This window comes from Sciurus vulgaris, assembly GCF_902686455.1.
Source record: "Sciurus vulgaris genome assembly, chromosome: 5".
In the NCBI taxonomy this organism is placed as follows: domain Eukaryota; kingdom Metazoa; phylum Chordata; class Mammalia; order Rodentia; family Sciuridae; genus Sciurus; species Sciurus vulgaris.
In genome coordinates, this window is record NC_136465.1 from 50,611,566 (window position 1) to 50,741,572 (window position 130,007).

General features: G+C 38.1%; 3 protein-coding genes and 1 pseudogene across 7 annotated transcripts; 1 reads left to right on the plus strand and 3 right to left on the minus strand.

Annotated features, from left to right (window-relative positions):
* Positions 1-9,301: 9,301 nt before the first annotated feature.
* HGSNAT (heparan-alpha-glucosaminide N-acetyltransferase) lies at positions 9,302-66,128 on the minus strand. Of its 2 annotated transcripts, none has more exons than XM_079140620.1 (18): positions 65,995-66,128; positions 37,676-37,797; positions 31,339-31,475; positions 31,006-31,127; positions 28,539-28,608; positions 25,931-26,000; positions 25,107-25,216; positions 22,840-22,916; positions 21,424-21,454; positions 19,750-19,910; positions 18,377-18,492; positions 17,731-17,852; positions 17,235-17,361; positions 15,845-15,931; positions 13,457-13,534; positions 11,620-11,690; positions 11,401-11,513; positions 9,302-10,583 (listed from the first exon to the last, which is right to left on the minus strand). In XM_079140620.1, the coding sequence occupies exons 2-18, from the start codon at positions 37,757-37,759 to the stop codon at positions 10,402-10,404; spliced, it is 1,758 nt and encodes a 585-aa protein (XP_078996746.1). In that variant the 5' UTR covers positions 37,760-37,797; positions 65,995-66,128; the 3' UTR covers positions 9,302-10,401. The 2 variants fall into 2 exon arrangements, with proteins under 2 accessions (XP_078996746.1, XP_078996745.1); XM_079140619.1 differs by lacking the exon at positions 65,995-66,128 and adding an exon at positions 45,488-45,882.
* Positions 52,161-76,571, minus strand: POMK (protein O-mannose kinase). Of its 3 annotated transcripts, none has more exons than XM_079140623.1 (5): positions 76,235-76,571; positions 72,197-72,282; positions 67,540-67,636; positions 65,995-66,297; positions 52,161-57,586 (listed from the first exon to the last, which is right to left on the minus strand). In XM_079140623.1, exons 4-5 carry the CDS (start codon positions 66,274-66,276, stop codon positions 56,816-56,818), a joined length of 1,053 nt encoding a protein of 350 aa, XP_078996749.1. In that variant the 5' UTR covers positions 66,277-66,297; positions 67,540-67,636; positions 72,197-72,282; positions 76,235-76,571; the 3' UTR covers positions 52,161-56,815. The 3 variants fall into 3 exon arrangements, with proteins under 3 accessions (XP_078996749.1, XP_078996750.1, XP_078996748.1); XM_079140624.1 differs by having other exon boundaries at positions 67,540-71,264; XM_079140622.1 differs by lacking the exon at positions 76,235-76,571 and adding an exon at positions 74,283-75,744 and having other exon boundaries at positions 67,540-72,282.
* On the plus strand, positions 53,456-54,366 carry LOC306661588 (HSPB1-associated protein 1-like; annotated as a pseudogene). Its single transcript has one exon. The product of its transcript is annotated as an HSPB1-associated protein 1-like (transcript).
* A 6,283-nt stretch (positions 76,572-82,854) lies between the features above and the next one.
* On the minus strand, positions 82,855-108,095 carry FNTA (farnesyltransferase, CAAX box, subunit alpha). Its single transcript, XM_079140621.1, has 9 exons — positions 107,853-108,095; positions 105,432-105,517; positions 99,781-99,895; positions 96,241-96,345; positions 92,959-93,085; positions 89,794-89,942; positions 86,114-86,176; positions 83,759-83,930; positions 82,855-83,487 (listed from the first exon to the last, which is right to left on the minus strand). Exons 1-9 carry the CDS (start codon positions 108,050-108,052, stop codon positions 83,365-83,367), a joined length of 1,140 nt encoding a protein of 379 aa, XP_078996747.1. The 5' UTR covers positions 108,053-108,095; the 3' UTR covers positions 82,855-83,364.
* Between the last annotated feature and the right edge of the window lie 21,912 nt (positions 108,096-130,007).

Sequence of the window (130,007 nt, forward strand, 5' to 3'; positions counted from 1 at the left end):
CCTTTCTATTTAATAGAATAATTTGAAAAGGATTGGTGTTAGTTCTTCTTTAAAAGTCTGGTAGAATTCAGTTAAGAATTCATCTGGTCTTGGGATTTTCTTTGTTGGTAGGCTTTGAATTGCTTCTTCAATATCATTGCTTGATACTGGGCTATTTAAGTTTTCTATACCCTCATGATCAAACTCGGGTACGTCATATGTGTCTAGAAATTTGTATCTTTGAGATTTTCCAATTTATTGAATTACACATTTTCAAAATAGTTTCTAATATTCCTTTTGATTTCAGTAGTGTCTGTAGTGGTATCTCCTTTTTCATCTCTAATTTCATTCATTTGGGTCTTCTCTGTCTTTTGGTTAGTTTGGCTGAGGGTTTATCAATCATGTTTATCTTTCAAAGAGCTCACACTATTATTACACTGATCCTTTTATTCTCAATGGCATTATTTCAGGTCTGATCAGTTTTCTCATATTAGACAAAGGTGCCAAAAACATAGAATGGAGAAAAGATAGCCTGTTCAACAAATGGTGCTGGGAAAACTAGAAATCCATATGCAGCAAAATGAAATTAAACCCCTATCTCTCACCCTGCACAAAACTCAACTCAAAGTGGATCAAGGACCTTGGAATCAGACCAGAGACCCTGCACCTTATAGAAGAAAAAATAGGTCCAAGTCTTCATCATATCTATAGGCTTAGGATCAGACTTCCTTAACGTGACTCCCATGGCACAAGAAATAAAAGGGAGAATCAATAATTGGAATAGATTCAAACTAAAAAGCTTTCTCTCAGCAAAGGAAACTGTCAGTAATGTGAAGAGAGAGCCTACAGAGTGGGAGAAAATCTTTGCCACTCATACTTCAGATAGAGCACTAATCTCCAGAATTTATAAAGAACTCAAAAAAACTTTACACCAAGAATACAAGTAACCCAATCAACAAATGGGCTAAGGAAATGAACAGACACTTCTCAGAGAAAGATCTACAAGCAATCAATCAATAGATATATGAAAAAATGTTCAACATCTCTAGTAATAAGAGAAATGGAAATCAAAACTACCCTAAGATTCCATCTCACCCCAATTAGAATGGCGATTATCAAGAATACAAGCAACAATAGGTAGTGGCAAGGATGTGGGGGAAAAGGTACACTCATACATTGCTGGTGGGGTTGCAAATTAGTGCAGCCACTCTGGAAAGCAGTATGGAGATTCCTCAGAAAGCTTGGACCCAGTTATCCTACTCCTTGGCCTATACCCAAAGGACTTAAAATCAGCATACTACAGAGATGCAGCCACATCAATGTTCATAGCTGCTCAATTCACAATAGTCAGACTGTGGAACCAACCTAGATGTCCTTCAATTGATGAATGGATAAAGAAACTATGGTACATATACACAATGGAATATTACTCAGCCATAAAGAAGAATAAAATTATGGCATTTGCAGGCAAATAGATGAAGTCAGAGAATACCATACTAAGTGAGATAAGCCAATCCCAAAAAATCAAAGGGCGAATGATCTCTCTGAAAAGGGGATGATGATATATATTGGGGAGTGGGAGGGAGGCAAGAATGGAGGAAAGATTATATAGGAAAGAAGGGTGGGACAGGTGGGGGGAAGGAAAAATAACAGATTGAGACAAATATTATTACCCTGTGTGCATGTATGATTACACAAATTGTATGACTCTACTTCACGTACAACCAGAGAAATAAGTGTACCCCATTTGTTTACAATGAATCAAAATAAATAAATTATTTAAAAAATTATTTCCTGTTCTCCTGCTTTTGAAATCTAGGGCCTTGAAGTATAACCTTAAATTATTCGGGATCTTGTGTGTGTTTCAATGTAGACACTCAATGTTTTAAGGTTTTTTTCTTAGAATTGTCTTAATACTGTCCCAGAGATTTTGATATGTTATATTTCTGTTCTCAACTGTTTCTAAGAATTTTTTTTTATTTTTCCTGATTACTTCTATTCCTCATTTGAGTGTTTTATTTAATCTCCAGACATTAAAATGGTTTCTGTGTTTTATCTTGTTCATGGTATCTAATTTCATTCCATTGTGATCTGTATTTTCTAAGACTTGCTTTATGTACTAAAATATGATCTGTTTTAGAAAAGGTTTCATGTGCTGCTGAGAACAAAGTGAATTTAGTTGTTGATAGGTGAAATATTCTATAGATGGCTGTTAGTTGGACACAATGGCACACACCTGTAATCCCAGTAAGTCAGAAGGCCAAGACAGGAGGATTACAAGTTCAAGCCAGCCTCAGCAATTTAGGAGACCATGAACAACTTAGCAAGACCCTGTCTCAAAATGAAAAAATTAATTACAAGTTCCTGCTGTGACTGGTCTCCCTGACGCGTCTGATTGTCCTCCACCTGGAGGGCTGGGAGCAGGCGGTCAGTCAGCCCTACCTTTTCCAATCTGGCCTTGTTGGGGAGTGCCCCCTTCCCTTGCCGCTGGTCGAGGAGAGCAAGGGGGCTAAAGACCCCAACATCTGGCACCCAACGTGGGGCCCTTCACGGCTGATCTGCAGCCAAAGCGAAGAGGCAACTTCGAAACTGAAAGTACCGGCAGATCGGGCCAAGTGAGTTCCGAGGTAAGGCATCCCTGAAAAGGTGGGGCAAACACACACCACACATGGTGACCCTGCGCTCTCAGCTCTTAGACTCATGCTGAAGAGTAGGAACCTTGAGTGGTCTGATACGCAGGTAGAAAAAGCCTGGGACACCTTTACTCTGGTGGCCCCTTGGCTTCCTAACACTAATCTTTTTGACTGGTCCACATGGGATCTTGTAGAACAACTTGTTAGGAAAAGGGAAATCAATTTAGGGGAGGGTCCCCCATTGGGAGTCTGCCCTACATTATCCACCCTTAAGGCCTGCTTCTCTCCAGGACCTCCCAAAGGGGACTCCAAGGCTCCCCCCAAAGAGCCGCCGCCTAAAGAACCGTCAGCTCCTCCTTCCAGAAACTTGCCACATAGTAAATAACGTTGGGAGACCTTTAATGAGGAGCCCAATCCATCTCCGTCCGCTCCTCCCAAGGTTGAGGAACCACATGGGCAGCCAGCCTCTACACATAGCGAGGGCCCACTTCCACCCCGGGGAGGCTCATTGCCACCATCTTGTATTCTGGGGCCACATCAGACTCCAATGAAAGCCCTCGCCGTCCTCCTTTTGGATGGCGGGAAATCTTCCTGGAGGCCATTTTATGATACTGGGAGAGAACTCACTGACTCTAACCTCCCTTCTCCCTGTATGGCCTTCCCGGTAAAGGAAGGAATGACTACGGATCACAAATTGGCCTGTGCAGGGATGAAAGATTGCTCCATGGGAAGGTGGATTGTGGCTACCAAAGATATTGGCACACAGCTTCCATGAGCGAGCAAGCAGATGGAAAGGGATATCTTATCTTCAAGTCTCTTCTTTCTTGCGCTTCTATGCTCTTCCTGCAAACTCGAATGCCTCCGTCTTTTCCCCCTCTTAATCCATCCTCCTCCTCCAACTTCAACTCAGCTGCTTCTGCCTCCATTCCCTGGCCCAGCCCACCTAGTCCTCCTGCTACGAGGTCCCACATATGCCAGTGTGGAGGGAGTAACCAGCCCAACCATCAGTGGTGTGTCCTAGTAAGGAGTATGATATAGCAGCCCCATTCCCCACAAGTAGTGGGAGATAATGTTAAACAATTTTTTTGCATCCAAACCTGAATTGATTACAAACGAGGAAAAAAATGGCTAAAATGCCCTAGGCACAAAGTTTCTGCTAAAACCTGTTAGCTCCTTCCAGATCTCAGTCAAGGCTTACATTGAAATGTAAATAGAGGAAGCCTGAAGACTCAGTAGGAGACCAGTCTCAAACCCAAGGAAAAAAAAAAAAAAAAAAAAAGCAAAAAGAGTCTTACCTGAACTCCAGCAAAAGTAAATTTTATGGTGCTTTACTAAAGTAATTAACAGCCGTATCATTTTTTCAGGACTCTTTGTTTTTTTTGAATTCTACATTTTTGTTTTGAGCTCATGACTTTTTGATCAGTTCTATTTTTTTATTCAACTAGAGTTTTTGAACATCTGTTACATTGCAATGGACATTCACCTATAAAGTTACAAGGCCTTGATTTTGTGTTATTTGTATGTCATGCTGTCTGATGTCATGTTTTGTCTGTATCAAAACCGAGCACTCCTAAAATTAAAATTTAAAAATGGATCCAAATACCTTTAATTCACGTGATTTAAAAAGGTTCAATTCAAATTGAGTAAACTAATAAAAGTAAAATGTCTTTGAAAATAACTTGCAAGTCTCTAGGTGGTCAAACTAATAAAATGTTGATGTTAATTAAATGTCTAATATCAATTGTTTCTAGGACTTTCCTTCAACAAGAAAAAGATGGCAAATACTGTTCAGGACTCTTGTCTAATATCTTGTTGTTTTTTTTTAAGAAAATAAGTGAATTGGAGTTGACATGTATGGGATTACTCAAATGTGTTTGTAGAGAAAATTGCTTTGTGTCATCACTAAACTAAAAACAAAGTTACTAAGAGTTATGTCCTAACAGGTACAATTCTATATACAAAGGGTTCCAAAAGTTTCAACTGAGTTTCAATTAGAGTACTATAAATAAGAAAATATTTAATCTTATTAAAACAGAGTAATTTATATAAATTAAGAAATTTCTTAAGAGTTGTTTCAGAATGTGAACAAAATGTCAACACATAGGAAAGAAAAAATAAAAGGTTCTAGATATGGAAATATATTTAGTGGAGAACAAAATGTTTCTGTGTAAGAAATTGCTTATGTGATAAAATAAATGAGGGTCTAAATAAGTGCTAAGAAAGTCTGTAAAGGGCAAGTTTCAACAAATTTGCATGTAACTAAGTTGGTTGTATGTATGTGACACAGTTAAAGCTATTTAAGGTTTTTCCTAAGGTGAAATACTAATGTTTTGATATAAACCAAAGTTTAGTCTATATGGTAAAATAACAAGGATTTCTTAGAAACACTAATTTACTCTTAGCTTTGTGTCTGTTGGGTTTTATTCTTTAGAATAATCAGTCTTGTGGGTTGGGGTTTGTGCAGTTATGGTTGGACAGCTGTTGGAGTATTGTACTACATTAGAGTCTAAATTTTTCTTTAAAAACTAAATTTAGTAATGTAGGAGTGTCAAGGTAATTGTGAAATGGTCACTCTTTGTATATTAAATGTGTTTATATTTTCCAGGTACACAAGTTTTTAAAACAGGAAATTTATTAAGCTGCTATTCTCCAAACTAAATTTATCTGTAATGGTAATTTTAAACTTATAAAGATTAAATTTTATTGGGGATTTATTTCTATCATTTAATGTTCTATTATAGGACCTGTTATCAATAGGGTATATGTAAAATTTGTTACTTTTTACACTGAGATAAAAATTTTAAGTGTAAGTGTATTTCTAAAGGTTAGAGCCTGATTTGTTTAAAGGTTAATATTGTAAGACATGAAAACATTTTGCCACTTTGCCACACAAAAGGAAAGTTAAAAGCTCTCTCAGCCTTTCTTTAATTCATGTTTTAGATATAATGTTAAATTGTGTTACCTAATGTTCACATAGACTCAGGAGTCAATATATGTAAGTGCCCCAAATGGTACGGTCTTGTATTGTGGAGGACCAGCATCCAATGTGCTCCCTGGTAACTGGACAGGAATATGTGCTCTTGCCCTCTTAATTTCAGGCATAAGCATGTCTCTTGCTCTCTATAATAAGCTTTCTCAACAGATAATTGACGATATGCAATATGTTGCCAGTACCATCTTAGATCTACAGGCTCAACTTGATTCCTTGGCCACTGTCGTCCTGCAAAATCGTTGTGGTTTGGATCTGCTAACGTCGAAGAAAGGAGGGCTTTGCCTGTTCCTTGGTGAAGAGTGCTGTTTCTATGCCAACCGCTCTGGCATTGTACAAGATAAAATCAAAACCCTACAAGAAGATCTGGAAAGTCATATGAGCAAGCTCCACTCTAATTTCCTCTGGATTGGGTTACACAGGTGGCTCCCCTACCTCCTCCCACTTATGGGACCGCTAATCACCATTATCCTTGTGTTCACCTTTGGGCCTTGCATAATCAATAAGCGTATCCATTTCCTGAAAAGCCAGGTTAAGTCTGTGCAGCTCATGGTGGTCCGACAGCATTATACCGCCCTTCATAATGATGACTGGGAGCCCTATAGGATCATGGATCACTCGTATCAGGACACTGGCATCTAAGTGTCTCTCCCTTAAGCCCTGCTCCTCCTGAGGGGCCCGCCTGAAGTGCTAAGGTGGTAGCCAATGACGGGTAAGATCCTCAGAGGAGGACAACCTAAGACAGGCACACCTTCGAGTAAGGCAGACCCCCAAACCGCTAGGGTGATGTTCCATGACAGGTAAGACCCTCCCAGGGGCAACCTAAGACAGACACACCCTTAATATAAAACAAAAAAGGGGGATATGTTGGGACTAACGACACGTTAACTAACTCAGGCTGACTCCTTACTCCCTGGCGAGTGAGCAAGATCAAGGCCTCAAAGGCAGTTTCAAAAGTTAATGATGATAAATCGGACCACCGTCAGGGATTGGTTAACAACAGTTCTGCGAATGTGATTAGCTCGTGCTTGCCATATAGTCCTATGGGACTCTCGTCTGCGTGAACCACTGGTGCCTTGCTGACCTTTAAACTGATTGGTTCCCGCCTAGCCTTCACCCTACATAAAAGCTGTGTGACTTCCTCAATAAACAAGTTCCTGCTGTGAAAAGTAAATAAATAAATAATAAAATTAAAAGATATGGGGATGTATCTCAGGGACAAAGTGCCCCTGGATTCAAGTAATAATATGTATGTATAGTGTTTATGTGTGTTATGTGTGTCTGTGTGTGTTATGTCCATTTGATTAATAATATTTTTTTAGTTCTGAAGAGTCCTGAGTTTGCTTTTCTTGTTTTTTTGGTTTTTTGGTTTTCTTTTTAATGGATGACCTATCTATTGATGAATAGGTATGTTGAAATGACTCAATATTGTTTTATTGGGATGTTCTATTTTTTTATATTGAGTAGGGCTTGTTTTATGTATGTATGTGTTTTACAATCATTATATCTTATTGGATGATTCCCTTAGCCAGTATGAAGTAAACTTCTTTGTCTCTTCTGATTAATTTGGGTTTGAAGTCTACTTGGTCAGATTTGAGAGTACCTACTCCTGCTTGTTTTCTGTCTCCATTTGCATAGTATCTTTTTCCATCCTTTCACCTTCAGCCTGTGGATGTCTTTGTGTCATGTAAACAACATGTGGTTGGGAATTGTTTTTATGTCTTTTGATTAGAGAGTTTAGACCATTTATATTCAGTGTTATTGCAGAGATTTTTATTTCCTATAATTTTGATTTATGTCTAATGCTTAATTCAGACTCAATTCTCCTTTAATTGGCTATTCTTTTAGTGAGATTTATCCACATACTGGCTCTGATGTTTGTTTTTCATTTCTTCTGTGTAAGTATTTCTACTTACTTGAGTATGTTTTCTTGTGCTGGCTTAGTGATCATGAATGATTTTAGTGTCTGCATACCGTGGAATATTTTTATTTCACTTTAATTCTGAAGGGTAGTTTTCCTGGATATAGTGATCTTGGTTGCACCTATTTTCTTTCAGGGCTTGACACATATTATTCTAAGCTCTCCTGTATTTTAGGGTCTGGGTTGAGAAACCAATAAAAAATTTAATTGACTTATCTCTAAATGTGACCTTCTGCTTCTCTTTTGTGGCTTTAAAAATCTGCCCTTGTTATGTATATTAGGCACTTTAATTATAATGTCTTAGAATCTTCTTTTGATCTTGTCCATTTGGGATTCCAAATACCTCTTTTATTTGGACTTGCATCCAATTCCTAAGGTTTTGATTTTTTTCTGATATTATTTCACTGAAAGGTTTTGCATTTCTTTAGTTTGTATTTTGATGCCTTCTTCTACACCAATGATTCTTAGACTTGGTGTGTTAATATTGTTCCAGATTTCTTGAATATTCAGCCATGGTGTCTTAACATCTTTTGTTTATTATTGACTTTATCTTTAAGATTATGTACTTTGTCTTCACAATCAGAAAACCTGCCTTCTATGTACTTTAATCTTTTGGTGATGCTTCCAACTGTTTTTAATTTGATTTATTGAGACTTTCATTTCTAGTACTTATTTTGTTCTTTTTTATAATCTCTTTAATGAATGATCTTTCATTTCCCACATCTTCTCTTAGTTCATTCCTTACATTTTTTAGTTAATTGAACATTTTAGCTATGAATGTTCTAGATTTTTTTAACTTTAAATGCTCAAAAAAAAGTAAGTAAATAACATGACAGGTAAATGTAGATAGGAAGAAATTAAGAAAAAAAAAAAGATAATCCAGGAAGATATAATCAGGAGATGGGGAGGAGTCTAGATGGGTTGGAAGAAGTAGGGTGGGTAAAAGGAGATGGAGAAAACCACATCCCAAATGTACTAGAAAGGCTGAGATCAACTGAATATAGGTTATGCATGTCAGGCAAAGAAATTTCCATTTTAATAGAAGTTCTTTAAAAGGGGGTGATTTGACCCTTGCTCTTTTACAAAATTGAGTCTGGTAGCAACAGATGACTTTACAGGTGACTTTACGGAAGAGGCTGAAGGCAGAAAGTCAGCTTAAAAATGATGATGAGTCTGGACTAGAGGTAGTGACGATGAGAAAGAAGCAGTTACGGGTAGACAATGAAGAGGATTGGCAATGAATAAATATGAAAGAAGCCAGGAGAATGGAGATAAGGAGTGAAAAGGAGGCAGCACTCTTATATCTAGAGACAGAATGATCCATTCACAGAGCTCGGAAAATATGAAGAGGAAACGGCTTATATTTGTGGAGGGAGAGGAGTGGAAAGGTGAGACTGAGATGTCTGCATACATCCAGCAGGAGGGGACCAGCAGGCAGTTACAAGAGGGTGTGGGAGTCCAGGCCAGAAGACAAAGCTGAGAACACAGACTAGAAAGCTGTTTGTGCAATGACTATAGTTGAAAAAATGAAGTAGGTAGAGATGAATTCCTCTCATCACAGAGGTGGTCTAAAGGAAAATTCCATCCCTAATGTTTCCCTTAAGTATGTAATTCTTTAGAAAATTCTTAACTATAATGATGTATCATGTGATAAATTCTCTTTCTCCATGTGTCCTCCTACCTTCATTCCTAAGAAACTGTTTCTTTAGTTTGGTGATTTTTGAGCAGGAAATGTGCCTCCATAGTAGAAGACCATTTTAAAAAGACATATTCTAATGAGAGTTTTTTAAATGTTTTTATTCTTATTTCTTTTGAGGCATTTTCTGTAACAAAATTGTTTTTCTGAAGATTTCAGAAAAGCTATTGATGTACCCTACCTCATCACAGTTTAGGTAAACGAAGCCCTGCTAGCCCAACAGACTTGCCCAGCATCTTACACAGTAGAACTGGATAGCTGGACCCACAGTAAGGCAGTGTGCTCTTCTTTCTTCCACAGCTACACTCCTGGGTACTTACCTACCATCTAGATACTCAGGTAGGTACCAGCAGATGATAAGTAGATATATAGATAGATGCTAAGTAGGAAGGTAAATAGGAAAGTGAGTAGGTAGATAACTATAAGAAAGAGTGGTTGGGAATAATACATCTATATTTTAACTTTATTTTTAAAGTGGGGAAAAAGAGAAAATGGCTTCTGGTGGGTATTCTTTGACCTATCAAAGCCTTGAAAATCTGAAAAATCTTACTTTGGCTTTCCTAAATCATTAAATTGCACCAAATCAAAAAAAAAAAAAAATAAGGCAATTTTATAACACATTCATTCAATAAAGTTTATAATATGTCATGACAGAAATCATGATTTTTGTTGTTGTTGCTGTTGTTACTGTTGTCATGCATGTACACATGCAGAAGCGGTTTTCAGTAGGAATCAAATCTTAGATTATTATTTCTGTTTTTTGTTTTGTAGTGATGGGGATCAAACCCAGGACCTCACCTCACAAATGCTAGACAAGCACCACTAAACCACATCCCCAGTCCTCAAACTTTAGACTGTTTTATTCATCACAGAAGCAAAATGCCCATGGTAAATCCCTTTTGGAAAGTTAAGTGACATTTCCTTAGAATGAAGTTCCAAATACATTCATTTATGTAGAAGATAGAGAAAAGAAAGACTGTAATGTTGCAAATATATGTCACAAATATACAGAGTTCTGATGAGCCATGTCAGAGTAAACCAGTTTAAGTACATCAGTACCTTCCCCCCAAAATCTAGAAATACATCACATTGATTTTATAAGTGAAGATTCCTCTTCATATAGGTTCTTTCAATGCTTCCCCTAGGCCCAATAGAGTCTTCCAACAATACACTTCAGTGGGAACTATATTTTCCAAAAAATCTTCTTTTTATAGAGAATGTAGGCAATGAGCACCCAGAGAGCAGTGGCGACTATGTTCTGAGTTAGATGTTCTTTGTGTGACTGGTTGTCCTCCAGCTTCCACTGAAAGGGGAAGTAGTTCTCAAACACCTCATGGCCGACATACACCAGAATAGAATTCATTCCTTAAGGAGAGACACAGAACACAAGTTTCTTCCTGAATCACATTGGATCATCTATTTAATCTCTGAAATGGGTTCAGTGAAAGAACAAAAAGCATGTACTTGTATTATTGACTACTGCTAAGAATAAGTGATACATATGTGAGATATTAAGTGTGAATTGAATTTTTAATTTATGAGAAAATATTCATTTTATAATGATGAATTCTTTTCTCTCTCTCTCTCTCTCTCTCTCTCTCTCTCTCTCTCTCTCTCTCTCTCTCTCTCTCTCGTATGTGGGGGATTGAACCCAGGTCTTTAGTCCAACAATGAATTCTTGAATATTAAATATGAAAGGAAAATGACATTAATTTTTTTAGACAGAAAACTTGAGGTACAAAGAATGTAACTATTACTAGAATCAAATATTACTAGAATCAAAAAACTAAAATGAGTCATTGAAATAATCTTAGAATGTTCTAAACTATTCCATCTACTTCTTGATATTTCTTATAAAGCACAATCTTAAAGGTAGTACATTTGTGTTAAGAAAATTCCATTTCTAAGTATTGAAAACTAAGGAAAATGCCCTAGTTTTTTTTCTGATACTCCGCAATTAGGCATTGTCTGGAAGTAGAGCTTATTAACTGTGATACAATGACTTCAGAACCTAAATGGATAAAAATGGGGAGGACCTCTTCAGAACAGGCCAGCAGTCTCCCTCGGCTTGTTTCCTGGAAACATGGTGGCTCGAGTCCCTAGGAGCTATGGAGCTCAGTAAGTCTCTGGGCCAGTATTTGGTCACTATTAGCAACTCTGTTTGCATTTAGAGGTGACTTACCTGGATAAAAGAAGGGGGCTCCTGTCCACAGTCCCTTCACATCGATAACTGGGTATAGGACCAGCAGGATGAAGAAGGCAAAAGAGCTCAGGGTGGTGACATACGAAATTGACCTTTAAGGAGTTGAACGGGTGAGGTGCTTTAGTGCTCATGAGAAACACATCCAATTTTAACATGAGAAATTATCAAACATTAAAATTATACTTTTTCTATACTTACCAGAGATTTTTGTTTATTGGAATAAAGCCTTCATTTTCAGAAACTTTGGTCAAAGCAACAGAAATAAGCCCCTATAAAGAGGAAAGGGAGTGTGTTAAAGTTTTCTATTAAAATCTCAACAAGGGGCTGGGGTTGTAGGTCAGTGGTAGAGTACTTGCCTTGCAAGTGTGAGGCACTGGGTTTGATCCTCAGCACCACATAAAAATAAATTAAAAAATAAAGACATTGTGTCCATCTACAACTAAAAAACTTTTTTTTTAAATCTCAATTGTGTTTCAAAACCAGAAATTAGTTATTGAATTGCCTTATATTTTACTCTTGACTGGGAACATATTTTAAAATGTATAACCACAACATATTCTTTTTTCATTAGTGTTTTATAGCTATACATAGTAACTGGGTTCATTCTGACAAACCCATATATGAACAAAGTTCGATTTCAGTTCATGATCCCCCCTTTTCCCTCCCATTTCCCCCATCCTCCCTCCTCTAGTAGACTTCATTTCACTCGTCTATTTATATTTGATTATTTCTTTTTACTTGTGTCTAAAGGTGAAATGCCTGTGGTATATTTATATATGCACATAACATGATTTTTTTTAAGAATTTGTTCTGCATCGCCTCCCCTTACCCATCCCTCCACTCTGCCTCTCGAGCTCCTTCTTCTACCTTATTGATCCTCTCTTAATCTTTATGTTATCCTATCCTTCTCTTCCCCTTTCCTTTATTGTACTCCAGCTTCCTCATATGAGAGAAAACATTCGACCTTTGAGTTGCCGAGCTTGACTTATTTCACTTAGTATGACATTCTCCATTTCCATCCATTTACCAGCAAGTGTCATAATTTCATTATTTTTTATGGCTGAGTAGAATTTCACTGTGTATATATATCACAATTTCTTACTCCATTCATCTATTGACGGGCACCTAGGTCACATCCATAATTTAGCTATCATGAATTGTGAGGCTATAAACATTAAAGTGGCCATATCGCTATATTATGTTGATTTTAGATCTTTTGGGAAGATGCCCATGAGTGAGATAGCTGGGTCATCTGGTGGTTCTATCCCTAGTTTTGTTTTAGTAATCTCCATACTGTACAACACATTCTTTAAAAATATTTTTGCAGTATTCCTCTGAGTTGATGAAGAGAAGCTTATTGATAAATTACAGTGAATCCTAAGAGGAAACATGATTGCAAGATTAGGGAAAAAATGAAACTTTCAATTATTTTTCTACATATAAGCCTGGAAGTTGGTGTTTACAAAACTGTCGTTATTTACCTAGTCTTTCTGATATACACATGCAGAACCCATACCTCATATATTTCTTCAGGCATTTCTCATTCCAGCGTTTAACAGAAAACACTGTCTTATTTAAAAACATTCTTCTAAGAAGATAAATCTGAAAATTTAGATATAAAGATTCATTCGTCCTTGAAAGTGGGGGTGGGATTCAGTGGTAGAGTACATGCTTACAACACAGGAGGCTCTGAGTTTGATCCATAGCACCAAAAATTAAAATATATATATAAAATTTGTTCCTCTCTGTTATTCAAATGAAGCATGTTCCTTGTCATGATGTGGTAGCAGCTGGTATGTCAGTGTTTAAACATTTTATTTCTTTTTAAATATATATGTGTATGAAGAAAAGGAATTTTTTTAATATGTTTTTAGTTGTAGATGAACACATGCCTTTATTTTTTTTTTTTTTTAATTTTTTATGTGGTGCTGAGGATCAAACCCGGTGCCTCACAAGTGTTAGGCATGCGCTTTACCACTGAGCTACAACCCCAGCCCAAGAAAAGCAATCTTAATAAGGAATGTCAGCTACTTACTAAAATACAACACCAGGCAATGAATCGAATGAGGATATCTTTAGTCTGATCTTTGTAGTACAACAGTATTTTTCCTGCCTAGAGAAGAGAACAATATGACCAAGAGAATCACTTAAGATACATATTCTCATTTCATATTCATCCACTGTTTTAATCACTCAACAAACAGATCAATTTGCTAGGCACACTTTCAGACCCTGGGATCTCAAGGAGGAATGAAGCCTTACTCCTGCCCTCAACTTGTGGAGACTGAGAGAAACAAGAGACCCAAAAGATGAGGTGCTCACTCAGGGAAGGAGGGAGACATCTGAGACATGGTACTCTTGAGTTGAGGTGACAAGCATGAGATGGTCAAGCAGGAAGGACACTCTGATCAAAATGGAACAGCATGCACAGGAGCATGTCAAAAAGAGTGGAAAAGCACAACAGCATCTTGGAAGGGCTACAGAGGGCTAGAGGGTAGGGCACTGAAAAAAGGTAAGCAGGTAGGCTTTGTAGGTCTCACATCAAGCAGGGTCTTTTTCTTCCAAAGGTGATAGGCAGTCAAGGAAAGTTTACCCTCAATTGACAGGGACCAGCTTAGACTAGCCTGCTAGATCATCCCATCTGGCAGCATTATGAAAGAGGGATAGAGACAGGATGGAACTGCAGGCAGGAAAACTTTAAAAACACTAAAATAGGATTTTGCATGAAATTCCTCTGAAATTAGGAAATAATTTTTGGAAACATCAGAGGATGAGAAAGTGTTAATAATCATTTATAATAGGTAAAATTTATGGATGCTTTCTGTGTGCCAGTTCAAAGCACTGTATACAAACTATTTAATCTTCACAATGTCTCTATGAACTAGATGCTATTGAAATCCAGAAAGATCTAGTAACATGCCTGAGATTACCCAGCTATCAAGGGGCAGAGCTGGATTCAAAGCCAGGCAGTGCAGCTCCAGGTCTGCACTCTTAACCTCTACATTAGACTGACTGCTCCAACCGGCACAGATTTACCTAGAGAGCACACAGAGAAGTTCAAGGAATATATGTCAAATCATAATATAAATTGCTATAAAGATTTATAGCTATAAAATTATTTAATCACCAAAACATATATGCTTTGGATCTTCACTATCCAATACTGGAGCCACCAGTCACATATGACTATTTACATTTTAAATTAAATTCATTAAAAAGAAGTAAAATTAAAAATTCAGTTCCTTAGTCGTACTAGCCACATTTCAAGTACTCAAGAACTATCCTGGCTAGATGTTGCCCTAATGGATAGCACAGATAAATAGTCCCATCATTGCAAGGAGTTATATTAGCACCAATTTATAAGTTTTATGACTCTCAGCTCATTCCCTGCAAACAATAGTTTCAAACACCACTAAGGAGAACTTTGAAAAGACAAATAGAGATTACTCAGAATTTTAACAAAATTTCATGTGAGATAGATGAAAAATTACCTGTACTGACCTTGTCAATTATAATATATAATAATATATATGCATACTCTGGTTAGGTGTGGTTTACACACTCAGGAGGCTAACACAGGAAGATCACAAGTTCAAGGCCAGCCTGGGCAACTTAGCAAGATGCTGTCTCAAAATAAAATATTTAAAGGAGTTGGGAATATAGCTCAGTGGTAGAGTGCTTGCCTAGCAGGGTGAGGCCCTGGGTTCAATCCTCAGTACCAAAAGCATATATGTAGACCTAATCACTAAGATGGAAAGAATGAAGAGCCTCTCAGGTGATTATGTATGAGAGATTTTATGTTCTTATAAAAAGTCTCAAGATAGAAGGTTCCTTGTCTTTGCCCTTCTACTTTCCACCACACAGAACACAGTACTTGTCCCCTCTGGAGAATATACTGTTTGAGGTGAAATCTCAGAAGCAGAGACTGAACCCTCATCAGACAAAGAACCTGACAGTGCCAGCAGGTTAATCTTAGATATCCAAGCCTTCAGAACTGTGAAAAAGATATTTTTGTTCCGTATAAATTACCCAATCTCAGGTTTTGTCACAGAAGCACAAACACAAGACAAAGATACCAAAAAAAATGTGATAAGTGCCACAGTGACTTCCCAACGTTACCAATATCCAAATATTCTGCACACTCCACAGGAAAATCTTTTATCCAGAAATTGTGGGGCTAAGATAAGCCACAAAAATAATAAGAATATTTTTAGAAAATGATAATTATACCTAATTATTTGTGCTCAATTTTAATAACTTCTACTTTTTCACAATCTGACAAACCCAAATAGAATTTATTAAACAAGTGGCATTGGAGAAATGCTTCTAATTACTTTGCTTTTAATGAAATGGTTTCAAATTAGTGATGAATCAATAATCATAAACTGTTATAAAAACATATCTTAATGAAATGAACAAATACCTGAACTCCTAAAAATGCCATCACAATGGAGTTGATAGTCCCTAAGATTCCTTCTGGGTCATAGGCCACCTTGGTGTGATAAAGGACCTTAACAAAGCAGAACAAGAAAGCAGCACTCACTCACTGACCACAAAAATGAATGTAAGCAACTCTCAGATTAAATGCAAACTTGAAAGAATTCCAGTGTTTTCAATGTTTCTCGGTTTCTTTGTCTTTTTCCTCCCATGGATTTTTTTTTTTTTTTTTTTTTTTTTTTTTTTCTTTTGCAACAGAAATCCATTGCCAACTTACGGAGATTCTAGCAAAATACTCTGGGCCATGAAAGTTATGGTATATACAGGGAATGCATGGTCCCAGGGATAAGCCATGGTTCAGCAGCAGCCACTTCAACTCCATCTGGCTCAGAACACAAGCCAAATAACAAAGGCAAATAACACTTAAAAATACATTTGGGTGGGGGTTGTAGCTCAGTGGTTGAGTGCATGCTTAGGAAGCATGAGGCCTGGTGTTCATCTCCAGCACCCCCAAAATAAAATAAAACAAATATAAAATACACTTGTATTTTTATTATAAAGGAAATGCTGAAATTGTAGAAATTTGGAAATACACAGGGTTGTAAATGCTGTAGCACACCATAAAGATCCCTCCAACCCTTTCAGGACTGAAGCATTCATTACCCCAGCTGCTAGAAATGTTAATTGCCAAAAATTCGCTGTCAAGTTCCTCTTCTGGATTGTCTGTGACTAAGATAGCTGCCAGGCTAGGTGCATGGCTCACAGGTAGAGCACTTGCCTAACATGCATGAGGCCTTGGGTTCAATCCCCAGCACCAGAGGGTACGGGGAGGGAAAGGAAGAAGGCTGCCTATCCAGGAATCACCCCTTTGTTGGAAGCAGTTCAGATCTGTCAAGGAATATAAAGGGTCTAATTTCTCAGCACATGCAGAATAGCTCTGATCTGCCCCTTGGCTCCAAATGAGATTGGCTGGGGTTTTTGTCAGAACTACAGTGCCGTTCAGCTTCTCCCTTAGCTAAGTCCTGCTTCCTTCTTTATTCTTCAACAGGGATTGATCCAGCAAGGACTTCCTGCTACACTTTCTGCACGTAAAGCTCTGTCTCAAGAGTCCACTGCCTGTAAATCTGACCTGAGATATACAGAAAAGCACTAAAATGCTACTCATTTGATACCATGCATTGTTACTTTATAATTATAAATGTTTACCTTCTGACACATAATGAATGCTGAAGTTATTAAGGTAGACGAATTTTCTAATAATCACATTTTACATAGTGTAACATTTTACATCGTCTAAAGTTGGTGAGTTCTTTCTATTTTCCCTCACTTAAAAGACCTGGAGTTTCCAGGTCCAAAGACTTGCCAGTCTCACACACCATGGAAGATGGGTGCTGGTAAAGATGATCGTCTCCCAGAAGCAGGCGATCAATGTATCCAGCAGCTCCTCCAGTACAATTTGGATACTTCCCCAAATCTCCAATACCACCAGGGCCAAGATATCCACTAGGAAAGTGAAAAACACACTTAAATTATAAGACTTCAGAAGGAATAGTGGTATATAGTGACTATATACAGCCCAATTCAAAATCCTTAACATGTATTAACCAAAAAACATCCCGCTTGCTCCAGGCTCTTTCATTAATGCTCTTTTGACTTGAGGGTTCCCTGCATGAATAAGGCAATAAACACAATTTCTACTCAAACTGACCAAAGACAACAGTATACTCCTCTCCCAACACAAAGTATGCCCCAAAGGAGAAGAGTGAAATAGAATTCCTCCAACTTGAGAAATTTGAAAGCTGTAAGCCCTCTTACTTGGCAGAAAGTGACATATGAAAAGGGATTACTCATGTAGGGCAAGGATTCACTTACGTAGGGCACCCAGGAACTGGTAATAAGAAGGTCAAGCCCAGCCAAATGCTTTCCAGCATCAGAATGAGGAGCCACTGGGGCCAGCTGGTAGTGATGTCTCGAAGAAAAGAGCAGCTTCTCTCCTGGGGGCAGAAATAAAAAACACATACAAACTAACCACAAACAGAAAAGGACTAAAATACAGCATGTGTATTTGGGAAACTACAAGTGATTATTCTTTTGACCTCTTTAGCAGTAATTCAAATTTTTATGTAATACATATGATGTTGTCTAGATGCTCACCTCTCCGAAATATAACAGTAAAATAATACTTAAAAAGAAATCAGGGGCTGGGGATGTTTCAGTGGTAGTACACTTGCTTAGCATGCACAAGGCCCTGGGTTCAATCCCAAGCATAGAAGAAGAAAGAAGAAAGAAGAAGAAGCAAAAGAAGAGGAAGAAGGAGGAGGAGGAGGAGGAGGAGGAGGAGGAGGAGAGAGATTGAATAAAAATAGCTTAATGAAGGAGGGAAAGAATACATTTGATTAGCACAAACACTATATTATAATCAGAACTAAAAAAAAAATACTAAAAACTACAAAGTGAACTCTTTCACTTGTTCTTTAAAAAACAAAACAAAACAAAAACAAAAACCACAATTTCTCACCAAAGCACCATTTTCAGGCATGGGTTTAGCAAAAAGGAGTTCCAACACAGCAACCACAAAGTAAGTTACTCCCAACCGCTGCAGGACACCAGGAATTCGCACTTTATCCCAAGACACTATAGAAGATATAAGTTAGGTAAGTCTTTAGCCACCATTTATTATTTCATCCCAAGACAATATTACTTTTTTATGAAGGGGAAGGCATGCCTATATTACATCTAAATAAGTCTTTTTCAGGTCTTGGAGGCAGAAATACACATGGTCAGAAGACAAGGCTCAAATCCAAGTTCCAAGAACAGACCAAAACACTCATTAGAAGGATGTCAGGGACACGGCTCATACTCAAAACAGGAAGCTGGCCAGTTGAGAGCCCGAGAACTAAAATGTCTTATTCAGGGGCAGGGTAAAGCAAAGACTACCTTTGGCCTTCAAATCCACCAGGAATCTGCAGACCCAACACAAGACTCCCTGCCCTATAGACTCCATAACTTACAGAGTACAACCTTGTAACAAACCCTGTGGTGAATCCTCTGGGAGCAATGGCTCACTCTTTGGAGATGCATTAAATCTGCTTTTAGGTGACACCAACCAGAAATTATCTCTACCTCCTCTTAGTGCCTACAGTCTTTCAATAAAATTACTCATTGCCTGGGGGCCTGATTGGCTACTATCCAGACATTTGTGTCCTCTTTTGCTAATAATGGAGTAAACCCCTTGAGAACAATGACTACTGCCTTTCCTAATTCTGATACTGGCATAAAACACAGAGTCGACATCCTTTCCCCATCTGTTCTGTCTCACTGCACACCACCAAAATAATGACAGAGAGGTCATTCTTCCCAGACACTCAGCTGGCATACAAGGGAAGATGAAGGTAAATTCTAAACTACTACCCAACACTGAAAGCTGATGAATCCAAATGGCAGAGCAGGGCTGGAGAGCAACGTGACCTGGTCTGGCCTCTGCCCTGTCCCTCATTACACAGACATGATCCAGAGAAAACTCATCAATATCTCTTGGCATTGGATGTTCCTTTCATACAACAGAAGAGTATGAGTAGTTGCAGAGATTCCTGCCAGGTCTAAAATTCTAAGCTCATAATGATGATGACGATGCCCAAAGTCACACAAGCACTGTCTATACGTTTCTAAAGTTGTTCTTTTGGCAGGTCCCTGAGATGGAGGAATTACATTTCTTTCAAATTACAATATATAGGGCTGGACTTCTAGCTCAGAGGAAGAGCACTTGTTCAGCATCAGCAAGGCCCTGGGTTCCATTCCCAGCACCACAAAAAAATATATATATATTATATAATAACATGATTTTACTGCTTTCAAGTGAATATATACCAACAATGGAGAACAAACACTTACATGGACCAAGACAATAATTGGGGTTCACAATGAAAATTCCTATACAGATTAACAGTAAACTCCTCCATGCAATTTTCCCCAGCAATCTGAATTTTGAACATCCCCGCTGTAGTGTAGAAGTCATTGATAGAAAAATTGAAGATCCCATAATAAATACAAACCTAAAAAACAAAACATGCTATTAATAGGTGGTCATTTTTGTATGAATATGTAACAACAAACACCATCATTATGTTCGCTATAGTGTACCAATTAAAAAATGGGGAAAAAAATAGGTGGTCATTTCTAATTTTTTATCTAAATATTATTAATATTTTATAATATACTACATGATAGAAGCAATATGTTCAGTTTAAATTAGTCAATTGTGGAAATAAAATTGGATCAATAACAGAGAGAAGAATCAAAACATAACCCTGGTGGGCTGTGAGGTTTTGACAATATATCTTCAAGTTCTGTTTTAGGAGGAAACTTCTTTAGTATAAAATGAAATTTCCAAGGACAATTCTCCCAAACAGTTGTCAGAGAGAACCATGAGGAAGATGCCACAATCCAAATAGCTAGGTTTTTTTAATAGCATGCCCTCACAGACCTTGAGAAATAAGCCAAACACGTCAATCATTTCTAAATCCACTCCTGCTCCCCCCAAAAGATGAAAGTTTAATTTTTTCCTCTCCATTTAGTCAGTCACATGTATTTCCCCTTTCCTTTATCATGAAAAATACTCTCTTTGAAAGAAATTTCAATATTAAGTTTCCTAGTTATTTGGTGAAGGATTATGGAGGTGAGAACTTGCTCTTGCTGCATTCTCAGAGGTGTCTTAGCTTCCTTTCTAGGATCAATCTAATCAGATAAAGCCTCTACAAACAGGGACTTTCTCCATAGGGAATCCCATGGGGAATATACTTAGAGGACCACCAGGTCTTCACCTATATAAAATTGCCCTACCTCTATGCATCTCAAAAAAAAAAAAAAAAAAAAAAATCAAGTCTTCATCATTGATGAAAAATGGAACCAATGATATAAAACAATTTTCTAGTCCTATCTCCTAATGATAGAGCAAAGTTGCTCTAAGCACTGCAGCAAAGACACAAACTGCACAACATATACAAAGTGTCCCAGAACAAGAATAAGTAGCTGTGGATGAACACAGTATGGATACCACTATTATAATAAATTTTAATTTATTATTGTCACAGCTTGCTACATATTTATCATTATTCACAGATATATTTCTTTCAGAAAACATGATTTTATACACATTTTGGGACTAGTAGAACTTAACTATATATTCAAAATTTATGATATGAGATTTTAGGATCTAGTATTCTATCTGTTCAACATAATGTTCCCTAAAAAAAAATCATTCATCTTTTGGGTTAGGGCTGGAGCTCAATGGCAGAGCATGTACTTAGTATGCCCAAGGCCCTGGGTTCAATCCCCAGAGTCACAAAAGAAAAACAAAAATCATTCATCTTTCCTACACACATACACAAACATGAAGCCAAGTATAAGAACTACTCTTAATGCAACTTTTGGAAGGACTCTGTAACAGCCAACAAAGGTTTGTGACGCACAACTCAAAGGTGGTCTCAGAAAGACCTCCAGCATCATTTGAAAGAAAAGAACTAGAGATGACCCATGGAAGAATTGATGGTTAGCATACCAACTCACCACGGGAATACGAGGTCAGCCACTGTCAGTCCTGCAGAATAACAGAAGCACAAATGGTTAGCGGACTCTTGAATATAAATACGTCTCAAACTCAAAATAAACATAATTATAATTGACACAGATAGTACACCTCACATAGAAGATACACACACACACACACACACACACACACACACACACACACCCAAACTCTCTTGAGACTCTGCAACCATTCTCTGGGCTTGGGACATTTCCTGACCATATCTAGACATGGGACAAAAAAACTACAAATATGTGGACAAGTTTGCTAACTTTATACAGTGCCATTCAAAATTTATTCCTTTTTCCCCCCTGAAATACTCTGTGTGATATTTTTTTTTCAGCAGCAGAATGTCTAATGTACAACATATTTGTAAATATTCAGCTGTGCAAAAAGGAATTAATACTTAGGCACAAATGGAAGACATAATTCTTTTGTTTTAGATAAATATTTGAATACAATTTAGGTCCTACAAGCATCTGCATTCTAGATCTGATATGTACTGCTTCACCCATGGACCTGCAATGACATCATAAATTCCCTCCCAGTAATCAATACATGGAACCTGGGTGCCAATGGTCAAAGATGATTGCAATGAGCCCCATTTCTATATCTTTCCCCAGCCATCTACAGATATGAGCTGTCCAGGACAAAAACTACTGGAATTTCACAAAAATCAATGGTTCAGCCAGGCGCAGTGATGCACATCTGTAATCCTAGCAACTCGGGAGGCTGAGGCAGGAGGATCCCAAGTTCTAAGCCAGCCTCAGCAACTTAGTAAGGACCTAGGTAACTTAGTGAGACTCTGTCTCAAAATAAAAAATAAAAGGGATTGGGGATGTGGTTCAGTAGTTAAGCATCTCTGGGTTCAATCATTAGTAAAAAAAAAAAATAAAATGGTTCATAACAGGTAAGTATTCTACATGATTCTCTTGGTTCCTATAAAATCTTTTCCTTAACCAACTACTGAGCCATATTTACAGCTATAATTGAGCACTACTCAGATCAATCCCAGTTTGATAGCACCAAAAAAGACCATAAATCTTAAAAGACAGAATCCCCCCAAATATGGTAGCTGTTGTATCTATGACAGTGATCATTTAAAACCAAATTCTTCACACCTTCTGCTGAGTTCCACAGTCTTTAGTTTTCATGTTACTCTGGAGAAGCATTTCAGATGCACACACTGAGATCTACAGCACACAAGAAGAACTAAACTAAAGGGCCCACAGAAAAATCTAAAGGTCATTCTCTGGAGAAAGAGCTCAGTGGCTTAGCAGAGGCTGGGAGGGCCTTATCTCTGGAGCCTCTGGAGGGAATGCTGAGTGATTCTTCTGATGCCAATTCAATTCTCTGAATGGAACTGCAAGCAAAGTTACCTTGAGGAAATATCTTACCATTCCAACTTGCATGTTTGAAGTACCAATATTTTCCTCCTCCATAATTAACAAAAACCATGAGGATGAGAGCTATCCTATAAAGTCAACAACAACAACAAAAAGAAAAACCACTTTCAGGGTTTGCAATATAACAAAGAATGGTTGAATTCCAAGATATTCATTTATACTCACAAGGTGTAGTCATACAACAATGTGATTCTACAGAGCAGTTTGTATCACCAGAAGAAATTTAAAGGCAAGACACTATTTCCCACAACAATTCTCACAGCAAGTGGGATCATACAATAATGTTCTATTGCAAACATTTACAACATGATGTTTTAAGAAAAATTTACACTTTACTACTAAGTTATGTCACTTGGGAACACAGCAAAACATTTCCAGTAACTCAATTGTGTGCTAATAATTTGATATCTCAGATTAAAGAACTGTTATAGAAGATACAGAATCACTGGAATCAGAGAGCTAAGGATTCAAATCCTGAGTCTTTTTCTCTTATTAGTCATGAGACTTTAGGCTAAGATTCAATTAACTCGGTGCAATACCCTACCACATGTGACTATGTGCTTGGCACATTTGGGGCACTTAATAAATGCTAGCTTCTGTCCACCTGTGAACATCTTAACTTCAAAAGTGGCAATGATGACGGGAAAGAAAGAAGAATACAGTAAAATAGATTCTGAATATGCTGGCATTTGGTGCTAACTGTGCACACTGCAGAAAATAGACTTTGGTATAGTAAGGGAATAATTTGTGGAGCCTCTGTAACCCAAATAACCGGAATCAAATTCTGGCTTCAGTACCTGAGTGACCACGGGAAAATTACTTAACTCCTTGACTTAATTCTTTCATTTGTGAAACAGGCATATTAAAAGTGTATACCTTGTAGGAATGTTAAGAAACTAAATCAATGAAGACAAGTTAGAGAAGTGATTGGTTGTTATGGCTTGGATATGAGATATCCCTAAAAAGTCCATGTGGCAATGCAGGAAGGTTTGATCAGATCATGGGAGCCATAATCTAATCAGTAGGCTGATCCATTTGATGAGTTATTGGGTGGTAACTGAAGGCAGGTAGAGCATGAATGAAGGAAATAGGTCAGTGTGGATGTGCCCTCAGGAATATATTTTGTCCCTCTCCTCTGCTGTCATGAGCTGAGCCACTTTTCTTCACCACACCCTTCTACCATGATGTTACGCCTCACCTGGGCCCAGAGCAATGTAGTCAGTTAACCGTGCATGAACTGAACCTCTGAAAACATGACCACACAATTAACTTTTTCTCTTCTAAGTTGTTCCTGTCAGGCATTTTGGTCACAGTGATGAAAAAATGACTAACACATAGACTTGAAAATTGTTACAAATTTATTATTATCATTATTGTTATATTATTGTTATTACCACTTAAGTATCCCTAATCCAAAATGCTCCAGAAACCAAAACTTTTTTAGTGCTGAAATGATACCATGAATGGAAAATTCCACACCTGATCTCATGTGACAAGTCACAGTCAAAATGCAGGGGGTGGGCAGTGCAGCTCAATGGCAGACCATGTACTTATCATATGTGAAACCCTATGTTTAATTTCCAGCACCAAACAAAACAAAATAAACAAAAACAAAACACAGGGACACTAAAAGGACTGTCTAAAATTATTTTCAGGCTATGTTTAGATGTACATGAAGCAAAACTGAAGGGTATAACTATGGACTTGCTATCAAAAGGGTCTGATTTTCAAGAAGTTCCACCAACAGTGAAGGATGACCACTTACCCTTCCAGTGAAACAGCTGGTATTTCATTTCTGGACTGGCATGTTTCTAAGCTGTCAGACTACTGACTGGACATGTTGGCATAGTTTGTAGCCCCAAGTATAGCCACTTGCTCAAACACAAATGACCTTAGCTCAGTAGACTGTACACAGTAGTGGAAATTGGTTCTGGCCTTGTCCTACCTCTCCTATCAACATATTATAATGGATATCATAACAATTTTCTTTCTTTTTTAAATTTGCAGTGCTGGAGATCAAACTCAGGTCCTTATGTATGCTAAGCACACATTCCACCATTGAGCTATATCTCAATCCCTTATCATGACAATTTTTAAGTAAGGAAAAGCTGCAGACTTTATTTTTACATCCAAAAAATCCTTTTCAGCCTAGAAAGTAATGCATATGTAAAATACCTCAAGTTAAAAGCGTGTTTATGTGTAGTTATATAATCCAACAAGGACCTATGCCCACCATGTCACAAGGGAGCCCCACATACCCCCTGAATGTGTCCACACAACGGAGGCGGTGTGGCGAGGCCACCTGGTGCCACATTTCTGGTTGAGTGTCACCACTGAGAGGATCTGCCCTGCTTGGGGACCCCAACTCCTTTAGAGAAAATAGAAAAAGAGATGACAATCAATAAAGTAAGGAGTAGATTTAATTATTCAATATTTTAGGAAAGAAATTAGAGTGGAAAACTAAAGATAGTTTTCTGCACAACAGTTTGCTTTTGTTTAGTTTTGATTTGGTCTTCCACTTTATTTGCTTTTGGTGCATTTTGTTGAACTTGCCAATTGCCATGTTGATAATAACACAAAGAACTGGTCCATAAATGCATCTGTGGTACAAGGATAGAAGCAAACATGCTCATAATTTATTAGCACAAATCTGATGCAATATTTAGTCATTAGAGTGGGCCACAGGTAATTATAGATTTAATATCAATGTCCCATATCCTTTGGTTTTGGTCTTGACACTGTTTATTTAACTGGGTGATTTGAACAGTGCTGCCTACAAACTGGAAAACGTCCCCACTGAAGAAAGACAGTGGGAGTGGAGACTTTGCAGGAGCTGAGGACTAGGCAGCTCTTTAAATGGGTGAGGCTGGGATGTAGCTCAGTGGTTGAATGCTTGCTAGTATATGGAAGGCGCTGGGTTCAATCCCTAGCACCAAGGGGGTAAAAATTTGGGACCCTCAACCTGGTTTTTCCACAATATAAATAAAGTTGATTGAGCTGGACAATACTATTTACTATATAGGAAATCATGAACTCCAAATTTAGAAAATCAGACAACATATGATGCATCCTAATAACTCACAGAATTGATGAGACGATCAGTTTCTCGAGAATTTATTGCCTTAGAAATCCAATTACTAAAGTCGTCCAAACTGTAAATAAATAAAAGCCTTAGTTAATTTGTTCTCTTTGGTAGAATTCTCAAAATTATTATGTACCATATTAAAATAAATTAATTTAAGGTTCATATCTGTATTAAAGAACTAAACATTGAAAAAGCTTTTTAACAACATAAAAATAGAAATCAAATTTTATAGCAACTGTACATATAAATGTTTGACCTTTACAGAATAACTTCCTCATCAATAAAACAGTAACAGTGATGAAGCCTTTAATGAAGAGTTGTGAAAGCATTAATGATAGCATTAAAATTAAAAATGCAAAAAATTGGCAACAACCAAATTTACTCAACATAAGAATGACTCAACACAGGACACAGTAGCTGTGTGCTTTGATGACCCAGTGATGAAAATAACAAGAATATAGGCTCTGAACAAAGAATGAACATAAGCTATTATATACAAAAAGCAAAAACCCAACATCTATATTTGATTGCAACTAAGTAAAAATGCATGTATGTGCACTAAGAAAGAATGAAAGCAACTTTATAATGATTCAAATAATATATGGGCTCCTTTGTCCCCACATGGTTGATTTAATTCAAAGAAACATCAAGATGACATTAAGTTGATTACATGATTAATAAAATAAAAATATATTAGCTGATTATTCTTTATATAATACTTAATATTATCACATAGCCAGTTCAGTTTTGATCCTGCAGACAAAATTTTGACAGTTCAATTGTTCAAATCAGTATCCAATCATAATCCATACAGCTAATACATACATTTGTAATTTCTCCTTTACTCCTACAACACAACTCCCATTTCTAGTTTATTCAGCATTAATAATGTCACTATCACATGAAAATAATAAAATATATATACTTAAGGAAAGGCAAAAAGGAGAAGTGGAGGTATTTAAAAATAAAGCAAACAAAAACTCATTTAATTCTCTTATACACGTTGTTCTCCAGGTGAAAGAAGGCCCAATGGTTAAGTGCCCCTGAGTTCAATCCCTAATACCAAAATAAAAGAAGAGAGATTCTTTAATCTTTCTACCTTTGTGGCTTCTGTCCTGGTTCACACTAATACGAACTTCCCCAGATTTCCATGGGTACATTGAAAAGCAAGGGAGCAAGGAGTAAGGGACTGTGGTTTTGTGGACTGTAACAGTCTGCCCACAGGCGGGAGAGACACAAGCACATGCAAAGCACTGTGGGAAGTTTCATTCCCACAGTGGGACAAGATGGAACTCTCTTTGCAAGTGGTTAGTTCAGCTATCAATTACTTAAAAAAAAAAAAAAATGAAATAGATCCTTTCATAAGAAAAGTCCTTAAGTGAAAGCACATTAACAAGACCCTGGAAGAGTATCTACATCTTATCAAAAGATTATTAAGAGGATACCTTAATCCAAAAAAACAGAACTCCTCTGCAAGAATTCTACTCTGTCCCTAAAAAGCCATTAGGTTAAATAACTACTTCTATGCAGCAAGTAGTTCTTTTACCCTTATAAGCAGTCAATTTTAGCATATATGGGATTAAACTATTTCTAAGATGCACAAGCTAGAAGGAAAAAGTGCATAAACTCCTCTAAAGTTTCAAAATTTCCCCAAGTTAATCAACATTTTTGTTGTCGGGGGGGTACTGGGGATGGAACCCAAGGGTGCTTTACCACTGAGCCACATCCCCAGTTCTTTTAAGTTTTTATTTTGACACAGGGTCTCACTAAGTTGCTCAGATCTTACTAAATTGTTGAGGCTGCCCTCCAACTTGTGATACTCCTGCCTCAGCCTCCTGAAGTGATGGGATTACAGCCATAAGCCCCCATACCCAGCAAAGGTTAGGTTTTCATTTTTCCATTTTAGATACAGTTCGCCAATAACGTCTGTGGTCCTTCCTGATAGCCTAACAGGATGAACCCATTAAAATCCAGTCAATCCTATTCCCCTTAAAACACTAAACTTTGCTTCAGAAGTTGATTAAACCAGGTCTGGATCAATTCTATGTTCAAATTTTTTTTCTTTTCTAGTCTACTAATTCACTCACCAGACTTGGTATTAACTAGGCAGAGAAGAACAAATCCCTTCGAGTCAGCTAACTCTACCCAAAGGGAGTCTGTGGAATCCTGAAATGCAGCCCCTCATCCTCCATCTTTGCCCCCAGACTCCTGGGCAGGCAGAGGGCTGGAAAGTTGGACAGAAGGGTGCCCTCAGGGTTCAGAGGCAAAAATTATCACAAGCTGCTTCTACTCACTAAAACACAGGATGGGAGATTCTTTAGGAAAAAAATATTTCTCAAGTGTTTTCTTTCTTTTTGGCCATGTGGGAGTATAGAAAGCAAAAATTCATGAGAACTTTGGTTAAAATTTCCCTACAGTCAGAAACCATATCTTAGTTTATACTGATTCTTTAATGCCTAGGACTGGAATAGACATAAACACACACATGATCATTTAATCAAATAAATAACGTTACTCTTTGTATGTTTTTAACAACTCTGTTAGGATAAAATAATAGTCATTTGAGGGATCAAACTCCACAGTCATTTCCTCCCCAACAACTTACCTCAGCAAGAACCTAAAGAAGGATATTGCAATGATGAGTGCTAGGCCAACAAGGAATGCAATACTCACAGCTATACAAAGAAAAACATTATCACCAAAAATGTCATCATAAGCATCAAAGTTGTCACATCATTACGCTTAATCTGTCAGTGAAAAATGAAAACAATGTAGGAAAAGCCTACATTCTCATATTAAATTTCCTATAAACAATTGAAAATACTCTACATGAGGGGAGTACTAATTTTTATTGTGAAAAATATCAAACATAACAAAATTACAGGGAATTGTATAATAAACCCACATATATCCATCACTCAAATTCTAGGATTGTCAAGATAATGTCACTCTCAGGACTTGGGGTTAGCTCAGTGGCAGAGCACTTGCCTAGCATGAGTGAGACCTGGGTTCCATTCCCAGCACTGCAAAAAGACAAAAAGAAAAAGAAAAAGAAAAAGATATCACTCTCTTCATCTATTACTAATTCTCCTTCCTTGGGGGGGGGTGGTTAATGTATTTTAAAACAAATTTCAGATATCATGTCACATATCTACAGTATTTGGGGTGTATTCAGTATGTATGTCTAATGCATATGAACCTGTACAAGACATATCAACCTCATGTACCTCCTGACATAACATAGCTAAAAGTACACAACATTGCTCTGGTAGTATTTTACCAAAAAATGCAAAACCTTTACCTAGTCATGAGAAAACATCAAATAAATCCAAATCCAGGGACAGTCTATAAAATACTAGCCAGTACTCTTCAAAACTGTCAAGGTCATGAAAGAAAAGAAAAGGCTGAGAAACTGTCCTAGATTGAGTGAGATGAAAGAAGATCTGACAACTAAATGCAGCATGGGATCCTAGATTGGAACCTGGACCAGAAAACGGATATTAAAAGGAACAATTTGAAAAATTTAAAGAATCCTATAGATCAGTATTGTAAGAATGTTAAGTGCCTGGTTTCAATAATTATATATGGAATAATCATACTATGAGTATACAGCTTAAGGGTAGAAGGGAAGCTAGGTGAAGGGCTGTTTGGGAGTTGTTTTGTTTTGTTCGCAACAGGTCTATAAGCCTAAAACTATTTCAAAATTGAGAGTCTCTTTCAAACGAACCATTTTCTTAATACAACCACAATGATACAAAATTTAACAATAATTTTCTAGTACTGAAGAAGCACCTTCTGCAATTGACCATGTAATTGATGGCCATGTTAAGCTGGTGAAAGCCCTGATCCCTCCAGTCCAAAGTTCCCCATTCGAATGTCTGAGGATTTTTGCCTGAATCAGTCTTTCATTAGGGCTTGCAAAATATCCTGCCATTTCTGCCACATTAGCTGGAACTCTCTAAAGAATCCACATTCATCAACTAGTACTATTTGGTTATCCTTTTCAATTACAGTTAAAACAGAATCATGTTTAAATCTTTCCTTTCAACTGATACTTTTTTTTTTTCTTCCATGTCTTTTTTTTTTTTGCGTGTGTGTGGTGCTGGGGATTGAATTCAGGGCATTGTGCTTGCAAGGCAAGTACTCTACCAACTGAGCTATATCCCCTCAACTGATACTTTTAAATCACCCTAGTCAATCAAGCACCCTGGTTACCTCCCAAAGCAACCAAAGTATTACTTTTGTTTTTGTTTGTATCCGGAGGAGGGGGTTTCACTTTGCATAATGACCCCGTAGTTTTTATGTATCATTTTTCATCAATAACACTTATCATTCTTTTTAATGCTTAAATTGTCCCACATTGGCCCTTTCATATTGTCTTTCACATTCTTTTACAGTAGTTTTGGTCTCCAATGGTTCTCTGTGAACAGTATATATTAGTGCCACAGGGATTCATTACTGTCGCTGGAAAGGCAGTGCACACAATATTATCTAATGGGGAACTCAGGATGACAGATTTTCTTCAATGGAATTATTGTAGAATGAATGATCCCTTCTTAATGTAAAGGAATCTCTGGGATCCCTTCTAATGTAAGGGAAGCTCTGGGCTGGTAGTCAGTATGACACACACAGGAATCACCACACCTTAAATCCTAAAACAAGGAAAGCCAATTATCCTATTTCATATTTCTTTCTATTGAATTAACTTTTGGATTTATTTATGCTTCATAATTAAGCTTAATAATGATTATGAGATTATGTTGATATGTCATACAATTTTTAATATATCACAATTTTCTTAGTGTACATCAATGACACAATAAAAATAATGCAATTGGCTGGGGGGTCTAGTGTGGTGGTACAGTGCTTGCTAGCATACACAAGTCCTCAGGGTTCTATTTCTAGCACTAAGCAAAAAAATAACTATAATTATACCAAACTACATGATATAGGTATCTATAATCCAGGTTTTCATTTACATTCCATGGACTGCTTCACTTTACAAACAGTATTCAAAACTAAAACCTCTGAAAATGCAAATTTAAAAAAATCAATGAAGAGCATATACATACGAAGGTCACTGTCAACTGGATTCTTATTAACGAGTAGGTCACATGCAAATTCATTGACTCCATTGTAAGTGTGCTTTACCAAGACAGAATAGTTTCCAAATTCTCCAAATTGGTATTCCAGTCTACAAAGATGAGATAAAAATATGACAAATGGCTAGATTAGGCAATAGAGTTGGATTTTCCTAATTCATCAAGGGAAAATGATATCCCTTCTTGGGTACTACAGACCAGGAGAGATAAAATATATTAAAGAGAATAAAAACAAAACCATATAAGAAAAAGGTAGAGAGAAAATTCAGACTTCAGTTAGATCACATCAAAGCAGAAACAAACCTACAAACTTCTTTCTCTTCCAGAGTATCGTTAATTTGCAGAATAGATCTGTGCTGGGTGCCCACAGAGGCTGCTGCAACGCTGGGCTTCCCGGGTTTTCCACTCTGGGAAACATTTACCAGAAACTGAAACAAGCACTGTAAGATAAATGCACAACAGGTAAGCCGTGAGGAGTTTTCTGCAGTGCTACGGATCAAACCCAAACCCAGGGTCTAGCATTCGAGAAAAGCTCCCTACCACTGAGTGATACCCCCAGCCCTATTAGGGAATTTTAAAGTGCCTGTGTTGTTGGAGGACATGACTATACAAATGAAAACCCTATCATGAATTTTCCCTCATTTTATAAAAAAAAGCTTCTATAGTTTAATAACATATAACATAAAATTTACCTATTATTTTATACTAAAACAATGTTGCTATGAATTAAACAATCTTCTCACAAATTAGCAAATGTAGCCTGCATTAAATCTTGCATCCTATTGTTTTACTTAATATTATTTATCAAATAAAACTTCCACAATTCTACTTAACTTACATATTTACAACACTGAACGGATGCACCATATTTCAACAATTATTATAATTGTGGGTACTTAGGCTGGTTTCAAAGCTTTTCTATTTTAACTTTTGGTGGCTTTTGTTTTATAAATATGCTGTTTTAAATGATCTACACGAGAGATTCTCATTCCTTTAAATTCTTTCCCCAAGGTAAATTTCTAAAAGAAAGATTACTGGATAAAAAGTGATCATTTTAATGAATCATGTTACAAGTGGACAAATAGTATGCAAATAAGAAAAATTATAAAAATATATCAATTTATCATTAGTCTTGCTAGGATTTTTAAAATAATTTTTATATTTGTTTATTTCCTATATATCTATATCAAAGCATTAAGATTAAATTTTAAATTATCTGTAGATTAAATAATTCAATGCTTTTGCTATTTTGTTTGCATGGTATGAGCCATCAGACCTCAAGGTCTCTTGAACTTAGTCTGGGAAATGTCCCCATATACTGTGATATTAAATTTTTAACTATGTCAAGTATTTTCTCATTTTACTACTTTCATTTTCATTTGTTGTATTTTATTGTTGCCAACTAAAGTTTTTAAAGTTTATATAGTCATACTAATCTAGCTTATTTCTTCTATTGCTTCATTAATTTAAAAACATTCTGCTTTTTTGTTTTTTTATTTTTTTAGTTTGTTCAGTATGTTTTCCAAATTGAATCCCCTTGGACTGTTTGATACATGAAATATACTCATTTGAATTAACTTCCCCATAATTTTAGTCATAATACTTTATATTCTGTTTTTCCTCTACAGGACAGGGGATTGAACCCCATGGTACCGTGCCACTGAGCTACATCCCCAACCCTTTCTCTTTTTTTTTTTTTTTTTTTTTTTTTTTTTGAGACAGGGGCTTACTAAGTTGCACAGGATGGCCTTGAACTTACAATCCTCCTGCCTCAGCCTCCTGAGAAGCTGGGGTTACAGGCATGTACCCCCATACCTGGGTGAGAAAATTGAAAATCAGTTTTTGAATCTCAAATTTAACATCTTATGTTTGTTGGGGGGGGGGGAATGTTTCTTAGACCACAATTTTTTAAATTTCAGCTGATTAATTTATTGTAATTTCTCATATTCTTAATTTCCTTTGTTCCTTTAAATTTTTGAATTGACTTTGAAGTTTTTAACATGTCTTGACTCTTTTTTCTCAATCCTTCTCATTTCTAATTTAAATACTTATTACTTTTATTGTTTCCTTTTTTTGTGTTGGATGATTACCCTGTTTGCTTTCCAAAACTTTGAGATTCCATACTCAACAGTTTTGTACTTCCCTTTTTCTTTTTGATTATAGCCTTTCAAGCTAGAGGAAGGAGGAAAATACTCACACTGGCCACAAAAAGTTACTGTATGTCTCTTAATCTCAGTATTACCATTTGCAAAATCCTCTCTACTCAACTATAGTGAAGATTAAATGAGAAATATACAAAACAAAATAAGCCTTCAGTCAATAGTAGCTATAACATCTGTTACCATCACCTTTATTATTATTAACATTTAAATAAGTCAGGTGTGGTAGCACACACCTATAATTCCAGGGATTTGGAAGGTCGAGGTAGGAGGATTCCAAGTCTGAGTCTGAGGCCAGCCTCAGCTACTTAGCAAGGTCCTTACAACTTAGATTCTGTCTCAAAATGAAAATAAAAAGGGCTGGAGATGTAGCTCAGTAGTAAAGGAACCCTGAGTTCAATCCCCAGGACCAAAAAAAAAAAAAAAAAAGTTTTTAATAATGTTTTGTAAGACATGCTTTGGTAGGCTGGGGATATAGCTCTGTTGGTAGTGTGCTTGCCTTGTAAGCACAAGGCCCTGGGTTCAATCCCCAGTACTGCAAATAAAAAAAAAGATGTGCTTTGGCCTGGCCTAAAGATTTTTCAGTGAAATACTTATATTATATCCCTTATTTCAGTAGTTTTCTATTGTGCAGAGGAATGTGGGATATATAATCCCTCCTTTTGCTATCTATTTAGTCTCATTTGGCCTCACACGTGATCAATGTTACTGTGAAATAAATAATGATATTGTCGAAGCTATCTACTTTTTTCTACTTAATTCCTGATAAGTGTCATTTATTACCAATAAAGACACTTAGATGGAAAAGCCTATTCTGCTTCAATTTATATATACTAAGTCATGAAATGTTCACAAGGCGCTAATAAGCAAGTTCCATTTCCACCCGCCCCCCTCAGGTTCACAAGTAAAGAAACTGAGGCACAGAAAAGTTAAGTATCATACTCAAATTCACACAGATATAAAGTGACAGAGACCAGGCTGGTGGTATACACCTATAATCCAGTGACTTAGAAGGCTGAGGTAGGAGGATCACATGTTTGAGGCTAGCCACAGCAATTCAGCAAGGTCCTAAGCAATTTAGTCAGATGAGGCCCTGTCTCAAAATAAAATAAAACTGGGGATGCAGCTTAGTGGCAAAGCATCCCTGGGTTCAAACCACAGTTAATAATAATAATAATAATAATAATAATAAAAATAATAATGATAATAATGATGTGACAGAGGTTTGACTGTGGAATTCATGCTCTTAACCACTTCATTTTGCCACACTGGTTCAGTTCAGCTGATTAAACCCCAATCAGCTTGCTCTATCACAGTCTGACAAATGTATATTGTCATTTGTCTCTACAACTTTGTTTTGCAGTTTCTACCATTATTTTCTATTTGTTTTCACCTAAATTGGGAGATTTTTTTTTGTAGGCTATCCACATTTTAGTAATATTTCTTTATCACTTTTGCAAATGCTAAAGCTTTAACTGGCCCCTTTTATTTCAACAGCTGCCTCATAATTTCCTTTCGTTTTGCAATGTAGTCTTTTTAAGTACAATATCATGTTTTGGTTTTTAAAACCTTACTTATCAATATTTATTTATGTTTGTTTAACATATTATATATGTTTAACTGTCCTCTTTCCAAAAGTGATTTTAAATCATTCACACTATTTTCAAATACAACCTGAGTCTTTTTTTTTTTTTTTGCAGTGCTGGGGGATTGAACCCAATGCCTTGTGCATTATAGGCAAGTGCTCTACTACTGAGCTACATCCCAGAACCTGAGAGTCTTATTTTTATAGAAGTTAGTACATTTGCATTTGTTATAATTATTCTAGTTTTAATTACCCTGAATTCTCTCCTCTGCTTTTATTGTTTTTTTGTTTTCTATATTGTATATTGTTCCTTCTTTAGTAATATTTTAAAGATACAGCAACCTTATCTATTATATTTATCGTATATTAACCTTTACTCACAAAAATAAATGTTATTTATTCTAATTTATTCTTGAAAATAATAAACATTCAAAAGTAACAGATAACGACTTTGAATTCCCTCAGAGAAATAAAAGCACAAAATTTCTGTATTCCTCTTCCATTCCCTCTTTTTCATTCTTCTACATCCAGATTCCATAAGGAAGGAATATCGTTTAGTATTCTTAAAAGCAATTTTCATTTTCTTTTGTCAGTTACATCTTAATTAAGTCCATTATAATCGTTATTCATTGCTAACAAACGTTCTCTAAATCTTGTTCTCTATTCAAAAGAACTTGCTAACATTATAACTGTTTTTAGATGTCTTAAAGCTGTCTGTCATCGGGCACGGTCGCACATGCCTATAATCCCGGTGACTCAGGAGACTGAGGCAGGAGGATCTCGAGTTCGAGGCCTGTCTCTGCAGCTTAGTGAGGCCCTAAGCAACTTCATGAGCCCCTGTCTCAAAATAGAAAATAAGAAAAGGGTTGGGGATGTGTCTCAGTGGTGATGCACCCTGGTCTCAGTCCCCTGTACCAAAAAAAAAGAAAAAGGGCTGTTTATCAAGTTATAAAAACGGATCTACATTTTTTTTCTTTTTATGGATCTATAAAAGTCTTTCTACTTTAAGGAAAGAGAGATAAAGAAAAGAGAATAGGAAATTCTCAACTAGGTATTGGTCTCTAAGGCATGCCTTCACCTTTAAATATCTTAAAGATATCAGTCTACCATTCTCAGATTTTTATTTTCTGTTTTACTAAATATGAAGTTATAATTTGAATCCTTTTGAATACTTGTCTCTTCTTTGACCCATATTTTTTAAAGATTTCCAAATTATTAAAGTTCAAAATTTGAAACAATTTACATACACATATATCATTCCTTGGTTGCTTAATCTTTAGTGGGTCATAAGTTTCTTTCCAATTTCCAGACTAAGATCTTTTTCTTCAATAGCAGAACATTCTCTCTTACTATAATTAACTCTGTGCCACTCCTTTACACATTTTCCTTAAATACAATGATCTCTAAGCCCTTTTAATAAGTGAGTAATTGTTGCATGTGTGCAGTACTGGGGATCAAACCCAGGGTCTCACACACACCAGGCATGTTGCTCTTCCACTGAGCTACATCCCCAGCCCTTCTTTTTTGTTTTTGGGGTTTTTGATACTTTAATCTGTCACCAGACTCAATGTTTTGTACCAATGAGACTGCTTTCTGTGGTTGTTGTTCCAGGTATTGAACCCAGGGATGCTCAGCCACTGAGAAATATTCTCAACCCTTTTTATTTTTTTTTATTTGGAGACAGTCTCACTAAGTTGCTTAGGTCCTCACTAAGTTGCTGAGGCTGGCTTTGAACTTGCAATCCTCCTGCCTCTGCCTCTCCAGTCACAGGGATCACAGGTGTGCACCACCATGCCTGGATACTTTTTATTCTAATGATGCTCTTACTTACTACATCTCATATATTGACAATACAGTCCCACCCACTTAACCACCAACTTGTTTTCTGTGGACTTTACACCTCTTTTTTTTTTTTTAGTTGTCAATGGACCTTTATTTTATTTATTTATATGTGGTGCTGAGGATCAAACCCAGTGCCTCACACATGCTAGGCAAGCAAGTGCTCTACCACTAAGCCACAACCACAGCCCGACTTTGGACCTTTTTAAATCCTGTTAGAAGAAATTTTGCCCATTCTCTAATTATGTTTAATTTAAGCTGTTATTGACGTTTTTTCAGGATTCTTTTAAGCTCTTTACAGGCTGATAAAACTTTCTCCCAGTGCTAGGGATAAGACCCAGGGTCTTACCTATGCTAGACAAACTCTCTACCACTGAGTCTCAACCCACTGTGGCTAATAAATTTTGTCTTTAGCTACTTTTGTTTTTAACTATTATAGATTTTCTTTTTTCACATAATTTCATTGATTTTTCAATGGGATTAATCAAATAGAGAGGTCTCATATACTGTTTCACCATCTTTTCAGTTGATGCCTATACTGAAGATTTTGGTTTTTTAAAGTTATTTACAGTTGGGCATGGTGGTGTATAGCTGTAATCCCAGTTACCAGGGAAGCTGAGTAGGATCACAAGTTCAAGGCCCGCCTTGATAACTTAAGGAAACCCTGTCTCAAAATAAAATTTAAAAAGGATTAGGGATGTGGCTTAGTGGTAGAGCTCTTGCCTAGTATATGAGACCATGGGTTCAATCCCCAGTATCACATGCACAAAAAATTAAATATAAATAATAATTTTCTTATTTTCAGAGAGGCCGACTCCTGGAATAATGGTCTTCCTGTCCACCTGTATCTTCATACTGTTCTCACTATGCTTGTCCTCAGAGATGACCCAGGTATTTCTCCCTTGATTATATTTCTTCTAATTCCTTATTATAACCTGTCTGTTTCCTTGCCTGTAAAAACTGAAGTGACTTGTAAAGGGCTTTAAATGTAACATTAAGGATCACACCAAATATGCCCCAAAGGAAACAAAATTATGAGTTTGAATACTATACATACACGATAACAGCGTTCAGATTTCCAGTAAATAGTCAAGTTTGTTCCCAGCAGTTCATTTTGGATAAGTAGCAAAGCCTGATCCATCTTCAGCTCCACATGCCTTTTCTTGTCTAAATCTAAATCTGGTAAAAATAGAAAGAAAAGTAAAAAAAAAAAAAAAAAAAAAAAAAAAAACCTGAAAGATGTGCTAGAGACAAACTAAATACACCAGTAAGTGCTTCTCAAATACCTGCACTCTGGAGTTTCTGGGGTCTCTAAAACATGCTTTCTATACCCATGAATGCATGTGTGTGCAGCTACATGAATGTATGTGTGTGCAGCTACATGAATGTATGTGTGTGCATGTAACTGCACACACATACACATATAGGTATCCTTTTGCACAGATGCTGCTACTACAAACAAGGATTCAGTCAACACTATTCACATCCAGTGTGCAAAAAGACTGTGAAAGGAACTTACATCCATCCGCTGCTAAGATGAGATTGGCACTGAATTAGCAGTTTCCATATGACAACTGAACTGAGTATTTTCTCCATTTTTCAAATGAATAAATTAAGGCTTACAAGAGTTAGATAAAGCCCATGGCCACAGAGTTGTCTAATGAAATCAATGACTTAAACACAGTTGTAAGATTCCAAACCCCAGACTTTCCTCTACCATGTTACCAGTCTGTGCACTCAGCCTGAGCAGCTGGTTAGAAATGCAGAGCTCCAGCCCCTCTAAACTCGCAGAGTGCAGGTTAGCAGCATTCCTAGATGATCCGTGCGTTCTTTAAAGTTTAAGAGGTCCAACTCTCCATCACTTTGGTTTGGGGTTCTGAATCTCTTTGTTGTTTCCACGACATATTTGAAAGGGGAGAGGGTGGAGTACAGAGCTGAAGGAGGGAGGGAGGGAGGGAGGGAGGAGGAAGGGAGGGAGGGAGGGAGGAAGGAAGGAAGGGAGGAAGGAAGGAAGGGAGGGAGGAAGGAAGGAAGGGAGGGAGGAAGGAAGGAAGGGAGGGAGGAAGGGAGGGAAGAAAATAATGGAGGGAAGGGAAGGGGAGGGAAGAGAAGGCAAGGGAATGGAGGCGATGATGCATACGCTCTGTTTTGCTAATTTGGAAAACAAACAACCAATATTCTCTGAAGTTAAAGCAAGTAGTTCATTTAAACCAACTGATATTGTATGGAAGAGAAATCAGTTTACCCTCTAGCTTCTAAGCAAAAGGGAAAAGAAGGGTAATTATGTAATAACCCCACTTAGAAAGGCATTGATTTAGTCTCTTATTTTGTAATATGGAAGTTTTCTTCAGACCTCCCCAGTTACTCATCTGAATGGTTCAGAAATTTTCACTTTACCAGCCTAAATCCCTCATTTTTATCTTAATTTACTCTTCCTTTGCTCAGTGAAGACAAAACACACAAACTCTTAATTGTCCACGACACTTTTTCTTCCCTAGGATAAATAAAGGATTACTCACCTTTTTTTTTTTTTTTTTTTTTTTTTGGTCTTCAGCATCCTTCTAGAAAATTTTTGATACAAGCAGTGTTTGGGCCAGGGGTAGAACACAGTACATTAAATGTCTGCAACTCCAAGTTAGATCAACTTGAACCTGAATTCCACCCTGCCTCAGTTCCTCATCAATAAATTAAGGGTTATCACAGTGTTTACTTTGTAAGACTATTGGGGAAGCTAAATATGATGATATATGTAAATGTTTGGCACAGAGCATGAAACAAAATAAATGCTCAATAAACGATCAGTAGAATGATCCAGGTTACAGTTGGAGCTCCTTTAGGATTAGGAACACCCAGTTAAAATTTTTTAAAGGTCGTTTCTTCTTTTTTCATTTAACTTAATTTCTTGTACCTATTTCCTGTTTCCTTATAATTTGAGAAATGATGCTACATACATCTGAAATTAATATGTTCTTCTTTGTACGTGGTTTGTTTGGGGTTTTTTTGTTTTTTGTTTTTCCATTACTGGGGATTGAACTCGAGGCCTCTTTACCACTGAGCTATATCCCTAGTCCTTTTTATTTTTTATTTTGAAACAGTCTCACTAAGCTGAATTCCTAGGCTTGCTAAATTGCTAAGGCTGGCCTTGAACTTTCAATCAGCCTCCTGAGTCATTGGGATTATAGGTGTATACCACCACACCCCACTTCTGACATGGTTCCTGAGAATGAACTTTCAGAAATGAAATTTTTAATCAAAAATAGACTTTGACATTAATCTCCAGGATATACAAAGAACTCAAAAAGCTTACCAAAAATAAATAAATAAATAACTCAATCAATAAATGGGCAAAGGAACTAAACAGGCACTTCACAGAAGAAGAAATATGAAAGGCCAATAAATATATGAAAAAATGTTCAACATCATCAGCAACTAGAGAAATGCAAATTAAAACTACACTGAGATTCCATCTCACTCCAGTCAGAATGGCAATTATCAAGAATACAATAAACAATAAATGTTGATGAGGACATGGGGAAAAAGGCTCACTCACATATTGCTAGTGGGACTGCAAATTGGTGCAACCACTCTGGAAAGCAATATGGAGATTCCTTAGAAAACTTGGAATGGAACCACCATTTGACCCAGTTATACTATTCCTCAGTATATACCCAAAGGAGTTAAAATCAGCATACTACTGTGACACAGCCACATCAATGTTTATAGCAGCTCAATTCACAATAGTCAAGCTTTGGAACCAAACTAGGTGCCCTTTTACAGATGATGGATAAAGAGAATGTGGTATATATACACAATGGAATATTACTCAGTCATAAAGAAGAATAAAATGATGGCATTTGCCAGTAAATGGATAGAACTGGAGAATATCATGCTAAGTGAAATAGGCCAATTCCAAAAACACAAAGGATGAATGTTCTGATATGTGGATGCTAACCCATAACAAGAGAGGGTAGTGAGGAGAAATATAGAAGTTCATTGGATTAGACAAAGGAGAATGAAGGGAAGGGAAAAGGAATGGGAACAGGAAAGACAGTAGAATAAACCAGACATAACTTTTCTATGCTCATATATGAATACATGACTAGAGTAACTCCACATCATGTTCACCCACAAAAATGGAATCAAAATTGTAATGAGTTGCACCCCGTGTATGTATAATATGTTAAAATACACCCTTCTGTCATGTATATCTAAAAAAAATTTAAAATAGCCTTTTGACTAGCTTCTGATATATATTGTGAAACTCCTCTCCAATTTAGTGGTGCTGATTTATGATGCCAACTGCAATGATTATAAACTCCCAGGCAGAGAGAGGGCGGGGGGAAGGAAAGATGGTGGAATGAGATGAACATCATTTCCCTATGTACATGTATGATTACACGAATGTTGTGACTACATCATATACAACCAGAGAAATGAAAAGTTGTGCCCCATTTGTGTACAATGAATCAAAATGCATTCTGCTGTCATGTATAATTAATTAGAACAAACAATAAAAAAATAAACTCCCAGGCAATACAAATAATTATGCTTTTAATGTATGCTAGGCCCTAATAGGCCTATGAAATAGTTCTTAGTCTCTGGGGTTTTTGTTGTTGTTGTTGCTGTTTTGTTTTATTTTTGACAGGTCTCACTACATTTTCCAGACTGGCCTAAAACTCCTGGGCTCAAGTGATCATCATATTCAGCCTCCTGAGTAGCTGGGACTACAGAGATGCACTACTAGGCCCAGCATGTCTCCATTTTTGGATGAGGAATCTGAGGTCTAGACAGATCAACCAATTTGCTGAGGTCACCTCCTATTAGCAGCCAGGATTTAAGGTGAAGTCAATCTAACCGGGCACCTAAGTTAGCAGTCTCCTAACAGGAAGCATACCATTCCTTAGCAGTGGGTCCATGATTAGCCTTTTAATTATTTTCCCCCTCACATTTTAGTCTGATGAATAGGAAATAGCACTTTGAATTAATGATGACCAAGTTTAAATATGTTTTCCAATGTTTAACATCAATATTTTCATGTGAGTTATTGGAATATTTATTTAATCACTTTGTCTCTGGGGTCTCCTTAAGTATTTGTATAATTTCTTTACATAGCAACAATATTATATCCTTTTTCATCTTTGTCATAATTGTCTTAATACATTTTTTCATTTCTCCTATTCAGTTTTATTTTCCTTTTCAACTTTAGAGTTAACTATGTATCCACCTTTTCCTCTGTAATTTTTCTATACATCATCATAGTCTACCTTCATGGGTGGAATGACTTGTTTTTTACTCAAACTTCTATGAATCTTTAGTGGTGGATAGAATTCTTGTTTTATATGCTTAGATTTTCCATATGAATTTTAGACTTTGAAAGTTTTTGATTGTCATCATTACTAATTATGTCATTTGGGGATGTGCAGAGGGGCTCAGTCCCAGCAGAAGATCAGAATTACCTAGAAAGCTCTAAACAAAAAAAAAAAAAGAAAAGAAAAATACCTGTGTGCTGGCCCCACTCCAGACCAATTAAATCAGAATCTCTGTCCAATCAGAAACAACAACAATCCTTCCAAAGTGATTCTTCTTTTTAATATATATTTTTTTAGTTGTAGATGGACACAATACTTTTATTTATTTATTTATTTATGGTGCTGAGGATTGAACCCAGTGCCTCACACACGCTAGGCAAGCGCTCTACCACTGAGCTTCAGTCCCAGCCCCAAAGTGATTCTTACGTGCACCTGAGGTTGAAGACCACAGATAGAGACTGACTGTAAGGCCAGAGATTTTGACACATTTCTTTGTACTTTTTTGCATCATTTGAATGGGGTTTTTTATAGTTTGTTTTTGCAGTGTTTGTTGTTTGTACTAGGGATTGAACCCAGGGGCTCTCTACCACTGAGCTACAGGGTCTTGCTAAATTGCCCAGGCTGTCCTAGATCTTGCAATTCTCCTGCCTCAGCCTCCCAAGTGACTAAGACTACAAGTCTGCACTACCATGCCTGGCTGATTGTATTTAAAAACAAAAATCAGTTTGTATCACAGACACACACAATGCAATTATTAAGCCATTAAATCAGACCTCTAACTCAGTTGTAGAGCACTTGTCTAGAATGCAGGAGACCCTGGGTTCCATCCCCAGCCCCAATGGAGTGGAGGTACAACTCTGAATTGAACCTGATGCTCAGCTTTAGACGCTTTCAACTTCCCATACAAATGACCTAAGAAATGCCAGAGCCACCTTCATGGGGCATTATAGACAAAAGAACAATTCTTTCTTTGTTTCTCTTCCTATGTTGTCTTGGGTGGAAAATAAACCAAATAAAGTCAACTTTGAATACTGCAGGGATTAATGTGCTATTGTATATCAGTACACTATTTCATTTCTGAATATTTAATTTTTGGTTCTAGCTCTCTGCTCATGAATATTTTGTCACAAAGTTCATGTGTGACAATGCAAGAATTTTCAGAGGCAAAATGATTACATTATGAGAGTTGTACTCTAATCAGTGGATTAATCCACTACTGTGGATTAACTGGGTAATAACTGAAGGCAGGTAAGGTGTGGCAGGAGGAAGCAGGTCACTGGGCATAAGCTTCTGGGATTTATATTTTGTCCTTGGTGAGTGGCATGTGCTCTCTCTCTCTCTCTCCCCCATGCTTCCTATTCTGTGTCCAGAGCTGCTTTCCTGTACAGTGTCCTTCCTCCCTGATGTTCTGCTTCACCTTGGGCCCAGAACCATGGAGTTGACAGATCACAGACTGAACCAAAATAAAATTTTGCTCCTCTATGTTCTTCTCCTCAGTTCTTCTGGTCACAGTGATGAAAAAGCTAAAACACTGAGCATATTTTTGAATCAAGTTCCCCCTCACCATTGCCCCTCCTGGAGATCAAAAACAAGGCCTCCGACATACTAGGCAAGTGCTCTACCACCTAGCTACACCCCCAATCCTTTGCTGAGCATATTTTTCAATACATATTTTCCTTATTTTTTTCAAGTTATATTAAGCCCCCAAGTCATATGAAGATGAATTTCTTAGTAGAATGTTGTCCAGCCTAAATATGGGCTTCAATTTGTTCAAAAAGCTTGGTTGTCTTCTTCTTCATAGGAACGTTATGGGAATGGCACACGTAAGAAAACTAGCATGAAGGCCAGGGAGTGTAGCTCGGTGGTCAAGCACTTGCCTTTTATGTATAAAGCCCTGGGTGTACAATCCCCAGCACCAGAAAAGAAAAATATCATTTTTTCCCTAAAAGAAGTATTGCTGCTAACTGTTGCTAAAATATAGAGGAACAGCATTGGATGGGATCTATCCCTGGCAAATTGTGAATGGGCAGATTACATAACAGCTTGGAGTTCTTTCAATTATAAAAGGAGGGGAATACAGCAAATGGACTGGAGACTGGGGTCCGGCTGAGGGAGGCAGTATATAAAATGTCATCAGCTGAGACGGTTTTTAGAATTCATTATGTCTTCCTCCTACAAGATTCTGACTGGGGGAGAAGGGCAATCTGAACTCCGCACACAGACACCCAAACTCCCGTGTTCTGATACAGAAAAGGGGATGAAAGGAGGGGGAAGAGAGGCAAGTGACTCACCCTCCCAGGTTATAGACTGCCCCCAAACACTGACTTAAGGGGGTTTGTGAACTTGACACACCCCTCAGTCCCTGACCAAACCATCCTTTGGGGAGGGTCTTGTGAAAATGATCTTCTAGGGTTCTGGGGATCCTCAGCCAAGAGTTTAGAGGCAATGGAACGTTTATTTTTCACTATTTTGTCCCCTAGTGAATTCCGGGAGCATGCAAATTAGGGAATCACGGGATGAATCTAGCGCCTCTCCTGTCTCAGTTGCACATTGCAATCATCCAGGCGCAAAAATGCCAATCCCCGCCCGCCGCCAAGCCCCGCCCAGGCGTCGGACCTAACTGTGGATTCCCAGCAAATCACAGCCTCTGCTGCAGCTCCACCACTTTACAAGTATAGTTCGCCTAAGGGAAGCTCACGGGAAAGTTCACCCGACCTTAGGCTTCAGGCAGTGGCCTTCCACCGCCGCCTTTCAATCACTGCATGTTGGACTTTCACTCAGGAAAACGAACCCGGGAAAAGTCCCTCTCTGACCAGGGGTCACGTGCTCAGCGTCCCGCAGCTCCAGCAACGTTTCCAGGCCCGCGCTTCAGCGCCCGGCTTGCCTACCCCGCAGGACACCACAGGACTTTACTTTTCAACCGTCCTGTCCTCTTTCGTGAGGGGCTTGGGGTGCGGCGGGCGGGGGGGGCGGGGGCGCGTTTTTATATAAGTCTCTCCATTCAGTAGATCAGCTGAGGCGTAGCTTTCGGTACAATCCTTTCCTCGGCTACTCTGTCTCCTACTTAGCTTTGCATTTGTGGAGTAACATGTCTCCCGACCAAAGGTATACTATTAGCCAAGAGTCGCCAGAAGATGTGCCAGGATGCCCCTAGCCTGGCGGAGAGTGGGCGGACGAGGGCGCCAGGCCACCTCGCAGCACCGCTCTCGGTGAAGGCGGGCGCGCGCTCCAGCACGGCGCTCCCTCTGCAGGGCGAGCGCGGGCCGAGCCTCTCTCGGGCCTCTTCCCATTCGGGTGGGTGCTGTCCGGATGCTACTCCGCTGCGCTCACCACCACCTGCCCTGGCCGCGCGGTGCCTGCAGCTGCGGCCAAACGTGCCTAACCAGATTCCCGTCCCGAGGGAAGCTCAAACATCGTAGTCGAACAAAAACTGGCTCTGGAGGACTGGTTCAGCGCCCCGAGCTGGGAGACGCCACCGCAGGGGGGACACTGGTGCGCAGCACAGCTCGTCGCGCCCGCGGGCCGGCAGGAGGAGGAAAGCAGGGCCGCGGCGCACTCACCTCGCTGCGGCTCGGCTTCCCCGTCCCGCTCTGGGGAGCCGCCAGGGGCCAGCAGCGCAGCGCTCAGCATAGACGCCGCCAGCAGCAGCGCAGCCAGCCCCCATCCCGCGCCCAGCATCCCGCGCATGTCGCCGGCCGCTCTCTCCGGCCTCCGCTCCCTCCCGGGCGCCGCCTCCTGGAACGCTGCTCCAGGGCCGCCGCGCTCCTCCGCCCGGCGCTTCTCCGCGGTGGGCGGCCGCGCGCCCGTCATCGCCTCCGCTCCGATGCCGTCACTGCCGCCGCCTGAGTCACCGAGGGGGAGGCGGAGGAGCGGAGGGCAGTGCGGGAGGTGGGGAAGGCCGAAGGGCCGGGCCGTACCAGGCCCCGCCGGGGCTGGGCCAGGCCTCTCTAGATCCTGCCCTAGGGGAAGCTTATCAAGAGCCAAGACTTTCTACACTTTGCGGCGGTGTTTTTGTCTTCCGGGAGAGAACATCCAAGAACATCCACAGGACAAGGTCTCCCGCAGGCCCGGAGTCTTGGCTGCCCAGTCCTTCACAATTTCTCTGGGCAACATTCTGCTAAATTCCTGCACCCAGGCGTTCTCTAATTGGTATTAGAGACCTCTGTCCCTCGTTCCGGGAAGGATCATGGTAAGCAAGACTTAAGGGTCGTGTCCCCACCCCTACCTCCCAGGCGTTTTCTATCTAGAGAAGGAAACACGACTTAAAAGCCACCAAGTGTTACTACTGCTTTGAAAAACCTGTTGTCAATCTCTGATGAAGTTCAAGGCACTCACCGTATCCACATGGGTGAATCTCAGAAGTAGGGGTGAGGGGAAAATGCAGGCTGCAGAATAACTTTGTCATAAAGTGAAGCAAAGCAGTACGGTAAGTTCGATAATATACGTATGTAATAGAAGTGTACAGACACACAGGGAAACATGAACAGGAAATTCAAGTAAAAGTTGTGGGTAGGGAAAGAACAGAAGCCTGCTTCACAGTGGGCTTCAGTTGGCAGTATTTTATTACTTAAGTTGGGTAATAAATAGGTATATGAGTGCACACTCGGGGACTTTTGAAAAATTTATTTCTTTGCATGCCTGAATTATTTGATTTTTTTAAATTTACAAAACAGTGTAATTAGTGTCATGTTAGGATAAGATGCTAAGGTAGCATTTGACAACACCTAAACTAGCCGCCTGGAAAGCGTCCAGGAGGACTGGCGTTTACCTTTGTCCTGAGGATGTTACCCAGGAGAAGTGAAGAAGAACATTTCCAGCAGAAGGGATAGCCTTTGTAAGGACTCAAAGAGAACACAGCTTAGCAAAGGATCCGAAAGAAATCCGGTGCAACTGGAGCAGAGTTTTATGAAGGAAGGGAGGTGACAGGAGGTTAAGTAGACAGTATACACTTTTTCCTAAGGACAGTAGGAAACTGTTGATGAGGTGGAGAATGACCTTCAAGAAAGTAATGATCATGAACACTCTCAGTCTCGAATTCAAATTATTTTTCTCAAGTAAAGCCCCTAGCCAAAATGTCAGGGACAGGTCTAGTTACTCTCTTTTTTTCTCTGTCCTCTGCCCTACTTTTAGTTTTAGGTAAAGTTATTGGGAAAGGTCTCCTTAAACAAGGCAACGAAGGAGCTGAGACCTGAATGGAGTGTTCAGAATCCCAGATGCGGGGGGACACTAATGTCTGAGCACTCTAGCAAAGCCATTGCAGCAAGTCTACAAATCACTGCTGGTCTGCTCAGTAGTGGCCCTCTCTGGCCCAACCCGGGCTTGAACCACAGGGGTCATTGGGTGGCCCTGTTCTTCTCTCTCAGAGGACAATTCTTTCAACTTGCTCACCACCCTCCTAAGAGAATCTGGAGTTCGTGTCTTAGGGCTATATATGAGCTATTCCCTTTACCTGGAACACCCTCTCCACCCATGTATCTCATGGCTCCTTCCCTTACTTCATTCAGATATCAGCTCCATTGTTGCCTCCTTTAAGGAGACCTCCCCAATAACTTCACCTAAAACTAAAACATCCTCCATCTGACATCCTTTTTCATCTGCTTTATTTTCTTCATTGCACTAATTTCTGACACGATAGTGTACATTTGTTTTCTTTACATAAGAATGTAAGCTCCATGAAGACACGTAGTTTTTCCTGAGGGCAAAATCTTCTCCATTAAAATATAGTACGCTAATGAATAGTTCTGATCTCTTGGATTTATCCCAACCAAGTTTGTTTCTTTTAATTTTGTTTTTTAGTTGTAGGTAGACACAATACCTTTATTTTATTTTTATGGGGTGCTGAGGATCGAACTCAGGGCCTCATGCAAGCTCATTCCAATGCTTCATTGCAGCAGGAGCTTCTACCATTACTGGTGCAGTCGGAAGGCAATGTAGCAAAATCCTACACTGACTATTAACATTCCTGCTCAGAAGAAATGGATGATTTCACATTTCATTGGCCAAAGCAAGTCATATGGCCTCTATGACCAACAGATGCAGAAAAGAACACTGGGCAAAATGTAGCCCTCTTCAACTCCTAGCAAAGTAGAAATAGAAGGAAACTTCCTAAGTATGATAAAGGGCATCTATAAAAAACTTAGAACATGAATGATTAAATGTTTTTTTTCTCCAATCATAAGGCAAGTATATTTGCCTTTAACACCTCTATTTAACACTGTACAGGAGGAGGTCCTAGTCAGTGCAATAATGCAAGAAAAAATAAAAGCATACGAATAGGCTTTATTTGCTGGGTATGGTGGCATATGCCTGAAATCCCAGTAACTCAGGAGGCTGAGGCAGGAGGATTTCAAATTCAAGCCCAGCCTCAGCAATTAAGTGAGACCCGAAACAACTTAGTGAGACCTGTCTCAAAGTAAAAGGGCCAAGAATGTGGCTTAGTCAGAAAATACCCTGGTTCAATCCCCAGCAACAAAAAAAATTTTAATTAAAAATAAATAGGCTCTATTTTGAAATGGCAAGATTATATATATGGAAAACCTTAAATCTATACACAAAAAAGAAAAAACTAGAACAAGTGAGTTTGATAAAGTCAAGAATTCAAGGTCAATATACAAAAATTGTATTTTTATTTCCTAATAGATAAGTAACTGGATGTTGACATTGAAAAAAATGGCATATACAATAGAATTTTCAAATTGAATAAATTTAAACTGGGCACAATGGCACATGTCTGTAATCCCCCAAAAATCAGGAGACTGAAGCAGGAGGATCACAAGCTCAATGCCAGCCTCCTGAGTAGATAGGATAACAAGCAGGCAACACCATGCCTAGCTAGAACTCTTACAATTTAATTATAAGACAGCAAATGAGTACTGGAGTTATGGCTCAGTGGTAGAGTACTTGGCTAGCATGTATGAGGCCCTGGGTTCGATCCTCAGAACCACATAAAAATAAAGGTATTGTGTCCACCTACAACTAAAACAAAATACTTTAAAAAAAAAGGAATAAATGAACTCCCCCACCCCCGCCATGGGCAAAAGACTTGGACTCTTAATGAAAGACAATATATATAAATTGCCAATAAACATATTAAAAGGTATAATTTGTCTTTAGGTAAAGGCAAATTTAAACTTCACTGAGATAGCACTATATACCTACTTAGAAAAGCTATAATTTAATGGACTGGTAACAAATATTAGCAAAGATGTAGATGAAATAAAAGTCTTGGTTTTTTTGTTTCTTTTGTTTTGAGACAGTCTCACTGTGTAGCCCAGGCTAGCCTCAATCTCACAATCCTCCTGCCTCAGCCTCTAGAGTAGTAGTACTGCAGTACTTGCTACTGCGCCTGGCTCAAATGGATTTTTATTGTATTTATTTGTATTTTGGGAATAGAGATTGAACCCAGGGGTGCTCTACCACTGAGCTTTTTATTTTTTATTTTGAGATGGAGTCTCCCTGAATTGCTGAGGTTAACTCCCATTTGCGTTCCTTCTGCTTCAGCCTCCTGAGCCTGAGATCACAGGTGCACACCACCCAACAGACTAAAATGGAATTCTTAAACATCACTAGTGGGAATGTAGAATGATTCAAATGCTTTGTAAAACAGCTTAAAAATTTTTTTTTTTAAATGAGGTTAAACATTGACATATAACTACCTGACCAGTTATATATATTGCCTAAAACAAGTGAAAAACATGTATACACAAATGTGCAATTTTAACATTAACAGCAGTTTTTTTAATAATATCCCCAAACTGGAAACCCAATGTTCATCATCAGGTAAATGGATGAACAGATTGTAGTACACCATACAACAGAGTACTACTCACCAATAAAAGATATAAACCACAGATATATATAACAACAGATGAATGTCAAAACATTACACTAAGCAAAAGAAAACAAACAAAATATATATACTGTACATATGCTATAGTTTGAATGTTTGTGTCCCGCCAAAGTTCATGTTGAAACTTACTCTGCAATGCGTCAGTACAAAGAAGTAGGGCCTTTGGGAGATAATTGGATCATGAGTGCTTTTCCTAGGACCTTTTTAAAAGAATTTTTCCTTCCACCCTTCCCATCATGTGAAGCATCACTCTGGAAGTAGAGATAGGGATCTCATTAGACACTGAACTTGCTGGTCCCTTGATCCTGGACTTCCCAACCTCCAGAACAATGAAAAATAAATTTATACAATTTATAAATTATCCAGTCCAGACATTTTGTTATAGCAGCACAACAAACAAGACACACATGCTTCTATTTATTGAAACCCTGGAAAAGAAATTCTAAATTGCCTAAAAAGAAAGCAGAGTCCTTGACTGGGGCCAGCAGTAGGAAAAGGATTGATTGGGATGTGACGCATACAAAATTTCAGGAGTGAGAAATGTTTCTTATTAGAAGGGGTAGTGACATGAGTATATAAATGTGTCAAAATTCAATGAAATGTATACTTAAAATTGCATTTTATTACATGTAAACTTCCCTCCATAAGCTGTTTTTAAAAATCAACAATATTTCCTCCTTTAAGTAAATGATGATTCGTAGGTTTCTAGCTTGGGAGATCAGATGGATGGGTTGCCATCCACCAGATGTAGGAAACACAAATGAAGATTCAGAAGAAAGAAGAGCTATCTGGGAAATTTTGAGTTGGAGTTGTTCTTTAGATACATGTCTATTTAAATCTTTGGCCATTAATTAGATTGTTTACTCTTGTTGAGTTGTAGTTCTTTTTATATACTGGATATCAATCATATATATGTCAATGTGATCTGCAAATAAATTTGAGATAAAATTCAGGAGAATTAAATATTTGAGAAAAATCAGCAAGTGATGTCATGGAAGGGATGAGGCCACATGAGACAACACATGTAGGGCTAAGAATGGAACCTTTAGGAGCATTCCTAAATGGGATGGGCAAAGATGGAGAATAAGTCTGGGTGCTACAAGGAAACCAGGTGTGATATCATAGAAGTCAAGAGTTATTTTAAAGAGGAAAGGACTAAAAGTCATTCACTCAACTAAGCTACCAGGTCAGTCGACAGCAGTTTCAGGGCAGTGGTAGTAGTAAAGGCCCAACTGCAATGGGTGACAGAATCAAAATAATACAAAGTATAGACATTACTACAAATGTTATTGGGACTTGTGAATAGTCAAATGCAAAATGAATGAAATTGGACACTTTACACCATATACAAAAATTAACAAAATGGATGAAGCCCTTAATGTAACAGCAAAAACTATAAAATTCTTACTAGAAAACATAGAAATAAATCTTCATGACTTTGCATTTGGCAATGGATTCTTAAATATAACACCAGAAATACAAGCAACAAAAGAAAATTGGAGATACATTGGACACAATAACAATTTAAAACATTTTGTTTTAAAAGACACTGCCAAGAAAGTGAAAGTTGACAATTCAGAGTTTTGGAAAATATTTGCTAAACATATAGCTCATAGACTAATCAGAAAGAACTCCTACAATTCAACAACAAAGCAAAAAATTTCATTTGAAATTAAGCAAAGAAAAAACTGGCAAAAGATCTGAATAGACATGTCTCCCAGGAAGATATACAAATAGACAATAAGCACATTAAAAGATGCTCAGAATTGCTAGTCACCAGGAAAATGGAAATTAAAACCACTGTGTGTGTGAACTGGAAGACTTAATAGTGTTAAAATGTCCATACTACCAAAAGCAATGTACAGATTCAATATAATATCTATCAAAATCCCAATGACTTTTTTTTTTTTTTTTGCAGAAATAGAAAAATCCACTTAAAATGCATATGGAATCTTAATAGACAAAACAATCTTGGAGGAATGAGTTGAAAAAAAAGAGAGAATAAAGAGACCTTGTGAAAACATGCTGTTTTAATCAGTACTTTTCCTAGTAATAAACTGGAAGTAATAGAAGTAAAAATAACTATCATTACTTATTCATGTGAAATGCTATACAATTGATTACATGGAATTATGAGTAAATGAGCCTAATTTTCTTTCCAAAGGAGTTAATTCCAGGTAACAAAATCTTGACCAGTACTTATGGTATGAATAAGAATCTTATTTTTATTTACTGATTTCTTTTTCCAGTTCTGGGGATTGAACCCAGAGGAGCTCTACTATTGAGCTACATCCCCAGTCCTTTCTATTTTTATTTTGAGATAGGATCTCATTAAGTTGCTGTAACTGACCTTGAACTTGCCATCCCCCTGCTTCATTAAGAAATTTAAACTTGCATGCAGTTTTTTTTTTTTTTTTTTTTGGGACTGGGAATTAAACCCAGAGGTGCTTTACTACTGAGTTACATTCCCAGTCCTTTTTATTTTTTTAGTTGTAGATGAACACAATGCTTTCATTTATTTTTCATGCAGTGCTAAGGATGAAACCCAGTGCCTCACATGTGCTAGGCAAATGTTCTACCACTGAGTCACAACCCCAGCCTCCCTTTTTATTTTGAGACAGGGTCTTGCTAAGTTGTTGAGACTGACCTTTGATCTTGTGATCCTCTCTCAGCGTGCCTAAGTCGCTGGGTTTAAAGGCAAGTATTACCACACCCAGCTAGCTGGATGCAGTACTCTTGCTGACTGCTTTATTATAGTTTTGATTGCAAACTACAGCTCTCCAAAGAATCTAAATTATTTTCTTCATTCTGTTTGTCCTCATAAAATATTATCAAAGTTGGGCTGGGGATAGCTCAGTGGCAGAACATGTGCTTATTATGGGAGGTCCTGGGTTTCATCCCCAGCACCGCAAAAGGGGAGGGGGGAGAAAAATCATTTCAAAAACAGAAAAGCATGATTTCATATTTTAAATTACTTATGTGGTTAAAAGTCATATGACAATAGTGATCCCCCAAGTGAGCAATATTTACTTTTAGACGACAGGGGAAGGACTGTATACCCCCCCAGGCGGGGCCTGCTGGGACTCCACTGTAGGTCCTTTCCATTTGGGTTCAGTCGGGGCAGCCTCCAACTATGGCAGTGGGTTCAGAGGCGAGCTCTCACCTTAGCCTGGCGTTTAGAGCTTGCAGGGGACCAAAGCACACACACACAATGACAGCTGTCACCCTAAGGAGGGATCCCCATGGTTAAAACAAAAATGCTTCAAGGAGAGAATAGTTTGAGGTGAACATGTCAAACCTTTTACCCCAGAGAAAAAGAAATTATAATGTCATTTCAACCTCCTGCAATCTTCTGTAACATGGTTTTTGATTGGCCGGCATGACCCTGGACTGCTAAACACCTTTCTGAGGTCCTTCATGGCAAGCAGCTACGATTCAGAATGGGAATGAAAAGCAGTTTCCCAATACGAAATTATTTGTAATTACGTGGAAGCTACACTTGAAGAGTTTCTGACCTGGGAATTGTAACCATATAAAGATTCTGATCATTCCAAATTCTGGGCTTATGCTGACTATAAATATTGTTAGTCTGTTTGAAGACAAGACAGATGTTTTCGAGGACGTCATGTGGTCTGATTTTGGGTTTCCTGGAAGAAATGGATAGGAAAGGACATTGTGGATGGAGCCCAGATCCCCTGTCATCTGGATTCCTATGTTTGCAACTTGGTATTCCAGGCACAAGGAAGGAAAAGATGGCATCTTTCCTCCAGAAGATACGCCTTTCCTTTACCCAACTAAAATCCCTTATGAAAAATCTAGCATGTTCATTAAAATCAATCCTGATTTAAAGCATTTTTCTCAGTTTCAGAAAGCTAAAAGATATATGGTCGCATTGAACCCAGGACAGGTTCTGTTTGTTCCCAGACACTGGTGGTATTACATAGAAACCACTGATTCTGTCACTGTCAGTATAAATTCATGGATTGAGCTGGAAGAGGACCACCTAGCCCAGGTGGAGAGGCCATCACCTGCAGGCTTGTGTGTGCACTGAAAACTGCAGAGGACTCACACAATACCACAGCTTGATTAAAACCCACTGAGGTTGAGGAAACATCCCACAAAGTCAATTGTCACTACTTAAATGGAGCTGTATCTGCCTTTTTGGATCTTATAAAACATCTAACATAGTAGAAATTTAAGCACTGAGAATAAAGAGAACACACAAAATGAAGATTTAAACATGTGCAACCATGTGGAGGTCGAGGGAGCTCATGAAGATAATCATGGCAGTTGGAAAACAGCAGGCAGCAAGTCCCTTTGGCCCTGATCTGGTCCCTATAATGCTGAGATCCAAAGAAACACCTTCAGAAGGAGGCGGCATATTTGAAAGTGATGGCAAAGGCTTTGTCAACAAAGATGGTAAACCCTTTGCAAAACAGTGTGATGAGTAAAAGTGAAAATGCAGAAGTTAAACAAATTGCTTCAAATAGTGCTCCAGCCCCTTCTCAATCATTCGTTTCTACAGATGACTTGCTGGATTGCTTGGTGAATCTGCAAGTGACCAGAATCGTGGCACAACTTTTGATATAAGGGAAAATCTTGTGATCCTAACAGATGAATTTTTAAATAACATTTTAAAGACATTTTTAAAAAGTATGATTTTTTTTAAAAAATGCAACAGCAAAAGGTCAGTTTGCATGTTTGCAAATGTACTTATTCTTACCTAATTAAAATTCATTAGTTGCCCTTTCAAAAAGAAATACAGGGGAAATACAATAAAAGACCTTTTCTATGGAGAGTTACATGAGATAAACCTTTCACCTCCACCTGTGTGTGCCTCATTTGGAGAACTGCCAGGTTTCTGCTTTGCTGAATTATCTAACAATCATGATTATTTACAGCATCCTGTGAGAAAATGTCAATTACAGAACAAACCATATAGTGATTTTTTTTTTTTTAATCACTGGGAGGTAACCAAGAAGAGCAGTGGGTACTTGCTTGTGATTTGATAATGGCACACCTCATCTGTTTCTTCTGATACTTCCACTGAACTTTCATTGAGCAAGCCATGTAGCACTGAGTTTCCCATCAAGGTTTTAGTTAGAAAATGACTTCTCATAATTTTTGCAGTTCTACTTATAATTAATTGTGTCCAAGACCAAACTGAAGATTGAACCATGATAGGCAATAGCCTTGTCTGGTTCTGGCATTGTAAAGCATTAGAGAGAACTTCGGAAAGAAAAGCAGAACTGCAAATTACTCCCAAATTTTTCATGACAGAGACTAGATTTGTCTGAGCTGCCTAAGAACAGATAATTAATACATAACAGAGCTGGGATAATTTAGGTCTTCTAATCCTAGTATAATGTCCTTTCTCCTGCACCGTGAGGTTAAGTTTAGCTTTACTGTCACTATTTAAAACAAACTAATTTAAAACTGACAGTTTTGCACCACAGTCCAAACAATGAGAAAAGCCCTCAAGTGAGAATACATGAACAGGGTAAGAGCAAATAATTAATTTTACATATTAACTGCCTAGTGAAAGTTTCCTCAAGTATACATGGCATTGAGAATTTTTTAAAATAAGTTTTATTGAGACATAATTCACATACCATAAAATTTGCCCTCCTTTTTAAAAACAATTCAGTGGTACTTCACATATTCAGAGTTGTACAAACATCACTACTACATAATTTCAGAACATTTTCATCACTACCAGAAAGCCCTGTATCTGGTATCAGTCAATTCCCATTCTTCCACCCCAACCCCCTCTGATCCCCTGGCAAATACTATTTCTATGGATTTTCCTATTCTGGACATTTCAGATAAATAAAATCATATGATATGCAATCTTTTGTGAGTGACCTCCTTCACTGAGCATGTTTTCAAGGTCCATGCACGTTGTAGCATGCATCAGAACTTCATTCCTTCCTTTTGTTTTGCAGTACTAGGAATTGAACCCAAGGGCACTGTACCAGTTACATTCCATGGAAACTGATTTCAGTTCATGATCCTTCCTTTTCTCTTCCCCTTTTCCCTCCCCTCTTCCCTTCTCCTTCTACTAGACTTCCTTTCACCATCTATTAATTTGTATTTGATTGGTTCTTTATGTACTCATCTTTCCCTCCCTCTTTCCTTTATTTTACTCTAGATTCCACATAAATATTCGACCTTTAAGTTTCTGAGTTTGGTTAATTTCACTTAGTATGATACTCTCCATTTCTATCCATTTACTAGCAAATGTCATAATTTCATTCTTTTTGATGGCTGAGTAAGACTCCATTGTGTATATGTACCAGAATTTCTTAGTCCATTCATCTACTGATGGGCATTTGGGTTAATTCCATAGATACTGTGAATTGTGCTGCTATAAACATTTTTTACTCAATGCCATTTTTGAAACTATGAAGAAAAACCATTATGTGAAGACTGTCTTCTTCATATACTGCCAGTTTAAAATCTTCCATCCATATATTTCTTAAAAGCTCATAAATTCAGTTATTAGGTAGGCAGAACCTTTTTATAGCTACACTTTATTACTTCCTTCAAATACTGGGTAGATCACTATTTTTCTTCGTCTAAGCCAGGAAGCAAATTAAGCCAGGTTTTAATCAGACCCAGTTTGCTCTTAGTTAGCAACCTCCATGTAGTTGCCAGGAGAGGTAGAACACACTCAAATGTGCAGGTGAAGCCAGGCACTGTGGTGCACACCTGTAATTCCAGCTACTCCAGAGGCTGATGCAGGAGGATCTCAAGTTTGAGGCCAGCCTCAGCAATTAAGTGAGAACCTGTCTCAAAATAAAATAAAAAGGGCTGGGGGTATAGCTCAATGGCAGAGTGCTTGCCTACCATGTGTGACACCATGGGTTCAATCCCAGGTACCAGAGAAAAAATAATGACCGAAAGAAAACAGGCAGAAAGTCATATAGCTGAGTAGCCAAAAAAGCACAGAGCTGACACAAAAAACCACCATCAGAGTAGAACTGCTGTAACTTCCATTCAGTCCTTAAACCCCACTCTTCAATGGCTGCACTGATTTTTATAGCATTTCTCTTGTCTGAGACATCACAGTATCTCTGAGTGAATTCAAAACCTTTTGATAAGTATCTAAAATATCCTGAGCAGTGGGTCTTTCTGCAGGATTCTGGCTCTTACAGGCCTTATGAATATCAAACAAATGGAATCGAACCATATCACTCCCCTCAACATGCCCCAAAAGGAAACTGGAGACATCTGGAATCTTCCAGATATCAATCTTCTCATCATATGAGGGCATGAGATCATCATGAAAGGGTGTGTCCTCGCCATAGGGCCACAGCTGCTCAGGAGCCACAAAATCCCCATGAAGCTCCCTGTGGCCACATTTCACAAACGTCCCAGAGCTGTGGTTCACCAGGGGTAAGGCATCTAGGTCGTTTGCCACAATGCTGAAGTTACTTGTCAGCAGATACTGAGATAGTGTCTTGGGCAGGTCATTCGAGTCACACATGACCAGTGTGCCCAAGGGGCTGTGGTGCAGATAGTTAATGATGCTGACATAATCCATGGCTAGCTGCAGCCTGTGCTGCCATGTGTTCACATTCTGGTACTTTGAAAGGTTTAGTGTTTCTTCCAGGTTGCTCAAGGAACCTAAAGGGTGATATTCAGTAAGAATAGTGTTGTCATCCTCACAATAGCCAAGCAATGTGACAATGTGTTTGCTTTGTAGAGATTTCAGCATCTGTAGTCCATAGAGGAAATCATCTTTCATTTCCAAACTGGTGAGCCGAGAGAGAGCAACTTTGCGTTCCTTCCACTCAGATAGAAAGACCTGAAACAAAGCCAGAAGAACATCAAATCTAACCCTTCCACCTGAAGTCAGGCAAGAAGAACAAATACCTTCTGTGTGGCAGGTGTGGCACAGTAGACAAATGAATGAGACAAGAACCCAGTCTTTGTGGTCCTAGAGTTGCACTTAGTTGTAAAGACTCACAATGAACAAACATACAACATGCAGAAAGGTGGAAGCAAATGAGTGCATAAAATGTCAGGGCAGGCGGGACTGACTGGTCTGGATTGCTGACAGCCAGTTGGAGATGACTCTGGAAGGTTCCTGGGAATTGGTCTTAGATGATGGTCACGACTTGCAGCACAGATGTGGGGCAAAGGGAATGTAGGCCCAGGAGGGGAGGCTGCCTGCAAAAAGCACAGGGCAGCCTACTGACTGCCAGTTCCAATTTACTGAAGCATAAAGGGTGCTTTTTGTATTTTATATCTTTTGGTATTTTCCAACTCTTTCAAAATAAAAATATATTACTTCTATAATTTAAAACATTTTTTAAGACTCAAAAATACTATAGAAAATGGAAAAGGACTAGAGGACCTTGAATATTTCTTCTGGATCTAAGAAGGGAGATTTTTTTTAATGGAAAAACCCTAATAAAAACAGTTGACCTTTCACATTCAAAAGAGAAATCTTTCAAGACCCCAAATCCCTCAAACTGAAAAATTTCACTATGGATCATCCTTTCTATTTAAAAAAAAAAAAAAAAAAAAAAAAAAGCCATTTTGCTCTGACTGCTACATTCAGTAAAAAATATGATGAATTCATAAAATTTTCATATGAAACATACTCCATAGATTTGCATTACCACTGAATTTGATATTTTGACTCCAATAAAAAAATCTTAAACAATTTTTTTAATCTTATTTTTTGTTAAACTCCATCATTTCCTTTTCTTTTTCTTTTCTTTTTTTTTTGGTTCTAGAAATTGAACCCAGGGGCACTTAACCACTGAGCCACATCCCCAGCCCATTTACATTTTGTTTAGAAATAGGGTCTCACTAAGTTACTTAGAGCCTCACTAAGTTGCTGAGGTTGGTTTTGGACTTATAATCCTCTGCCTCAGCCTCCAGAGCCACTGGGATTATAGGCCTGCACCACCACGTCTGGCTAAAATCCATCACTTCTTTGGACCTATTGTGCATGGTTATGACTAGTACTGACAGATGGGTAGGTTTGTTGTTGTTGTTTGGTTGTTTTATTTTGTGTTTCACAGTACTGGGATGAAGCCAAGAGCCTCCCACATGCTAGGCAAACCCTTTAGTACTGAGTTAAATCCTCTTGCCCTTTTTTTTCCTTTCTTCTTTTTGAGACAGGGTCTCACTAAGTTGCCTAGGCTTGTCTTGAACTTGGTTTCCAGGTACCTCAAGTCTCCCATGCAGCAGGGATTACAGACCATGTGCCACTGTGTCTGGCTTGGTTTTGGTTTTCCAGGCCCATTTTCATACAAAAACAATGATCACTTTAAGGAAGCTCCTACTATATGTTCAACAATAAGTCATGGAAGAGACATAACCACAGGTCCCAACTGACTTCCTCCTGAATCCTCTATTATGTCTTATTCTTTTCTGTGCCTCAGATAAATAAAAGGTTGTTAAATATTATTTATTAATAAATATTATTAGTCTTTAGGATGACTCACAAATATCTAAAACCTATAGTGCTAAAAATCTGCAAATCATTTGCCAAATACATTCTACTGTCAGGTATAACTAAAAAGAATAAAAATTTTTTAAAAAATCTGCAAATCATGGATTTTTATAAAATCATTTCTTAGCAATCTCTAGTTATTTTTAAATCACTTTCTAAAACATATATTTGGAGAGAACATCAATGTGTTCATCTTTTTTTTAAATTATAAAACAAATCATGAATAGTCATCTTGGTTAAAAAAAAAAAAAAAAAGGCAACTGCAGAAAGATAGAGTATATTTCTTTTTTTTTCTTTCTTTCTTTCTTTTTTCAGTACTGGAGATTGAACCCAGGGGCGCTCTACCACTAAACTACATCCTTAGCTCTATTTGCTTTTTAGTTTGAGAGAGGATCTCACTGGGTTGTTTAAGTTATGAACTCCAACTTGTGATGCTTATGCCTCAGTCTCTCAGGTTGCTGGGATGACAGGCACTGTGGCACCAGGGAGCATTTTTCACCTATATTGACATTTTGGTATTTCTACTGTCTGGTTGCTGTCCTTCATTCAATTTTTCTATAGGGCTACTTGCCTTTTCCTTATTTATTACTAGGACCTCCTTGTATCACCCATGTGATCCTTTATTGTAAATGTAAAAGATACAGAAAATAGTTCATGTAGTCTTTTCATAAAGCAAAGAATTTAACTGTAGTCAATGTAGTTAAATGTGTCTTCATTTAACAATAATTTATGTCAATCAGGTGAGGTGGCACACACCTGTAATCCCAAAGACTTGGGAGCTTGAGGCAGGAGGATCGCATTGGGAGGCTCAGGCAGGAGGATCACAAGTTCAAGGCCAGTCTAAGCAACTTAGGGACACCCTTAACAAGTTAGTGAGACTGTCTCTAAGTTAAAAAATAAAAACAAGAAGGACTGGAGATGTAGCTCAAAATGAGCACCATTGGGTTCAATCCCTGGTACAAAAAAAAAAAAAAAAAAAGAAAGAAAGAAAAAACTTATGTCAAAGGAAAAAAACTGGGCTGGGGGTTCATCTAGCTCAGTGGTAGAGCACTTGCCTAGCATGTGAGAGCCCTGGGTTCAGACCCCAGCACTGCCAGAAAACCACTGACATAACTGCTATGATAAAATTGACATTCTACTACAGGAGGCAGACAATAAATAAAAAAAGCAGGAAATGCATAAAGTATATTGGAAGGTTAAAAGTGTTTCAGAATAAAACAAGGAAGAGTTTGCAGTTTTAAATATAGCTGGGGAAGGTCTTGTTGGGGTGACATCTGAGCAAAAAACTGAAAGAGATAAGGGAATGAGCCATTTTGATACATAGGCAAACTACATCCTAGCCAGAAAACAGCTGGGCCAGATGCCCTGGGGGAGAAGTACACCCACAGACCACCAGCACAGAAAAGCCGGGTTGTTGCAGTGGGATGGGCAAGGCAAAACTGAGTAGGTAAGAGTCTAGTGAAAGGCAGACATTGTAAAGCTTTATCGAAAGAACTTTGCCAGATGGGGTGGCAGATACTTGTGATCCCAGCAACTCAGGAGGCTAAGACAGGATGATGGCCAGTTCAAGGCAAGCCTCAGCAACTTAGCAAGACACTATTTCAAAATAAAAAATAAAAAAGGCTGGGGATGTGGCTCAATGGTAAAGCACCCTTGTGTTTATAATCCCCAGTATCAAAAAAAAAAAAAGGAGGGGTCTCTGGTTTTTATTCATATTGAGAAAATAATTCACTTGAGAATTTTGAGGAGAAAAAGGACACATATTTAACTTATAATTTAATAATTCTGTCTATTGTGTTAACAGATGAAGTGGGTACTGGGCAAGCTTGGAAGCAGAGAGACCATTCTGGTTTTTGTTTGTTTGGTTTGGTACTAGGTATTGAACCCAAGGGCTCTCTAACACTGAGCTACATCCCAAGTCGTTTTCATTTTTTATTTTGAGACAGTGTCTCACTAAGTTACCCAGATAGCTTCAATCGTGTGATCCTTCTGCCTCAGACTCCCAGGTAGCTAAGATTACAGGCATGTGCCACCACACCCAGCATGGGTCTTTCAGCATAATCTTGGGTCTATAAGCCCAAAGTGGGTGAACCCCGAACTGTTTTTCTTAGGAATAAGACTGAGGACAGAGAGAGAGCAAGAGGAAGGAAAAGGAAACTTTAACTTTGTGCTTTGTCTAATAAATACCTGAGTTGAATATACTACTTTTATAATTAAGAAAAAAGGAATAAAGAAAAAGCAATAGGTCTATCTGCCTTTCCCAAAACAGTTACTGTAGTTTATGGGCAAAGCTACAAATTGCTATGGGTAGAGAACACAATGCCCCTGGCCATTCCAAACACAAACCAAAAGTACAGTCTGAGGAAGACAGGGAAATGGCACCACGTGTATATACTGAGGAAACTATCTGAGAATAAATCAATATCTTATGCACTGAGAATTCAATTAATGAGCTTTTATGCTCTGGCCCCCAAAATGTGTCCTAGATACAATAATGTATGGCTAGATGTCCTGGACACACCTACTATGCTCTCAGGGCACTTACACATTTATAAGAGACAAACAAAAACAAGATAAATGAGAACTAGAAGATACAGTAAGGGTGGCACTCTTAGGAGCATCAGGGAAGTCCTCTTAGAAGAGTAACAGAACTCTGGGAGAGGTGGTGCACATCTCTAAAACCAGCTAATCAGGAGGCTGAGGCAGGAAGATCACAAAATTTGAGGCCAGCCTGGGCAATTTATTTAGACCCCCTCTCAAAATAAAAAGGGTGGAGATGTAGCTCACTGGTGGAGCATCACTGAGTTCAATCCCAATTTCCACTGGGGTGGGAAGTGGCAGAGCTTCAGCAAGAAAAAGACCTGTAAGAAAGGGCTTGGTTTGAACAAGGAACACTGGAAAGACCAGAATGACTGCAAGGCAGGTGTGAGGATTCTGGGAAGAGTTCTGGGAGGTAGAAAGAATCCACAGTAGGGAGGGTGGAGCACAAGAGGGATAATCAGAAGCTTAATTTTTTTTCTCCAAGGATCAATAGGAAGCCACCAAAGCAGTTTTAAGGAAGAAAAGTGGCATGATCCGATCTGTGTCTAAAAGACAACTGTATATAGTAGGCGACAAAAGTGTAAGCAAGGAGACCTGTGAGAAGGCAAGAGAGGCGGGTCTGCGGACAGAGACTACTGAGGACATTGGGACGTATTCTGAAACCAGAACTGACATGACCTGGGACCTCAGTAAGAGAAGTTTCCCTAGAGTGGTGGTGTTTTGAAGACACATTGGAAGGGGATAAAAGAGTGACTGAGAGCAAGGAAGGTGGAATAGAGTTAGAGCAGCTTTCTATAATGGAAGCAGAGAAAGGGCAGGGGCTACAGAGGGCAGGGGAATCAAGGGAACAGGACTTTCTTTTTCAAAGAGAGTGTGTTTGTATACCAATAGTAATGAAGTTCAGAGTGGGACAGGCTGACAACGCAGGAAGCCACTTAAGTAAGTAGAGCCATGAGAATCAGGGATGAGAGCTGAGCTGCTGGTTTACAGATCTGGTGGAAGCAGAACGAAGACATTCCTTTTGGATGGTTTCTGCTTTCATAGCTCATAAAACAAGATTAGCTAAGACAAAGGATGGGAATGTTTGAAGAAATATTTCTCAGAGAATGGGAATAAAATTACTAAGGACAGTTGGGCTATGCTCAGTGCTTACCTGAGGTTTGTGGTAGTGCGTTTAAATTATGTGATTGTGGGATTTCTCCCTTACTTCAGTACAGTTGCCGAAGACCAAGGGCATAGTTGGGTTTCAACAGCAGCCAGGCACGATAGAGACAGTTGTTCCAACTCTTTGTAAAAGAGTGATTAAAAATAAAAACTTGTGGAATCTCTGCTAGGGGAATCAGGAAGTGGAGACAGGAGGGGTGTCCGAAAGTGAAAAAGCAGTGAGATGGATACTCTGAAACTGTCTATGGGACTGAGGAATTGCTGGATCAAAAGAATTAGAAGAAGAGGAGGGGGAAGTCAGAGTGGAATGTCAAGGATTTTGAGTTTAGAAATTCCTACTGAAGGGAATGAGATGTAGTTCAGTGGTAGAGCACTTGCCTACCATGCATGAATCCCTGGATTTGACCTCAAATACTATAAAAAAGAGAAAGAAATTCCTACTGAAAAACCTATGCCTTCTAGCCTGGGGTGCCAGGATAAGGAGAGGCACCTGTGTGGAGACGAGGTCGGGCAACGAAAGGAAATGGGTTACATGACAGGCAGCTATTCCAATGAGTGACTATATTCAGGATACTGACGGTCTCCTCTGTGCCAAACTGCACAGGCCCTGGGGTTCTGAAAGGAGAGAGGGCAGACAAGGCTCCTGACCAGTGCTGCTAACACACAAGTGTTCAAAATATTTTGTCTTGAGGGAAGTTTCAGCTAAAGAAAAACCAAACAAACAAACAAAAATACATAATGCCTTTTTGTTCACACTTTACTTTTTTTTTTTGAAATAGGGTCTCACTAAATTGACCTTCAACTTAAGATCTTCCTGCCTCATGCTCCTGAGTAGCTGGGATTACAGGTATGTGCCATCACACCTGGCTACTGATACTTCATTGTAATAAAATGATATTGCTTAGACTTATTAGCCACGCCATTAAATCTCATATATGGATGAATATGATTTGTGGCTCCCTAAAATTAAATCTATCTACAAGTGATAATTACTTGCCACCATCAAAACCATATTCTCTGGGAGTTGAGAAGCAATTCCAATGAATTCCAAAAACGTTCTGAACAATTACAACCATAGACATAACACATTCAAGGTCACTTCTTTGTATATACATTTCTCTTACCAGTACAGGGATGAACTCATGGCTTCATGCATGTTAGGCAAGCATTCTACCACTGAGTTACATACATCCACTTTGTGACAGAATCTTCCTAACTGCAGGGACTAGCATCCCAAGTAACTAGTATTGCAGGCATGCACCATTGCACCTAGCTTTCAAGGCCACCTCTTTGAAGAGGACAGAAATGAGCTGGCCTCTTATCTACTCAAATCCCTTCTTTGGTGATTCCCTCCCCGCCACATTCTAATACTTTCAAATGCATCTAAATAATATTGAGCCCCAAATTTATATTCTCTCAAATCTCATCCATACTGCTGGGCTTGTGCATTCAGTTGCCTGCATCCCCACCTGAATGTCCCACCAGAATTAGCATATCCACCTCAGATACACAGAATCTGTTCTTTCCTGTCTTCCCCATCTCAGGTAATAGCAACTCTAATCTTCCTAGTGGCCAGACTAGGAACCTTCTGGTCACACTCTCTCATACCCCACATTCAGTCTATTAGAAAATCCTATTGGTAATACCATTAACATATGTCCAGAATCTACTGATTTCTATTTCTTACTAACACCCTTTCAAGCCATAACCATCTCATCACATGCAAAAAAGCTGAACCAGTCTTCCACCCTTGCCACCCTTCATCCAATCTTCACATGGCAGCTAAAATAATCGCTTTAACATGTGAATTTCTCTAAAATTATTCCAGGGATTCTCAAAGTTCTGTGAGGCCCAGCATGATCTGGCTCCCCACTTGACCCTTCTCAGGCCTCATGGACCTCTTTTTCTCTTCCTGCTCTCTGGTCACACTAGCTTCCTTCCTGGTCCTTGAACAACAAGGAATGTTCCCTGCACAGAGGAGTGGAGTCTCTGCTCAGACTCATCTTTCTTACTAGAACACCTCTTCCCCAGATGCCCACATTCTCATCGTGGTCTCCCACTGCTTTGGCCAATCTACTCACAGCACCTACAATGAATAAAGTACTTTATACAAATTTCTTCCCCTTCTCCCTAACTCCTTTCTTTAAGACGTCTCCATCCACATCCAGGAGGAAGCCATGGCATCCACATTAGTCATTTATCAAACTGCAGCTTTGAAGATGCATTTCCTGATCTCTCCTTGCCTTCTGCCTGTCACAAATTCACAAAGAACCTTTCTTCACTCAACAATCTTTAACTGGCTTCTAAAGCCACTGGCTGCCTATCAGTCGATTCAGCTTCCACAGAAATGACAATCACACAGAGCATAGCATACAAATGGCTACCAACGGGACAGGGCTCTTGGAGTTTCTATTTGAGAACTGAATTCACTCCTTGATGTCTCTTTTCAAATAAAAGAAAATTTTAAAAATCAATAATACCATCATGGTTTGAAAATCAATAAAAAACTTGCTCATAATCCCGTCTTTTATAATTTCTGCCACTTTTGCATTTTTCTACATAAATATGTAATTTTGCAGTTGAAAATAACTACACAATTCTGTATCTTGCTTTTTTCACTTATTTTTTTTAAGATTTTCTTCTGTTGCTACATGAGGTTCCTAACTAAAAGTGGTTGGACCATAATTTAACTAATTGTTCTCCTAAAATTGTTAGTCCTAATTTTCCATTAGTATAGTACTCTTTTATACATTTAGCTTTTTTTCATCCTTCAGATTTTTTTCTTCTTTTAAAGTCAAAATCCCAGATATGAGATTACACAGAGACTTTATGGAGCTTTAAGACAGGATCTCACTTTGTGGCCCAGGCTGGACTCAAACTCCTGGGCTTAAGTGACCCTCTTGACTCAACCTCCCAAGTGCTGGGACTACAGGAAGGTGCCACCACATCCACTTCCTTTTATGGGTCTTAGCACAGAATGCCAAACTGCTCTCCCAAAGAACTGATACTGGTGGTAATGCAGAAGAAAACCATGCACTCACTCTCTTCACGGCTCCTTCCCCAACGCGCTTTAATTGTCTCACTTCTGTCCTCAGCTCCTCACAAGACAGCCAGGGTGAGCAGTTTTTCATCTGCCCCATTCTGAAGTAACCATGCGGACAAGATCTAGAGTCCTTGGTGGAATGTTGAGGGGATATGAAAAATCGGTCAAGGTAGAGGTAAAGGAGCACATTCATAAGGGCCATGGTGAGCAGCAGCCCAACAACGCGGGGGACTTCTCTGTGGGTGAGACCTTTCCTGCTCTCCTGGGCTTTCCTTTCCATGTTGTTATCCCGTTTCAGTTCCTACAATAAAACAGGAAACAAGGAGTAATAACACTGTCAGCTATAACTTCCATGAAGGGTTTTGAAGACACTGGCCTGAAGGTATCTATACCCTCTCATGCCTCCCCACTAATAAGTCCTATAAGCTTTGGAGTCATGAGAGGAGCAAGGGAGGAACTGAACATTAGGCTTACACTAACTGTTCAATTTCAGCTGTTTCCATGCTCCAATACTCACTCATTTTTGTTTTTGGTGGGGCACCAGGAATTGAACTCAGGAGCACTTAACCAATAATTCACATCCCTACCCCTTTTTAAATTTTGAGACAGGGTTTTGCTAAGTTGCTGAGGCTGGTTTTGAACTTCAATCATCCTGCCTCAGTCTCCCCATCACTGGGATGATAGGTGTATGTCCCCACACCTGGTTTATTTATTATTTATTATTCATCTAGATTATGCTGAAAGGGAGGTATCTGTCTCTCTGTCTTACAGTAGTTTATACAAAGTAGATATTCATAAATATTTAGTAAATTAAAAGAGTGGGTCTGGGGCAGGAGCTAAGAAACTGGGATTTTCCTTGGAAGGTACTCAAAAGCCCTTGAACAAGATGGAGCTGTAGCTCAGTGGCAGAGCACTCACCTAGCATGCATGAGGCCTAGGTTTGATTTCCAGCAGAGGTGAGAGAGGGGGGATGGACAAAAGTTCATGGTTTATTTTTTCATTTGTGGTTCTAGGTATTGAACCCAGGGCCCTCGGTATGCTTTGTGAGCACTCCTACCACTGAGCTACATACCCAGCCCAAACTCTAAACATTTTTAAGAAGCAAACCTTTATCAGATATGAAAAGTGGATCTGGGGTGGGAGACGGAAGTTTGGAGACTAGTTAGGAGGCCCTGGCAATAATCTTGGATAAGAGTCAAATAATTCATGAGTGGTGAGATTAGAAAGAGGACTCAGATGACAATGGCAATTAGTAATCCTGAGAAGGCATGAACTCCAGCACTTGAACCATTGCAGGACATGTGGAAGAGGGGTCCAGGTGGGGACAAGCCTGGGTAAAGACTCTAAGCAGAGAGAGAGCTTGTCACTCAGGAGGCTGGGGGCAGAAGCTATATATAAAGCAGAATGGAGGACCATCAATACAATAGATATAGCCATGTTACTATGTGTCAGCTGACTATAGGCACTGGGATGCTGAGAGATACTAGTGATAGAACTGCCTTGTGCTCCTTGTGCCAGAGACAACTATAACATGCAGCTTTACCTTCCAGGAGCATCCTCCTTCTCCCAGCTAGGTCTCCATCCAGGTATCTGGGTCAAACAGTGTTCTGGTTGGTCCCAGGGAATGGTTTGAAAGTCCTCTTCCATGAAGTACCAAAAAAGGAGGTTTGTTGAAAAAAAATTACAACACTGTACACAGACAAATCACAGCAGTCCAAATGATTCATTCCCCTTTCCTAGAGGCCCTCCTAGTGACTAGGTGTCCAGGAGGTACAGGGCAAGCCTTGGACAGCCTAACCACCATTACCAAAGCACTGTCAGCTTATGTGGGTGCAGAGCCCTCTCTAGTCTCTATTTGATCTCAATCTGCTCTCTCCACCATATTAAGTAGCTTCTACTGGCTCATCTCTGCACTGAGCATGAAATACACAACTGAATTAAACAGACATGGGTCTATCCTCTTGGAGCTCAGTGGAAAATCAGGTGGGGAAGACAGATAATAAGCAAGTGAATAAAATTTAATCATTATCCTGTGATGAGGGTTCAAGGATAGAGAATAAATGGATGAAGAATCCCAGACCTTTCTGAAGATATAAAATTCATATCAAGCCCAGAGGACTGAGAGGAACCAACCATGAAAAATTCAGAAGACAGCCCTTTCATACCTTGTCCTTAAGGAAGTAAAATTTACCTACCATTCATTGAGTTAGGACAACAGATACCAACCACACCAGCCATAAAGTTAACAGGAAATGCGCTTTTCCTAAGGATAAGCCACAGCTTACAAAGTGTCAAACAACCCCTTTTCTTTGAACGTTCACTACTTTTGTATCATTGAAAACCTTTGTTTTTGACAATCACAGACTGTCAGAAATTATGTCATTTAAAGACATGTCATTAAGAATGAAACATCCCAGTCTTACTTGGAGGATCTAAGTCACAAAGAGAAGTGACCTCAATTTCCAAACAAGCAGAGCTTTAGATATCAAGCTCTGGAGTTTACCGCTCATTTATGTTAACCTTGTTGTCTCCAAGGAAATAGTACCTTGGGGTCCACTTTGTAATCTAGACATTATCTTGACTTCTTTATGCACAGCCCAGTTTGGGTTGAGCTCATCAAAAGTACAGAATGCTACTTCATTTAAACTTTCCATCCCCCCAATTCTACAATGCTTTCTTTCCCTTTGCAAGATCCAATCCCACTGGTATGCAGTTCCACTCATTGAAATTATTCATACATGTGGCCTTAGGTTGGCTGGATTAGGTCACCCTCATTCTTCTAATTTATATGGCCTTTTCTCCCACTTCTGCTTTTGGCTGATGATCTTGTCTCCTGTCTTACTGAAAAACAGAAGCAATCAGAGAGCATTTCCACAAGTTCCCAATATCTGGTCCTAGGTTCCTGCATATTCTACCACTTTCCTGTCCAAAACTGACTATGCTGGAAAGCTCTGAAAAACACTATGCTGTACACCTGCTCAGGGACTCAGCTCCAGCAGTTCTCTTCTCTTTGGAATCATGCCACAATTCCTCCCATTGTCTAATTCACCCTGTCATCACCCTACTTTCTCCCCTAGCTAAAGTCCTAGTCCTTTCTTCCCTTTTCAGCAAACTCCATAGAGTACCCAAACCTACTCCCTGTAGGTTTGCTGTCCTCTCCTTCTCACCAACATACTGCTAGTCCACCCAAACTGACCTCAATTAAAGTCACCATCAGTGATATCCACTTTACTATGCACAACAATTAATGCCCAGTCCCAGTCTTACTGGACCCATCAGCTGAATTGGGTATAGCTGATCTCTCCCTCCTCCTTAAAACACTTTCCTTACTTAGTTTCTGGGAAAGTACGCTCCCTCCTCTCTCTGACTCTATGTGCTTATTGCCCTGGTCTCAAACCTCATACCTCTTCACTTATTCCCTGGGTAATCCCATCTGACTCATGACTCTCCATTCCTACTTGCTGACAGACTCATAAGTATACCTCCAATCCTAGACTCTCCTAGACCTCAAAGCTTGCTTCCTTGACATACTATTTGAATGTCTGATAGACAACTCAAAGATAAGATTTCCCCTCAACAGTAAGAATTTAATTGAAAAACTGGCAAAGGACTGGAACAGACATTTCTTCAAAGAAGTCATACAGGTGGCCAAGAGGCACATGAAAAGATGTTCAATTTCATTTACCATGAAGGCAAATGCAAATCATAATAAGCATGATGAAATACTACTTCGTACCTCTAGGATGGTTATAATAAAAATAAATCAAGCAACAAGAAATGTTTATGAGATTGTAAAAAAAACTGCAGTCCTATATTGCTGGTGAGAATGTAAATTGTAGCCACCATGGAAAAAAATGAAGCATTTCTTTTTTTCTTTTTTTTGATACTGGGAATTGAACCCAGGGGCTCTAAACCACTGAGCCATATTCCCGGCCCTTTTTTATTTTTTGCAACAGGGTCTAAGTTAAAGACGCTGAGGCTGGTTTTGAACCTGAGATCCTCCTGCCTCAGCCTCCCAAGTTGCTGGGATTACAGGCGTGTGCCACTATACCCAGCACAGTATAGCATTTCTATTTGAAACATATTTACCATATCGCCCAATAATTCCATTGCTCAAAATATACCTATGAGAACTGAAAATATACATTCATATAAACACTTGTACACAAATGTTCATAGTAGCATTATTTATAGTAGACAATGGAAATAATCCAGATGTACATCAGCTAATGAATGGATAAACAAAACGTATTACATTCATAAATGGATTATTATCCAGCCATAAAAAGGAATAAAGCACTAATTTCTGCTAGGCCAGGGATGAACCTTAAATACATGCTCAGTGAAAGAGGTTCAAAAGGCACAAAAAGTCAAATGATGTATGATTTCATTTATATGAGATGTCCACAAATCCATGTAGACAGAAAGCAGATTAGTGACTGCACAGTTTGGGGAGCAAGGAGATGAGAAATGGTTACTAATTAACATGGGATTTCTTTTTAAACTAAAAATTCTGGAATTAGTAGTGATAGTTGCACAATCTTACAAATATATGCTTAAAAATACCAAGGAATTGGGGCTGGGGTTGTGGCTCCGTGGTACAGCACTTGCCTAGCATGTGTGAGGCACTGGGTTAGATTCTCAGAACCACATATAAATGAATAAATAAAATAAATGTTCATCAACATCTAAAAAAATTTTTTTAAAAACCGAAAGTTTAAAATGGCAACTTTTACAGTATCTAAATTTTATTTCGACCGAAAAGATAAAAATACTTCCCAAACTATAGTTGTGATCTTTCTCCCTAATCTATTCTTTCTGTGCTGTTTACAAGCTCAGTGAACAATGACTCCATCCTTGCATTTACCAGTCAGTAGGGATGTAGGTGAGACCAGCACAGAAATACTGCCTTTTCTAACCTGGGAATTTTGGAAATAAATGATTCTTCCATAATTTATACACACACACACACATATATATATATATATATTTTTTTTTTTTTTTCTTAATTAGCAAAGGAAAATGCTGCTTACTTATCCCTGTTTTCATTAGGGATGCTCAAGAAACCCTGACTATGGAACCACTTCAGTTTCGCTCAGCACTTTCCCGAATCTCCTGGACATGATGCCAGCTGCTTGCTCATCCCACTACCTCAGCCTTTCCAGGTGTGCTACTGATGTTCAAGATGGTCATTTGCTTACCTTTCTCATAAAGACTCCAAGCCTATGTCTTTCTCTCTGGCCCATTCCCTCATGTCACCTTCAAGGTCTTCAATTGAAATCACAACAATTTTTACTACTTAAGCCTTTTTAGTCTCTAGAGCTGATTCTTGGAAAGTACACTTAAAGAAATTGATAAAATGGTTGCAATCACTCTTTTACAATATTTAAAATGACCAAGTGTGTCTCAACTTAGACCTCAGGTCAGGGAGCAGCAAACTTTTTTCTATAAAGTAACAAATGGTAAACATTTAGGCTTAGCAGCTAGAAGTCAAAGTGTAGAGACAAACCTATTACTGTGATTTGCCGTAAACTGACAGGTGGTGCTAAGTAACATTAGGTCCTATACTGTCTCTGTCACAATTATTCAACACTGTCACCAGAGTGTGAAAGCAGCTCCAGATAATACACCAAACTGTGTGACTCTGTTCCAGTGTGGTTCATTTATGGACACTGGAATCTAAATTTCATATATTTTTAATGTATCACAAAATATTATTCTTTATTAGATTCCAACCACCCCCACAATATTTTTAAAAATTAAAGCATTCTTAGTTATTAGGCTATATAAAAACAGGCAGTGGGCCATACCTGGCCAAGCACAGCAGTAGGTGATATTCCTTTGGGTATGTCATAAGCCAAAGTCATCTCACCCACATCTGTGGCTTCACTGACCCTCTAAATGCTTACAATATCTAAGTCTATACTGCATCCCTGATTTTTCTCCTGAACACTTCACTTAGCAGGTTCTTCAAGGTCTGGGATGTCCACAGCTTACTGAAGAGACTCTTTCATGTCCTCAAAATGCCCCTTCTCTAGGGTTTCCACTCTACACACACAACCTACCCACTCACGCAAGTCATGAACCAGGGTGACTTGAAACCAACCAATCAGCACACATAGCCAAACCTCTTCAAATCTGTTCCTATCTGTCCTTCCTTGCTACATATGCCCTGGTGTTAAGTCACTAACATCTCTTACCTGAACTTCTGCAACAGTTTCCTGCATGGTCTCTCCCTTCTTTCTCTTTTCCAATCCATTCTCCACACAGCAGATAGGAGCGTTTTCTTTAACAAAATGTTCCAAGAGAAAAATAAAAAGTAAGGTTGTGCACATCCATTTGGCTTTGTCAATTTACACTGCATGTTTGTTTCCAATATTTTGTTTTGTTTTTGATACTGGGAAACAAACCTGGGGCTCCCAGAGGCTAAGCACACGTTCTACAACTGAGCCCAAACTTATAAAAGTAAAATAGTATATATATATATATATTTAAAACCCCTTTGTCCAGTCTAAGTCTGTTCCATCCCAAGCAACTGTCACTATCCTCACATTGGTACGCATCAGCGGTTCTCAAACGTGGGCCCTGGGCCTGTCTGTAGTAGCACCTCACTGGGAACTTGAGAGAAATGCAAATACTTAGGTATTTACCACAGACATACTAAATCAAACAAAATCTGTTGTAGGAAGTCCGCCAGGTGATCTGGATACATGCTAAAGTTTCAAAATCACTGGTATGTGCAATCGCCCTACATGCTTTGTATTTTCACAAGTATGAACCTGTAAGTAATAACACATTTTCAAGCTTTATATAAGCGGTTGTGTACTTGCATTATCCATTTGCAACTAACTCTTTTTTTAAGCTCAACAATGTTTTTGAGATTTATCCATGTACGTGAAATACCAGTTAGTTCACTTTTTATTTTTTTAATTCTGGGGATTGAACCCAGAGGCCAACCACCCAGTTACATCTTCAGACCTTTTTGAGACAGGGTCTCAAAGTTGCTTAGGGCCTTGCTAAATTGCTGAGGCTGGCTTTGAACTTGCAATTCTCCTGCCTCAGCCTCCCAAGTCACTGGGATTACAGGCCTGGCCAGTTCACTATTTTTAATCATTTGACTACACTACAAGTTTTTTTTTTTTTTTACTTTTCAAAGGCTACACATAAATACTGGGAAAGACTAATATAGACATCTACATTGTGGAGTTTCAATACTCTTGAACAACTCCAGAGAGCTATGGGGATAATGTACAATGAGCATTAAAGACAGAGTCCTAGTCCCTACCTGTGCTGGTGGTTTTAGTGAAATAAGTTTTGTACATATCTCCTTAGGCATGTATGCAAGAGTAGCTTTCTGATAGATACGGAGGGATTCTTCCAAACCACAGATTTCATTTTCTCTGGATTAACAACATTCAACAGCTCCTACTCTGCACTCAGGAAAAAGTCCAAACTCTTAAAGGTTCCCTGAGAGGTTGGGGGTGTAGCTCAGTAGTCGAAAACTACTGAGCTGCAGGAGGCATGAGGTCTTCTAACCTCTATCTGCCTCTCCAGATCCTTCTCTGCCCTACACTCCAGTTCAAACTTTCTTCAGTGCTCAAAAGCAACCTTTTGCAATCCAGTTCCAGGTTTGGCTCATGTGTTCCTTCAAGACTGTGAGCTACAGGTCTGCCTGCCTGTTCTGTTCCCCACATGTCTTTAGCACCTGGCACACAGCAGGCACTAGTTAAGAAGGCACTGACTGTTGATCACAGTAGACTTCACCATCTTCATGATCTTAGCCTCACATACTGTTTTCTCCCACCTGTTGAATCTGGTTTTTGTCTCTTCATGGTACTGCCTTCTAATGCCTCTTACCCACCACCTCCTTCCATCGAGTTCAGCCTAATTCCACAGTTAATTCTTTTAACCTTCAAATTCTCCTTTATCTGTAACCTTCCACTGATCCTACCTTGTCACTAAGGGGGGCTTCAGGTTTTATGGGGCTTGAAGCTTATATAATATTGGGAAGAAAAGGGTACTCTTTAAGAAAAGAACATACACGCCAGCGACACACACCTGTAATTCTAGCTACTCAGGAGGCTAAGGCAGGAGGATTCCAAGTTCAAGATCACCCTGGGCAACTTAGCAAGATTCTATCCCAAAATAAAATTTAAAAAGAAAGGGCTGCAGAGATAGCTCACTGGTAAAGCACTTGCCTAGTGCTTCAGTCAGCTTTTTGCTGCTGTGACTAAATGATCTGACCAGCACAATTATTGAGGAGGAAATGTTTATTTGAGGGCTCACAGTTTCAGAAGTCTTAGTCCAAAGAGGGCTGGCTCCATTCCTCAGGGCTCAAGGTGAGGCAGAACATCATGGCGGAAGAGTGTGGCAGAGGGAAGCAGTTCACATCAGAAAGCACAGAGTCTCCACTCTCCAGATACAAAATATATACCCCAAAGCTGCGCTCCAATTCCAATCTCCTTCAGTCACACCCTACCATTTCAATTAATCTCATCAGGGATTAATTCACTGATTGGATTAAGACTCTTACAACTCGATCATTTCTCCTCTCAATCTTCCTGCATTGTCTCACATGTGAGCTTCTGGGGGACACCTCACATTCAAACATTAATACCTAGCATGCACAAAGCCTAGGTTTGATGCTAGTACTCCCCCAAAATAAAAAAACAAGAACAAAAAATATTCCAATTATATGTTTAAAACTGCTGGACCCCTTGCCAGGGATTTATGCAAGTTAAGGATCTAGATTACAAATTCACATCTACTTATCATTCTGTAGCACCCAGAATCTGGCTCTCTATACTTTCCTCATATTTACTCTGCTATGGTTTGGATAACTGTTCCCCAAAGGCCCAGTTGGTCACCAGCCTGTGGCACTATTGCAAGGTGGTTCAACCTTGAAAAGGCAGAGCCTAATGAAAAGAAGTTAAGTCACAGGGGGCACACCCTTGGAGGGCATATTCAGCCCTGGACCCCTTCCTTTGTGTCTATCTGCTTCCTGGATGCCATGAGGTAAAGCAGCTTCTTCCACCACTTGCACTTACCTTGGAGGACTGCCTTACTACAGGCCCAAAGCAATAAGACCAACCCACCCTAGACTGAAATTTCCAAAACAGTGAGTCAAACTAAACCTGTCCTTTTCATATTGATTTATCTCAGATATTTGTTATAGCAATGGAAAGTTAACACACACTCAAAAACTACCAACATCAGGTAATTCTATAACCCTAGAAATTCTTATTTTTTAATCTATATTTTACCTTTGGCATTACTCAGCATCCCGTTAATGCATTTTTTTTGTTGACTCTGTATTTTATATGCATCAGTAGTCTTTTAATTATCCCTAAGTCCTCACATGCTGAATTCTCCCTCAAAAACATTTGTCCAAAATTTCAAATGACTTTTACACAGTGTCAACTTCAACCAATTCTGTGAAGTAGATACAATTGTGATGTTATTCCTAACACATAGATAAAGAACTGATTTGAAGGTGAAGTGACTTCTCCAAGATTTTCACTATACACGAAAGAGTCAAATTTTTGGCCTCAAACCCACATACTTCCTTTAAACCCTGCAAAGCTCAGGGGTTGAACTGAATTGAACCCACTATGGTTACTGGGATAGGGGTGGGGGGGGTGACACTGAGACTGACAGTTTATTAAAGGTTTTAGCCCACCTCAATACCCGATTTTTTTTTTAATTTCAGAGGCATATTTCTAGAGCAGACTGCCCAGAGCTTAGGATGAGGCAGAGTAGAGTGGCAGAAGGAACTTTGTCCTAGAAATCAAACGAACAAAAAACACACTAAGATATACTGTTCCTGAATAATACCCTGCACATTAAGGAATAAGGAATGTGGGGTCTGTTGGGTAGGAGATATTCAGGTACTATTTAAATAAACACAAAGGATTTCTTTCGTCAATAAGAAAATCTTGATAATGGGGGGGGGGGCTTACAGATAGGATCTACTGCTGTATAGTCAATTTAATTTTAACCAGTTTACAGAACACTTTATACAACTCTAGAAGAGACAGATTAGTGTCAACCAATACAATTGAGAACAGAAGCCCATTTTCCAATACAACACAGATACATTAACTATTTAAAATATTCTGGATGCTTACTCAGCTTTTTGGGTTCCATTGTAAAGGCAATGGGTGAAGAACACAAAATTACTAAGTGGTCAAATTTTGCTTTAAAAAAAAAAAAAAAAAAAAAGCAGCATATGGTCTCACTTCACACAGCTCTGGCAGCAACGAACCCGTCCGTATCCCACAAGCGCCATACGGAAGGACTGAAGCCTGCCTGTCACGGGCGGAGTCCTCCGGCCTTCAGCAGCGGGGCACGAGGCGCGGGGGGCGGTGCAGCCCAGCAGGAGAGGCACACGACGCAGCCGGCGGCCCCATCCACCCCGGGCCCGGCCCGAGGCGCTGGCCAGCCAGGTGCGAGCCCCGCACACAATACAGCCTCCTGCCCGTCTCTCGGGGAACCCAGGCCAGTAGAAGGCTGTGCCACTCGCCGGCGCGCCTTGCTGTAGGCCCTCAACCCGCACGTAGGCAGCCTACTGCGCCGGCGCGGCCGGAAGCGGCCCTGGAAGGGCGAACGCGAGGCTGCCCTCTCCTGTCCACCGCTCACCACGCACCCGGAGGCCTGACTCACCCAGCAAAACCCGAGCACAGCCCAGGTGCTTTGCCCGCGTTTCTTACATCTGAACTGTGAGCACAGTAATGTGCTGACCTGTTCTGGTCTTAGCATGGTGCTGGATCCTGTGGGGAGACTGATGGAAGATCTAGACTCACTGCAAAGCGGTGGTTTCCAAAACGTGGTTCTCAGATCAGCAGCACAATGGTATGAAGTGCGGATTCTTTGCCCCATCCTAGGTCAGGCCTCTGGATGATACTGATGCCAGTGAAGTTTGAGAACTACTGGTGTAAAGGAAACTACGGGGCTTCCCTCAGAGAGCAGTAAAGTTGAGCTTCACTCATTCAAGGGCCAGCAGGTAAGAATTTGAGCAAGCCTGAAGGGAAGAGTAAGATCTGGAGAAGGCAGAAAGGTCTCAACACACCACACCAACGTTGGCACTTGGTGGGAAAATGATAGGGGTAAGGAATAAGTTGCAACACTGAAAATGAGACATAGGATGTAACTTTTTGTTTAAATTAGAAGTGTCATCTGGCCAGGTGCGGTGGCACACACCTGTAATCCCAATCCCACGAGAGGCTGAGGCAGGAAGATCACAGGATAAAAGTCAGCCTCAGCTACCTAGCCAGACCCTCTGGGACCCTCAGCAACTTAGAAACCCTGTCTCTAAAAAATGAAAAAGTGCTGGGGATGTAGCTCAGTGGTAAACTTCCCTGAGTTTAATCCCCAGCACATTCCCCCCAAAAATAGTACTTCTGCACTGACTCTTTTTCCAAGTTTGAAATTAATAACACAATGTGAGTTAAAAACTGAACCTGTGCTGAGTCCAAACAATGAATATTAAAATACAATAGTTTGAGGGGCCCTGGATTCCATCCCCTGCATGGCAAAAACAAAACAACAGAACACCTAAAAGCTACTTATGCCTGTCAAAAAGAATTGTAACACATACTACTGACGTCCAGAGTCTGTTTCCCTACCTCTTACACTGTAAAGTGGAAGAACCTGTACCAATTCCTCTTACAGGTCCTGGCAAATTCCATTTCTAGGAATTTGTCCTGTGGAAATAATACATGAGGAAATTTGTCCTATGGAAATATACACAAGAGATCTGAGTATTATGAAAAAGAATATTTGTAGTAGAAAATAAATCTGAAAGTAGAATAGGAATTGTGGAAAGAAATTATCCCCACGGCCATTAAAAATGGTTAAACTGCACCTAGTGGTACAGGCCTGTAAACCTGGTGGCAGGAGGATCGCAAGTTCAAGGCATATACAAGACCCCAGGTTCATTCCCAGAACTTGGAGGGGGAAATGATCCTATTTAACGGTACAAAGATTCAGTTTAAGATGAAAAAATTCTAGCGATGGATGGTGGTGATGGATGCACAACAATGTGAATGTACTTAACACAACTGACCTGTGCATTTAAAAGTGGTCAAATAATAAGTTCTGTTACATCTATTTTACAACAATAAAACGATGATGCTATAGACCTATATGTACATGTATTGACATGAAAGAATATTCACAATATATGACTAAGGTGGGGAACCAATATAACTTTAAAAAATACATATATTCATAATATTTTTCTATTTTTTTCTATTTTATCTATTTTTATGTGTGTATGTGTGTGTGTGTGTGTGTGTGTGTGTGTGTGTGTGTGAGAGAGAGAGAGAGAGAGAGAAATAAGCCTGGTAGCAGTATGTGACAAGTATTAGATAAGAGACCATTTAGGAGGCTCATGAAACAAAACTATTAAATAAAAATAATTTTTAAAAGAGTAAAAGGAAAATATGAGATATGAGAAACTCTGAATATAAGAACTTGGAAGGAAAAAAACAGGAGTTGAAAAATTTAGTAGATATAGGAGGATGAAGAAAGATATGAGTAAAATTAAGTACAGTTCTGCTATGGCACACTTTAAAGATGAAAATTTGTTTCAAAATGATTGGTATATTAAGAAATAATATTAGTATAATGCAAATTTCCTATTTGTTGATGTGCAGTTTTATCCTGGAAAAGCATTGTGTGGATGCAAAAAACTGCAGCCAGGGCTGAGGTTGTCACTCAGTGGTAGAGCAGTTGCTTTGCATGTGCGAGATTCTATCCTCAGCACCACATAAAAATAAATAAAGGTATTTAAAAAAATGCAGCCAGCTAAGACATGCTTCATAGGTATACACAAATCACACAAGCCCACACCTTAACATCAGTGTCTTCATCATTATGAGCCACATCCGTGCACATCTGGTTTTACAACTTTGTCAGATTTCAAATGACCTTCCTTCTACCACTTCACAATAACTCGCAAGCTGCTACCCTTCCTATGTCTGCTATGCTTCACAAAAGGATAAGTACCAAATGTACATATGCCTTTTGTGTATGAGTGTGTGTGTTGCTGGGGATTGCACCCAGGGTCTCATGCAGGTTAGACAAGCACTCTACCACTGAGCTACATCCCCAGTCCTATTTTGTATTTTATTTAGGGACAGGATCTCACTGAGTTGCTTAGCGTCTCACTTTTTGCTGAGGCTGGCTTTGAACTCTGGATCCTCCTGTCTCAGCCTTCTGAGCCGCTGGGATAACAGGCATGTGCCACTGTGTCTGGTTTCTCCCTCTCCTTTTATCTTCATTTCCTTGCATGGCAGCCCCCAGTTACTCCTGTCAGAAGAGCAGTGACAGCAGCAAGTGAACAGAACAAAACGCCAAGAGAGTCAAAACTGAAGAAAATTCTTCCTTTCCATTCAGAGAAATTGTGACTCCAAAAGAGCAGAGACAAACTCTGGTGCCATTCTCCCCACCCCCTAGTTTCTCACTGATGTAGCACAATTGTGGAAGCGAGCAGTTTCTTGACAGTGCAACTGGAAGTAAGATTAAAGCCAAAGAACTGAACTTTTTGCTCCAGAGAAGCAAAAAGTACTGGAAAGATAGTAGAAAATAAGAGTATCAGGTAATCTCATAAAGTTGAACTCTTGGGATCACCCCTGACCTGCACATTATTAATCTGATTCTGATTAGCATAACAAAGACTTAAAGAACTGTACTAACAGATTTCTTTTCAGTCCCAAACTAGATGATGCACACACAAAAGATGTACCTAGTTTGGAACACAACCTATACCTGAATAGGACCTGCAACCTATACCTGAATAATGACAGTGCTTACAAGAAGAAAAAGTATCAACATTCTACATAGCATTTACACAAGAATCAATCTTGCAGGTGTGGTAGGGCACACCTGCAATCCCAGCAACTTAGGAGGCTGAGGCAGGAGGATCATGAGTTCAAAGCCAGCCTCAGCAACTTATTGAGTCACTAAGCAACTCAGTGAGACCCTATATCTAAATAAAATACAAAATAGGGTTGGGGATGTGGCTTAGTGGTGGAGTGCCCCTGAATTCAATCCCCAGTACTCCCTCCACTGCAAAAAGAATCAGTCTTAGGATACTTAAAATGCTCAGAATACAGCCCAAAATCACTAGGTAGATGAAGTATCACAAACATCACAACTTGCATGGGAAAAGATAATCAACAGTCACCAAAAAAAGACAATACAGGAAATAAGAAAATACTATGAACTGAATGAAAACAAAAGTAAAAAATATCAGCATTTCTAAAAACAGCTGTTCTTTAAGGGAAATTTATAGTACTATATGCTCATTTTAGAAGAAAGGTCTTGGAATCAACCAGCCAAGCTTCCATCTTAAAAAAAAAAAAATCAAACATGTAAGTAATTCAATGAAATTAAATTTTATTTCATTTCAAAAAGCTGGTTGAAACCCACTTATTTGATATAGTTGTCCATTAAGGAGTTTTGAAACAACTGTTTCAAAAAATTTTTAATAACATAACTGCCAGTGGAAAATATTCTGAATTCCCTTGCTAATTTAGAAGTTGATATTCGAGATGCAACCAATTACAGAATCAAGGCTTCATTAAAGAATATAACTAGTCAAATCTGTCCGACTTTGTGAACTCTTCCTGACATCATCAAATAAATACCACCTTCTACTTCTGTATTTTTAAATATTTCTTTAAATTGCCAATAAAGCATTTTTTTCAAGGTACTGAGGTGAATACTATCCCATAGCTTTTCTCAAAATTGAGGTCACTTGAGGGTACAGTGTCTCATTCTTTGTTTCTAACCCTAGCTTTACTTTATGTTGGTAGTATTGATACTATTGAAATTTTAAATTTTATTCACTAATAAAGCAATACACTCATTATGTTAACAAGAATAATCTTTTATAAAAATTACTTTTAAAAGTAGAAAAATGACATTGGTTTACAGTTTTGCAAATCTCTGACTTAATAGAAGATATCTAGATCCTCATATCTTTTACTTTCAATGTGATGCAATATGGTGTTTTTGTTTTGTGGCACTGGGGATTGAACTCAGGGTCACCTTACCCCTGGAGCTACATCCCCGGCCCTTTTTTATTGAGACAGGTTCTTGCTAAATCACTCAGACTAGCCTCAGCAACCTGATTCACTGCAATTACAAGCATACATCACCACATTCAGTGCAATACAGTGTTTTGACTGAAGTATGCAAATAAAATCTAACTCACACAGTTATCTGGATAGTAGGAGAGGCAGGATCTTTTCAGAAAATTGTGAATGACAGTGGGAATGATAAAAACTGCAAATGATAACAATGATAGTGTTATCAGGCAAATAGTTTTGAACTAGCAGACCTCTTCCACAACCCACATTTTGAGAATTGTTGGTACAATTAAAGTGGAAGGCTAGGGATATAGCTCAGAGGTAGAGTGCTTGGCTAGCATGAAAGAGACCCTGGGTTCATATCCCAGCCCCACAAAAACCAAACAAAAAATACAATGAAAGGAGTGTGATGCCAGGTTTATGTATCAACTTGCCCATTAGATGGCCTTCATTAGGATGATTAGAGCCTAAAATTATTATACATTTAAATTATGGAGATTCCTCACCTGATTCAAAGCTCACTATGCAATCTTTTGATTAATGAAAAGTCACATAGTTTAAACTTCAGGCAAAAAAATGCCAAGTACCAGGCTGACCCAACCCTTCGGTTCTGCTTCAGAGTTATATTTCTCAATGTAAATTAATAAACTGCCATTATGCTCTTCATTAAACAGTCTCTAATGAATTTTGTTGAGTCAGCAGCCCTGAATCAAGTCAATTTTGGGACACTAATGGTAGTTTCTGAGATTCAAAATTTTATGAATTTCACTAAACAGTTATTTTACAATTATTGAAATTATAGGGAAGGTACTTTATGCCAATTTCAAATATAAAATTAGAGATTTTTGGAATCTTTAAAAAATGACAAAAACTGACATACTTAAAATAATACTTTTCAAATATACTTTTCTTTATTAAAAAAATTCTCATTTCCTAAGTTTATCTTGAGAAAAGATGACTGACTGTTCAACCATATATAATTTCTTTGGTTGTAGTTTTGGTGCTCTGAACATTGAACAAGAATCCTTTATAGAAAAAGAAGGGCCTGAGATCATGGCTCAGTGGTAGAGCGCTAGCCTTGCATGTGTGAGACACTGGGTTCTATCCTTAGCACCACATAAAATGAATAAAATAAAATAAAGGTATTGTGTTCATCTACAACTAAAAATTTTAAAAAAAGAAAAAGTAAGATTTAATTAAATGTAGGGATAGCAAACTCCTTTCTAGCATGTCTTCCTGAATTGTAGAGGAAAGCTACAAACTACATTCCCCAGATTCTTTTGCAGTTAAGTTTCATATATCAATACTAAAATAATCAATAATCAATCAGAATATATCAGTTCATCATAATCAGATGCAATAAACTGAGTCTTTTGTTTGGAACTTCTTCACCTGGGAAGGGAGGAAAATGTGCTTTCATGGAAGGTGGCATTATGTGCCACCAGCCTGGAGCTAGTAGCCTGGGCTGAGGCTTCCTCATTACAGTTTCCTGATTCTGGCCCAGGCAGCAGTAACTAGATGGTCCACTTCCCCAGTATGGTTTGGAGGTGTACTTCTAAAAGACAAAACAATTACTGTGTTTAAAACTACCTTGACTGGACTGTGTTGCTTGAAGTCAAGAACTGAACAATTCACATTTTAACAGTTGATGGTTCCTTTACCATAATCATGCACCTGTTGTGAACAGTTTTATTTGTTCTTCAATTGATTTTCTAAACTGAGACAATAGTTACATGCTATTAAAAAGCCAAACTACTATGGTATTGTTTTTAAATACATCTGTAATTTTATTATAAAACCATTCTTTTGGCATTAGTTGGTTACAGTGATAGCAAGATACTGTGAGTGTAGCATAGCAGCTCTAATGTAACAGCTGTATTCCCTGCTTACTGAACCAAAATTTAAGTTACCTCAAAACCATTACATACAAGTTATCTGTAGTCATCACTGATACAAATCCTTTAGAGAAGAGTTGATGCTAAGGGATTAGATTAAATGTTGGTAAGACTACAAAAGTAGTAGTTTCTTTACAGGACTTTTTTTTTCTCCCCCCTCCCCTCCAATTACTTTACTTTAAAAAGAATCAAATTTCTTAGAGCTAGTCTGAATAGCAGCAGCACCCAAAGAACATCACACTTAGTTCTTGTTAAAAAGCAATACCTGTGCAATGCATATTTAGGCCACAGGTAAGGGAATGATCACTCTAGTTTCAAACTCCTCATTAGAATCCCTTAAAAAAATAAAAGCATTCCATCAAGTTCTTCTGGATGGTATTATTGCTGTACATTTGTTGAGAAGTCACTTTCTCTGCTGTGTTTGCTTTGAAGGGATCTTCCAATATATCTCCAATATTCCTTTCTTATAGTGTCCTTTTCTTTAGCTAAGATTTCACATAACTAAAAATAAAAAATAAAAATGTATTAAAGTGAATGTGAATCAATCTCAAGGGCATAAGCCTTTGAAACAACACAATTTAACTCAGATCATGGTCAAATAGACACACACACACACAATGTTCACTACTGACAAAGATGTTGCCCTAAACCAGAAACAGCCCTGCACTGAACTCTGAATAACCATATTGAAAAGGGGCATGAATATTAGTGGTAATGGGTAGAACCAATTCTGAGATACCAAAAAGAAAACTACTGAGTCATACCAGCTTACCTCTAATGCTTTATTAAGAATGTCCTCTTTGTTGTCACATTGGTTTTCTAGCATATCTTCATAGATATCCACAAGAAAGGCAATTAGGTAGGGGGAACTGTGACTTGGTTGTAAATCAAGTAATTGATTTAACAGATTGGGATATTTGGAAAGACCACGATCCTGCAAAATCCTAAAAGAAAATAATACTTAATTCTGAGAAGAACAAAAACAAGAGAAAGATCAAAGAGAAAACAAGTCCTGAAACAGCATGAAAGGAGACTTATTTTGAATAAATGAAGTTGAAACAAAATGAAATTTTTAAATTATGTGAGCTTTATCAGAGATAATTAAGAGTTTAAAAAAAATAATAAAGTTTAGAGCGGCAGGTAGCAAGGCTTGCTCCAAGTGCAGGCGGCAGCATCACTGCGCCAAGGGCCAGAACAGTGCCATCGGCCTCAGTGTGTGCTGGGCACTATCATGTGCTACTGCATCTACTTCAACCACAAGAGGCAGAGCAACCCCAACTTTAAGAACAGGCTTCAGGAACGTGAAAATGAGAAAGGTGTGGACCACCTGACAAATGCAATTGCTGTGTGTGGACTGCTACAGCAGTTGCTTCAAGTGTCACAGCAAACTCTTCCATCACCAGTGTTCCAGATGCTTCTGAGTAAGATCCCAACAATTAAAGACATGTAAGTGTTCAGAGCTTGGCTGAAGATGATGTGGAAGAAGAAACAAATGTCAACATAATAAAATCTCCGTTAAAAAAATCTAAAAATCTTAACTTGGAAACTCAGCAGCTCTGGGGGAATAAGAGGAAATGTGCTTGTTGTAGACTATATTACACTGAAGTCTACCAAAGTTAATATTTGCTTTTTGTAGATGTGTTCGTTTGCTTTATTTATTTTTCCCAGTGAAAAGTGTATTTTGGTAGAGCTTTTCATCTTATAAATATACTAAAAGTTACCAAAATATCACACAGATTTCATTTATTCTGAAGACATGCATTTAAAGTGTAGGTACAACATGTTTTCTTGGGCTAAAAATACCCAGTTCTCAGTTTTAAAAGACAGGCAAAAAAGTGTGGGAGATAGCTGAAGAGTGTACATTTTTTTAAGCTAGTACATTTTACTATACATCAGAAAATTGGATAGAAACTTTATTTGAAAACAGAGCATTAAAATCTTCAAGAGATCAAAAAAAAGTTTAAAAGTAATCATGTATAATGTGAATATGCAGCACATTAAATTAAAGCAGAAAATAAATAAGTGAAAAAGATGCAGGAGAAATATCCCTGTTTCTTCTTGAGATACTTCATCTCTTCAACTTGTCAGGGACTGGAGGTTCCAACTCCCAACACATCTCCAAATGTGACTGAATGCCAAACTGTGCTCTTTGGGCCCAATTTCATCAAAGGCCTTAAATTCAACAAGGAGCTTGGCTATGTCAGTGCCAGACAAGTGAAACCTTTCTATTAAGATTTATACTGGAGACATCTAGCAATAAAAGCAGAAATGCTGGCCACCCATCTGTGTAATCTGAAAACAGTATTGTTTTATTGTACTTCTAAGCTGGGCAGAACCTACATGTCTTTATTCTGGTTTTTTTTTTTGACAAAAACACTAGAGGATTCACAAATATAATTTAAAATGCTGGCCAGGCATAGTGGAATGTATCTGTAATCCCAGACACTTAGGAAGCTGAGACAGAAGAATTAGAAGTTCCAGGCCAGTCTCAGCAACTTAGCAAGGCTCTAAGCAACTTAGGGAGACCCTGTCTCAAAATAAAAAGGGCTGAGGATGTGGCTCAGTGGTTCAATCCCCAGTACCAAAAAAAAAAAAAAAAAAAAAAAAAAAATTGGTATGTGTTTGGGAGGTGAAGAGAAGAGAGGTAGAGGGCACAGTTCTTAAGAATTACTCTGACCCTTTTTATGCTTCTGCTCTTAGATTAAAAAAAAAGAAAAGAAAAAAGAAAAAAATAGAAAAATTCTTTAGCTTCCTTTTAGATAAAAATCTAATTAGCAGAGCTGGGCACACACCTGTAATCCCAGCAGCTCAGGAAGCTGAGGCAGGAGGATCTCAAGTTCAAAGCCAGCCTCAGCAACTTAGTGAGGCCCCAAGCAACTTAGTGAGACCCTGTCTCAAAATACAAAATTTAAAAAAGGGCTGGGGATGTTGCTCAGTTCGGTTAAGTGCTCCTGGGTTTAATCCCCAGTATCAAAAAAGAAAAAAATCTAATTAGGCGTATATTCCATAATGTACATATTAGCAACTTTTTTATATATGTGTGTGTTTGTGCTTGTGCATGTATGTGCGCATATATATAGATAGATAGATAGATGGATAGATATCTCCAGCAAAAATAACTTCTTACCCTTTCAAATAGTTCCATGCACTTTCATTATGTGGTACAAGTTTTATCATTTCCAGAGTGTACCTGTAAGAAAAGAACCCACAAATGAGTATATAATTTTAAAAGAGCAGTGCAACAATCAGATACAATTTGAACAACAGTGGCAAAGCCGGAAAAGTGTTTTCTTGTGCAGGCTCCACATACATCTCTCTTAGCTGCCCTTGCCACCTCTCTAGCTCATATCTAAATTAGAGAACCCTCAAGCCTGCAACTGTCCACTCTACTTAAGATAGTTCCTCCCTATGGAGATTCCTCAGAAGACTTGGAACGGAACCACCATTTGACTCAGCTATCCCACTTCTCAGTTTATACCCAAAGGACTTAAAATCAGCATATCACAGTGATGCTACCACATCAATGTTTACAGCAGCTCAATTCACAATAGCTAAACTATGGAACCAACCTAGATGTCCTTCCCAGATGAATGGATAAAAAAGATGAAGTGTGTATATATACAATGAAATATTACTCAGCTTTGAAGAAGAATGAAATCGTAGCATTTGCTGGTAAACAGATGGAGCTGGAGAATATCTTGCAAAGCAAAATAAGCCAATACCCAAAAACCAAAAGCCAAATGTTTTCTCTGATATGTGTGGATGCTAATTCACAATGTGGGGGGTGGTAGCTAGGGAAGAATAGAGTTACTTTAGATTAGGTAGAGGTAAGTGAAGGGAAGGGAAGGGTTATGGGGATGGGAAGGATAATAGAATGAATCAGACATTGTTACCCTGTGTACATATATAACTATATGACCGGTGGGATTCTACATCATGTACAGCCAGAAAAATGAGAATTGATACTCTATTATATATGATGTATCAAAGTGCATTCTGTCATGTATCACTAATTAAAACAAATTTAAAAATTAAAACAAAACAAAACATAATAAAAATAAATAAATTTTTTAAAAAGATAGTTCCTCCCTCCCATGTTTCTTGTCCGATTCTGAGGAAGAACACTTAACTGACATAAAACTTCAATTCACAATACAAAAGAAAATTAATATGCAAGTTTTTTTCTGTTTGAAAGCAATCTAGGGAAAAAAGTCAAAGCTCTACTTATGCCTGATAAATTCACACTCATTGAAAAAGGATAATTCACATAATCTTAGAGGCTGTAATTAAAAACAGGATGGAAATACAAAGAATAAAAATAAAAAATACAAGTACACATTTCTTACATTTCAAAATAAGATTACTATTAAAACTATAATGTGATTCACAGTCAAAATGGACACTCCCTACACCTTTTTCTTCTCCTTACCCTGATTATTAAATATAATTCAGATGCAACTGCTATAAATTCTAAGGAAGCAACAAAACTGTGCTTCAGATGAGCAAGTCACTGACTAAAGTTTAGTGATCTTGTTCTTCCTTTGGTACTATTACAATAGGAATTTTTTCATAGGAAGTAATAAACTCATTTAACATTATGAAAAGATTTTTCCAACTACTCTGACATGACCTAACCTTTTTAGTTATTTGTAAAACCATATCTCAGAAGGTCTTGGCTGGTCCTTATAGAAGATTCTTAATTTCATTTTGGCAAGGTACACTAACGCATCATCTATTTTAGTGGCGAAAACATGAACCTTAAGGTCAGACTACCTACCTGTAAATCCTACTTAATACAGAATTACTCAAAAAATTAAGTTCTTCATGAGTACCTCTGAAATTTGTTATGAGAAATAAATAGCAATTTATGGCATATAGTAAATGCTAGATTAACTAGAATACCATAAAATTAAAAATACAGTTCCTTGCCTGGCTTGGTGGCTCACACCTGTAATCCCAGTGGCTGGGGAGGCTGAGGCAAGAGGAACATGAGTTCAAAGTCAGCCTCAACAACTTAGTGAGGCTCTAAGCAACTCAATCTGGCTCAGTCTCTAAATTAAAATATAAAAAGGGCTGGCCCCAGCGGGGGATGGGGGGAGAAATAAGAAAGAAAGAAGAAATACAATGAATAGAGAGTGCTAACTGACAAAGTATGAATTATCTCTACTTAAGCTCCACTATTTTATTTTGACTTAAGAATAATAAAATAATTTCAGTAAGCCCCAAAAGAACTTCTTTTGGTACTGGAAATGCTCTTTATCTATGTTGTCAAGTACGGTAGTCACTAGCTACATGCGGGTACTGACACCTGAAATGTGACTACTACAACTGAGGAAGATTTTTTTTTATTTTTTGGGGAGGGAGGTCCAAGGATTGAACTCAGGAGTGCTTAACCACTAAGGCACATCCCCAGCCCTTTTTTGTATCTTATTTAGAGAGAGGGTCTCACTGAGTTTCTCAGGGCCTCAATAAGTTGCAGGGACTGACTTTGAACTCATGATCCTCCTGCCTCAGCATCCCAAGCTGCTGGGATTACAGGCATGAGCCACCATGCCAGGTGAAGAACTGTATTTTTAATGTTATGGTATTCTAGTTAATTTAAATTTAAGTAGCTATATATAGCTAGGGGCTACCATACTGGACAGTGAAGCTTCAGATGGAAGAGTAGCAAAAAGCAAATGAAAAGTGTGCTTGAGACTTAGGTCTATAAGCCTGGAGCAAAGAGTGAATGGAGGATACTGGACTGGAGTCTTAAAAAAAAAAAAAATGTAGGGGCTATGGATATAGTTCAGTGGTAAAGAATGTATAATGCCAGGGCTGGAGCTGTATATCTGTGGCAGAGTGCTTGCCTGGTACACCTGAGGCACACTGGGTTTGATCCTAAGCACCACATAAAAATAAACAAATAAAAATAAAGGCATATGGTCCATCTACAACTACAAAAAAATTAAAACAAACAAAAAAAGAATGTATGATGCTTTGGGTTTAATCTTCAGCACTGAAAAAAAAAAAAAATTAAAGCACTAAAACCCTATATATAGAAGAGATAAAAGAGGAGTTAGCTGCTTTAAACTGAGAAGAAATGAGGGAAAGAGATTATAGGCAGATATGCTATAAATCTGCTCTTCCCAACAATAATTAAAAGAACTTCTGTAATTAAAATTTTAACTATGAGCTCATCAAGCTTTGAAAACAGTATCGACATTCAGATTGTAAAATACAGTGAGACAAAATGGCAAATAAGCCTAGAAAAAAAAAATGATTATCAATAACTATAGATATAATATGGAAATTTAGGCCAATTCAGAAATTTCTAGTTCTTATAATAGCTTGTTGTATAGTGTCTCTTAAATGGGAATGAACCTTTGGTGCCCAAAAAAGGACACTGGGCAATATCTAGAGACATTTTGGTTGGAAGCCAGGAGTGCTGCTAAATATCCTACAGTATAAAAGACAACGAAGACTGAACTGGTGCCCAAAACCCTATAATAGGGTTTTGGCATCTGGGAACTATTATCTAAAATGCAATAGGATTTAATGAGATAGTTGTAAAAGTTTCCTAGACACTATAAAATCTGATTTCTTTCCAACCTTTAGAAGCAACAATATTTCAAGAAACTTAAGACACTAAAAGATAGAGGCATAATATATTATTTATAAACTTATCACTGTATGCTTCATCTGTGTTCTGTCCAATTTTAGTTCCATGATTACCTGGGGCAGTCTTGGTCTTTGATATATTCCCAATACCTGAAACAGTAGGTATGCAAATTTTTAATGAATGAGCAAATGAAGAACATTACTTACTGGACTTCTCTTTCCAATATAGCACGATCACTGTAGCCAGTAGTATTAGAAATGACGAAGTATCTTTGGTTCCAGACAGAGTTATTTCTTACATCCTCTTTTAGAAGTTGGTCTACATATTGCAGCTCATTATCCCAAAGTTTAAATTCCTAAAAGTTAAAAAAAAAAAAAAACCAAAAAACTCTCAATCAGAAATATCCCATTGTTTGTAAAAAATAAAAACAAAACATCAAGTAGGGTGTGGTGATGCACACCTGTAATACCAGGTATTGGGGAGACTGAGATAGGAGGATCACAAATTCAAGGCCAGCCTGAATAACACAGCAAGACTCTGTCTCATACCACCACCAACAACAACAACAAAGTAAAAATAAAACATGAGCAAAGCTAAGAAAGTAGAATTGAAGAAGAATTTACCACATATGTGGAGACAGGTGATAGTCAAAGGTCAAGGAAATAGAGGGGGATAAAAGAACAAAATTGAAGATAGATCCTGAGAGAAAATAAACAAAAAGCAGGAAAAAAAGTCATCAAAGAAAACTTAGAGGGGAAAAAAACAAAAACAAACTCACTACGAAAAGAATTAGTAATTATACATAGCACTATATATAGTATATAATTTGATATTAAGCAAAGAACAGCATTAAAAAATGTACATGTGATAAATCACCTTTAAAATACACAGAGAAATATATACAATTTAGCTGAACATGGTGGTGCACACCTGTAATCCCAGCATCTTAAGATTCTCAGGCAGGAGAATAACAAGTTCAAAGCCAGTCTCAGCAATTTTTAGTGAGGGCCTAAACAACTCAGCAAGAACCTGTCTCAAAATGAAAACTAAAAAAGGGCTGGGGATGTGATTCAGTGGTTAAGCGCCCAGGGTCAATCTCTCGTATGAAAAAAATAGAGCAAGAAAGAGAAAGAGAGGGAGACAAGAAAAGAAATAGATATGATTGGATTTACACACAAATTTTTACATTATAAAGCTGGGTTTTTTTTGTTTGTTTTTTGTTTTGAGTTTTCTTTTTGTTTTTGTTTTTTCGGTACCAGGGATTGAACTCAGGGGTGCTTAAGCACTGAGTCACATCCTCAGACCTTTTTTATTTTGAAAAAGGGCCTCATCAAGTTGCTTTGGCTGGCTATGAACCTGCATCCTCTTGCCTCAGCCTCCCAAGCTGCTGGGATGACAGGAGTGAGCTACCATATCTGGTGTAATGCTTCTTTAATAGAAAAAAATTTATAGTTTTGTCAAACTTACAAATGTTAACAAAAATTGGGGCATTATGGAAAAGTTAGTGAAGTTATATTTCTTAAATAACAGAAAAGAGATGAATTTCAGTATGATGGTCCCTATTTTAACAAGTAGTACTAAAAATAATTAAGAAAATAAACATTTTTGTGACAATTACTATATGCTGAAGTAGCAGAATTCAGAGTTATTAGTGTGGACCACTAATTTGTGCAGTTTCTCATGTAGTTGGCAGTCTGCAGCAAGCTAAGTATAGAAAGGCAACAAACATTTAGAAGCTTTTCATCAATGTAACAATTCTGTGTCTGTAGAATCCAAGAAAAAATTTGGGTTGATATTTTGTATGTATTTATTTTGTGGGTTTTTGGTTTTTTTGTTTTTTTTTTTTTTGGTTCTTAGGAAGTTATAAAAATAAGAGTCCTGTGCACCCTTCAATTAGATTCCCCAAATTGTAATATCTTACCAACTAAAGTTCAACCTCAAGACAATAAAATGATGTATTATTTTTCACAAAAATGCAGATTTTATTCTGATTTTACATGTGCTCGTCAGTGTGTATATAGTGAAGGTCAGGGTGTTAGTGGAGGCAGAATACAGTTCTTTGCAATTTTACCCCACGTGTAGTATAAGCAACATTACAATCAAGATATAGAACTATTCCCTCACCACATAGAAACTTCCTATGCCACCTCTTTATAGTTGTATCTCACTTTTGCCTAATCACTACTAACCACTGATTTGTTCCCTCTATAATTTCAGTATTTCAAGAATAGTATCTAAATAGAATCATATAAAGTATGAAATCTCATGAGACTACCCTTTTTTACTATGTACAATACCCTTGAGATCCAACCAAGTGGTTAAACATTAACACTTCATTCCTCTTTTCAACCTTCAGACAAGTGATTGCTTTCCTTTTTATTTAGTTTGTAAAAATGTACAGATTCTCTTCAGTTTTCAGAATTCACTTGTATCTCAACAGTGAAATTAATCTTATCTTTAAAAAAGTATGCGGGAAATATATGAAACCATAATGTATCAAATGTAAAAACGAGAGAGAAAACAATATGTACTTTATTTATACAAATTTGGAAGCAACAATTGAAGGATATTTTGGAGTTCTTTCTTATGGGAACCTTTCATAATTTTAGTAAGAAACATACTGGCTAAGGTGGCTTCTCAAAAATATTAATAATACTCTATTTTTCAAGTTGTTGCAGTACATAGAAGGGTGCGTACTCAGGTATGTGTGTGTATAACATGCACTTTTATATGACTAGAATTTTCAATAAAAATTTAAGAAAATACATCAATTTAATTAATTTTGAAGTTAAAATTCTAAGTAAAAAAAATTGGTAAAATGCCCTTGGTTAATAAATAGAGCACAAAATAGCAATCCCTGGAAAAAATTCATAGGAAATAATATAATTGTTTGCTAAAATAAATAAAATGCCCAGAGTAGGAGTTGTAACTATTCTATTCAGAATTTAGCATAAAATTTTAACAGAGGGGTAGAAATACAATACATAACGGTTATATAAAACCATATTCTGGAATTTATATATGCAAAAACCTTAGTACATGCCCTTGTTAAGAGAGCTATATTAAAATTTTACTACTTTTGACAATTTGCTAACAAATATAAAATGTGATGAGAATTCAATTTGAAGTATATTAAAAATTTACTGTTATTCTTCTTTAATATGAACCTATTCATTAACTTTCTCAAAGAGAGGTTAACCAAATGAAAAATGTTAGGTTTTAATTAAGTATCTTAACAGTTCTTTATTAGGTTGTGTGTAATGATCTACATGTGCGCTTTGGCTCAGAAGTATACTTAAACTCTAATAGTAATTTAAATAATTAAGTTAAAAAATAAAAATCTGAAAATACTATAACAAGTAAGGCAATACCTGAATGACCCACTGTCGATGCTGCCAGGCATGATAATTCTTTGCATCCTGGTTAAGAATATCAGCAATAAATTCAAGCTCCTGAGATGGATCTTTCAGCCATTCTACTAATACTCGCCTATGGTGCCTGAAACCCACAGAAGGGAGAGAAATTTTATGTTAATTTACCCAAGAACTAACAAATCATCTGTATGGGTTATACTTGGTGATGTGGAAAGACATTCAAGAAACAGATATTCCTTTCTAATTAAAGACACTACTAGAGAGAAAATCTAACACAAAAGAAATGAGAAAATGTTCAGAACATGAAGCAAGCTTTGAGAAAGATAAACAGTAATTTGTGTGTATAATTAGATATGTTTAAGACTTAAAGATGGTTTATTGCAAGCTAAACATGGAAGTACAGTTATCTTTTGACAAGTAAAGAATTCGGTTTTAAGAATTTGGAAACATTATATAATGAGATAATAAAGAAAAAGTGATACTATTTTATCAAATACAGAATTTACTCTCTTTAAACAGTTGGTCAGTTTTTCCTAAGTTCAAAATATCACCATTCAAGCAACTTTTCATTCCACCAGTTAGTACAATGAAATTTACTTCTACCCTGGGGAATAAATAGCTACAACAAGTTGCAAGACTGTCAAAAGAGGAGTTTCTACACTAGGAAAATACTAAGGGTTTTATATTAAGTTCTATTTTTATAATTTCCTAAGCTAAAACAGTTAAAGAAATCTATAAGTGAAAATGTCTAAAATTCACTCTGGTGACTGGAAGTGTAGCTCAGTAGTACAGCCTCACCTGTGAGGCCCTGTGTTCAATCCCTAGTACCAAAAATAAATAAATAAATAAATATTTACATATATCACTGTGGCAATGGCTGTCACATCTGCAAACATACTAAAAACATAGAATTATATACTCTTTAAATGAATGAACATATGATATATGAACTGTATTTCAAAATTGATTTCTTAAAAAAATCTATTGTATTCATTATACCAATGTGAGCAGGAGTAACAGAAAAAAAGAAAAGAATAATCCTAGTTACTCGGGAGGCTGAGGCAGGAGGATCACAAATTCAAGGCCAGTCTTAGTAATTTAGCAAGGCACTACGCAACTTAAGTGTCTCAAAAGAAAAAATAAAAAGGGCTGGGGATATGGTTCAGGGGTCCTGGGTTCAATCCCTAGTACCAAAAAAAAAAAAAAAAAAATTAAAACATTCCTGAGTTTTAAATAGCAGTTAGTTGCTTTAGGTGGGTTTGTGTTCTGTCTTTCAGAACAATGATGTTAAGGTGTTAATGGCAATGTATGGAATATCCAGAAAGTTATTTCTCCTTAGCCAAAAACTATATTAATAGAACACTGAGAATGCCTAAGATATGTGAATTTTAGAGCAACAGACTTTTTTATATAAAAGCACCTTAGCAAAACAAAACAGCAGGGTAAATTAATTCTCCAGCTCATCTCTCTTTTTTCAATAAAACAATTCTTTTATAATGCAATTTCTTAGGAATGTAACAATCTAGTTAAAAAAGAAGCTACAGTGGTAAGGGTATTTACAAATGGAAATCTATACAATAGCTACCACTACCATAATTTGTCAAATAATGCTGTTATTCATTGTTAGGTCCATTATGTCCTAATTCTTTGAAATTTAATCATCTATATAGTTAAATACCACTTCATGATAATATTTGTGCAGACTATTCCCCAGTTGGGCCAGAGAACACATGAAAGTACATGCAGTTCCCTGAGTATGCTGCTTTTTCATATGTCTGCTCAGAATATTTTCCTTGCCTCAGAGGTCTTTCTTCAGGTCTCCTTTAAATCTTGGCTAAGGATAGCGTTGTGTGTGTGGGTAGGACATTACACTGCAAGAAGATAAAATGGTGGCAACTTCATTTTGAAGCTGAGCAGACAGGTATTCTGAACAGGCAGTTCAGAATGGCACAGAAAGTGGGAAGAGATCTTGGTAGTATGCCATGCTGCCTCTTCTGCTTCAGCACCTTTACAACTTCTTTACTACCACACCACCATCATAATAGCAGCAGCAGTAGCTACCCTTCACAGGCTGCTCACTATAGGCTGGGTACCATTCAAACTCTCTTTCTTATTTATTCTTTCTGCCCCTGTTCCGTGACTCCTCTCCTTTTCCCTATTGTGTTCCACTACCCCCACCCTAACAACCTCCATACTCTTACCCAAGCATATTCTGTGAAAAACTCTACCATTATACTTTTCACATTGCTTTATAAAGTAACTGATATTATTATTTGCTTTCCCTGTTAGACTGTGTCTTTGTATACTCAGCACTAATACAAAGTTTGTGAATAAACAAATGAATAAAAGATCAAATACTAGAAAGTCATTTTAAAACATACCAAACAGAAAGCTTTTTTTTTGGCAGCACTGAGGATGGAATCCAGGGCCGTGCACATGCTCAGCAAGCATTCCACCACTGAGCTATATCCCAATTCTAGAAAACAGTTTTCAGATATTTTAATCATATTTTTTTCCTCACTAGCAGCACTGCACAATGATTCTGAATCATTGATTCTGAAATTTCAAATAATAATAATGGCTAAACATTTGAGAGTTAACTATGGGGCAGACACCATTTCAATAACTCAACAATTATCTCATTTAATCCTGTGTTAGCTTTAAGTCACTGTGACAAAGTATCTGAGAAAATCAACTGGAAAGATTTATTTTTGCTCATGGTTTCAGTCCATGGCCTCCTCGCTCTGTTGATTATGGGCCTCTAGTGAGGCAGAATATTATGGCAAAAGAGCACAATAGAGCAGAGCTGGGAAGGAGCTGGGATGGTGTGGTGACAAGATGTAGTCCCCAAGGGCAAATCCCCAAGGGCCCACTCCTTCCAACTAGACCCTACTTCCAACAGTTTTCATTCACTCCCTATAGTCCATTCAACTATTAATTCATCGATGACATTACAGCCCTCAAGACCTAATCACTTCCAAAAGCCCTACCTCTGAATTTTGGGGACCAAGTCTTCAACACATGAGCTTTTAGGGGACATTCCAGATCCAAACTAAAACAATCCTCCTAACAATCCTGTGGGGCAGGTAACATTAGCCCCAATGTAAAGTACTAAATTATAAAGAGGCTTAGAATGTAACTCAGTGGTAGAGCCTCGCATGTGCAAGGGCCTGGGGTATGATCCTCAGTAGTGCAAAAAATAAAAGAAACGAAGAAAAAATTCTTTATTATATCATAATCTACTGGTAGAAACTATGCAGAATAACATTTGTATCTTACCAAACTTGATAGTTTTTGGGCTGTTCCTCAATTATTGCAGTGATGTAGTTCATTTCCTCATGTAGATCCTTTTGAAGTGACTTTAAGAGAACTCTCCGAAAATGCCTACAACAAATATCAATCATCCAAAGTCTCATTACTCCAATTAAGTTACCTAGCAACAGTATCAAATAAAGTTAAAAGACAACAATATTGTTAGATAAATTTTTGGCAGTTACTTTATATAATAAATAATTTTCAATCTAAGTGCATGAATTGTCCAAATTCATATAACTATCTGGTAACTGGAAAAATCAAGCATTTAAAGTAAAAATAGTAAAAGGCAACAAATATGAGATAGAAGAAAAGTAGATTTTGGAAACTAATGACTGAAAAGACAACTAAATTTTATTTTCAGGTAATACTCTGGTTACCTGCGTAATATAATACAAAAAGTAAAGACATTTCTTTCCTTATATAGTAAAGTTTGCTCAAGTAGATTATACATATAATAAATTCCATTGCAAACATTATCAAAATATTTTATTTCTAGCAGCACCATCAAAATGCTTGCAATTAGTTTCAGATTATAAAAAGAAACTTATAAGTGAAATAAATTAAAAAATAAAGAAAGTGGAGTCAAATCAGTTTTTTTAAATTCCCCACAGATAGTGCTGGTGCATTCTTAGTAATCTAATTTTCAAAAATTTCCAACTCAATATATATCAAGAGACAAACAGTTAAGAAACTACTTTAAAAGTTATCGTTTACAATGAAATGCAAAACAGAAGAGATTACAGTATTTTTCTCTTACTATTATTATTAAAGAAAATTAGGATTCACAGAACATGTAAACGCAAATATGGCTTATGTGGGTAAAAAAATTCAAGTATAGTGCTTTTTAAAAAACAGCAAAGAAAACTTTTTTAGGAAATTTCAGAATACATTCTAAGTTCCCTTGTGCTATACAGTCAGTAATTTCTTAAAAGTTAAGAAAGTATATGTTAGATATTACATTATTAAATAATGTAATATCATACCGAGGATTTCAGTTAAACATGGTAGACTCAACAGATTTATTCTCATTCCCTAAATTCAACCCCATTAAAATAATATTAAAGCAATAAAGAAGATATAAATCCATAAGGAGAAGTAAGTCAAAGGGTTACCACAGTCAAGTACAAAAGGTCAAGAAAATTATAGAAAATGTAAGCAAACAATTTTTTAACTAATTTAGAAAAGCAATGTGAGCCAGGCATAGTGGTGCATGCCTAAAATTCTGGCTACTTGAAAGGATGAAGCAAGAGGATCCCAAGTTCAAGTCTAACCAAAGGAACTTAGAAGGACCCTGTCACAAAATAAAATAAAAAGAGCTGGGGATGTTGCTCAGTGCTACAGTGTTTGTCCAGCACATGTGAAACCCTGGGTTCATGTCTAGTACTTGGGGGGGGGGGGGGGGGGGGGGTCATATAAACCTGCCAACAGTAGCAGAAGCCTTAATAAAGTTTCAAAAATTGGAGGCACTGGGTTTTTTTCCCCAAAATTGGGAGTCAAGAGTGGAGCTGAAAAACAAAACAAGGTCCAGGGAAAAGAATCCTCAGTAGCCAAAATCCTTCCCCTCATCCTGAGCAGAGAGATGACATCTCCTGACCTGAGCAGGAGACTATTTTAATTTTCTAGAAAAATCAAGCAGAAAGAGATACTAGGCACAATGAAAGGCAGGGTGAGTTAAAGGATGGAAATAAAGACATTTAAAATGCTAATATACAAAGCTGAAAAAAATTAAAATAAGATAAAGAATAGATAAAAATAAAATAAACCATGTTGAAATTATCTAAGAGGCTAAGATTTGCCCCAAAAAAAGAGAAAAAAAAAGGAAAAAAATTTGATACAATAAACAGTGAAACTTCTGTAACACAGTTCCCTGACTGACCCCCCTGAACTGTGGCAGGCAAATGTACACTCCTTAGGCAATAAATTAGATGGATCCTCTTTGGAGAAACACACTGTCTAAGAAAAAGACTTTAAAAAACACTGACATGCAAAGATTTCAAAACAAAATAGCCACATCCTACTCCGTAACTTCACAACTGATAAATCATGCCATGAACAGGACTTTCAATCAGGCTTTTTCCTTTCTCCATTATAAGTATGAAAGGAGAGCCAAGAATTACCAACCACTTATAGAATCTTTATATAAAAGAGAGCAAAACAACAGATGAAAAGATATCACATTCATGAAAACAAAAAAATGGTATCTCTTCTTAAAATTAAGGAAAACAGAGCTCTTAAATTAAAAATGAGTGCAAAAATATTTAAAAATCAGAATTAGAAGATAAAACTGAGGGAATATCGCAGGAGTAAGTTAAAAAATAAAGGAATAAAAATAAGAAAACATAATCTAGGAAGTACAACATGGAACTAAAAGACATTCCAGAGAGAGAAAACAGAGAAGAAATTATTTAGACAACATAGAAAAATTCCTAGAACTCAAAAAGAGAAAAGGATTCAAATAAAGGAATGGGAATCTTCTCCACCTGAACCCCAGAAGCTAAAAGAAATGGGAAAGTAATTGTAAAATTCTGAAGGAAAATGATTTGGAATATAGAATTCTATTAGTAAAGCTGAAGGAAGACAAAAGACTTCTAGTGTTAAATCTCCAACAATGTTGTCCACACATCCTTCCTTCTATAAGTTTTCTTCTAGTCAAGTATGCCTTCTAGGTGAGTACTCTCCAAGAGGACTATCCCTTCAGCTCCAAAGTATGCCTTCTATAAAATGAGAAAATAAGTCAAGAAAGAGAATGATGTGGGATCTGGTAAACAGAAGACTAAACAAGTGGAAAAAGTGAAAACCACATCTGAAGCACCCAAACTAATGAAGGGGAAAAAAATGAAATTGAAGGATTACTTGTTACATTCAATAGTAATGAAACATCTACAGGTATCAGAGTGTCTGGGAGATGAATTAATTATTGGTACAAAGAAAATGAGACCAAACAAAAAAGGCAATTTTGTTAAGGGGAATATGAATATACTATAAAATGTGGTTCAGCATGAAACAGGAACTGATTATTCATCTGTGATGAAAGGAAGAAAGTAGCACATGAACACTCCATCTTTTACAGAAGGAATAGATAATGTCTAAAATGTTTTAAAATGTAAAAATAAAAATAACAACAAAGCATACTATCCAGCACATAGAGATTAAGTAGAAAAATAAGAAGGCACAATGGCATGAGCCTATAATCTCAGCTGCCCAGGAGATTGAGGCAGGAGAATCACAAATTCAAGGCCAGTGTGGGAAACATAGGAAGACCTTGTCTCCAAACAAAAGAAAAGGGAAAAAAAAAAAAAAAAAAAAAGCAAAGATTTGTTGCTTCAGGGGAATGGAACACTGGTCATGGGAAGAAATGGGGCAGACTTTTTTCCCCTTCAACTTCTTACCTATATGTGAATTATTATTTTGATAGAAATTAAAATTCAATTAAACAAAGAAAAGTCATTCGAACTAAAACCTGAGAAATGTAAGCAGAAAATATCAATGTTGTATATTACTCACCACACTGTATAATTGGCTGCATTTAACTCAATAGCATCCTGGGTGAGCTTAAAAGCTCGTTCACTTCTTTCATCACGCTGTAGAACAGCTCGGAAATAATCATAAACATCTCTAACTGGAGAAAGAACACACAACTGTATTAGGACTACCTACCTTATTTAAAACTAACACTTTAACATAAAAGTTGTTATACCTATGTAGAAAGATATTTTATTTGCATGTGTATCGTTTGTAATAAGCAAAATAGAGTCAAATGATTACGAATGCCACCCCAACAATATTGAGTGTCATGGTCACAACACACAGGCTACACAGGTCTAACCAGTTTACTATTCATTTGCATCCTATGGGTTAATGCCAAACTGCAAATCTCCCAAAGGTTTTATGTAAAATTAAATGATATATTTAAATACATCCACATAGCTGTTTTTGGTTTACATTTTATTTTGATCAGATTTTTAACTGAAAAATATACCCAATGGCAGAAAACTCAAGAGTACAAAAAGATTCACACTAGGGCTAGGGTTGTGGCTCAGTGGTAGAGTACTTGCCTAGCATGTGTGAGGCACTAGGTTTGATCCTCAGCACCATATAATGAATGAATGAATGAATAAGTTATTTTTAAAAAAAGGTTCACACTAAATTTCCATTCTACTAAATTTCCAGTCCACCTCTCCAGAAACAAGCACTGTTAACTGATTAGAGTATATCCTACCAAATATATTTTAAGCATATACAATTGTATACTGATTCCATCCTTCATTTTTTACAATGAGATCATACCACACTCAACACATTGGCCCTTGCTTTTTTTCATGCATGTATTATTATAGATTGTATAAACTAATACGAATATCTATGGGAAATAATTTGATAGTATCTATTAAAAATTAAAACTTACATATTCAATGACTCAAGAATTTGGGTTCTAGGAAGTTTTTTCATACAAACTCTTCTGCATGCATAGTAGGACAGAAAGTGGGGGTAACCTGGGAACTCACCACCTATAACTGGCATTTAAAGTGGATAAGAGTCTTACAGCATTGCATCCTTGACCTGTGATATGTGTGCTAACTCTAGAATTAATGCTAGAATTGCATGAAATTGTAGGACACCTAGTTGATGTCTACAGAGAATTAGAGAACTGCTTGGTGTGGAAAATCATCTGATGTCAGACTATAAACACCAAACTAAAGTACAAGAATATGCACAATTAGCGTTCTTTATAAAGTCTGAGATACACAAAGGTTACCTGCTTCTAAACAATATCTTTTCTGGGAGGGAAGAGGCACCAAGGATAAAACTCAGGATCAAGCACTGAGCCATATTCCCAGACCTTTTTTCAATTTTTATTTTAAAACAGGGCCTTGCCAAGTTGCCTAAGGTGGCCCCCCACTTCAATCTTTCTACATCAGCCTCCTGAGTACTTGGGAGTACAGGTATAACCTACCACATCTGACTTTTAAACACCATCTTTAAAAAACAGAGTTTAAGCCAGACACACTGGCACACACCGATAATCCCAGCTACTTGGGAAACTAAGGCAGGGGAATCACAAATTCAAAGTCAGGCTCAGCAACTTCAGAAGACCTCATCTCACAACAAAAATTAACAAGAATTGGGGATGTAGCTCAGTGGTATAGATACTTGCATAGCATGCACACAGCCATAGGTTCAATCCCTAATAATGCAGAAAAAAGAAAAACAAACCAATTTTAAATTTGTAACAAAATGATTATTATAATGTTAACTTGATAAAAAAATGTTTACATATATTACACAAAAATGTTTTACATATATGTATATGCATAAAATACACACATGTACACTGTTAAAATAATTAACTGGGTGACCATTAGGCTAACACAGTTTTAGCACCCTGGGTTTCTATACAAGTAAAGCAAAATCCAATTCAATATAAATAGTAAAATGAAACTTAAGCCTAATGAGAAATTGCCAACTAACCTCTAACTAAACAGAATTTTATACTCATTAAATTTTTTTTCTATAGTTTTCGTTTTAAAGTAAATATCCTTTTGCTGGATGAGGTGATGCACACCTATAATCCCAACCACTCAGGAAACTGAGGTTAATGGAGGCCAGTCTCAGCAATTTAGCAAGACTGTCTTAAAATAAAAAATAAAAAGAACCAGAGATGTAGCTCAGTGGTGAAACATCCATGGGTTCAATCTCCAGTACTGAAAAAATATGCAAATAAAATGTTTTAAATAATTTAGAAATCATAAACTTTGCCAGACACAGTGGTACATGCCTTGTAATCCCAGCAACTCAGGAGGATGAGGCAAGAGGATCACAAGTTCAAAGCCAGCCTCAGCAACTCAGCGAGGCCCTAAGCAATTTAGTGAGTTCCTGTCTCAAAACAAAAAAACAAAAAGGGATATAGCTCAGTGATTAAGTGCTCCTGGGTTCAATCCCTGGAACCAAAAATTTAAAATTGAAAAATTAAAATTATAAACTTAAAATATTGTCCTACTCAAAGTTTCCAAAACTTTTTTCCACACAACTGTTTCTGGTATCTGTCCATAATAGATCTATAACTTTTTAATGTTATATAGTATTTGATTATATGACAAAAGTTTTATTTGTATCTCAAAAACATACAGGTGGCTTCCAATACTTAGCTTTTTCAAAAAAGAAATGATGCAAATTATAACAGCAAACATACGTGGTACTTACTGTGCATCAGACACTGCTCTATTATTTATGTGAATAATTCACTCAATCTATAGTTTCTACCACTGTCCTCATTTATTTTCCTATATGTACGAAGAGCAGTACAGGGAGTTTAAATAATTTGTTCAATGTTATAGAACTAGCAAAATGGTGACACCAGAATTTGAACCAGATGGTGTGGCTGAAATCTACACCCTAAACCTACCACATATCTTGTCGTGCCATGTGCCAAAGTGAATCCAGAATATATAATAAGAAACTGTACTGCCAGGTTATAAGATCCAAAAATTTCCCATTTTAAGAGTTGTACCAAATGTTTCCTAAAATGACTAGCTGTATGAAATGTATGGATCTTAAAGAGTTTTATTTTTTGCCATTTCACTCGTGGGTAAACAATGGCATTCTCAATTTCCATATATTTTATCCCTAATAGTAATGGATTTTTCCTATTTAATGACCAGTGGAATGACCAGTGGACTTTCCTTTTACATAAACTACCAGTTTATACCCTTTGTCTATTTTTGGATTACCTTGTTAGTCTCCTATTCTTTTGTAGGAATTCCTTTTAGAATTTTGAATATTAATCTTTTTTTTTTTTGTACTATATATCTTCTCCCATACCACTGCTTGCTTTTTAACTTATTCAGATTCTTCTGTCATAAAAGCTTTAAACTTTGATACATTTACCTAGCAATTTTTGATAGGTCAAACCTATCTATATTGTCCTTTGTGACTTCTAACCATAGCATATATAAGAATTTGAAGTATTGTCTACCCCACAAAAAAGGTTGATAATTTACTTCCAATGGAAATGTATGATTTTATCAGTTTCCCCAGTATTTTTGTGATAGGTACTTATGAATCTGAAAAAGTTGTGGTTTACATTTCTCTGTTCATTAGTAAGGCTGACATTCTTCATAGATATTTCTACTTCTTCTAATGAATAGTTTCTTCATATAAAATATCTCATAATATGGAAGTTTTGCATTTTTATGTAATTATATACTGTAACCTTATGCTGAATGAATTGTTTTACTTCTAGTCTAATACCTTCTCCCCCCAAAAAAGATTATTTTCATATTTGCATTGAGTATATATTTTTTAAAAAAATTTTTAGTTGCAGGTGGATACAATATCTTTATTTATTTATTTTTATGTGGTGCTAAGGATCCAACTCAGTGTCTCACACATTCAAGGCAAGCCTTCTACCACTGAGCTACAGCCCCAGCCCCATGCGTTGAGTATATTTAGTTTTATTTTAGAACTTTAGTTCAACTGTAATTTATTTTCATGTTCATCAAGATATAAGATAGAAGCCAGGCATGGTGGCACATGCCTGTAATCGCAGTGACTCAGGATGCTGAGGCAGGAAGATCGAAAGTTTGAGGCCAGTCTCAGCAACTTAAGTGAGGCCCTAAGCAACTTAGTGAGATACTGTCTCAAAATAAAAAATAAAAAGGAGCCAGGCATGGTGGCACACGCCTATAATTCCAGTGGCTCGGGAGGCTGAGACAGTAGCATTGCGAGTTCAAAGACAGCCTCGGCAATGCCAAGGCACTAAGCAACTAAGTGAGATCCTGTCTCTAAATAAAAGAATACAAAATAGGGCTGGAGATGTGGTTCAGTGATCAATTGACCCTGAGTTCAGTCCCTGGTACCAAAAAAATAAATTAATTAAATAAAATAAAAACAAAAAGGACTGCAAAGAACCAAAGGCCGAATGTTTTCTCTGATATGTGGATACTAATTCACAATAAGGGGTGAGAAGAATAGAGGTAATTTGAACTAGACAGAGGGGAGTGAAGGGGGTATAGGGGTAGCAATGATATAATGAATTAGACATCATTATCATATGTGCATATATGATTATGAGACCTGTGTTACTCTATATCATGTATAACTAGATGAATGAGAGTTATATTCCATTTATGTATGATGTGTCAAAATGCATTCTATTGTCATGTATAACTAATTAGAACAAATTTAAAAATATACTAAAAAGAAAAGGCTTGGGATATTACTCAGGGGGAAAAGGACCCCTGGGTTAAATCCCCAGTACCAAAAAAAAAAGATATGAGATAGGGACATAATTCAACTTTTATCTAAACACACAGCCAACTATACCAAACTTATTTGCTCAATTTTTTTCATAAAGGTATGAAACGTCCTTTTTATCCTATACTATGTTCTGATAACTTACTTTTAATACTTATTTATCTCTTTATTTATATACTAGTCACGCATTACTTAGTAGTACTTTAATATTTGATAGGGCAAACCCCACACTAGTATTCTTTCTTTTAAAATGTTTCTTGCCATGATTTCCTAATCAGCAAATAAATAAATAAGTGCTTTTTATAAAAGAGGAATAATCTTGTATAACAAAACTTTAAGTGAAAAAAAATACCATACACACACACAAAATTACAAAACCAGCATTCCATTTTATTCATTTACCCTCTCCTAGAACAACTAACAATTAACATTTGCATGACCTTCAATTTACAAAGCATTTTAACATTCATCATGGAAAGAATGACACTTTGTCAAAGAAAATAATCCATTCATTTTAATATCAGTAAACATATTCCAACTGAGCCTAACATTCATTGTCAAAATATATTTAAAAATGCTGATGTTTCAGCAACCAAAGTCTTTTCTAAATAAAACAGTAACTCATTTGTTATCTGACACACAGATTAAAAAGCAAATGAAAAGTACAATCACATAATAGCTATTATGTATTATAATGTAACATTCATCACTTAGGATATCTCCATTGGACAAAATAAAACTTTATGAAAATAAAACACAAAAAACCAAAAAATTAATTCATCATAAGTAATTCAGATCCTTATTAGACAAAAACCTGTCATTTATCTTGCTACATAGTTGTGAATCTTGACACTGATACAAAGTTTGTCTTACAGACCTTTTCCTAATAAAAATAAACTTACATTTTTCACTATAGATGATCTGGACCACTGGATTGGGACCATCATTCTGTGGTACTGGATCTATATCAGCCCATTCTGCTCTGTCCCTGAAAACACACATTTTTTTTTTCAGTGATTACACTCAAACACACTAGAAGAAAAAGAACTGGCATTTTCAAAAATGGCAATAATCACACTTATATTAACACTGGTAACTTACAGATTAATGTTATCATGATTGGATTCTTCAAGGTGAAGTACTGCTACTTTGCTTTACATGTTAAAGTAAAATTAATATAAAACAATTTTTACATTTAAAAAAGTTCATAAATCAAGAGTTTTCATATTTGGTTTTATAAATGGCAAAACATGTTTTTGCAGCAAGTATACAAGTTTTAACTTAGAAATCAATCTCACTCATTGATCTAATAAGACTGGAATCAGGAATTTAAAAAACCTGAATAATAATTTACTATGAACTGACCCCCTAACCCCACCCTACCCCCACCCCAGTCCTGGGGATTGAACCCAGGGAAGTTTTACACTGAGCTACAATCCCAGCCCTTTTTATTTTTTATATTAAGACAGAGTCTCAGTAAGTTGCTGAAGGTGGCTAAATTGCTGAGACTAGCCTCAAACTTGTGATTGTCCTACTTCCTGAGTCACTGAAATTACAAGCCTGGACCACGGCACCCAGCCTGGACTGACATGTTAAAATCAAAGGAAACAATTCGTTGTATACTAGAGAGGTGGCCCTGGTGGCCATTAAGGGAGCAGGTTCTAGGGCTGGGGATATAGCAAAAGGTGAGAGCAGACTTTGGAGTCTAACAACTGCCTACATTGGGATATTAGCTCTACTTCTTACTAGCTGTGTGGTCTTGCAAATATTATTTAACCTCTCTGGGACTCAGTTTCTTCATTAATAAAAGGGAGATAACATTACTCATGAACCTTAGAAAGCTATTTTGAGGATGAAACATTACGCTATTAAAACATGCACAATGTATACAGAAATTTCAATGTGAATTGCCCTGTGTGATCAAATTTATCTTAACTACCTTTTATATTCTCTTCCTTTCACTCTCTATTTATTTCTTTATTTTAGTACAGGAAACTGAATCCAGTGGGGCTTAATCACAGAAATACATTGCCCTATTTATTTATTTTCAATTTTGAGATGGTTTCTCACCAAGTTGCTGAGAACCTTGCTAAGTTTCTGAGGCTGACCTCCTGTGTCAGCCTCTGGAGTGGGTGGGATTACAGGTGTGTGCCACTGGGCTTGGCTCTTTCACCTCTCTATACTAATCAACAATTTCATAGAGATCTGTGGCATACAATCTTGAAATTGTGCCCATGATACAGGAAAAAATACAAGCGAAACAATGATCTTAGATGTGAAACCTAGAGCTACCAGAAAGGTACGGGAAAAGTAAGACTGTCATTTATATACTGGGAAATCAGACAGAGTCATGTGAAGAAATTTGAGTATTTCACAATCCAAAGAGGTGTGAAGGTTACAGGAACACCACAACCAATTTAAATCAGAAAACATTAGCTCCAACAAAAAAGAAAACTAGATAGTGGCTCTCATTCATAAAAACAAGGCAAATAAGCCATCTAATGGGTTTAGGTAGAACTACAGAAGGCAGAAGGACTTTTTGATTGTTTCTGCAGCTTCCCAAGAACTAGGCAATCCACATTACTATCTGAACGCAAGGAACAGATGGGGATTAGACAGGGTGTTGGCAAAGATCGGGGAAGAGGCAAGAAAGTTACAGCAGTACCTTCATATCACTCGTACTAGAGACCAGGAGATGTAGGGGATGCAATTAAAAGAATTTAGGTAACAATTCTCTTTTCATGCTTACGGCCTAACTCAGTGCCTGGCGACAGTAGGGGAGGAAACACTGGTTAAATGAAAAGGTCTCAGTCCTTGAAATTCTTGTACCTTTTATTAAATCTTCCCATTTCCGCAGAACAAACCGCGGGAAGCCAGTAAAACTCATTTTTAAAGAGAAAGTTGGCCCTTACTTATTTCCTGGCATGCTATAAAAACTGCATCCTAACCCTTCCGTTTTCAGTATGGTCAGTAACAGGATAGCGTTCTGGGACTATGGGAGAGAGCGGGAAATTTCTTGAATGTATGAATCATGACACCTAAAAGAGTGCTGTCCGGCGTTCGGTAGACTCTACGTTTCTTTCAAGCCTGCGGGAAGCCACAGAGACGTGCCTGGCGCCCGGACTCCGCAATGTCTCTCGGGGTCAGCGCTGCCTCCAGGAAGCGGCAATCCGGGAAGGAGGGCGAGAGTCGCCGGCTGGCGCCAACCAGCCAGCCACCTCTCGGCCTGCCAGCCCGCCGGGCCACGCAAACTTCGGCAGGACAGAGGCCGGAAGCTTGTACCGGGGCAGAATTCCCGCCGCGGCCCGGCTCGGGGGCGTTACCTGTACAGGACATAGGTGGGCGAGTCCAGGCTCAGAAACCCGTCGTCCATAGGGGACGCCACTGCTCCTCCGGCCTCGGCCGCCATCCCTTCTTCCTCCTGCTGCTGGGGTGGCGGTGGGTGCGGCTGGGGCGGGGGTTGCTCTGGCTGACCGGGCTCGCCACCCTGTGTAGCCTCTCCAACCCCCTCGGCGGCCGCCATCTCACCTTGGCCCGCAGCGGAGGTGGTGGCGAGGCCCCGCCCCCCGCGGCCTCGCCCCTCTCTCCCCTCCCCCTCGTGGCCCACTTCCGGTGTCCTGCTTCCGGCCACCGAGACGCGGGCCAGAGGGCCCAGGCGGTGGCCAAGAGTGCTCTGGGTAGGGGCGTGGATACTGGTGGGATGTGCTGCGCGAGCCCCACGGGGTTCAAGGCTTGACACACGTCTTCCCCGAAGATTGTCACTCTGAATCTGTTGGTGCTGTTGGCGACCCCCAGTAGTGGAGCTGGCTATCGCTTCACTTAGAAGCAGTGGCTAAGGGCACCTGGCGGGCAGCCCAGGACCAGCTAGCTCACTTGAACCTTTTAAGGACCTTTGTATTTTTATTGCTTTAATTTCCCCCGATGATTAGACTGTTAAGCTTCATTAATCCAGGATTTTCGTCTTTCGAAATTAAATTTCGGGTTATACAAAAACTGTTCGAGTTTGATAGTAAAGGTAGACACTTCTCTATATGTTACAGAAAGCAGGTACATTTATTTAACAAGTATTTGCTGACCATTTGCTATATCCCAGGCTTCATCGCAGCATTACAAAACCCATTGTCTATAGTCAAGGATTTTATGTTCCAGTGAAGCAGACTATAATAGAGAATAGAGGTGTTGTAGTGTTAAGGCATTAAAGACAAAGCAGGTTGATGGGGTAAAGATGTTTATATGTCTTTTGGGATAGGATAGTCAGGCTTTTTAAGGGACAATTTAAGCAGAGATCTGAAAGGAAATTCATTCTTGATTCACTGAGGATGCCAGTATGACAAATCTTGTGAATGAGGGGAAAGAATCCAAGCAAGGGTAAGAACTGGGGATTTGATTTTTTTTAATTGTGTCAAAATGTACATAAATTTTATCATTTTAACAATTTTAAGTGTATAGTTCAGTGACATTAAATATATTCACACTATTGTGCAGCCATCTCCAGAACATTTTCTAAAACTGAAACTTTGTACTGGTTAAACAATAACTCTACAGTCTCTCCTTTCTGTTTCTGACTACTCTAGATATCTCATGGAAGTGGAATCAGATACTATTTGTATTTTTGTATTTGGTTCATTTCATTCAGATACTCTCTTTCAAGATCAGTATAGCATGTATCAGAATTCATTTTTTAGGGTGAATAACTCAATATTATATATATACCCCATCTATTCATCTGTTGAACACTTGGGTTGTTTCCACCTTTTGGTCATTGTGAATAATACTGCTGTGAATACTAGTGTACAGATATCTGTGTGAGTTCCTGCTTTCACTTCTTTTATGTGTATACCCAGAAGTGGAATAGCTGGATCATATACCAATTCTATGTTTAATTTTTTAAGAAATTGCCATACTGCTTTCCACAGTAGCTACATAGTACTTCCAGTTTCTCCACATACTTACCAATGCTATTTTCTGTTACTTTGGACTAGCCATTCTAATTGTTATGAAGCAGACTCTTGTGGTTTTGATTTGTATTTCCTTAATGATTAGTGACTTTGCACAATTTTATGTGTTCACTGGCCATTTGTGGGACTGGTTTATAAGTGGAAATTCATGGAAGGCTTTGAGTATGAGAGGAGCATGTGACAATTTTTTAAAGGCCCATTTGGCTGCTATGAGTAAAATAAACTGGTAAAGGCAAAAATGGAAACATACAAATTTGACCCCAATGGTGCCAACCAAGCCGAAAGGTTAGAGTGTTTAAATTGTGGTTTACAATTCATTGAATCATGAAATCAAGTTAGTAGGTTCTGTTTGGGTGAATAGGTGTACCAGTTCTCTGAGATAGACCTTGCTGCCCAGGTTTGAGGATTGCTGCAACATGACCTGAAGGCAGTCGGCACTGGCAAAGACATAAATTCCTGGGCTTTATAACCTGACAAGAACAGCCTGAAAGTGATATAGCATAACACTCCCTCCTGAGTAGGTGAAACATCACAGTTAACTGTGATGCCTCACCTGGTGTTTACCCCTGATTTTGCAGCCCAAATTTCATCTTGGCATTTGATTCCATGTTTATATATGTCTAGGTATAATGGGTTGTGTTGTAGATGCATTTCTACCACGGGACTTGGCCAAAATTTTTGGAAAACAATGAACTGTATTAACAGTGGCAGAGATGATGAGCAGTGGATGGATTCTGGATCTACTTTAAAGGTTGATCTGATAGAAATTGCTTCCTAGGAGACTATGAGCCAAGAAAACGGAAGGGGAAGGAAAAGGAAAAGGGAAGGAATAAAAAGAAAGGAAAAAAACAGAAGTTACACATGACTCGAAGGTAAAACTTCCTTTTGACCAGGCACAGTGGCATGTATCTACAGTACCAGCTACTTGGGAATCTGAGGCAGGAGGGAGGATCACGGTTCCAAACCACCCTGGGCAACATAGGGATACCGTATCCCCTTACCCCACAAAAAGTCTTTTTTATCCGAAGAGGCACAGTCCAGCCGGGCACGGTGGTGCACACCTGTAATTCCAGCAGCTCAGGAGGCTGAGGCAGGAGGATTATGAGTGCAAAGCCAGCCTCAGCAACTCAGTGAGGCTCTAAGCAACTTAGCCAGACCCTATCTCTAAATAAAATGTAAAAAGGGCTGAAGATGTGGCTCAGTGGTTGATTGCCCCTGGGTTTAATCCCCCATAACAACAACAACGAAAAAAAAAAAAAAAATAGCATAGGCACAGTCCCTTTGGTCATCCCTCCAGTTGTAGTTTAGTAGCACACTGTGTTCTCTTCCTGTGAATTTACATTAATATACATAAACATGCATATATAAAGTAAAAAAGCAAAACCAAGAAATATATATAAATTATATATATTTATATATTATACATATTTATATAAATTATATATACAAATTAAAAAAAGAAATATGTATATATACATACACACATATGTATTATTTTTTAATTTGAAAAATTTTGGTATTATGTTTTTATGTGCTATAACGGTTTCTCTGCCTTTCCTGATCCTTTGATATGTACCTACCCAAACTCTAACAACTCCTCCAAACATTAATAACCTATCCAAATAGATCAGAGAACATATTATTATCACTATAAGGAGGGAAAATTAATTACTGCTATCACCATTCCAAGTACACTAAATTTCATCAATCTTCCCACCAAACCAGTTCAATTAAAAATACAACTTAAGTGAAAAGTCTTACTAATGCTCTTTTGAAACAGATTGACACCTGTATTCTTACACTATATGGAAATTTGGGAACTGTCAATGTTTTCTACATCCTTGTCATGGTCTTAGGACAGTGCACCAGTGCCATCTTCAATAGATGCAGGGAAAATATTGATTTCTCTTGCTTTCTTTCCAATCTTCAAGAATATTAGAAGCAATGTAAAAGGTACATGGTGAAAGAAAGAACAGAAAGATGGAAGTGAGAGAAGGGAAAGTATGGGACAGAATGGAAGAAGACTTCATAGCAAAGGAGAAGGGACATACAGGATCTGGACTAATATCCACAAGGACAATGCACCCTGGCAGGACAAACAAATGTTATTGTAAGGCCCCCAAAAAGGAAACCCCAACTCTGTCCCATGGATCGACAGCAACCCCAATTAACCGCAGGAGGTGTCACTTGATGCAAACCGCAAGAGGTGTTTTTTCCAGCGCGCTGGGACCCAACTCGTGACTCACGCAGGAGTCCAGGAGTCGAGTCCCAAGCGAAAAATCTTGTAGGTTTATTAAGGCAGAGACCACACATCGGGAGGGGTCGCACATGAAAGGGAAAAGGGGAACAAAGCTGCCGGGAAATTTCAAAGGGGGTCTGGGTTTGCTGATAACATACAACATGTTTCACAATGTTTTACAACAGGGTGTAGATTCTGGTGTCTTAACTGCCTGAATACTATCTTGCTCCAATTACTCTTTTATTCTCTTTTTGGGGCTGTTTCCTGGAACAGCTTTAAGGGCTTTGTTCCCAGCACTGGGAGGGAGACCTTAGGGAGTTGAGATAAAATGGACAGCTTAAAAAAATGTCCATTCTTTCATTATCTTATTTGACATTTCTAAAAACAGGGCAGGTGCTATTCCCCAACTTTGCAAATGAGGACCTGAGCCAGGTCTGAGGATTTTTGTTAAAGTATTATAGAGAAGGGTAAAAAGTAAAGAGATCCATGCTAATAGAACCCTCAGGACTGCCTCCCTATTTCTTTCTTTTTTTAAATCAAAATATCATTTTATCTTACTTTTAGAGAAAATTTGTAATGATTAAAAAGTAAGTGTCTGTAAAAATCTTTAAAACATGAATCATCATTATACCAATAACATCATTACAGAAATAAACAGTCAAATCAATTAATACAGCTTGGACACCTACCATATAGAAAAGATTATAAGCACAGAAAAAAAAAAAAAAAAGAGTAAGTGTATCGAAGGATATGGGATAACAGGCCCCAGGGAACTTTCCTTATATACAACTGTTCCCCTACCTGCCTCCTGCCCTGCCCTAAATGAACCCACCACCCAAATTCCTCCCATGACCTGATCCTGCTGAAACCTATAAAACACAAACCCGTGTTGTAACCTGTCACCATTTTCCCCTTGAAAATATGTCCCTCTGTTGCTTAATAAAGCATCGCTGACCCCTTGAGTTCTGCCTCTCTTATCTTTCTGTCTGCTCTTTCATTTGCTTTCAGGTATCAAGAGAGTGGGTAGCTTCAGCATTTAACAAGGGAGAAAGAGCTGGGAAGTACATAATTATGATACAAGACAGAATAGAATATGTTTGATAAAGAACTACAATATTGTACTAAAGAAACAAAATGTAATCAAGTTACAGTGATCATCTGAAGCAATGTCACTAGGAATTATGTAACCATTGTTGATTGAGTAAACTATTCCAGAGCAGTACATAGGGTTTGCTGGTGGAATATAGACAAAATATGAGGCTACTGTTCATTTTTCAGATAGGAATCCTATAAGGCCCCGTTTAATAAATATAATCCTCATAGTCTTTGTTTTCTCTTCACTCTTTCCACATATTTTTGTCTGTACCCTACAGTTGTACATAATGATAGGATTTTTTGTTACACATTCATACATGCACACAATGTAAGGACATAATTTGATCAATATCACTCTCCCACACTTCCCCCCTTTTTCCTCTCTTCCCTTTCCTCTAGCGATCTCCCTTTGATTTTCATGAGATTCCCCACCCCCACAACTTTCTTTTCCTTTTTCTTCTCTAGCCTCCACATGAGAGAAAACATATGACCTTCTAAGTCTACTTATTTTGCTTACCATAATTGTCTCCAGTTCCATCCATTTTCCTGCAAATGACATAATTTCATTTTTCCTTATGGCTGGATAAAACTCCTTTGTGTATATATGCCACATTTTTAAAATTCATTCATCTGTTGATGGACACCTAGGCCAGTTCCAAAGTTTGGCTATTGTAAGTTGTGTTGCTATAAATATGAGTATTGATGTATCTCTATAGTATTAGGACTTAATTCTTCAGGATAAATACAGAGGCATGGTATAGCTGGGTCATATGGTGTTTCTATACCTAATCTTTTGAGGATACTCCATACAGATTTCCATAGTGGTTGTACTAATTTGCAGTCCCACCATCAGTGTAAAAGTTTTCCTTTTTATTCACATCCTCTCCAGCATTTATTATTATTTTATTCTTGATGACTGCCATTCTAACTGGTGTGAAATGAAATCTTAGTGCAGTTTTGATTAGCATTTCCCTAATTGTTAATGATGTTGAACATTTTTTTCACATATTTGTATTCCTTCTTTGGAGAAATGTCTGTTTAATTCATTTTCCCATTTATTAATTGGGTTATTTGATTTTTTTTCTCTGTGAGTGTAAAGTTGTTTGAGTTCTTTATATATCCTAGATATTAATCCCATGTCAGAAAAATAGCTAGCAAAGATTTTCTCCCATTCTGTAGGTTCTCTCTTCACATTCTTATTTCCTTTACTGTGGCAGGAGATTTTCAATCTGATGCCATCCCATTTATTAACTCTTGGCATTATTTCCTGAGCTTTAGAGGTTCTATTTAGAAAGTCATTGCCGGTGCCTATATGCTGGAATATTGATCCTAATTTTTCTTTTAGGAGTTGCATAGTTTCTGTTCTAATTCCTAGGTCTGTGATCTGTTTTGAGTTGATTTTTGTGCAGGGTTAGAGATATGGTCTAGTTTTATTATTCTACATGTGGATAACCAGCTTTCCTAGCACCATTTATTAAAAAGACTGTTTTCTCCAGCGTATGTTTTTTGATGTGTCCTTATCTAGTTTTGGTATGAGTGTGATACTGTCTTCATAGTATGAATTTTGAAGTGTTCCACCCCTTTTTCTTTCATGGAATAATTTGAAGTGTATTGGCATTAGTTCTTCTTTAAATGTGTAATAGAAATTAGCTGAGAATTCAACTGGGCTTTTCTTTGTCAGAAGACTTTTTAGTATTGCTTTTATTGCATTACAAGTTAGTGGTCTGTTTAGGTTTTCTGTCTTCTTGATTCAATTTTGGTAGACTAGATGTTTCTAGAAATGTATCATTTCTTCTGTATTTTCCAATTTATTGGGATATAAGTTTTCAAAAAAAGTCCCTAATGATTTTTGTGATATCTGTGGTGATTTTTCTTTTTTCATCTCTAATTACTTATTTGGGTCTTTGGCCTTTTTATTTTGGCTAGTTTTGCTAAGTGCTTATCAACCTTATTTATCTTTTAAAAGAAACAACTCTTGGTTTCTTTGACTCTTTGTGTTGTTTTTTATTCTCAATTTCATTGATTTTTTTTTTTACTCTAGTCTTATTTCCTTCCTTCTACTGGCTTTGAAATTGGTTTGCTCTTGTTTTTCAAGGGCATTAAGATGCATAATTAGGTTATTTGCTTAGGATCTGTCTGAATTTCACATGTAGGCCCTCATAGCTAATAACTGTCTTCTTAGAACTGCCTTCATAGTGTCCCAGAGATTCTGGTATGTTGTTGCACTATTCTCATTTGAGTCTTAAGAATTTTCCAACTTTTAGAATCACAGCCTCTGGGACAGGAGTCACTGTGTTTCTCCTTTGCTAGCAAAGCAATAAAACTTTTTCCTTTTTCTCAAAACCGTGTTCTCCTTATTAAATTGGCATGAATTGGCATCAGGGATAAGAAACAAACTTTTGGTATCAGAATAGGTGACCCAGATGGGACCCAAGAGCAGCTCCTGCTCTGTCTTTCTTGGGCAGGCCTGGCATTCCAAGCAACCACACTTCCTTGCCGAGGACAGAAGGTGAACTTTTTGAGAGCTAACTCCTGGAAAGTCAGGAGATGAGCATGTGTGCCTAGGATTGAACTAGAGGAGCTATTGCTGTGAGTAAGGGGAGGAACTGAAGAACTGTCCCTGCACACCTGTTTTGCTTTAGGGGACTCTTACCTTCCTTCCCTGAACTGTATGAATTGTTCCATCTTGGTCTACTTTGCAAAAAAGGAAACTGAATGCAGTAAAGGCCCAACACCTTGGCCATTCAATAAGCTCCCCCAGTGTGCATACCAAGACCCTTGATTCAACACATCTGTTTCCCTTTGTGGGAACATCTGGTCACTCTTCGTGGGGACATCTGTGGCACCACCACTGGTGTAGAAGTCATGGATAAGCAGGAATTAGAAACTTGGGGGATTTTCCCCTATCTGGTCTGTTTTAAAGGTTCCCATCTCTCAGCCATGATTTGGGGATCCTCTTTGTCTCTGTTTTTCGTTTGTTCTGTTTCTGGCCCTTTAAGACGTGGGTGATACTGTATTGATCCTATAGACTGTTTCTTGGGAAAGATCTTGACTGAATGGGCCTATAGATATCTACCTATAGATATAAACCTGCCTAAGAAAAAGATGACATTTCACTGTAACAATCTGGTCTTTGAATGGTTTTCTGAATTACTGTACAATTTTGCAGTTGGGAGTTGCTCTGTCAGATAAAATAAATGAAACATTATGTATGTACAGACACATACACAATCACATGATAAGGAGTTTAAATAGTCAAAAACTAAATTGGATGCAAAAATGTGCTGCCTTTAACGTGTGAGTATAGCAGGACACCAAAAGAGGATTTAAAAGAATTTTTTTTAAATCCTTTCATCCCAGTGCTGACAGTCCAAATACTGCTTCTCAAACTGGACCCAGGCATCTGCAAATCATCCAGTTGTGGGTTAGGGAACACCAGTCCTGAGATAAAGGAGAACAAAAAATCCCAAGAAAGCTGCCTGGTCTATAGAGAAATGGACGAAAAGGACCTGGCCTCTACCCTGCTTTCAGGAGAACAGGGCTCAGTTCACCACTTCTGCAGACAAATGACATATATGTGGGCTGCAGGCCTCACTGATTTTCTTTCTAGGTTCTTGTCTCATAGGTTCAAAGAATGAAATACATTGATGGTGGCAGAGGGCAAAAATAAATAAATAAATAAAATTAGTTTTGAATGAGAGAAAAAAAGATGGAACTCCCATGATGTGCGGGGGAAACTGGTGAAAAGCTTTTCCACTTGAGTAGATGAGTCTGGGGACTTAAGTCTTCTGGATAAAGGCATTGATCAGAGTCCATGCTTTGTTTTTTTTTTTAACTTTATTTATTTATTTATTTTATTGTAAACAAATGGGATACATGTTGTTTCTCTGTTTGTACATGATGTAAAGGCATACCATTTGTGTAATCATAAATTTACATAGGGTAATGTTGTTTGATTCATTCTGTTATTTTTCCCTTCCCCCCACCCCTCCTACCCCTCTTTTCCCTCTATACATTCCTTCCTTCCTCCATTCTTGCCCCCCTCCCTAACCCTAACACTAACCCCTCCCTCACCCATTATGTGTCCTCATCCACTTATTAGCGATATCATTCGACCTTTGGTTTTTTGAGATTGGCTTATCTCACTTAGCATGATATTCTCCAATTTCATCCATTTGCCTGCAAATGCCATAATTTTATCATTCTTTATGGCTGAGTAATATTCCATTGTATATATATACCACAGTTCCTTTATCCATTCATCAATTGAAGGACATCTAGGTTGGTTCCACAATCTGGCTATGGTGAATTGAGCAGCTATGAACATTGATGTGGCTTTATCTCTGTAGTATGCTGATTTTAAGTCCTTGGGGTATAGGCCAAGGAGTGGGATAGCTGGGTCAAATGGTGGTTCCATTCCAAGTTTTCTAAGGAATCTCCACACTGCTTTCCAGAGTGGCTGCACTAATTTGCAGCCCCACCAGCAATGTATGAGTGTACCTTTCTCCCCACATCCTCGCCAACACCTGTTGTTGTTTGTATTCTTGATAATCGCCATTCTAATTGGGGCGAGATGGAATCTTAGGGTGGTTTTGATTTGCATTTCTCTTATTACCAGAGATGTTGAACATTTTTCCATATGATTGTTGATTGCTTGTAGATCTTCTGTGAAGTGTCTGTTCATTTCCTTAGCCCATTTGTCGACTGGATTATTTGCATTCTTGGTGTAGAATTTTTTTGAGTTCTTTATAGATTCTGGAGATTAGTGCTCTACCTGAAGTATGATTGGCAAAGATTTTCTCCCACTCTGTAGGCTCTTTCTTTGCATTGCTGATAGTTTCCTTTGCTGAGAGAAAGCTTTTTAGTTTGAATCTATCCCAGTTATTGATTCCTGCTTTTATTTCTTGTGCTATGGGAGTCCTGTTGAGGAAGTGTCATCCTAAGCCGAAATGTTGAAGATCTGGACCTACTTTTTCTTCTATAATCTGCAGGGTCTCTGGTCTGATTCCAAGGTCCTTAATCCATTTTGAGTTTAGTTTCATGCATGGTGAGAGATATGGGTATAGTTTCATTCTGTTGCATATGGATTTCCAATTCTCCCAGCACCATTTGTTGAAGAGGCTATCTTTTCTCCATTGCATATTTTTGGCCCCTTTGTCTAGTATGAGAAAATTGTATTTATTTGGGTTTGTGTCCGTGTCCTCTATTCTGTACCATTGATCTACCTTTCTATTTTGGTACCAATACCATGCCATTTTTGTTACTATTGCTTTGTAGTAGAGTTGAAGATCTGGTATTGCAATACCCCCTGTTTCACTTTTCCTGCTAAGGATTGCTTTAGCTATTCTGGGTTTCTTACTCTTCCAGATGAATTTCATAATTGCTTGCTCTATTTCTGTAAGGTACGTCATTGGGATTTTAATTGGAATTGCATTGAATCTGTATAGAACTTTAGGTAGTATGGCCATTTTGACAATATTAATTCTTCCTATCCAAGAACATGGGAGATCTTTCCATCTTCTAAGGTTTTCTTTAATTTCTTTCTTTAGTGTACTGTAGTTCTCATTGTAGAGGTCTTTCACCTCTTTTGTGAGATTGATTCCCAAGTATTTTAATTTTTTCGAGGCTATTGTGAATGGGGTAGTTTTCCTGATTATTCTTTCCAAAGATTCATCACTTATGTATAAAAATGCATTAGATTTATGTGCATTGATCTTATATCCCGCTACTTTACTGAATTCACTTATGAGTTCTAAAAGTTTTCTGGTGGAATTTCCTGGTTCCTCTAAGTATATAATCATATCATCACCAAATAGGGATAGTTTGAGTTCTTCTTTTCCTATTCGTATCCCTTTAATTTCTTTGGTCTGTCTAATTGCTCTGGCTAGAGTTTCAAGGATGATATTAAATAGAAGTGGTGAAAGAGGGCATCCCTGCCTTGTTCCAGTTTTTAGGGGGAATGCTTTCAGTTTTTCACCATTTAGAATGATAGTAGCCATGGGCTTAGCAGAGATGGCCTTTACAATGTTAAGGAATGTTCCCACTATCCCTATTTTTTCTAGTGTTTTGAGCATGAAGGGGTGCTGTATTTTATCAAATGCTTTTTCTGCATCTATTGAAATAATCATGTGATTCTTGACTTTAAGTCTATTGATATGGTGAATTACATTTATTGATTTCCTGATGTTGAACCAACCTTGCATCCCTGGGATAAAACCCACTTGATCATGGTGCACTATCTTTTTAATATGTTTTTGTATGCGATTTGCTAAAATTTTGTTGCGAATTTTTGCATCAATGTTCATTAAGGATATTGGTCTGAAATTTTCTTTTCTCGATGTGTCTCTGTCTGGTTTAGGTGTCAGTGTGATATTGGCTTCATAGAATGATTTTGGGAGGGTTCCCTCCTCTTCTATTTTATGGAATACTTTGAGAAGTATTGGAGTGAGCTCTTCTTTAAAGGTTGTGTAGAACTCGGCTGAGAACCCATCTGGTCCCGGACTTTTCTTTGTTGGCAGGCTTTTGATGACTTCTTCTATTTCATTACTTGAAATTGGTCTATTTAAATTGTGTATGTCCTCCTCGTTCAGTTTAGGCAATTCATATGTCTCTAGAAACCTGTTGATGTCTTCGAAATTTTCTATTTTGTTGGAGTATAGATTTTCAAAATAGCTTCTAATTATGTTTTGTATTTCAATCCTGTCTGTTGTGATATTTCCTTGTTCATTCCGAATTTTAGTGATTTGGGTTTTCTCTCGTCTTCTCTTTGTTAGTGTGGCTAAAGGTTTATCAATTTTGTTTATTTTTTCAAAGAACCGACTATTTATTTTGTCAATTTTTTGTATTGTTTCTTTTGTTTCAATTTCATTGATTTCAGCTCTGAGTTTAACTATTTCCTGTCTTCTACTACTTTTGGGGCTGGTCTGTTCTTCTTTTTCTAGGGCTTTGAGCCGTAGTGTTAGGTCATTTATTTGTTGAGTTTTACTTCTTTTATTAAATGCGCTCCATGAAATAAATTTCCCTCTAAGTACTGCTTTCATAGTGTCCCAGAGATTTTGATATGATGTTTCTTTGTTCTTGTTTACCTCTAAGAATTTTTTAATTTCCTTCCTAATATCTTCTGGTATCCATTCATCATATAATAGCATATTGTTTAATCTCCAGGTGTTGGAATAGTTTCTGTTTTTTACTCTTTCATTTATTTCTAACTTCAATCCATTATGATCTGATAGAATACAAGGTAGTGTCTCTATCTTCTTGTATTTGCTAACATTAGCTTTGTGGCATAATATATGGTCTATTTTAGAGAAGGATCCATGTGCTGCTGAGAAGAAAGTGTATTCGCTCTTGGTTGGATGGTATATTCTATAAATGTCTGTTAAGTCTAAATTATTGATTGTGTTATTGAGATCTATGGTTTCTTTGCTCAATTTTTGTTTGGAAGATCTGTCCAGTGGTGAGAGAGGTGTGTTAAAATCGCCTAGTATTATTGTGTTATGGTCTATTTGGTTTCTGAAATTGAGAAGGATTTGTTTGACATACATGGATGAGCCACTGTTTGGGGCATAGATGTTTATGATTGTTATATTGTGCTGATTTATGCTTCCCTTAAGCAGTATGAAATGTCCTTCTTTAACCCTTCTGACTAACTTTGGCTTGAAGTCCACATTATCTGAAATGAGGATGGATACTCCAGCTTTTTTGCTGAGTCCATGTGCATGGTATGTTTTTCCCCATCCTTTCACCTTTAGTCTATGAGTATCTTTTTCTATGAGATGAGTCTCTTGCAGGCAACATATTTTTGGATCTTTCTTTTTAATCCAATCTGCCAGTCTATGTCTTTTGATTGATGAATTCAGGCCATTAACATTCAGGGTTATTATTGAGATATGATTTGGTTTCCCAGTCATTTGGTTCATTTTTAAAATTTTATTTATTTATTTATTTATTTATTTATTTATTTGACACGACTTGGTTCCTCCTTTATTTGACAATTCCTTTAGGATAATTCCTCCCTTTGCTGATTTGCTTCTTTGTCTTTCATCTCTTCCTCATGGAATATTTTGCTGAGAATGTTTTGTAATGCTGGCTTTCTTTTTGTAAATTCTTTTAGCTTTTGTTTGTCATGGAAGGATTTTATTTCATTGTCAAATTTGAAGGTAAGTTTTGCTGGGTATAAGATTCTTTGTTGGCATCCATTTTCTTTCAGAGCTTGAAAAATGTTGTTCCAGGCCTTTCTATCTTTTAGGGTCTGGATTGAAAAATCTGCTGATATCCGTATTGGTTTCCCCCTGAATGTAATTTGGTTCTTTTCTCTCACAGCCTTTACAATTCTGTCTTTATTTTGTATGTTAGGTATATTCATAATAATGTGCCTTCGTGTGGGTCTGTTGTAATTTTGTATATTTGGAGTCCTATAAGCCTCTTGTACTTGATTTTCCATTTCATTCTTCAGATTTGGGAAATTTTCTGATATTATTTCATTGAATAGATTGTTCATTCCTTTGGTTTGTTTCTCTAAGCCTTCCTCAATCCCAATAATTCTTAAATTTGGCCTTTTCATGATATCCCATATTCTTGGAGATTCTGTTCATGATTTCTTACCATCTTCTCTGTTTGTTCAACTTTGTTTTCAAGGTTAAATATTTTGTCTTCAATGTCTGAGGTTCTGTCTTCCAGGTGTTCTATCCTATTGGATATGCTTTCTATGGAGTTCTTAATTTGGTTTATTGTTTCCTTCATTTCAAGGATTTCTGTTTGTTTTTTTTTTTCAATATCTCTAACTCTTTATTGAAATGATCTTGTGCTTCCTGTATTTGCTCTTTTAACTGTCGATTGGTGCGATCATTCAATGCCTGCATTTGCTCTTTCATCTCATCATTCAGTGCCTGCATTTGCTCTTTCATCTCATCGTTTGCTTCCCTGATCATTTTAATTATGTACATTCTTAACTCCTTTTCTGTCATTTCTTCTGCCATGCTGTCATTGGGTTTTATTGATGTAACATCTAGATTTGTTTGGGGCATTTTCTTCCCTTTTCTCATATTGTTCAGGTATCAGTGGAGCACTGAGATATTGTAGATTTCCTCTATTGATTATAATGTCCCTGAAGATTCCTAGTATATCCCCCTTAGTCTTCAGTAGGCTGAAGTCTTGGAGGAAGTTGATAGCACGGTGCTCCACAAGGAAGCTGCCTCTCTAGGGGTGGTGGCCTTCGGGTGGGGTATATTCCCTGCTAGTGGGCAGAGGTACCTCCACTTGTTGACCAATGGTCATCCAAAGGGGAACTAGGCTGCGGGCTAAGGCAAGGCCTATTTGGGCCTGTGTCTCTGATTTTACTGTCCTTGTGGGAAAACCTCACCTGTCAGGGAAGACTCACCTGGTGGGGAGGTCTCGCTGGTCAGTTCCCCTCCTAGAGGTTCCCCTCAATGTACAGCTACCACCTGGGCTGGGCTGCCTTCCTCTGCAACGTTCCCAGGGGCCCGGCCCTACCTCCTGGGCCTGGGAGCCTCACTCTTCGCAGACGAGTCTCCTTAGGCTGCCTCTCCTCAGAGAATCTGCCTGCAGTCCTGGAACCTTCGCTCCGCCCCTAAGCGTGTCTCTGTGCGGTTCTTCCACCAAGAAGCCTCCTAGGTCCCGGGACCCCGCTCTGCACCTAATCGCCTGGCTATGCGGCCCCTCTTCTGAGCAGCCACTGGAGCCCTGTATAATCGCTCCGAGTCCCAGAGACCCGCCACACGCCTCTTCCTCCAGACAGCCGCCCGGTGTTCCGGTGCGGTCACCAGGAATCCAAGCAACTCACTGTGCGCCTCCTCCTCCTGCCAACCGCCCGTAGCCCTGGGAAGTCACTCCGAGTCCAAGTGACCTGCCCTGTTCCTTCTCCTCCTCCAGGTAACCCCCCGGGTGTTCAGGAGCGGTCACTCTGAGTCGCTCTGAGTGGCTCTGAGTCCATGTGACCCACTGCACACCTCCTCCGGGTAGCTGCCTGGAGCTCTGGTGCGGCCACTTGAGCCCAAGCGACCCACCACGCTCCTCCTCCAGGCAGCCCCCCGGTGTTCAGGAGCAGTCGCTTTGAGTCCAAACAACTCACCACTCGCCTCCTCTGAGCAGCTGCCTGGAGCTCCAATGCAGTCACTGTGAGTCCAAGCGACCCGCCACGCTCCTCCTCCTCCTCCTCCTCCTCCTCCGGGCAGGACCCGGTGTTCAGGAATGGTCGCTTTGAGTCCAGACAGCTCGCCACACAGCTCCTCCTTCGGCAACCACCCGTAGCTCTGGTATAGTCACTCCGAATCCAAGCGGCCACGCTCCTCCTCCTCCTCCTCCAGGCAGGACCCGGTGTTCAGGAGTGGTCGCTCTGAGTCCAAACAGCTCGCCAAGCAGCTCCTCCTCTGGCAACCGCCTGTAGCTCCGGTGCAGCTGCTCCGAGTCCAAGCGCCTCACTGCACTGCTCCTCCTCCTCCTCCTCCTCCTCCTCCTCCTCCAGGCAGGCCCCAGTGTTCAGGGGTGGTCGCTCTGAGTCCAAACAGCTCTCCTCGCAGCCCCTCCTCTGGGCCACTGCCCGGAGCCCCAGCGGTTGCTCTGAGTCCCAGCGCTGTGCTGAGGGGCCTCCTCTATGATGCTCCCAGTTGTCCGAGTTCACTGCTCCAGCGGGGGGAGGGATGTCTCGTTGGGCAGCTCTACTTCACAAAGTTCCCTGCACTCCGGGACTACCGCCCCATCCAGGACGCCTCCCCAACGGGAGAGACTCATCCGGCTGCTTTGAGTTGGTCCCAAGTCTCTCAATATCTCCTCTTTTGAATCCTGAGTCCTGGAGCAACATGAAATGCAGCCACCCTCTAGTCTGCCATCTTGCGAAAATGTCCAGAGTCCATACTGAACAGATGTTAAAAAGTGTTGGGGCTAATTGTTGGAATCTATGCTGTATAAATGTTGGGAAGGTACCAAGGCTATTGGCTTGGTCCAGGACTTTCAATCTGGCATGTACTTTTAGTCCTTAAGTCTGAATTTTTTTATAATCTCCATTTGAATTGACCTTTATTTCCATCTTCCCACCTCTCTGGGACAAAGGAGTAGAATAGAATGCTTAACCTCACAGTGTTGCCTTTACATTTGAAGAAAACCTTATTTGGGGCTCATTACCCTCATTGTCTGATTAACTAGCCTATCTTCTGGGGAATAAAAACTGTCAGTTACAAACAATGGGGCAATAGGTTCCAGGACTATTATATTATAACCTGAGGATAAAATTGTCTCCAATTTTAAGACCTGACAGGATGCCCCGTTTGGTTAGGGGACACTTCTGGTTGCAGACCTGCCTGTTGCCCACAGAGCTAAAATACAAGGGCCTCCCAAAGTCCCTGTGTATGCAAGCACCAGTGTCTTGGTCCAGCTGATTTCTGCAAAAAGATGTCCCTAACAATCTCTGTATGGTCAAAATGACCTTCATTGGACAGAGTGCCCTAGATACATGTGTATGTAAAGAGAGAGTCTCTGAGTACAAATGACAGTGGGGAACTCATTTAACCTTGATTTTCTTTATGATGATGATAAGGGAGTGTGGTCAAACAACAATACCCTGTGCTCCAGCCCCTTGAGTGCAAATTGGAAGGAAAGAATGGTTAAGGTAAATTTTTTTTTTTTCTGTATATGCCAGAATGTGATTCCTCTCCTGGGATAAAATTTGTGCATAAATTAAATGTACCAATAACATTCTCACCCCAAAACCAACAGCTTCATTTGCAAGTGCCTCCCAGGAAAGGAAACAGGGTCTAATAGAAGCCAGTAAGACCTTTTAGGCCAAAGGGACCCTGAGAAAGATGATCAATGTTATCATAGTCAAGAGTTTGTTTTAGAAGAAAATAACTTGCAGAGGTAGGGAGATAACCCCTTAAGAAAGAGGCATTAATGGGGATTTATTCTCTTCTGGACAATTGTTTAAAATGTGAATTGAGTCAGCTTTGGCAGATATCCTACTCTGCGTATTCTGCCTATTAAAAAAACTTCACACTAGGAGGGACTGCATAGAGGGAAAAGAGGGGTAGGAGGGGTGGGGGGAGGAAAAAATAACAGAATGAATCAAACATCATTACCCTATGTAAATGTATGATTACGCAAATGGTATGCTGTTACTCAATGTATAAACAGAAACAACATGTATCCCATTTGTTTACAATAAAAATAAATTAAAAACAAAAAAACTTCACACTGATGAGTATAAATTTATGCAAGGCTTGAGAGCTATACTAGAGATGTATACATCTGAAACTAAGTATGTTTGTCTAAGCCTTATCTGTTCTGTAAAAGTTTATAAATTGAAAGTTCATTTAGGTTTAAGCAGTAAGTGCTATATTTTATACCTTACATCTGGCATAAAAGGGCCACACTGCCATTTGAAAAACTGACTTATATCTGTCTACTTTGACTAAGTCTAGGTCTGATCATTAACACTGTTCCCTAAATGTATAAGAGATTTAAGGCTATCCCTGATTTTTGCTAGTACTGCTAAGATCTGCAAGTCTGTAATTATCTGTGAATTATGAATTTTATATGAAATTTAAACATATAATATAAGTACATCATATAATTATGATGCTAATGATTAGTGGCTTCTTTATATGTTAAATATATTCATGTTATTCAGTATACAAGTTTTGAAATATAAAATTTAGGAGAGTATTTTACTAAGCTGGTGATCCAAGCTAAAGTTGTCTATAGTGGTAATTTTAGACTTACAGAAAAAACAAATTATTTAATTGGGGATTTATATGTATCATTTAATGTTCCATAACTGGATAAAAGTAACCCATTATCAATAACATGTATATAAACTTTTGTGTAAATTTTTACACTCGGGTAGAAATTTAATGTATTTTTGAAAGCTAATCAGAGCCTGATCAGTTTAAAGGTTAATATTGTGACAAATGAAAACATTTTGTCACTTTCCCATGAAAGGGGGTTAAAAGTTTTGTTTGATTAATGTTTCAGATGTTTTGTTGTTTTGTGTTAAGTAACATTCATATAGACTCTGAAAACAGTGTATAAAAACTTTGTTAAGCATGAAGCAAAGATCAGCTTCAGAAATAAAACACTTTACCTAAGATTTGTCAAGAGTCCCACCTCACCTAAATTAAGACCTTTCTTCATGTTAAGATGATTTCAAAGTAGGCGAGACTTAAGCTTATTTAAAGTTATGTTCAAAGGATAAATTGTTATAAAGATTACTGTGATCTCAAAATAAACAGGAGATATACTATAACTAAATCATGTTATCATATTTCTTGGATCATAGCTATTATACAAACTGAATGTTTTTGCTATTGTTAATTTCATTTTGTATTTTCCTTGTAAACTTTATAACTGCTGCCTGTTAATGTTTTGTAGAGGTATTCCTCCTAGTAGAACAACCTGGATAAATTTGAGATAATAAGACATCAACTACAGAACAGACAGGATATGAGGTTAACTTCCATTGCTAATATTGATCCTCAATTAAATGGAAGGGGTAACTATAATATTAAAACCTATTACTCCCATGTAAAGACTGGTAAAACTGGTCTACTAGATGTTTAAAACCCAAAACTTGGAGACTGAAGTCAAAGAAGTAAAAGGGACAAGGAAAAAGCAGCCTATGTTTGGCCCTTGCCCTTGAAGGTCAGCTAGTACCCAGAGAATGATGGGATTCCCCCTAAGGACCTTGAAACTCCAGTGAGTCATCTGATCTGCCAATCAGGGAAACTGAGAGGACTCTAGAGAACAAAAAGCCAGCCAGTGCATATTCTGCGAAGAGGAGGGTCATTAGGGAAATGTCCCTGTTGCTTCCAAGAGAAGTCATGTATGGTCATTAAGACCTTGACCCATCCTGAGAGATGGGACCAGTGGTAAAGGAAAACTAAAGGAGTCAAGAGGTTTCACACATATTCCCAAGAGTGATCTCTTGAGAAATCTTAGCTGACTTTTAAGAGTAGATAGGAAGAAGTTCAGTTTTGACCAACTTGGTCTAAAACACCTAGCAAGAGAGTATAGCCTAAGCACAGTCCTACATGGACAGTTTGAAAAGGAAAAACAATATTTTAAAAAATGTAACTTAGGATGTACACTTGTGACAGCCCTACCAAAAGTAAGTAAAAGCTGGAGGCTATAAGGAAGGTTTCTTATGTGACAATGCAATTACAAAGGACTCTAGAGACACAAGTTCGTCCTGCATTTTAGAGACTGACTGAAATAGTAATTGCTTTTGGATTATTTATTAAAAAAAAAAAAAAAAAAAAAAAAAAAAAGAATGCTTTGCTGTCTTATTGTCTTATCATGATCCTTGCCCTATGTATACCTTCTCCAGTCATCTGACAACTGCCCGCATGAACTTCTAGACAGCCCTGATGTTGAATATCCTTAACTGTCCATGCCCCACCTGACAGAAAACAAGGACTTTGGGTCACATCCCCCCAACCTCACCCTCTCTCAGCAGGAAGCAGCTTGGAAGTGTCGCCCATTTTTCCATATAAATGGAATGAAAAAATTGACAGTGGGGAAATGTAACAGGGATCCACTCCACCTCTTGAATATAGCACATGTTGCTTATTTCAAAAGGAACATGTTTTTTCTTTTCCTCTTGTCCCTTACCCCCTCCTTAACCTGGAGGCAGGGAAAAGAATTACCTTGAGTTATCTGTCCTCCACAGGAAGGAGATGTCAAATTAATAAGTGCATTTCAACACACCATCAGGGCACACGTGGGACCCCCTGCAAGAGCATCCCAGGAATGTAGTCTTTGAATAGTTTCTTTAAAAGCACTCTTTGCCTGATGGGCAGAATCACAGCCTTTGAGACAGGAGTCCCCTCTGCTTCTCCCTCACTAGCAAAGAAATAAAACTTCTTTTTACTTTATCTCAAAAAATTTGTTTTTCAATTTCTCCTGTTATTTCTTCTATTATTCATTCATCATTCAAAAGTGTATTGTTCAGAGCACTGGCTCAAGCCCCACACCGATCTCCAGGGCAGGCCCAAGCCCTGGGCGGCAGACACCACCATGCTGCTCAACAATTGGAACACCTCTGCCGCCATCTTGGATTATCCCCACCACTGCTACTGCCATCTTTAGTTGGGGCTGCTTCCATCCTGGGACACCTGCCGGCGACTAGAAGCTCATTATCAAGGTTAGCGACTGCTGCTGCCACCAACATGGGACATGGCCACCTATATCCAGGGATATCTGCCAGGTCCTGAAAGATCATCACCAAGGGCCCTGAAAGCTTGGTTGCATCTGAGGTATCCTTGCTAGGTATGCTAATAGCCACCAGCTTGCTGCAGAGAAAGGAGAGCCTTGCAAGGAGTTGGTAGGTTGGAAAAAGGTGATCCTGGTTCATCCAGCCAACCAACCTGGCACCTACTGGATCCCAAAGACAATTCAGGTGGCACTTGCTGGGGCCTGACACCAGTCTAGTCCATGATTCCCTCTCTAGTATGGCATCCACTGATGACCTGGTCCCATTGGTTTGGCAATCAACAGGGCCCTCTGGCTCCTCAATCCCGAGTCTCCCAACCTCACCCAGTCACCACACAGCCCAGCACTTGCAGCTACGTGACTGGCCCATGCCCTCAATGCCTGGTCCTGATATGTGCAATAAAGAACAATTTTCCATGACAGATGCATAGGTCCCAGCACTCAGTCCTTGGGACCTCCAGAAAGAGAGGTTCCTGACTGGGAAGTTGAAGTGGGGGTTGGAGATATATAATTTAGAGACCAGGAATTGTGGGGTACACAAGCAATGTATGGGGCTAAGACCAGGCTCCTGCAACACAGGAGTGTACTCTAAAGGAGAATCCTGGGGTGCAGTCTTCCAGTGGGAATTGCAATGGCTATACCCCACCTCCAGGAATCCCTCCTCCAAGTCTAGTCTTTCCACACTGGTAAATTTCACTATCCTGAGGGTGGCGTTACCAGCAAACTCCAGACAAATCCACCTATCAAATGAGAAGGGAACCAGAGAATATATTGAATTCTAACAGGAACAACTGTTCAACTTTCCTTTGATTTTTTTTGCTCTATTTTTTTTTTTTTTCATTTCCTGCTGTCACATCCCCAACATTTTTGAAGTCAAGTACTTTTTTTTACAGAGGACTAGAAGTTTTGAATAGTACATTACAGTTTTGTTGTAGATTCATTTATTTTTACTTTTTTCTTTTTCTTTTTTGTTTTTATTCTCTCTCTCTTTTCCCCTCACCTATCTGTTTCCTTGGAGTCTATCTCTCTTTTCTCCTTCTAACAACCAACTCCTTTTGACTCCATGTTCACTCTTCCTATGATCTAATTCCTCTACATTCTCACCTCATACACATCACATCCTACACACCACCTCCTGTTCTCTCTTTGTCTACCATTAGAAACATTAGACCCTATTTGCAAACCTACTGTTTATGTTGTAGATAGTAATAGAACACATAAGTTCTGTTTATTGTGTCAAAACTGTAAACATCTTAATAAGGGCTGTTTGATTTACGGCTGCATATTGTTTGTATTGGGTGCTGTTAATATTCATTTCCCCCTTAAAGGTCAGGTATTGGAAATCTGCAGGAACAGTATAAATCTATAGGGTAGAAACTGTAATACCACAGATCCCCACGGCTAGAGGGGAAGACACATGAATAACATGAAAAAATAAGGGAAGAAAGCAACCCAAACAAACCAAGATGCTACAATAATAGAATCCATTGACAGCACAGTAAAAGAAATGTCAGAGGAGGAGTTCAGAATGTACATAGTTAAAATGATCTGTGAAGATAGACATTATTACCCTATATAAATGCATAAAAAATTTTGTTTAAAAATTTCCCTATTTAAAAAAATGATCTGTGAAGTAAAGGATGATATAAGAGAGTAAATGCAGGCAACAAAACATCACTTCAATAAAGAAATGAGAGAAAATGCAGGTAGCCAAAGATTAATTCAATAAATATATATTCTGAAAAAACAACAGAAATTCTTGAAATGAAGAAAACAATAAACGAAATTAAAAATTCAATAGAAAGCATCACCAACAGACTATATCACTTGGGAGACAGAATTTCAATCAATGAAGATAAAATATATAGTCTTGAAAATAAAGTTGACCACACAGAGAAGAAACCATGAACAGAACCTCCAAGAATTAGGAGATAACAAGACCAAATATAAGAATTATTGGGATTGAG

What these genes read in the sequence shown, in the direction of transcription:
- HGSNAT (XM_079140619.1), bottom strand. Translation starts at nt 45,737, where the DNA reads ATGACGGGCGCGCGGCCGCCCACCGCGGAGAAGCGCCGGGCGGAGGAG. An exon ending in CAATTATTGTCTTGGTCCAT is followed by an intron (nt 18,493 to 19,749) that starts GTAAGTGTTTGT and finishes TATCTTCTATAG; the next exon opens with TGTCTTGGGATAAAGTGCGA. An exon ending in TTGCCTGGTGTTGTATTTTA is followed by an intron (nt 11,691 to 13,456) that starts GTAAGTAGCTGA and finishes TCCTCTTTATAG; the next exon opens with GGGCTTATTTCTGTTGCTTT.
- POMK (XM_079140623.1), bottom strand. Translation starts at nt 66,276, where the DNA reads ATGGAAAGGAAAGCCCAGGAGAGCAGGAAAGGTCTCACCCACAGAGAA. An exon ending in GGGAAGGAGCCGTGAAGAGA is followed by an intron (nt 57,587 to 65,994) that starts GTGAGTGCATGG and finishes GCTTTGTTTCAG; the next exon opens with GTCTTTCTATCTGAGTGGAA.
- FNTA (XM_079140621.1), bottom strand. Translation starts at nt 108,052, where the DNA reads ATGGCGGCCGCCGAGGGGGTTGGAGAGGCTACACAGGGTGGCGAGCCC. An exon ending in CCCACCTATGTCCTGTACAG is followed by an intron (nt 105,518 to 107,852) that starts GTAACGCCCCCG and finishes GTGTGTTTTCAG; the next exon opens with GGACAGAGCAGAATGGGCTG. An exon ending in GATCATCTATAGTGAAAAAT is followed by an intron (nt 99,896 to 105,431) that starts GTAAGTTTATTT and finishes TTCTTTCTCCAG; the next exon opens with TTAGAGATGTTTATGATTAT.